The 144179-nt window shown below is 42.4% G+C and overlaps 1 protein-coding gene across 4 annotated transcripts; it reads left to right on the top strand.

Moving 5' to 3' along the window:
• The first annotated feature begins 52770 nt into the window (after positions 1 to 52770).
• ANKRD50 (ankyrin repeat domain containing 50) lies at positions 52771 to 109212 on the top strand. 4 transcript variants are annotated; one of them, XM_054989929.1, is made up of 5 exons: positions 52771 to 52812; positions 54620 to 55868; positions 79362 to 79591; positions 100837 to 104381; positions 105494 to 109212. In XM_054989929.1, exons 2-4 carry the CDS (start codon positions 55390 to 55392, stop codon positions 104376 to 104378), a joined length of 4251 nt encoding a protein of 1416 aa, XP_054845904.1. In that variant the 5' UTR covers positions 52771 to 52812; positions 54620 to 55389; the 3' UTR covers positions 104379 to 104381; positions 105494 to 109212. The 4 variants fall into 4 exon arrangements, with proteins under 4 accessions (XP_054845904.1, XP_054845901.1, XP_054845903.1 ...); XM_054989926.1 differs by having other exon boundaries at positions 52812 to 53063; XM_054989928.1 differs by lacking the exon at positions 52771 to 52812 and adding an exon at positions 53127 to 53479.
• The last annotated feature ends 34967 nt before the right edge of the window (positions 109213 to 144179 follow it).

Genomic DNA, 144179 nt, shown 5'->3' with positions numbered 1-144179 from the left:
GGGGAGAAACACAACACACCCCCTCCCCTCCACCCCTCTAGTCTTATCCCTCACCTTTAACTCAGGGCCACACTCTTATCTCCTGTCAGTCATTTTGCTGCCCCCTAGAACATACATTAACTCGCAAGTAACCTTATGAAACAGTTAAATTATCAACCCATCAAAAGCACCTAGCCAAAAAGGACTTCCAGTTTGGGATTCATGGAGGTCTGAAGCAGCTCCATTTGCGGAGCTGACCGGACTGCCGTTTTAAGCGGCCGGCGGGGGAAATTTAGCCCGCGGCCGACTGCTCTCAGGCGGAGAGCAGGCAAAGAACGCTCAAGACCCTAGGGTGTGCTAGATCTTGGACGAGGGGGGGCTCTGCGCAAAGGGTCTCCTCCCGATCCTTGAGGTCCCACCCTGCGACAGGTCGGCTACGATCTCTGCGGCAGTTCTGGGGCCATTTCGGCTGGCATAAGACCTACATACCCAAGCTTCGATCGGGGAAAGAGGTGGAGAGGAGAAGTTATAATCGAAACACCGATTACAGCCCGAGAAAAGTGAAAGAGAAGGTAAAGATCACTATCTTCTGATACGGGACAGATTGATAAAAACAGAGAGGAAGAAAAGTAGATTTTCAAACTGCAACAGGCTAATAATAAGGAGGGGAAGACTCGGCAAGAGTTGTATTTGAAAAGAGACTAAGTTTAAAGAAGTTATTAAAGAAAACGGACTATTGTTTTGAATACCTGTGGCTTTGGAGCTGTGAGAAAAAGACACCATCGCGAGATCTGCTGTGGGAAGACGGGAGACAGGAAGTGCGTAACAACAATAGAGCGGCTGGAGAGAAGCGGCCCTTGCCAGGGGGCAGGAAGAAGGGAATCGCCATCTTTGAAAGGGGAAGGGTTGCGGCTTCAGCGGAAAAGGAAGTAAGCCATTTTGGATTACAAAATCATAGAGGAACCATAGAGAAAAGACGCCCGACATTTTGGACTCTTTAAAAATTATTGGCAAGAAGACCGGGACATTTGAAATAAAAAGACATTTAAATTCTACGCCACGGAGTTAAGGAAGAGAGCGGACTCGTGGGAGCGAGCCAAAGCAAGCCCCATGATGTCAAAAAAAGAGTGGCAATCGGCAATAGAAAACCTGGACAAAAAACTTTTAGACGTGATTAAAGAACTTAAGGACACGAAATTGGAGCTGATTAAAGAGGTTAAAGAGGTCAAACAGACAGTAAAATCGGAGCAGTCAGAAGTGAAAAAAGGTATGGAAACAATACAAAGTGAACTACAAGGAACACAGCAGAGAGTTAAAACAGTAGAAGACGCGATGGAGAACTTAGCAGACACGCAACAAACAGAGATGAGACTGATGAGGGGAAGGATGTCGGTTGCGGAAACTAAACACATGGAGAAGCAGTTACGGTTTCGTGGTTTGCCAGAAGTGGAAGGAAAGTCAGCGCAAGAACAGATGACTGAGGTGTTAGCTGAATACCTGGGGAAGGAGGAGGAGGAAGTTGTGGCTATCCTTGATGTGGCATACCGTGTAAATTCGAGAATTGCAACCCAGAGGAAATTACCAAGAGACGTGATTGTGCAGTTTACGACACGAAATATGAAAGAGAAGATTGTGACAAAACAGTTTCAAGATCCATTGGAGATTGATGGCAAGACGATTATCATAATGAAGGAACTACCCAGGTCAGTGTTATTAGATCGGAAAAAATATAAAGTGCTAATTCAGATCTTGAAGGACATGAAAATCAGGTACAGATGGGAGTTGCCAGAAGGTGTGTCCTTTGAGTTTGGAGGGGCCAAAAAGCGTATCAGATCTGAGCGAGAGATGGAGCGATTTATAAGGGACAATGAAAAAGACTTACCAACAAGATTATGAGTATGGAGTGTAAAGTTTTATCTTGGAATGTAAATGGACTAAACTCACCAAACAAGAGAAAAAGTATTTTCCACTGGCTATTAAAACAAAAATGTGATATTGTTTGCTTGCAAGAAACCCATATTCGAAAGCAGGATGTAAAATTTTTAAAAACGGGGAAACTGGGCAATGAATTTGTAGCGGCCTCTAATAAGAAAAAAAGAGGAGTGGTGTTGTATATAAAAGAGGAGCTACAGCCAAAATTTGTAATAAAAGATGTGGAAGCCAGATTTATAGCAGTGGAATGTACATGGAACTTAAAAAAAGTATTGGTATTCGGAATTTATGCACCTAACGGTGCAAAAGAGAGCTTCTTTGAGGATTTGAGGAAGCAATTAGACGAACTTTCATACGACCAGATAATTCTTGCTGGAGACTTCAATGGAGTGACGAACTTGGAACTAGATAAAAAGACATCAACTGTACAAAAGAAAAGAGGATTGTTACCAAAGCTTTTTTTTGAGCTGATACAACAGGAGACTTTAGAAGATGTATGGAGAAGAGAAAATCCTAAAAGTAGACAATTTACTTTTTACTCTTCAAGACACTGTACACTATCGAGAATTGATATGATCTGAATGTGTGGAGCCTTCCGGTTTGGGATCCATGGAGGTCTGAAGCAGCTCCAGTTGCGGAGCTGACCGGACTGCCGTTTTAAGCGGCCGGCGGGGTGAAAATAGCCCGCGGCCGACTGCTCTCAGGCGGAGAGCAGGCAAAGAACGCTCAAGACCCTAGGGCGAGTTAGATCTCGGACGAGGGGGGGCTCTGTGCAACGGGTCCCCTCCCGATCCTTGAGGTCCCACCCTGCGACGGGTCGGCTACAATCTCTGCGGCAGTTTTGGGGCCAATTCGGCTGGCATAAGACCTACATACCCAAGCTTCGATTGGGGGAAGAAGTGGAGAGGAGAAGTTAAAATCGAAACAGCGATTACAACCCGAGAAAAGTGAAGGAGAAGGTAAAGATCACTATCTTCCGATACGGGACAGATTGATAAAAACAGAGAGGAAAAAAAGTAGATTTTTAAACTGCAACAGATTAATGAAAAGGAGGGGAAGATTCGGCAAGAGTTGTATTTGAAAAGAGACTAAGTTTAAAGAAGTTATTAAAGAAATTGGACTATTGTTTTGAATACCTGTGGCTATGGAGCTGTGAGAAAAAGACACCATCGCGAGCTCTGCTGTGGGAAGATGGGAGACAGGAAGTGCGTAACAACAATAGAGTGGCAGGAGAGAAGCGGCCCTTGCTGGAGGGCAGGAAGAAGGGAATCGCCATTTTTGAAAGGGGAAGGGTCGCGGCTTCAGCGGAAAAGGAAGTAGGCCATTTTTGGATTACAAAATCATAGAGACCATAGAGAAAAGACGCCCGACATTTTGGACTCCTTAAAAACTAATTTATGCAAGAAGACCGGGACATTTAAAATAAAAAAGGTACTAAATTTAACACCACGGAGTTAAGGAAGAGAGCAGACTCGTGGGAGCGAGCTAAAGCAAGCCCCACGATGTCGAAAAAAGAGTGGCAATCGGCAATAGAAAATCTGGATAAAAAACTTTTAGAGGTGATTAAAGAATTTAAAGACATGAAATTGGAGCTGATCAAAGAGGTTAAACAGACAGTAAAATCGGAGCTGTCAGAAGTAAAATCGGAGTTGTCAGAAGTGAAGAAAGGTATGGAAACAATACAAAATGAATTACAAGGAACGCAGCAGAGAGTTAAAACAGTAGAAGGAGCGATGGAGAACTTAGCAGACACGCAACAAACAGAGATGAGACTGATGAGGGGAAGGATGGCGGTTGCGGAAAGTAGACACATGGAGAAGCAGCTCAGATTTCGCGGTCTGCCGGAGATAGAAGGAAAGACAGCGCAAGAACAGATGATTGAGGTGTTAGCTGAATACCTGGGGAAGGAGGAGGAGGAAGTTGTGGCTATCCTCGATGTGGCATATCGCGTGAATTCGAGAATTGCAACCCAGAGGAAAGTACCAAGAGATGTGATTGTGCAATTTACAACACGAAACATGAAAGAGAAGGTTGTGACTAAACAGTTTCAAGATCCATTGGAGATCGATGGCAAGACAATTATCATAATGAAGGAATTACCCAGATCAGTGTTACTAGATCGGAAAAAATATAAAGCGCTAATCCAGATGTTGAAGGACATGAAAATCAGGTACAGATGGGAGCTTCCAGAGGGTTTGTCCTTTGAATTTGGAGGTGCCAAAAAGCGCATTAGATCTGAGCGGGAGATGGAGCGATTTATAAGGGACAATGAAAAAGACTTACCAACAAGATTATGAGTATGGAGTGTAAAGTATTATCTTGGAATATAAATGGACTAAACTCACCGAATAAGAGGAAAAATATCTTCCACTGGCTATTAAAACAAAAATGTGACATTGTTTGCTTGCAAGAGACTCATATTCGAAAGCAGGATGTAAAATATTTAAAATTGGGAAAATTGGGCAAGGAATTTGTAGCGGCCTCAAGCAAAAAAAAAAGAGGAGTGGTGTTGTATGTAAAAGAGGAGCTACAGCCAAAATTTGTATTGAAAGATGTGGAAGCCAGATTTGTAGCAGTGGAATGTACTTGGAACTTAAAGAGAGTGTTGGTAGTCGGAGTTTATGCACCTAACGGTGCAAAAGAAAGCTTCTTTGAGGATTTGAGGAAGCATTTAGACGATCTTTCATATGACCAGATAATTCTTGCTGGAGACTTCAATGGAGTGACTGACTTGGAATTAGATAAAAAGACGACAACAGCACAAAAGAAAAGAGGATTATTACCAAAGCTCTTTTTTGAGTTGATTCAACAAGAGACTCTCGAAGATGTATGGAGGAGAGAATATCCCAAAAGCAGACAGTTTACTTTTTATTCTGCAAGGCACTCTACATTATCAAGAATTGACATGATCTGGGCCTCAAAAGACTTAGCGTTATGGACCAAGGAGGTAGAAATAATGCCGATGGTAGGCTCAGATCACAACCCAATTATGTGGAAATTAGGGAAAAGGAGAAAAAGGAAAGCATGGAGAATAAATGAGGACTTGCTACAAGAAGGAGAGAACATGGAGATATTGAGAAGAGAGACAAAGTTCTTCATACAATACAACGTGAATAAAGAAGTACCAACTGACAAAGTTTGGGATGCTTATAAGGCGGTTATAAGGGGCATACTAATGGACTTAAATGGTAGAGCAAGAAAGAAGAAAGAGGAGAAAAGACAAGAGATTGAGGGGAAAATAAAAGCCAAAGAAACACAGCTAAAAAAGAGACCAGGGAAAAAGAAATTATACCAGGAAATTAAAATACTTCAAGAACAGCTAACAGCAATGAGTAATAAAGAATTGGAGTGGAAACTTAAAAGATTGAATCAGAAAGCATTTGAAGGTGCAAATAAACCTGGGAAGTACCTGGCATGGCAATTGAAGAAGAGAAGGGAAAAGAAAATAATAAATAAAATTTGTGAAGACAACAAAACGTATTTGGAACAGACTACCATTAGTAGAGCCTTTTATAAATTCTACGCTAAGCTGTACAATAAGAAAGAAGTAAATAAAGAATCAATAGCGTCATATTTGGAGAAAACGAAACTTCCAGAAATCTCAGAAGCTTGGAGAAATAAATTGAACACTGAAGTAACGGACGAGGAAATAAGTAAGGCAATACAATCTGCAAATCTAGGAAAGGCGCCAGGGCCAGATGGACTTACGGCTAAATTTTATAAGACAATGGCCAATGAACTGGCACCATTCCTAAAAGAGGTGATCAATGGAGTTCTAAGGGATCAAAGGATTCCAGACACCTGGAGTGAAGCGAATATATCATTGATCCCAAAAGAGGGCCAAGACTTGACTAACGTGAAAAATTACAGACCTATATCGTTACTTAATAATGACTATAAAATTTTTGCGAAGATATTGGCGGAGAGACTGAAGGGGTGGCTCTCGGAGGTTATAGAAGAGGAACAAGCAGGTTTTTTGCCAGACAGACAAATAAGAGACAATCTAAGGACAGTGATTAATGCTATTGAATATTATGACAAGCGTTGTGACAAAGAGGTTGGTTTCTTCTTTGTTGACGCTGAAAAGGCGTTTGACAATTTAAACTGGGACTTTATGTTTGCCACTATGGAAAAGCTACAATTGGGAGAAAGATTCATCAGAGCAATTAAGGAAATCTACAGAGACCAGACTGCAGCAATTGTGGTGAATGATGAAGTGACTAAGAAATTGACTATAAGTAAAGGAACAAGACAAGGTTGCCCGTTGTCTCCACTGTTGTTCATTTTAGTATTGGAGATCCTGATGATACAAATACGACAAGATGAAGAAATTCGAGGAATAAAAATAAAGGACTATTCATATAAGGTCAGAGCATTTGCGGATGATATAATGTTAATTGTAGAGGACCCATTGGAGAACATGCCAAAAGTGATAGATAAGATTAAGGAGTTTGGAGATTTGGCAGGTTTCTATATCAACAAAAAGAAGTCAAAGATACTATGCAAAAATATGACTAAGCAGAAACAACAATTGTTAATGGAAATAACGGACTGTGAAGTAACAAGTAAGGTGAAATATTTGGGAATTGAACTGACTGCAAAGAATATAGATTTATTTAAAAACAATTATGAGAAACTATGGACTCAGATAGAGAGAGACTTGATTAAATGGAACAGGTTGAATTTGTCATGGTTGGGTAGGATTGCAGCAGTTAAGATGAATGTGTTACCAAGAGTAATGTTTTTGCTACAGACAATACCAATCATCAGAGACTCTAAACAATTTGAAAAATGGCAGAGGAAAATATCAGATTTTGTATGGGCAGGCAAGAAGCCTCGAGTGAAAATGAAAGTTTTACAAGACGCAAAAGAAAGAGGCGGAATGCAACTGCCCAACCTGAGACTTTACCACGATGCAATCTGCCTAGTATGGCTGAAAGAGTGGATGACGCTAAAGAACAAGAAATTACTAGCCCTAGAGGGATATAAAAAAATATTTGGATGGCATGCATACCTATGGCATGATAAAGTAAAGGTGAACTCGATGTTCCTGCATCATTATATACGGAGAAGTTTATATACAATCTGGAAGAAGTACAGAATTTATCTACAAGAAGGAACTCCTTTGTGGGTAGTTCCATATGAGGTGATAGATCCGAGAGCTGTTGATAATGAGCAACAATGTTTAACTTATAAAGAAATAACTAGAACTGAAGCATCCAAACTCAGAATGAAGACGCAGGAGGAACTATCACCTTATTATGACTGGTTCCAGTACAGACAGATCAGAGACTTATATAATTCGGACTCTGTAAAGGGAGGTATACGAATAGAGAATTCGGAACTAGAGCAGACCCTTCTTAAAGAGGACAAGAAAAGAATATCTAAGGTATATCAAGTACTGTTGAAATGGTATACTGAGGATGAGATAGTAAAAACACAAATGGTGAAATGGGCTATAAATTTTAATAAAGAAATAACAATGGAGGCATGGGAATACTTGTGGAAGACTACAATGAAGACAACGACATGTACTAGCATTAAAGAGAACATTTACAAAATGATTTATCGTTGGTACATGACACCAAAGAAGATTGCGCTAGGGAATTTGAACACTTCTAATAAATGCTGGAAATGTAGGAAGCATGAGGGCTCCCTCTATCATATGTGGTGGTCGTGTGAGGTAGCTAGGCAGTACTGGGGGGAAATAATAAGAGAAATGAGTGAAATTTTACAATTTCAAATTAATAAGAACCCAGAACTCCTGCTACTAAACTTGGGAATGGAGGGAATTCCAGCCCATCATAGGACATTGATATTTTATATGACAGCAGCAGCCAGACTTTTGTACGCGCAAAAATGGAAAGTACAAGAAGTGCCAACTATTGAAGATTGGATCTACAAATTGCTGTACATGGCAGAAATGGACAAGATGACAAGAAAACTGAGAAATCTGGACTCAGGGCAGTTTAACACAGACTGGGAGAAGCTGAAACAATATTTGGAGAAGAAATGGGAGGTGGGAGGAGAACTGTGGCAGTTTGAGAACTACTGAAGTATAATAAAATGCAGAGGGGGGTGACTTTACCGGGGGGGAGAAGAGACAAACGTGAATCTCTAGGCAGTTAGATTAATAGATTGACATATATATGGATACATACAGATTAATAAACAGAATATCGATAGAAAATAACTAACCATAAGGGTTAATTATAAGGATTGATTAACTAATAATGTTTTCTTTTTGGTAAGACTGGTATAATGTACCAAACTGAATATGTTTATTTGAAGATATATATGAGTCAAATTGATTGATTATGTGATGATAGTTATATAGAATTATTATTGAAGGGAAATAGAAATACTAAAGTAATTAAATATAACTAAAACAGAAAGAAGAAGATAGAATGAGTAACATATAGAGCATAAGTCAAATTGTTTGATTTAAATGAATATATGATTTACATGGTTCATGATTTATAGAAATATTTGAAATCGGAATTATGGAAAATGGGATAAATTGTTTATCCAATATGGAAATAATGACTCATAGTTTGGGTATAGAGTATTAAAAATAGTTAAGAATGTATTGCTTAGAATTAATGGGAGATTATATATTTGTTAGATAGAGGAATCTAAAAAGAGTAAGGGAAAAGGGACAAAGGGTTGGAAAACTGTTGGAAGTCAACAAAAAAGGGGGGAAAGGGAGGGGGTTAGAAATGGAAAATGGGAGAATTGATTGTAATGTATAAATAATTGATCCTAACCCAATAAAAAAATTTTTCTAAAAAAAAATAAAAAAAAAGAGAATTGATATGATCTGGGCCTCAAAAGACTTAGCGTTATGGACTAAGGAGGTAGAAATAATGCCGATGGTAGGCTCAGATCATAATCCAATCATGTGGAAATTAGGGAGGAGGAGAAAAAGGAAAGCATGGAGAATAAATGAGGACTTGTTACAGGAAGGAGAGAACGTGGAGATGCTGAGAAGAGAGACAAAGTTCTTCATACAATATAACGTGAATAAAGAAGTACCAACTGACAAAGTTTGGGATGCCTACAAGGCGGTAATAAGGGGCATACTAATGGACTTAAATGGCAGAGTGAGAAAAAAGAAAGAGGAGAAGAGACAAGAGATTGAGGAGAAAATAAAAGCCAAAGAAATACAGTTAAAAAAGAGACCAGGGAAAAAGAAATTACATCAGGAAATTAAAATTCTTCAAGAACAGTTGGCAGCAATGAATAATAAAGAATTGGAGTGGAACCTTAAAAGACTGAATCAGAAAGTGTTTGAAGGAGCAAATAAACCTGGAAAGTATTTGGCATGGCAATTAAAAAAGAGAAGGGAAAAGAAAATAATAAATAAAATATGTGAGGACAATAAAACGTATCTGGAACAGACTGCCATTAGTAGAGCCTTTTATAAATTCTACGCTAAGTTATACAATAAGAAAGAGGTGAATAAAGAATCAATAGCGACATATTTGGAGAAAATGAAACTCCCAGTAATTTCGGAAGCTTGGAGAAATAGACTGAATAATGAAGTAACGGATGAGGAAATAAGTAAGGCAATACAATCTGCAAATCTAGGAAAGGCGCCAGGGCCAGATGGACTTACGGCTAAATTTTACAAGACAATGGCCAATGAACTGGCACCATTCCTAAAAGAGGTGATCAATGGAGTTTTAAAGGATCAACAGATTCCAGGTACTTGGAATGAAGCGAATATATCATTGATCCCTAAAGAAGGCCAAGACTTGACAAACGTGAAAAATTATAGACCTATATCGTTACTTAATAATGACTATAAAATCTTTGCGAAGATACTGGCGGAGAGACTGAAGGGGTGGCTTTCGGAAGTTATTGAGGAGGAACAAGCAGGCTTTTTGCCAGACAGACAAATTAGAGACAACTTGAGGACAGTGATAAATGCTATTGAATACTATGACAAGCGTTGTGATAAGGAGGTTGGTTTCTTCTTTGTTGATGCTGAAAAGGCGTTTGATAATTTAAACTGGGATTTTATGTTTGCCACTATGGAAAAGCTACAAATGGGAGAAAGATTCATTAGAGCAATAAAGGAAATTTACAGAGACCAAAATGCAGCAATTGTGGTGAATGATGAAGTGACTAAGAAATTAGTTATAAGTAAAGGAACAAGACAAGGTTGCCCGCTGTCTCTGCTGTTGTTCATTTTGGTATTGGAGATTCTGATGATACAAATACGACAAGATGAAGAAATCCGTGGAATAAAAATAAAGGACTATTCTTATAAGGTCAGAGCATTTGCGGATGATATAATGTTAATTGTGGAAGACCCAATGGAGAACATGCCAAAAGTGATAGATAAGATTAAGGAGTTTGGGGACTTGGCAGGTTTTTATATCAATAAAAAGAAATCAAAGGTATTATGCAAAAACATGACTAAGCAAAAACAACAATTGCTAATGGAAATAACGGAATGTGAAGTAACAAATAAGGTGAAATATTTGGGAATTGAACTGACTGCAAAGAACATAGATTTATTTAAAAATAACTATGAAAAACTTTGGACTCAGATAGAGAGAGATCTGATCAAATGGAACAGATTGAATCTGTCATGGTTGGGAAGGATTGCAGCAGTGAAAATGAATGTGTTACCAAGAGTAATGTTTTTGCTACAGACAATACCAATCATCAGAGACTCTAAGCAATTTGAGAAATGGCAGAGGAAAATATCAGACTTTGTATGGGCAGGCAAGAAGCCTCGAGTGAAAATGAAAGTTTTACAAGATGCAAAAGAAAGAGGCGGAATGCAACTGCCCAATCTAAGACTTTACCATGACACAATCTGCCTAGTGTGGTTGAAAGAGTGGATGACATTAAAGAACAAGAAATTACTAGCCCTAGAGGGATACAAAAAAATATTCGGATGGCATGCATACCTATGGCATGATAAAGTAAAGGTGAACTCGATGTTCCTGCATCATTATATACGGAGAAGTTTATATACAATCTGGAAGAAGTACAGAATTTATTTACAAGAAGGAACCCCTTTGTGGGTAGTTCCATATGAGGTGATAGACCCGAGAGCTGTTGATAATGAGCAACAATGTTTAACTTACAAAGAAATAACTAGAACTGAAGCATCTAAACTCAGAATAAAGACTCAGGAGGAACTATCACCTTATTACGACTGGTTCCAGTACAGACAGATTAGAGATTTATATAACACGGACTCTGTAAAGGGAGGTATACGAACAGAGAATTCGGAACTAGAGCAAACCCTTCTTAAAGAGGACAAGAAAAGAATATCCAAGGTATACCAAGTACTGTTGAAATGGTATACTGAGGACGAAATAGTTAAAGTACAAATGGTGAAATGGGCCATAAACTTCAACAAAGAAATAACAATGGAGACATGGGAATACTTGTGGAAGACTACAATGAAGATAACGACATGCACCAGCATTAAAGAGAACATTTACAAAATGATTTATCGTTGGTACATGACACCAAAGAAGATTGCGCTAGGGAATTTGAATACTTCTAATAAATGCTGGAAATGCAGGAAGCACGAGGGCTCCCTCTATCATATGTGGTGGACTTGTGAGGTAGCCAGGCAGTACTGGGGGGAAATAATAAGAGAAATGAGTGAGATTTTACAATTTCAAGTAAATAAGAACCCAGAACTCCTGCTACTAAACCTGGGAATGGAGGGAATTCCAGCCCACCATAGGACGTTGATATTTTACATGACGGCTGCAGCTAGACTTTTGTACGCGCAAAAATGGAAAGTACAAGAAGTGCCAACTATTGAAGATTGGATTTACAAATTGTTGCATATGGCAGAAATGGATAAAATGACAAGAAAACTGAGAAATCTGGACCCAGGACAGTTTAACACAGACTGGAATAAGCTGAAACAATATTTGGAGAAGAAATGGGAGGTGGGAGGAGAACTGTGGCAGTTTGAGAACTATTGAAATATACTAAAATGTAGAGGAGGGTGACTTTACCGGGGGGGAGAAGAGGTAAAAATGAATCTCTAAGCAGTTATGTTATTAGATTGATATATATAGAATAATAAATAGAATATTGATAGAAAATAACTAACCATAAGGGTTAACTATAAGGATTGACTAACTAATAATATTTTCTTTTTGATTTTGTACAATGTACCAAACTGAATATGGTAATATGAAGGTATATATGAGTCAAATTGATTGATATCATATATAAAATATTAACGTAAACCAATATAATTAAAACAGAAAGAAGAAAATAGAATGAATAATATATAGAGTATAAGTTAAGCTGGTTGATATATATGATTGTATGGCTTATATAGTTTATATAGTTTATTCAGAAATATTTGAAAACGGAATTATGGGATAAATTGTTTATCTATTATGGGTACAGAGTATTAAAAATAGTCAAAGAAGTATTGCTTAGAATAAAAGGAGAATACATATTTGATTAGATAGAGGAATATATAAAGAGTAAGGGAAAAGGGACAAAGGGCTGGAAAACTGTTGGAAGTCAATAAAAAGGGGGGGAAGGGAGGGGTTAGAAATTGGTAAATGGGAGAATTGATTGTAATGTGAAAATAATTGATACTAACCCAATAAAAAATTTTTCAAAAAAAAAAAAGCACCTAGCCAAAAATTAGAGTTTCTTTTATATATTTATTTTTAATGTTCCCATTATATTTCTTTCATTTTCAGAAAGTTTATTTTAAAACCTATCCACCTTCTTTTAAAACCCAGTGAGTCTATGTCTCAAACCAGGCAGCAGCAGAAATTCTCCAGGTGCAGGTCTCAGCAGGAAGCCGCAGAAGGAATCCACTGGGCAGCAGGATCTAGCAGTTCACATCGAGTACAAAACAGGTTAGGCCCAGTTCAGACCCCGGAGAGAGAGTCCACAGTCAGCAGGAGGCAGGGTTTCAGTTCTCTCCAAGCACACAGAGCACACAAAATGGAAGCTGCTCTGAGGCAAGCCTGTCTATTTATGTCCTTGCAGGGCAGTGTTCAAAAGAGGAACTCTCCTTCTAGGGAATCCCATTGGCCAGAGAAGGAAAGCTCCTGCATAGATTGGCCACTCACTCCCTCTCTCTTCCTCCTTCTCCCTTCCTTCTGTCTCTGTCTCACTCTCCCCTCCCTTCTCCCCCCTCCCATCAGGTAAAAAAGGCAGGAAACTGTGTTTCTTTGCTGTTCCTCAGCAAAGAAACAGCAAAGGAATAGTCCAGGTTCTATTATCGAAGTTTACCAAATTAACCCAAATTAATTTGGAAAACTTGAGTTTGGGAATGCAGACTCTGATTCAGTGAGTTTGGTAATTTTAAAGGAATACCAAGCATGAATTGCATACCCCTAGATTTGGGTGTCATAAAATGCCATTACATGAGAACTCCACTCCTTGCAAACTGATTAGAGGAAGAGTCTGGGATACAAAGAATCTGACTGTTTGGACATAGGCTTTTGCAAATACACAATGAAAACCTAACAGACTATGTAAAGCAACCAGTCAGTGGTAAAGCAATGAGAGAAAATAAAAAGAGGGTTCCAAAATCCATACATAAAAGTTGCAAGTAATATGATAATTATCAGTAAGAACAGGGACAATAGGGACACATGTTGTGTCACTTCTCTGATCTGATGCATTGTAAACTCTGGCATGCTTTCTATTGCCAAGATCAGCAATGATTAAATTTCTTCAGTGAATATCAAGGCAAATATAGACAATTCTTTGCTATGATGACTGTTCAGTGCAAGTCCTGGACTTCAGTTAAGTTGCTGCTCAGTCATTTATTTGTTTAATTTGAATGATATGTATGCCACCTCTCCATACAGCCTGCTTGGAGCAGCTTACAAAGTAAGGCGTAATAAAAATATAACAGCATGAAAGTCATAACAATCAGAAAACTATTACAATCCAATATCAAAAGTCCAGAAATACTGTAAAAACAAACTTCACTTCTGGCAGAAGATTGCAACAGAAGGGGGACAGATGAATCTCCCTCGGGAGAGAGCTCCAGAGTTTTTGTGCCACAAGCAAGAATGTTGGTACCAAACCATATGAAATTCCTCAACTAGTACTGCCTAGAGACAAAATGGAATGCCACCTAAGTGAGAAGGTATGCCTTGAGATTCCATTAGAAAAGCAAAGTGATGTGGGTCATATTAGGAATGAAAGAAATGAATACTGGTTGACTCAAGGATTCATCATCATTATCATCACTTCAAAAATCAGCTCTACAAATAACTGCAATCCTTCTGTAATGCCTGGAGTAGGATTGTTGGCCAAAAATCCCATTGAAGCTAATCTGATGGTTAAACCTCATAGAAGTACTACCTTATTGCTTGGTAGTCACATACCGTCTCTGTTCTAGTAGAGTATTTCTATACCTCAGTCACCAGCTATGAATGTCCACTGGGAATACTGCTCCTTTGATAGAAACCATTCAGAATGTGATAATGCATGGTGATTTGTTTGCTTATGGAGTTTTGTCTGGAAAGAAAGCTTTGAAGGTCATCTTGGCAAAGCGTCCATGCCAAGAGCTTTGCTTTTCTAACTTTTCTTGTTGCTTATGTTAGAGCAAAAACAGTGAATATTTTCATTGATAAAAAAGCAAATGCATCTTCTTAAAATCTGTTTAGCTGATGCAAGCAGAACGTCAGCAGGGTGGAACAAAAGTTTATCATGTCACCCATGTTTAAAGAGCTGAACAGGAAAATAATGAAGTGCCATTATTCTAAGATGCCCATGATTCTGGTGAAATCACTTTCTGGGCCTTTCCACATGGGGCTTTTTTGCTGGTTTTGGCTTCATATTGCTTCAATGTCTTCTCCAAGTTCCCCTGCATCATGCCTGGTTGAACAGTAAGGTGTAACCACATCCTTTCCCCCTCTACCCCCACCATTCTTGGTTCTCGTCTTTTAAAAATGTCATTTGCTATGTGTTGTGTTGCCAGCCATGGGGGGGGGGGTGTTAAAGGGCAGCCAGGAGTCTCTAATCCATATTTTCACCATTTTTTAAAAATTTAGAACAACAACAACACTGTTTTAAAATGTTTTTTTCAAAAAACTTGCAATGTAGGAGAGAGCTGAGGTAGCTATCTCTGGGGTTGTTAGCTAACTACAGAAGAGCAGAGGGTTAGTAAAAACTCTTTGTGACTCTGCTCCCCTGCCAGCTAGCCACACCAGCAGCAGAGGCAGCAGGAGCGATGATGAAGAGTTTGCCCAGCCCGGCTCCTCTGTCTCCTGCCATGCTGTGCCTGGCCTCTCTGCCACACCACCAGCAGCCGCCTCCATGGCCATTGCCACCTTTGCCCCAGCAGAGGCTGTACTTTGACTGCAAGAAAGAGCTGCTCTTGATTCTTGCTGGGACGATGGGGGCATGTGTGGCCAGGACAGAGCTCTTGGCTATGGGGACAGTTCAGGTAGAGAAAATATCAATCCTCTGCTCCGCAGCCTCCTCGCAACCCAGTCTCTGCCCTCCTTTGTGCTGAACTCCAACAACTCTTCCACAGCCTCTAAAGCAATGAGAGACTGAGGAGTTCTACTCAATTCATTATCACACGGGCTTTAAAATGACATCCAACATAGATTTAATTCTTAGGAGCTCCCATTAAACATTAGATAGGCAGTTAAAAAAATTATAGCATTGTTTTAATTTTTTTTAAACTTCCTCAAGGGCATAAACCAAACCAGTTCCAATCCTCAAGGGCTAAATTCCCTGAAAATCTGCTGTAAGTGTGCCATGCGGATGACACCTTTGTTTTAATGTATGGTGCCTTATTTTGAGTATTACACTGACAGCTGAGAATGGCTGCTTCCACACACGTTGGATAATCCACTTTCAATACTCTTGGAACTGTTTTTCCATGTGTGGAACAAAAAATCCACTTCCAAAGGATTGCTAAAGTGCATTGAACGTGCATTATTCAGCGTGTATGGAAATGGCCAGCGACACACAAAACAATGAAAGAAATAAAAACCCAACCAGCTATACTAGTTCCATACATCCAGAGTGGCTGTTTCTCAAACAGCTGCAGTGCAATCTGATTTTGAAACTGAAGAGTGTTTCAAAAGCACTTTGTGAGATGGCATAAGAGTTAACTATTCAAAGGGGACAAAAAAGACACAACAAACCAACTGGGCTCACCCAAGCCATTAAGTAGCTCTTTGGATCGAAGTTTATCCGTAGAAGGCATTGACTGCAAAATTCTCCCACGTTAGGGGAACGTAACACAGCTGTAGTATGTGGGAGATCCTCCCACCCTGATCCTAGCACATTTATGTGAGGAACAGTCCAATTAATTTTTATGGCTCTTACTTTAAAGTAAGTATCTTAAGAATGTGGTATTAGAGAACTTGATACAGACAGCAGGAAAAAAGGGAAAGGTTTCACAGAAGTAATGAGGCAGCTAAAAGAAAGCACAAAAGAGTCACTGAAGGATGGATAAGGCTACATTGACTTTGCTCACTGCAGCATTCTCAAACACTAAAAGCACTACTGTAATGTCATCTGGTATAAAGGGTGTACATTAATTCTGGTGTTTTTTAAAAGGGCACTGGCTTTCTAATTTTGAAAAATGGTGGTTTCAGTCACAACTAACCTTCAGGTAACTTTCAGACTTACACGTCTACCAATTTGCAGCCAGAGAGGCTTTAAAAAGTTTGAGAAGTATTATTATGCATCTCTCTGTGTGTGTTCAGAAATGGACATCTGAAAACTAAACCAATTGAACATAGGAACAAACAGCTAAATATGCATATACCTACAATCCTAAACATTTATCTTCACATACAGAGAATTAATGGTTAGATGCTGGTTGATTGTTAGAGGTTCAATGGTTGTTGTGGATTTTCTGGGCTGTATAGCCGTTGGTCTTGGCCAAGACCACGGCTATACAGCCCGGAAAATCCACAACAACCATCGTTCTCCGGCCATGAAAGCCTTCGACAATACATGTTAGAGGTTCAGATTGGCAGTCAACAGCTTTTTTAAAATGGTGGTAGAAGAGAGGTAGAATATGCCTAAAACATGCCTAGCCTGATATGAGGGGGACATGTTCTCCTTCTTTAACAGTACAGTTCTCAGCCAAGTCACACCCTTCTAAGTTCATTGAAGTAAATTCGTTTAGAAGGGTGTATTTTTTCTTAGGCTAGCACTGTTAGGTTTGCATCTGCCACACACTATATTCTTTCACAATTGTTCTTCTAAGAGATAGCATGGCATGCAGCCTAAGAACAATAAGAATGAAATATTACACATTCAAGAGATTGGAGATTTTTTTAAAAAACACAGTCCTGGGTAGATTATGCTCAGGCAATACCATCCATGTCAAGGAAAGAAATGTAATTTGTTAAATTATTATATATAATATCAGAAAATTCCAAACTTAGGTATAATTTATTTCATCGTCCCTCAAGTGACAGAGAAAGTCTTTGATCTTTTGAAGAGGAACTATTCTCACCTATATGACATCTACTTTTTTAATAGTAATATTAGGTTAGATGTTATTAACTGTCTGTCTAGTTGTAATTTAATTTGTTGTGGGTGTGGTGGGAACTTCTACTGGCCCTAGAAAACAAGAGCTAACCTTTTCAATGAGATACTGGCTCATGGTACCATGGAGCCAGAAAATCAGCTCAAAACGCATCCTGGGAGAAATGCACTTTCAACTTAACAGGCATGTTAGTATACTATGACCCACAGAGCAATCCTAAAGAGTTCCCCATTTTCAAACCTGTTGTTGTTATTTATAGCCTGCCCTCCCCATGAGTGGGCTCTGGGCAGGTTACAACAATATAATAGTACAAAAATAGACATTTAAACATATTAAAACCAGAGTCATCAAAATATATACAATCAGAACCCAAGACGGCAGCCTCTTCCACCCTTTCCCAACCAAAATATAAACAAGGGGGGAGAGGGGCACAAACTGGTGTTGCGCTGTGACTTCACATATGATGGGGCAGATGATTACGTAGCTCCTCCCCCTTGATGGGAGATTGGTAGGGAGGTGTTTCTAAGAAACCTTAGACTGGTTTCAGCCATACACCTGGTGGAACATCTCTGTCTTACAGGCCTTCCAAAAAGATATAAGATCTTGGTGGGCCTGAGTATCCTCTGACAGAGAGTTCCACTAGAGCCAGGACTGAAAAGGCCCTGGCCCTGGTCGAGGCCAGCCGAGCCTCCCTGGGGCTGGGGACCACCAGTAGATGTCTTCCTGCTGATCTTAGCACTCTACAGGGTATATACAGGGAGAGGCAGTCCCTTAGGTATGTTGGTCCCAGTCTGTTTAGGGCTTTAAAGGTTAAGACCAAAACCTTGAACCTGATCCGGAACTCCATGGGGAGCTAGTGCAGTTACTGCAAGATCGGAGTAATATGTGCCTTGTTTGATTGATTTCAGTGTTTAAGATTGCATTGTTATAGTATTGCACATGGCCTTCAGAGTCATATCAAATATGCAAACTTCTGTCTCCGAAGAACTGGCCAGGAGACAGAAAAAGAATCTATATAAGTTTTGGAGTTCTTATGATAACATCTCCTTTTTGAAAATAATTGAGGTGAAGTTTTATGTGCAAGAATAAGCAAAAAAAAGTCTATATTTAACTTTATTGTTGTTGTTGCTATTGTTGCTCTAGTGGAAAAGATGACTTTCATTCTACTGTGGAAATCAGCATTCCAGGAACTGACATTTTATTTGGTACCAAGAAAAGGTAGGACATAAACAATGTAAAAATGTCACTCATGTTGGGTCTTCATCTACATATTCAGACAGTGTCCACACTGTCTAGCGCATAGTCACTATGGCGGCACTGGGGTCAGTTGTCACTCCTCTTTCCACTCTACCTACACTGAAAATCTCATCCAGTTACCTCAATCATCTTTTCTCCTTCTCTGCCTCCTCTTTACTTATGGATCCACCTGGTTCTGAATTTCCCTTGCCTCATTGACCTTCAATAGAAATGCAGCCATACTGGGTCAGATCCAAGCATCTTTTCTTCAGCCATCTTTTCTCCTGTCAGAGGAGGAAGAAGTCCTGCATGTACAAAGGCCATGCAGAACTGGAACTGGTTATCTCAGTGGCTAATATAGTAAGCTGGAAAGTTCCCTACTGGATTAGTTAGTATAGCAGAGTTGCAGTCAGGAAAGCATAGAATCACATGCAGTAAACAAACTTCAAGGCAGTATATTGAAAAAAGAGGTAGATTTGCATTCCTATACATTTTGTAATAGACATGAGGAAAGAAGCATCAGCTAAAGAATACTTTTTCCTGTAACAAGCGGCAAGCTCGTCTATCTGCACGTGCATGGATTTTTGCATGCCTTAGCATGTTGCTGGCCTGGTCTCACAGATGAGATCCCTAGAAGCATTTGGCCTGTTGCAAGAGCAGAAGAAGAGAGAGAATACAAAAGGAACAAGAAGAGAAGGAGGAGTCAAGAGAGAAGCTCCCAGCTTAGACAAGAAGAGATGTCCTATTCAATAAGAAGATATCACATATACACAATCTAGTTCTAGTGAGAAGAGAAATATAGCACTGCCCCCTCCCCCACAGTGCCCAGGCATATTGAGTCACCTTTATTCCAACATTCCCAAGTTGGGTTGCCAGGTCCCCTTATCCTTCTGCCTGGAGGGGGGACCTGGCACTCACCTTTGGAATCTTCTCACACATGCGCAAAAATAATGCATGTGAAATACTTTGAGCCCCAAAAGCACTAAGTAAAGGCTTTTAATATTATGTTTATTATTTATTTACTCAATTTATGCTCCACCTTTCTCACTGAGACTCAAGAATAAATTGCATTTTTAAAAATCTCATGTACACCCCCCCCCTTGTATAATACATGCTATAACAAAGTTAATAACACAAGATTACATAGACCAGCCACTGGCAATCCTACATACCTTTACCACAATATTTTGAGGGGATTCCAGAGTGCCTCTCTGCTGGGAGAAACAGAGGACTAGCGGAGCACAACCCCATCCCCTCCAGTTTCCAGTCTGTGGTCTGGGGAGGCCCCAGAGGGCAGCACGGCAGGACAGCTGGGAGCCAAGAGGCAGCCCCACTATAGGAGGAGCTCCACATCTGTTAAACGACCACGTCAGAACTTTACACATTGAGGCTAGCTTTTGCTAAAGAGAATTAAATTGGAAGGTTTTAAAAACATTTTAAAATATTTTATATTTGGATTTGATGAGCATGGATGGATGCAGTAAAAAATACGTATGCCTTGACCTTCACACATAAAAGTGAATACAGGTTATCCTGTACCTAGCTACAGGAAATGGTGAAACAGCAGAGTTCACATGCAATGGCACCCATGGCTTGTTGCTTGGAGGATTGGATTGAACATACAGACTGCAATTCTAGCTATAATTTCCTGAGAGTAAGGCACATTTAATAAAATGGGACTTACCCCTGAGAAGCCCTACTTAAGCCCTCATCTCAATACAGAGATTAGGGATCTTCCTTTCTTTTGGCTTCCTTCAGTTTTTCTCCTAAGGATTTTAGAGCTGTTTATATCCTTAAATGTATTTGTACCATCTACACTTCTTGGAACTAGGTTGCCAGGTCTGCAAGCCAATCATGGGGAGGAAGTACTTGCCGGTGCCCTTATCTTTATGCTCAAGCTTTGTGCACTTGTAGTCCGAGCCTCTGTGTGACATCACTTTCAGAAGTGACGTTGTGCTCCTGTGCTTTGAGCAGAGACAATTATTTGAGAATTGGCCTGTTTCAGGCCAAAATTGGCTCCATGCAAAGCAGTCCAGTGGCCTGCATGACAATGTTACTTCTGGAAGTGACATCGTCGTGCCCCTCTGGGACAATGCACATCACACTATTGCCCAGGTTGCCTGCCAGTGTCAAGCAATCACCAGGCAGCTTTCCACCTCCCACCAATTGCTGCCAATGGACGGGCACAAGGGAAAACCATCAGGAATTTGCCTGCCACTGATGGACACTGATGGGAAACCTACTTAGAACAGAGGATTTCCTTTTTATATCAAATCCAGATCTTTTAAAAAAATGCTTAAGATCTTCTATAAATTAGCCTGTCAATTTAAAACCAGACTGAATTTATGAAAAGTTAATATAAAATTGCTGAATGAATCTGTTTCTATATGTACCAGACAGTAGTCCTTATAAGCAACATTTCAGATACTTCTTTTTATTCCATCCATTCCTACATTCTTAATGTGAAGGATCACATTGAATGAATGATGGGAACTCTGGTTTTTAAAAATTCTAATTATTTTTAATAGCTGATATGAAAACAGATTGTTTTTATATTTATTTTAGAATATTTTTTGCAATCTTTCCAGAGAACCTGCTTGAGGTGCCTTATGAAGTAAAACCTTGTTAACAATTAATTAGCTATTAAAACCCAGCATTAAAAGCACCAGGTCTCATAAAACAGTTCTTCAGTTAGAGGCAGACTTTTAAAACAATGTTAAAAGATCATCTCCTTAATTAAGACTGGGGGTTAAAAAGAAACATTTTGGCAGGTTCCTAAAGGAGAGTAAGAGAAGCACCGGGCGAGCCTTAGGGGAAGGGCATTCCACTGAAAAATCCCAGTTTCTGGTGGCCTTTGAAGGTGTGGGCACAGAAAGCTAGCTTGTGAGAAAAATCTTTTAGCTTGCAAGCGACAGTCACATTTTGAAGAAGTGTGAGAAATCGTTAGGTTCAGTCTCCTCAAGAACATGCTCTCTCTGCTGACATCATCTAGCCTAATATCATCGATTGGGGAAGTTAATAAAGTATGGTACACAGCAGTGTATATTAATGATTTTGCTTGATTCATCTGACAGCTGGCCATGAAACACTGCTTGTGGAACTGATGAAGAAGATTCAGAATACAGCTTTCTGAAGCTGGATGACTTAGAAGATGCAAATTTGGCTGTGCTTTAACTTTTAAAGCATTTACAATCCTTTTCAGTAAAACCCAAATCTTCTAAGTCCCACTTGTTTGGTGAACTTAATTATATATCTGTGCGATCTGGAATTGGAATTGCCTAGCCAAAGCACTATAATAATGTATTCCCTTTCCAATAAGTCTCTGCTTGGGTTTTATATGCCTTTCCCAGCAAATCTGATTAACCTGCAGTCTTTTTATTTACATGGCACTCTCTGCTCTCATTTAGATCCTGCTTGGATGCTGCAGTTTCAGGGCTCCTAGCCCCAGAGAGTCTGACAAAATTCATTTCATTTGTAGGATTTATAAAATGCCAGTCATTATGCAGAATACCATAATTTAAATATAAGTTCATTTGAAAATTAGTGATGTGTATGTGATTTCAAGTGGTGAGAAGCAGGTATTGTGAAACTATATGACTAATAATCTGGGAACAGAACATGGACAGACAGAAATTGCAGGCATTTCTGCTTTTGGTGCGAATGTGGAACTGTGAGAATTATCACCTGATACATGTGCAGCATATAGAGCAAACCATGTCAAGTTATGGAAAAACTGGGGAACCTGAGCTGCAGACCAGGGCCAGTGATAAATATTTTTGTGAATCTCCAAGGGCCTAATTTAAGTGTGTTACAGTTTTATTTTTCCCTTCCTGCTCATCAGAGGCCAGAATTGCATGTTATATGCAGTTCCATAGCCCTCGTCCCCACCACAAAATTCTGATTTGCACATAAAGCAACTGTATGTGACTTCAGCTGATGTGGAAAAGAGGTGCAGACAAAGGAGCTGTTTAACCCTTTCATTCCAAAATGTTTATCTCCTCAAATTCTCCTCCCCTACGCTTAGTGTTACCAGCTGGACTGGGAGAGGGGGCATCCTATCCTGTTTTAATGAAGATTTCTTGTGTGGAAGTGGGAAGTTGAAGCTTATCATGACATGGATGTAAATGATGAATAACATTCCATTATGCCTCTCATAAAGGAGCAGGGAATTTTTCTCCAAGCCACTTGGCACGCACACCCCATCCCACCCCCCAGAAGTTAAAACTTGGCAACTTGTATCTTTACCTCTGGGAAGAAAAGCAGCTTGGTAGGTGCTAATACAGAGCACACAAATAACCAAGAAACAAAAGTTAAACACTCTTTTCATTCTTCTTTCCCCTGCACTGCAGGTCCTCTGCTCCATCTGAAGTCACCTGGAGCTCTTTTGCATGATAAAAGGAAGATGGGGGAGAGGGGAAGAACTGCAGAGCTTCATGTCACTTTTGCCCATATCCTCTTATTTATGGTTTCCAGCTAGACCAGGAGCATTCGGGGAGCAGGGATGTCACTTTCAGTGCAAAACTGGAAGTGTCCTTGTGTATCACCATGACACTAATCCCCTCCCCCCGCTGCCCTGCTTGTGAAGTGGCCTAGACCACCAGGTCTTCCTCTGTAGCTGGAGGACTTGACCTCCTACCGTTATTCCTGCAGGGAGAGGACTTCAGACCTCCATAGAGGAAGATCCACCTTAAAAGGCCTTGTTCTCTGTGCCCCTAGTCTCAGGAATGAGGCAGGACCAAGGCAATGCCAATCTGAAATGGATTGAAATAATATTCAATTCTAAAAGCTGTAGAAGTGGGTTTACGCAGGGTAAACTTGAGAAAAGTATTCAATTTCAAATGAAGCAAACACATTTTTTGCTATGCAACCATAGGTATTATTGCATATCAATTTACTTCCATCAAATCTATTGAATTTCCATTCCACTCACTAGGAACAGTATTATCAACACACTTTTAACTCTGGTACAACTTCAGTTATATAAATTATACTAAAATACTTCAAGCTTATATTGGCTGCCTTTTGAGATGGCAACAATCCAACTGCTACTTCTTGCACAGCCACAGTTTATTTCATGCGAATAGTGCTGTGTGAGGTCTATTAAATGAATGGATATTTGACAGCACCACACTTAATGGAGTAGCTTCCAATTCTGGATGTTTGTAGACTCAGCTATGTAAATCTTGGGTGGCACATAAACACTCCCCACCACCAACCGGTTCATTCTTTTCTGGAGTCAGAAGTATTTTTTCATGACAGCGACAATGAAAGATTGTGTATTTTCTATTTAGGAAAGCAAAAAAGCCCAAAGTGCCTTTAAGCAGCTTAAATGTTCAGTTCAACACAATTAAACAGCAGCAGTGGTTGGATAGGTGGGCCAAAAACAATGTTGAAGTGTGTATCTAGATGCATTAGCAGTCTCCATTTGGGTAGATTACTGAAGCTTATTTGAGAGTGAGTCCTAATGAACTCTGAGGGTTACTTCCAAGTAAAAATGCATAGGATCATAATATTAATTCAAATAGGATAATTTACAACTATTTTTTTTAATCTATTTTAGGGGCAAAGTAAAAACAATGAATGTATTGTGCACTCATGCAAGTCTTCTTCACATCACAGGCTCTGCAAAAAAATTCATGGTAGAATGTGGGCCTGTGGACTATCAACATTCTTCTCAACAGGCTATACGTCCCTGAACAAACTGGGACTCTGTTGTGTTGTAATTAGTTAAGTATGCATTAATAAAGCAGGTGCTGTATTCAGTGCTTTGGACTATGATTCTTCAAAATCGTTTCAATAGAACAGTTCAGCTCCTGGAGACAGTCAAATATACATTAACTCTTGTAATGAGCACAGGATAAAAATGCCATGGATTCTACATGCTTCAATACATTCCTAGCTGCCACTGGGAGTCACCTTCTCCACAAAGGCAAGGATTGTTAAAGACTGCCCTTTCTGTCATGAGGAGTTTGGCTCATTTTCCTTTCGGAGAACTCAGTGCTATTTTGAAGCAAAACTTTGTACTGAATATAAGTATATTAAGATATACATTCAGACATTTGTAATTAGCATTTATTGGATAGTGTGTTTGTGTGTGTGTGAGTGAGAAAGAGAGAGAATACATATATACACACACATATACATAAATACATATACATATATACGCACATACACACACACACCACAAGCACACAGGGATCTACAAGGACTTATCGGATAGAAAATATTCCATTTTCATCACTGGGGCTCCTCCCATGCTGTCTGCACTTCTCCCACTCTTGCCCTTGCTTCTCCCCATTTGCTCCATCTCCTACTCTTTCTCCCCATTTCAGACAGGGTTGCCAGGTGTCCAGGTTTTGCCCAGACAGTCCAGCGTTTTGGGAGACTGTCCAGAAAAAATATCCCCAAATAGTAGACACCTGGCCCAGCCCCTCCCCTATCTATTGCCCTGCTCAGCTGCCTGCCTCCTGTGACTGCACAGTGCTGCCACTAGGCCAGGAAAGTGGCGTGCCAGCCCAGGTGCCAGATCTACCTCCTTCGGCTTCTCTGAGCTGCCCAGGACTGGCTGACTAGCCCGGGCACCCAAGGAACACAGAAACCAACCACGGACAAAAGTATATCTATTCTTAAAGTGCATTGTGCATTAAATCTATTTTAATCCCTCAAACAGAGCATAATTATATAACAATATTTAAAGTGCAAGGTGCCTCAAAATGATACAGTGATAAGTACATTCACATCCAAAAATCACAATTATAATAGATAATTCCAATCATAAACGCGTTCACATCCAAGAATCACAGTAAGCAATTAGGATAAAGTCCACAAAAATGTTTCTTCTTTGGAGTATAATTCTGAGACTTGGAGTCAAGGTAGGTATTCCAATAGTAATGTCGTCTTGCTTGCTCTTATATAGACGCGACATGGATGTTGAAGTCTCACAGAACAATAAGTCTAGGTGTCTCCAACACCATGTCTGCTAGCAGCTCTGCCAACTCAGAGAGAGTGCTTAGGGGGGAGCTGGATGGTCTATACACAAGCAGGCTTACTAATTTATTTTTAATTCTCAGAGACAGGAACATGCAGTCAATATCAGCTATAGCTTGTACTTGAGATCTGTGGAAGATGAAGCACTCTCAGAGGATAACAGCAACCCCTCCTCCCCAGCTACTATAGCGAGGTTGGTGTAGGATCGCAGGCCCAGGGAGAGTTAGTTGGGACAGACACACCTTGTCATTTTCCTGCAGCCATGTCCCTGTTAGGCAAGCTACATTAATTTTCTCTTCCTGCAACATCCCAGCAACTCATGCAACCTTGTTCCTAACAGATCTGGTATTGCATAGGACGGTGGCAGGGTGGGTGGATGTAGCCCCATTGTCAGCAGGTGGAATCCTAGAGAGGTTGGATAAGCAGCGAGCATTACTGCTTGATGCGGGGCAACTTTGTTAAGTCCTGCTCCCATATCTACCAGCTCCCAACTGCACTTGAATAGTAAATTTGCCAAACAGTTTCTACCAAGCAAGTAAATAGTAAGTAAGAAATTCAGGATTACAGTCCAGAACCATATATTGGAATATCAAACATACCGGTGGTCTCAACTCAGACAACAGTCTAGGCTACAATCATGGTATATTTAGACAAGCAGTGTTGATCAGTGGTTGCAACCATCCAGGAAGCCGTTCATAATATAGTAAAGTTCTCCTTGTGTTCTCTCATGTCCTGCAACTCGTGTAGCCGACTGCTCCCCCGGCTGCGCTCCACAGACTAAGAGCCATGGGCCAAGAGCCCTTGTGCTCTCGCCCTTCAGCTCGTGCCTCCCTGGCCAGTGCCCCATTTCTATAGCCAGCCTAGCGAGCAGTACCTGAGTGAAGAGATGAGTAAGCAGGGTGGAGCTAGGTTCAGCTCTCATCAGCCACCTCTGGTTTCTCTTTAGATATTTCTTTCTTTCTTGATGTCCACCAATATGTGGACTCTAGTATAACCGTAACTGAATTTGGCTTTCTTGGGTTTTTTTTTCTTTTCAGTTCCATGGATTTAGATTCTTTAAAAGGAGCTTTGAATCTCCAAGATTAAGTATGATTCACAGTGTATGTCTTCCAAGTACATCCATAAAATGTATTATTGTTATAACTTCAGTGAATTTGAAAGCAGGGCCAACATTTGTTTGGATGCAGATTAAAACCGAGTTTTAGAACTTCATATCTTAATATTATTTGATATATGCATCAGAGAAGGGAAACAGTGTGTACAATATATCTAGCTAATTCAGTTGTACATAGCATGGATGTGGTAGAGTGTTGGAAAGTCAAAGAGTCTGTGAGAGAGCTGCATAATTAACCACAGTTTTGGAAAGGGAAGAGACCTCTGCTGACATTTAATACAATACATACATCCAGCACTGGCAAAACTCTTTATATCCTATCTTGTGATGGTACAGCATCTGCATTGATAAAATGGTAAGGCATTCTTTAAATACTGCAACTTGGAATAAGTGTTTTATGACATGGAAGCTGATACCCCAAAGGTAACCCTGCCTCTTACTAACATGGGTTTAAGGGGGTATCCAGTGGATACACACTCCCTTTGAGGACTAAGTGCAGCCCAGGTCCATGGACCTAGGCATTGGAAACCTGGGGGTCAGACCTATCCTGCTTGTGTTTTTCTCCCCACCCCATTTGGCTTTCCTTGTCTCCTGATTGCAGTGCTGGCTAGCGCTACCCATAGGACCCTGATATATATAGGAATAGATCCTGGTTTGTATGTTTGGTGCCAGCCTGCACTCTAGATGTGCTCAGAGGGATGCCCCTTAGGGCTAGAGAACAGGCACATGCAGCCATTTGGGTAACAATCTCATTCTGCTAAAAATCATTTTGACAGTATTTATTTTGATTAAATTATCAATTACAATTCACTAGCATGGCTTGATTGGGATCCTGTACTTCTGACATCCTGCAATCAGGCATCTGACGAAGAGAACTTGATTCTCGAAAGCTTATGCTAAAATAAAATTGGTTAGTCTTAAAGGTGCTACTGGACTCTTTTTGATTTTGCTACCACAGACTAACACGGCTAACTTCTCTGCATCTAATTTCTCTGTACAATATCCTTGTGAAGCAGTACCCTTGTTTTAAGGTCTTGGTTTTGACAAATATGATAGTGCTTTAAAAGTAGAGAAGAAGCATGGGACATGCTCAGAGCTGGAAGAACCTGTAGGACACCTGCAGTGATGGCATAAATAACTGCTGAAGGAGCAGGAGAAAACTTCATGGTCCCTCCAGCCTATGTAGATCGCTTATATATGCTAGTGTAAAGAATGGTGTATCCACTCACACAAATAACAACAATATTTGATTTATATACCACCCTTCAGGATGACGTAAAAGCCACTTAGAGCGGTTTACAAAGTATGTTATCATCCCCACAACAGCAATCACCCTGTGAGGTGGGTGGGGCTGAGAGACCACTGGAAGAGCTGTGACTGACCCAAAATCGCCCAGCTGGCTTCAAGTAGAGGAGTTGAATCAAATCTGGTTCTCCAGATTAGAGTTCTGTGCTCTTAACGACTATACCAAAATAATAAAGCCGGACCAACAAGAAGAGATACTTCTAAAATGGGCTACTCAGTAAGCACTACATGACTACTGTAATGACATGCTGAATACTGCAAAGAAATAAGAATACATTGCTATAGTCCAACTTCTTTCTGCAAATGCGAAGACAATCAGAGGGCTTAAAAGTGCTTTTGTCTGGCTGGATCATTCTCTCTGAAGGATGTATGTATCAAGGGCCAGGGTCTACATTTAGGATCTAACAAAACATTTCACTTTTTTTGTTGCTGCTGCCGCCTCCGCCCCCACCCATTTCTGATCTAATTACTTGTGGCAGAATTAGCCACAGCTGTGAACCAGCTGCCAAAAAGTCTTCATTTCCACTCTTGAGTTTTAACCTTGTTGGCATTTCCATTGTTCCTAAAGGTAGAAATTGTCATGGAATTTCATGATCAGAGAGAAGCTTGTCCTTGAGATATCATTAAGCCCATCGCCTTTAGGGCTTTGAAATTCAGAGGTAGGCTTTTTTTTTAAAAAAAAAACTTTTATCAAAGTCAGTTATCAAGGGAATGATGGGACCATTTGGCTAGCATACTGTGCACAGGGCACATCATCACATTTCTTTCCATCTGGAACTGCTTGACAATAAATATAGTTTTATTGCTGACAAGCAACATTGAAATTTACAAATATATCTTGGCTGGGCCTATTTGTGTCAATGCAACATAGCTTTCTGGCAACGTGTAGGTGGAAGAAGACACTCTGAAATATTTTTAGTGCTAATTATCATTCCCAAATCATAAAATCCTCGGCAAAGAAAACAACAATGAATTAAGAGAGATACAAAAAAAAGGAAGCACAATAAATTTTTCTGGGCCAATGTCTGCTTAAACTTTAAAACTTTACAGAACTCTTCATGGATATTATGAAAATTCATTTTTTCAGTTGAGACTACAAAGTAGCTATCCATACAAGTTTAAATACAGCTAGTGTAAAATGCAGATTATTTTTTAACATGCACAATTACTGTCCAATCTGTGGGATGGGGCAAACAGCTTCTGCATATACAAGACCCTAGGCCAGGGGTAGGTCTTCTTTTTTTGTTAGGGCTGCCAACCTCCTGCTGGGGGAGGGGAAACCCCTACCCTCAGCTCTCCCCAGCCGCCATAGCTCCCCTGGCTGGCAAAGGAGGAAGGCACTTGGAAATAGGGGACATTGTGCAGCACTTGCACATGGCATCATTTCTGGTGCAACACAGAAGTGATGATGGGTAGCACCAGGGGCCAATTCTCTAAAAATCAGCCCCAAACACTATGTAAGAGCCTGTTGCTCCACCTACACCTCTGCCTCCTAGTTTGCCATTGGTGCCAGTTTGCAGCTTCTAATAACATAAAGGAAGGATCTTTGAAAACAGGAACTCAGGGCTGCTTCAGACATGATTTTTGCTTATCCATGGTTTAGAAGTGGCTAGAGTAAGCAGGACTAACTAACCAAAGAGCTGCATTTGGGGGATGTAGGGAACATATCACTCCAATTTTGGCTCAGCTACTTTGGCTTTCTATTTGTTTTCATGCACAGTCCAAAATGCTGGTGTTGACATTTAAAAACGTATATAGTTTGGGACTAACATAACTGAAGGACCGCCTACTCCTTTATGAATCTACCTGTTCACTCAGGTCCATCTTTGGCAGCCCTGCTTCATGTGCCCCTGCCTTCTGAGGGGGGGGGAGGGGTTGGCAACCTGAGAGAGCCTTCTCAGTAGTGACACCAAAACTTTGGGACTCTTTTCGGCTCAGCTAGAGAGATTCGCCTGTCCCCTTCTGTTGGCATCTTTTGTCAGAAGGTGAAGACTTTGTTGTTTCACTTGGCATTCCCTCAATGATCCCTCATCCCTTCCCAATGTTTTGACTGTTGCTTTTTATCTTTGGTATTATAGGCAAGCCTGGTCTCATCAGATCACAGAAGCTAAACAGGGTCAGCCCTTGGTTAGTAATTGAATGGGAGACCACACCAAGGAAGTCCAGGGTCACAGAAGCAGGCAATGGGAAATCACCACGGTTAGTTTCTTGCCTTTAAAACCTCAGCAGGGATCACCATAAGTCAGCTATGACTTGACAGTACTTGCTACCACCACCATTTATTGTAAGCACTGGTTTTAAAATTATTTTAATGATGTGTTTGCGTGTTAGCATCAGACTCCTCCTGTGCTGGGTCAAAGTCTGGGGCAGTGGTGCCCTTCTGCATCTTAGTCTGGTCATGGATGTGCCTCAGAATCAGGAGAGCTGGGGAGTTACTGCAGCTCCCTCCTCTCACAGTTTCTACTGCCAGCTACCTCTCTTAAAGCTCCTTTGAAACGATCTGCCTAGGGCTGCTAGGTTTCCCAGTGGGGGGCAAGGGATCCCATGCTCCAGCCTCTGCCTCCCACCACCATTCACCTGGCCAATGAGGGGAAAGGCCCAGGAGGCAAAAAAATCTCCCAGGCTAATGCACAGCGGATACGCTCCACTGGCTGCAATGATGTCACTTCCTTAAGGGACATCACTGTGCCTGTCAGGAGCACACACTTGCTTTGTGTGCGTGTGAGGAGATTACACCAAGGTAAGTGCCAGGTCCTCCCCCCTCTTGCCCAGAGGGTAAGGGGACCTGGCAACCCTAGATTTGCCTCTTGCTGCTTGACACACCCTGGGGCAGTCTAATAAAGGATTGTCTGGGTTTGGGCTGACCCTGGACTCCTCTAATGTCCTCTCTCCTGGGGTGGTCCCAAGGTGAGTGAAAGGAATCTGGGCCATTTTTCTGCTCCACCCTCCACAGAGGTTTTAAGAGGCTTCGGTGCCTACCTGCCCAGGCTGCTGCTGTTGGCCTCCAGCTGTTGCTAGCCTCCTCTTCTTGTCTGTTCCTAGGTACAATTAGGCTTGCCTAGTGACTGGTTTTCACCCAGACAGTTCAGTATTTTCTTGGACTGTCCGGGGGAAATGGACTGAAAATACCAGACACCAGGCTACAGGATAGGAGAGGGGAGAAAAAGAGGAAGGGGAGGGAAAGGTGAGAAAGGGACGGGAGCAGCACAGTGCACACAGCACAGCCACTCTCCACCATAGAACACAGAACAGATGGGACTTGGCCGGGATGGGTGGGTTGCCACTGCTCTCAGGCCAGGCTCACAGCACCCTTGCCTCTCCACTCCTTGTTGAAGGGCTCTCCTGGGAGGGATGGGCTCCCCACTACCAGCCCCCAGGTATACAGCCTCAGTCCTGAGAGACTTGAGCACTGCAAGCCTGGCATGATGATGCCACTTAGGGTTACCAGGTCCCTTTACTCTCTCGGCGGGAAAAGGGGACCCAGTGTTTACCTTCCTGCTGTTCTGCGATTCTTCTTTGGGCATGTATGGACCCACACCAGTGCAATGGTGTCACTTCCAGGAAGTGATGTCTACACTCAGGGCTGGGGAGCAGACATGCACTTTGCTGTGAGCTGATCTGGGCCCCAAACAGGCCAATTCAGCCCATTTAAGGACCAAATTGGCCCACTGCAAAGTGTGAGTACACTCTTGAGATGGTGCACTGACATCATTGACATTGTTACGCCAGCTCCCAGGAGTGTGCCTGGGAGGCCTGTTTCCCACCTTTCCCCCCACCAGCCAGGTAAGTGGGGAGGCAGAGACCATCTGGCAAACTTAGGTGCAGTCTGCTGCCAGAATCTTCCCTACCTTCTGACAAGTGTTCTGGGCATGAAGCTGCTACTGGTGTACCTAGCATTACCTGCCTCCAGGTCGTGACTGGAGAACTCCAGGAATTATAAATGATCTCCAGGCCACAGAGAGAATGGCTGCTTTGGAGGGTGGACTCCATGGCATTTTTCTCAGTGGAGGCACTCCACTTTGCAAATCCTTCCCTTTCCTAGGCTCTATTCCCAAAATCTCCAGGAATTTCCCAACCCGGAGCTGGCAACTCTAGGTGCACCTTTGGGCATGGCTTCAACCTTGCTTCTTGTAGTGTACTGGGAGCTTCAAGCAAAAAGGCTTCCGTAGCAAGGTTCTGTACAGCTGCATTCCGATTGGCCATGTTGTTGAGCTGGCCAATCAGGATTCCCCTACAGACTAATGAACTAGCGCATAGGGTTTCTGGATACCAGGTGTTTGCTATTGGTTGAGTTTAAGTGTGGGCATGTTCTGGAGAGGAGTTGAATGTTCTATAACTGCTATTTTGATGTTTGTATTTTGAGTGGTGATGTTCCTGTTAATAAAAGAGTTATTGGAAATCACTTGAACTGCTGTACCCGCTACATAAGACTGGCGACGAAGATGGGACCCTGCTTAGGTAGGAAGTTTCAAGACTAGAGCTGAATCATTTACTGTTGAGGAATTGTCGTCTCAGCCAACTAGTATATGTGCGCTCAGGGTAGCCATCAGTATGGCCGCCAAGGGCCATTTCGAACCATTTAACACTGTTGCCGAGGACTGGGGCTCATATGTCCCCCGATTACAGTTTTACCTTATGGCAAATGACATCACCAATGCTGAGCATTCCAAGGCCACATTCCTCAGCGTCTGTAAGTGATTCACCTTCGAGATTGCCTGTGCTCTCATGGCACCGTGGTTCTCATGGAAGAACTAGAGGCGGTGTCATTCACAGTGATCAAGGCCAAGTTACGAGAGCACTTCTCACCACAGCCTTCCAGAATCACATGCCGCCACGCTTTCTATAAGTGAGACCAGGCCCCAGGTGAGACAATCTCCACCTTTGTCACAGGACTGAGAAAGGCTGCATGCCTATGTGAATTTTCCAACCTCGAAGAGGCCCTCTGCAATCGCTTGGTGTGTGGCCTCCGGGATGAGAAGCTCCAGAGGTGGCTTTTCACAAAGAGGAACTTTGAAGAGGACTTCAAGACAGCCTACGAGGAGGCCATTGCCACAGAAGCTGCAGAGCAATTGACAAAGGAGGTCCTACAGGCATGCAGCCCCCCGCCTTCCTGCAAGACCAAAGCAGTACACCAGGGGTGCATGGAGGACTTCTCCTCTACAGATGAGGACGACAAGGAGGTCTTGTGCACGAAGGTCGCCAGCTGGAAGCAAGAGAGGCTGCAGTCATTCCAGGGGGTCTCTTATGCCAGCTGTGGGAGGTCTCACCAGAGAAGGTCATGTAGGTTCCGGAATGCACAATGTAGGAACTGCAGGAAAACTGGACACATCTCCCATGCCTGCCGCTCTGCTTGGCTCCATGACGCATCACCATGGGCAAGTTCCTTTTGCTCTCAAGCCGAAGATAAATGAGGAACTGGACTGGCTGATTGAGCAAGGAGTCCTGGAGCCGGTTCCACATGCAAAATGGGATACACCAATTGTCACGCCACTCAAGCCCAACAGACTACAAAGGCACAGTAAACAAGGCACTGCAGCAGCACATTTATCTGGTGCCAGTCGTGAGCCACCTTCTGGCATCACTGAATGGTGGGAAGGTTCTCATTAAACTCAACCTTGCCCAGGCCTACCAGCAACTGCCAGTCGATGATGCCACAGCAGAGGCACAGATGATTGTGATGCACAGGGGTGCGTTCAAAGTCAAGCGCCTGCAGTTCAGTGTCAATGTCGCTCCCGGGATTTTTCAGAGCATCATGAACGGTCTTCTCCTCAGAATTCCGAGAGTCATTCCATGTTTTGATGGTGTCTTGATTGATGTATTGTCGAAGGCTTTCACGGCCAGAGAACGATGGTTGTTGTGGGTTTTCTGGGCTGTATTGCCGTGGTCTTGGCATTGTAGTTCCTGACGTTTTGCCAGCAGCTGTGGCTGGCATCTTCAGAGGTGTAGCACCAAAAGACAGAGATCTCTCAGTCTGTGACACTGAGAGATCTCTGTCTTTTGGTGCTACACCTCTGAAGATGCCAGCCACAGCTGCTGGTGAAACGTCAGGAACTACAATGCCAAGACCACGGCAATACAGCCCGGAAAACCCACAACAACCATTGATGTCTTGATTGCCAGAAGCTCCGAGACTGAACTGGCTAGGTGACTACGGACTGTCCTCAGCAAGCTACAGGACACAGGCCTGAAAGTTAAGAGGCAGAAGTGTCAGTTCGGAGTTGAGTTCCTGGGATTCCTTGTAGACACTGTCAGCATTCACCCAACCCCAGCCAAGGTGTGTGCCATCAGCAGCGCTCCAGCACCTGGGTCTAAGAAGGAACTGCAGGCCTTCCTGGGGCTCCTGAACTTCTACCACGCCTTCTTGCCACACAAGGTGTCTGTTGCAAAGCCTCTGCATCACCTCCTGGAGTCTTGTATACCCTGGGCCTAGGGCCGAAAAGAAGCCACAGCGTTAGCCACTGTGAAGGACTTCTTGTCATCAGAGAGTGTCCTAACACACTTCGACGAGAAGAAGCCCCTCATCCTCGCTTGTGATGCCTCGCCATATGGCATTGGGGCCATCCTCAGCCACAAGATGCCCTGCAGGCATGAGGCCCCTATTGCCTACTTCTCCAGGATACTGTTGTCGGCAGAGCACAACTATACAGAGATTGACAAAGAGGTGCTAGCCATTGTCACTGGAGTCAAGAAGTTCCATGACTACCTGTATGGCTGGAACTTCATCATCATCACAGATCACAAGCTGATGCTGGGCCTCTTCGTGCCAGACCAGCAGATGCCGCAGATCCTGTCGCCACGGATGCTGCGCTGGACTGTGTTCCTGTTCACCTACTCCTATGACCTACAGCATCACCCAGGCAAAGCATTAGGCCATGCAGATGCCCTCAGACGCCTGCTACTGCCAGACACCGCGATCAACCCAGCACCGGCGCACCATTTTCTGCTGCTCGAAGAACTGCCTCATCCACCAATCCATGCCTCCAATGTTGCCATGCAATCTACCAAGGAATGTACCCTGGCCCATGTTCTCAACTGGGTGTGAAGGGGGTGGCCGGAGGGCTGCTTGGCTGAGGAGTTCCAGCCGTTCAGCTCCTGGCAGCACAAACTTTCCATACAAAAGGGCTGCCTGCTGTGGGGGAACTGAGTTGTTATTCCACCCAAGCTACAGCAGCGAGTCCTCAAGGCACTGCAAATCAGCCACCCGGGCATTGTGCATATGAAGGCCCGCGCCTGCAGCTATGTCTGGTGGCCTGGCATGGACAAAGCAATTGAAGGGTGGGTCCATACCTGCCACCCATGCCAAGAGTTGCATCTAGCTCTGGCCCAAGCTCCAGTTCACCCATGGCAGTCAGCACGCGTGCCATGGTCCCCGCCTCTATGTAGATTTTGCAGGGCCGTTCCAAGGACAAGTGTTCCTGATAGTGGTGGACTCCTTCTCCAAGTGGTTAGAGGTCGTTCCGTTATCCACCACGTCCACCGCCATTGTCATTTGGGCACTCCGTCGCTTCTTCGCAACACACGGACTTCCAGACACTATCATGTCCAACAACGGGGCCCAGTTCACAGTGGCAGAGTTCCAACAGTTCCTGGCTGACAACATCATCTGGCACATCATGTCTGTTCCACTTCACCCTTCAACCAATGGGCAGGCAGAGCGAATGATGAGAATGACAAAGGACAGTCTCCACAGGATCACACAGGAGACTGGCATGCTTGATTGGCTGTGTTCTTACTACAGCAGCACGTGACGCCCCACTCCACCACAAGACACAGCCCAGCGGAACTCCTGATGCACAGAAGGTTCACTACCACACTCAACAGACTGCATCTGGACCTGTCACTGGAAGAGCCACAGCAACCCACAGGAGAGGGAAGAGCGTTCCAACCAGGAGATTTGGTCTACACCCGGAACTACGGCGATGGCCCAACCTGGTTGCCAGCATCAGTGCAAAGAGCAACTGGACCAGTGTCTTATAGGGTGCTCACGCACAACAGCTGGGAGTTGTGTCGCCATCTGGAACAGCTAAGACGAAGATGGCCAGAAAGAGCAGTGGTAGATGGAGACATCCCTGCAGCCAGCACTCCAGAATTCATGGCAGCACCCCACGCAGAAGGGACTCCTGTATGGCCAATTCCAGATCTGACAATGTCTGCATCCAGAGGCAAACAATGCTATGGGGAGTTTGCTGGGATTGTGTTCCAGCCTTGCCATGGTGCCAGCACCACAGCAATCTATGGCCATGGATTCATGCACTCCTATGGAGGGAAATGGACTGTGGCGTTCTCAGAGGTGACGGGCTCCACCCTGCTATCTAAAGGACTATATTTGTCACCGGGTTCAACCCTGACTTAGGGGGAGGGGTGTAGTGTACTGGGAGCTTCAAGAAAAAAAGGCTTTTGTAGCAAGGTTCCATACAGCTGCATTCCAATTGGCTGTGTTGTTGAGCCAGCCAATCAGGATTCCCTACAGACTAATGAAATAGTGAATAGGGTTTCTGAATACTGGGTGTTTGCTATTGGTTGAATTTAAGTGTGGGCATGTTCTGGAGGGGAGTTGAGTGTTCTATAACTGCTGTTTGGATGTTTGTGCTTTGAGTGGTGTGATGTTCCTGTTAATACTTGAACTGTTGTACCCACTACATAAGACTTCTTTCCCCACAACCTCTGGTCAAGCTTCCTGCTTCAGTGGTGTCTAGGCAAGGCTACCTTCTGCTGGAAGCTCCTCTGGACTGGGTGAATAAGGAGGTGGGGCCGCCAGCCCTAGACAGTTCATTTTAATGGTTTTAAGGTAAGATTTTAATTCGTTTGGTTTAATTTGTTAACCGCCTGTGTGACCCTAAAATCTTGTAAATAAATAAATAAACTTTGTAAAATGAGAATGCTCAGACAAGAGAATGAAAGGCATGAACTGTGAAAGAAAGGTTTCAGAAGCTTTACAAATGTAGGATTTCATTCTCAGTCTTGCTTACCCTCGAAGAAACCTTTCAAATCTTTTTTATGACTTTGATTCAGATCTTGAACTGGCAGGGATTAGCGTAAGGCCAGCTCATAAACCCATAGCTGATGTGCATCTTGGTCTAGGGCTGAACTAGGAGATTTTCCCCATAGAATGCCTTCTGTGCCTTTAACACTTGTGCTTAGCATGTAACACTCCCACCCCTCCATACCTTAGGCCTTGAAAAGTTCATTGGCTAAACCTCAGTTTAAACTAACTCTCTGCTTCCATAACCCAAACATCAGTGCCTTAAATGCAGCTCTCCTTTTCATCTTCAGCATCACCCTCTAGTCCACAATGGCAGGCTACAGCTCAGGTCTGGACTATATCTTTTGTAATCAGAAGGACCCATGTTCAAACCTTGGCTTCTCTGTTTCAAGAATCTCAGGTTGTAGGTCCTGAGAAAGAAATTCATGTCAGAGACCCTGGAGATCCACTGTCAGTCAGAGCAGACAGTCCCAGCTAGATAGGCCAGTGGTCTGACTTGGTATAAAACACCTTCATCTACAGAAGCTAACAATTAATGGAAAACATGTGTAGTTAGAATGATGCTGTTCGGAGCTTCAATATTAATCACTTTTAATGGATTCTCTTTCAGTCCTGTACTGAGGCACATGTTAACAACAGTATGCAAATTATCCCATGAGGTGGAATTTTCTAATATTCAGTTTCTTCAAGAAAAGCAAGTGAAAGGCAATGAGGAAAATGTGCAGTTTGCATAGATAGGTTACTTTAAAACTTGGCCACTTTCCAATAAATGCAATATTAATTCAGTGCTCGGCTAATTTACTGTTAAGGGCTAAGATCCCATTTGAAGAGTTCATCGCACACTCTATGAATCCATGTTTGCTGCTTATTAGACATTCAGGAGATCAGATGTTCCTTTTAAAACTCATTAGTTAAAACAGCAAAAAACAAAACAAAATGCTGACTTATTGCCTATGGTCTTTCATGCTCTTTTGAAAATTACAGAAGATAAATACAAACACAATGTCTGCTTTTGTTCTCCATTTTCAGCCTATTTGGTCATGATGACTAGTAATTGTATTCCATAATATCTCAGTGCTCATGTGGTCTGATCAAAGTAATCCATTAAAAAGTAATTTACTTCTCTAAAAGAAAATAGCTCTCGGACTATTCTGAATTACTGGGTGACACTGAGACTTTAAAGGTCTATAAAGGTATTTATATCATCCTAAATGCACTGCCATCACCAAAGGTACTGAGCGGCTGTGGCTCAGCCATAGAGCATCTATGTTGTGTGCAGGAGCTCCCATGTTCTGTTCTTGGCATCTCCAGTTAAAAGAATCAAGTTGTAGGTGATATGAAAGACCTCTGCCAAAGACACTGGAGGCAGCTGAAGCAGACAACAGTGACCAAGACAGACCAATGGTCTAACTCAGATATTAAGGCCTGGAATAAACTGGGTTTTGTTCCTGGTCAGCAAGGATGAAAAATAAGGGGGGGGGGGAAATCCCCACAAACTCAACCCAAACAAACAGGGGAACAAAATCGAGGGGTCAAGTAACAAAAGAGTATTTATTATAGATGTGCACCAATATAGATCAAAAACAAGTTTTAAACTTAAGACCTGAATGGCAGGCTACATACATATACTAAAACTTGCTAAAACATCTCAAAATACAGATGATGGTACAGTGCAATGACTGACACAAATAGACCAAGGTACAGTAAAAAGCGACCAGATGCGTTTCGGCCCTAAGGCCTTCCTCAGTAGTCAATTGTAAACAATTTATGATCAAACACACCCACACACATAGAAACCAATCATGCAATGCTCCCAGTGTTTTATCTAGAGCTGTAACAAAAGAAGAAGGGGGGAGGAAAATTTTAATATAATATAGTCCATTATTCAGTGCTAGAATTATTCTAGGTAAAATACTGGATCAGAATTTACCTCTAGTATTATGTGATAAACTACAAATATTGCAGTAGATCCAGGACTGCATTCACACACTGCTCTTCGTTTATTGTTGCACTCTAAAGAAAAAATGTACCAAATTAGAAAATTATACCCTAACATGCTCTTAATTGACCCCCCCCCCAGGTTCTCCAAACCCAATCACAAACCAACCTGAGGCTTGGTTTCCAATGTATAGGAGTGTGTTACATCAATCTGCAGTAAAGATAAAATGGTTGAATAAGCAAAAGCAGGAATACAAGATGTATGACTGCGTACAAGTGCAGCTGTGGTCTTTTTATTGCATTTCTGTTTGTGCAAGATCTGTAGTGCAAGTGGAAGTTTTGGTTGGATTCAACCCATTGGCTTTTCCAGTTCCTGGGTGGCCATGAGACAGTGAGAGGTGGGAGACGGTAAGAAGGGATGGTGCCAAGGAGCAGCAGCCATGGGCAGCAGTCCTTGTTGATCCATCACTGTGCCTTAATAGTGCCAAACATCTCCAGAAACATATTTTTCCCCCAGACTAAACTGCTCATGTAATATCATAGAGCTATTTAAAGTCAGTACAACAGTAATGATGGCCTACATTTGTATATTAAAAGAATACAGGCTCTTAAGAAGATAACCCCACATTTCCTCATGCAGACTGTAAATGTCTGTATAGCTGACAGCTTGCAGGTACATATAATATGTGTGAGTGTTTAAAAACAGGCCTTGCCTGATCTCTCATGAGCCGTACATCCGTATGCATATAATTAGATTTTCAGTGCAGACACTGAAATTGCTTTCTCAAGTTAAATTTATTAATTAGCAAGCCTAATTAATTATAGTCCTACTCTAACCCACTGTGAAGTGTGGATTTTTCTGACATATTAAAGTTTCTAAGGAGTGAAGCACATTTTTTAATATCAGCTCAGTTTATACAATCAGCAGAAATAAATGGCAAAGTGTTTCCTGCACTGTAATATTAGTGCAGAGTAGTGGTAGAGTGTACCATGTCTGAGTCCTCTCCCATGTGGAAAAAACACCTCCCTGCACATTCAAAAGTGGCATGTCTGGGTGAACAGCTTGCCCCCTGTTGTGAGGGTTTTTTTTCAGTATAGATGCGGCTTTGTATCTTATGGAGTAATATCCAACCAACAGTCCCTCAGTGCAAATGAAGCCTCCTAAACCAGGTAAATAAGACCACCTCAGGGCTGTTTTAGGTTAACAAAATTGTGCAGGAGAGAAGGTTGAATCCCTTCCCCTAGGGATGTGCGTTTCGGCATTCAGAATGCCGAAAGAATGCCGAAACAAAAGTGTTTCGGCTTCTTTCAGGGAATGCCGAAACGTTTCGGGGAATCCCGAAACGTTTCGGGTAGCCGAAAGAAAAAAGCCGAAACGTTTCGGGATTCTTTCGTCTTTCATTCGGCTTTTCAATGGGAAAATGCCTCCGTCTTCCCGGACGTCTGGGGGAGGCATCTTCCCACCGAATAAGCCCAAAATTGGTGGGGACCTTCCTCTAACCCTTCTCTAACAACCACCCAAGTTTCAGACAGATTGGACTTTGGGGGGCCATGTTATGGCCCCCCAAAGCAGGTCCCCCCATCCTCCCATAAAGGAGCATCTTCTTCATTATTTCCTATGGGGAAAAAATGAAGAAGCAGGCTTCCTTTGCCAGGGGTGGCATTTTGCATGCAAAATGCCCCCTTACCCTCAGGGGCCCTTCTCCCACCCCTCCTCCCACCCCCCACCAAGGCTCAGCCTGCTCCCACTTGGGGGGGGCCATTTCATGGCCTCCCCAAGTAGGTGCTCTAATCTCTACCACTGACAGCTGGGGGAGGCTTGTGTTGCCAGGGGTGGCATTTTGCATGCAAAATGCCCCCCAACCCTCTGGGGCCCTTCTCCCACCCCTCCTCCCACCCCCCACCAAGGCTCAGACTGCTCCCACTTGGGGGGGCCATTTCATGGCCTCCCCAAGTAGGTCCTCTCAGCCCCTAAATTCCACCCCTTACAGCTCCACACAAACCCAATTCCCCCCAGCTGCCACACACAGACCCAAATCCCCACATTAGCCCCTCACAGACCCAAATCCACCCCCACCTGCCCCACACCCATAACCCCAGGAACAGGCTGGCAAAGGCCAGCCCTCTCCCTTTGTTCCCTATGCTGGGAACTTCTAAACTCTCTTTCCCTGGGCAATTCTGCACAGCCCAGGGGTGCCACAATGGTGGGCACACTTCTGAGTGCCAGCTGGTCCCTGTGAAAGAGCACCTGAACCACAGACACCCTCCCTCAAATTCCCCCACCACCTACAGAGATGGCTGGCCAGCCAGCCCCATTGTTCCCTATGATGGGAACCAACTGCACAACAAAGAATAAAACAAGAACAACACAAAATAAAGTTTTTTAAAAATTATTTTCTCCCTTCCAAAGTACAAGTAGGCAAAGCATTATGACACATAACACCAGCAGTCCCCCACACAGAAAAATAACACAACTCACTTAACATCAGAGAATCACAAAGCACGATTCCTGTCAAAAACACTTTATTTCTTGAACAGCTTTAGGCTACACAGCAGGGGGGGAACACCAAAGGGCATGGCAGCAGTATCTTACACAAAAATAACACAACTCACTTAACATCAGAGAATCACAAAAACACAATTCCTGGCAAAAAACACTTTATTTCTTGAACAGCTTTAGGCTACACAGCAGGGGGGGGAACACCAAAGGGCATGGAAGCAGTATCTTACACAAAAATAACACAACTCACTTAACATCAGAGAATCACAAAAACACAATTCCTGGCAAAAACACTTTATTTCTTGAACAGCTTTAGGTTACACAGTAGGAGGGCACAAAAGGGCATGATAGCAATGTACTACAAAAAATAATACAACCCACTTCACCGTTTTTGACAGCAATTGTGTTTGTGTGATTCTCTGATGTGAAGTGAGTTGTGTTATTTTTGTGTAGTACACTGCTTTCCTGCTCTGTGGTGCCTTCCTACTGTGTAACCTAAAGCAGTTACAGAAATAAAGTGCTTTTGACAGCAATTTTTTGGGGTGATTCTTTAATGTGAAGTGAGTTGTGTTATTTTTGTGTAAGATACTGCTTCCATGACCTTTGGTGTCCCCCCCCTGCTGTGTAGCCTAAAGCTGTTCAAGAAATAAAGTGTTTTTGACAGGAATTGTGCTTTTGTGATTCTCTGATGTTAAGTGAGTTGTGTTATTTTTGTGTAAGATACTGCTGCCAAGCCCTTTGGTGTTCCCCCCTGCTGTGTAACCTAAAGCTGTTCAAGAAATAAAGTGTTTTTGACAGGAATCGTGCTTTGTGATTCTCTGATGTTAAGTGAGTTGTGTTATTTTTCTGTGTGGGGGACTGCTGGTGTAATGTGTCATAATGCTTTGCCTACTTGTACTTTGGAAGGGAGAAAATAATTTTTTAAAAACTTTATTTTGTGTTGTTCTTGTTTTATTCTTTGTTGTGCAGTTGGTTCCCATCATAGGGAACAATGGGGCTGGCTGGCCAGCTATCTCTGTAGGTGGTGGGGGAATTTGAGGGAGGGTGTCTGTGGTTCAGGTGTTCTTTCACAGGGACCACCTGGCACTCAGAAGTGTGCCCACCATTGTGGCACCCCTGGGCTGTGCAGAATTGCCCAGGGAAAGAGAGTTTAGAAGTTCCCAGCATAGGGAACAAAGGGAGAGGGCTGGCCTTTGCCAGCCTGTTCCTGGGGTTATGGGTGTGGGGCAGGTGGGGGTGGATTTGGGTCTGTGAGGGGCTAATGTGGGGATTTGGGTCTGTGTGCGGCAGCTGGGGGGGAATTGGGTTTGTGTGGGGCTGTAAGGGGTGGACTTTAGGGGCTGAGAGGACCTACTTGGGGAGGCCATGAAATGGCCCCCCCAAGTGGGAGCAGTCTGAGCCTTGGTGTGGGGTGGGAGGAAGGGTGGGAGAAGGGCCCCAGAGGGCTGGGGGGCATTTTGCATGCAAAATGCCACCCCTGGCAACACAAGCCTCCCCCAGCTGTCAGTGGTAGAGATTAGAGCACCTACTTGGGGAGGCCATGAAATGGCCCCCCCAAGTGGGAGCAGGCTGAGCCTTGGTGGGGGGTGGGAGGAGGGGTGGGAGAAGGGCCCCAGAGGGTTGGGGGGCATTTTGCATGCAAAATGCCACCCCTGGCAACACAAGCCTCCCCCAGCTGTCAGTGGTAGAGATTAGAGCACCTACTTGGGGAGGCCATGAAATGGCCCCCCCAAGTGGGAGCAGGCTGAGCCTTGGTGGGGGGTGGGAGGAGGGGTGGGAGAAGGGCCCCTGAGGGTAAGGGGGCATTTTGCATGCAAAATGCCACCCCTGGCAAAGGAAGCCTGCTTCTTCATTTTTTCCCCATAGGAAATAATGAAGAAGATGCTCCTTTATGGGAGGATGGGGGGACCTGCTTTGGGGGGCCATAACATGGCCCCCCAAAGTCCAATCTGTCTGAAACTTGGGTGGTTGTTAGAGAAGGGTTAGAGGAAGGTCCCCACCAATTTTGGGCTTATTCGGTGGGAAAATGCCTCCTCCAGGCGTCCTGGAAGACGGAGGCATTTTCCCATAGAAAAAAGCCGAAATAATGCCGAAATAATGCCGAAAGAATCCCGAATCCCGAATCCCGAAAGAGATTCTTGTTTCGGCTTTCAGCTTTAACGATAGAGAATTTTCTTTCGGCTTTCTACTTTCGGCTATAGCCGAAAATTTTTGGCTTGCACACCCCTACCTTCCCCTGTGCCATGATCCCGATCAGAATACAACTCATGCAGTGCTTGGGAACTTAGTTTCCAGCAACAGTTGTATGACTGTGGCAGTATGAAAGTTGGGTTTCAGGAACCTAGATCTAACTCATGGAAAAGTATTATGTCTGCTTTGACCCTAAGGATTGTAAATAAACTTTAGGCATGTGAGGAAGGGTAGCTCTTCCTGAAAGGAAATCTGAGCGAGAAAGGCATGAAACAAAAGATCAGGTCTATGACTCTCCTTGCCAAATCTGAAGCCCTATCTATCCCGACTGGGCCCAACCAATGACAAAAGCATTGCTACAATGACACTGTTAGTCTGGACTTTTCTTAGCATTGCTTGTTGTGGATTGTTTTGCTCCTTAAGACTAAATTGTGCAGCCAAGTTGCTCGCTCAAATGTTCTATAAGATATAAATATGCCATCCAAAATAGCTTCTGTCCTCTGATCCCAAAAGTCTGCGGCTTTACGACACAAACTCATGTTGTGTCTGGTGTTCTCACACATCAGAAATACACATTTTCAAAATGGAGTATGTGCATAATCTTATATAATATGTCCTTGTCATTGGCACTTTAACCCACTAGGTTCTTAGTTCCTCTTTCAAGAATGCCTTTTCACAGGTTGCTGTCCTGACAATCAGAATGTGCAATACTCCATTCTTTTGTTCATGCTGCTCTCTGGCTTGCCTCACTCCAGCTCAGCCCCTTTTTCCCAGTGAATAACATTATAGCCGGTATTTATGCCATGTTGAGTGACACGAGTACAATTGCTGCTTCGTAGAACCGTAGTTGGCAATACAGAGGTAAGTCAGAATTAATAAAAGAAGCTAATACTCGGGGAAACAGCTGTCACATCTTAGTAGGATACAAATATTGAGAAACCATATGAATTTACACTCCATTACATAACAGTATAAAATAAAATAGGCGGGAAAGTAAAATCAGTCAACAACAAACCATCACTGAAAAGTGACCTTTCAGGTGATTTAGCAACAGATGTATCCAGTGTAATTCACAGTCTGCTAGAAATAGTAAAACACTTAAGTATGAGAAGGAAATGCATTTATGATTGATAAAATTCACTACAACAAGGGCTGTTCTCATCTTAAAAAGTGGGAATGTATTCCTTAGTTACTCTCTCCCCGTATGTCCCCTTTTATCAAGGGGCTAATTGTCCTCCCACGTATGGTGGCCTGCTTGATATCTACTAGAGCCTGAGCTTTTTCTATTTTATTTTATTTATTTCATTTATTTATCCTCCCCAATGGGGACCCAAAGCAGCTAACATCATTCTCCTATCCTCCATTTTTTCCCCTGCATAATATTTGTACACGTATAGTCACAGCAGTCAATTATACTTTGTTGAATTCATATAATGTACTATGGAATATGTGCCTTGAAGCTTCTGGGCTATACATTGTTTTGGTGAATATGTATCCTCTGTGTAAATATTAAGCAAACTAGTATAAAATTCTAGCAACTCAAGTTGTTGATTGTACTGTATGTTTGTACTGTATGGCACTTTCTTTCTTACCACAGCAATCAATGAATTTATTAGCTAACCATTGCCCACTCTGTTGTTGATGTACTTCAGAGAGCATCTGCCAGAACTGTAAATTATAATTGTTTTCACCAGTTTTTGTTCTCTAATTTTTAGTATGACTGGGCTGTAATATGGATACATCACACCACCAATTGAAGTGGTCATTGTGTAAAAATCACGTCTCTAAATGATGGCAACCATTCAACTTACTATTGATCTGTGATACCCATTTCACAAAGCCAAGCTACCATGGGATCTTTGTAATGACCACATGACAACACAGCTGTATGAGTCTATCCTTTTGTTATACTTCACTTGAATCTCCAGGGCAGATATAGTATTGATTTTCTGCAACTATGAAACAGCTTCTTGCTTCACAATGGCTAGAAGCTATCTTTCCATTGTAATATTCAGTAATCATTTCTGTTAAAAGCCTAATAGTTAAAAAGCTGCCAAATCTTGGCTGGTATCTTTTTCACATGCCTTGAATTGATTATGGTAGGGATTTTTCTTTACACTATTAACATGCATTAATGTTTGTATTTTGGTATGTTGCAATGACAGACAGTATAGCTGAATAGGGATGTCAGACCTCCGGTGGGGGCGAGGATCCCCCGCCCCCACTCCCCACTCCCCACACCCCGCCCCCACTTACCTACCAGTGGGGGGCATGCTCTTTCTGTGTGTGCTCCCCCGTGGCGCGGCGCGCTCTGAGGCACAGCAGCCTCCAGGATCGGGCCTGGTTTGGCCTGGATTGGGGCCACTGCGGAGCGCGGGAGCACTCCTATGCTCCACAGTGCCTCAAAATGGCCCATTTTGGCGTGGATTGGGCCCGTTTTGAGCCCCTGCAGAGCATGGGCACACTCCCAGGGGCCGCGCAATGACGTCACTCCCCAAGTTACGTTATCACGCTTGTGGGGGGGCATCCCCCTCTCCCCCAAGATAAGTGCCAGGCCCCTATCCCCTGCCGGGAGGTTAAGGGGGCATAGCAACCCTATGGCTGAAGGACTTTGCAACATACTTGCTAACCAAACTAGCTTCTTTCTTGCTTTTCAAGTTTCAGTACTGTTGTGGAGTACCACAGCAGCATTTTTAAGACTCCTCTGTATTCTGATGTATATTGTCTTAATGACTGGTTCCTGTAATCTCCATAAACAATAACTGTAGACATTTTTTCTGCTGCCTCATCAAATTAAAAAAATATATACATAAAGCCATATTAAACACTGTCGCTTGAAAGTTTGGCTGCATTCTTAATTCTACAGAAAGCACATACCTGTATCTTATTTTTTCTAACTTATACCCTGCTTTCCTCCCAAACAGGGCCCCAAAATGACTTACATCATTCTTCCATTCTTCATTTTATTCTCACAACAACCTTGTGAGGTTGGTTCATCAGGCAGAGAGTGACTGGCCCAAAGTCATCCAGTGAGCTTCCAAGGTAAACCTGGGCTTCCCAGATCCTAAGATAACATTCTTGCCCAGAGGTCTCCAAAGTGGCATGTCTGGACACCATTGCTCCCACCAACACCTTTCCTGGCACTAGAGTTGCCAACCTCCAAGCGATCTACTAAAATTAAAACTGGTCGCTAGACATTTTGGCCCCCCTGGAGAAAATTGCTGCTTTAGAAGCATTATACCCTGCTGAAGTCTCTTTCCTCCCCAACTGTACCCTTTTGAGATGCCACCCTCAAATCTCCCATTATTTCCCAACCCAGAACTGGCAACCCTACCTGGCAACCATCAAGTGTTTTTAAAAAGTAAGCAGGTCCAGTATGCTTCTTGAGTTTTTGCTGTTTATAGTATAATGGTGACAATGGTTTTATGTAAAGTATATACATACAAATACAAATGTAAATGGAAGAGCGATATTCTAAAAATACAGTGGAGCTTGATTATGACTAAATAGGATTGGGCTCTATGGCTAAAACACTTAATGCACCTAACTGGAACTTCTGTTGATAGCATCAATTCTTCCTAGTATGAATATTTTTTTTATAATTCAGGTAGAAGTTGATAGCAGCAGCATCAGTACATCAAATTTTGTTCATTTTCCCCCAAAACTTTCCTGTCACAATCCAACCATAATCTCTCTCATACTATGCATGTATGCAAGGAGGTCTCACCTGTCCTTTAGCACTAATTGTCATTGATATATTATATGCCTTAAATTTATTATGCTAGGGGTTTTTTTACACTATTGACATGCATTAACGTTTATTTCAGCATGTTGTAATGATAGACAGTATGACTGAACTACTTTGCAACATACTTGCTAACCAGTTTCTTCTTTGCTTTTCAAGTTTCAATACCACTGTGGGGCACTATGGCAGCATGAAGGTTAAAAATGGCTGGGCTGAAGAGAGAAGGGCTCGTGTAAAGTGGATAGCCAGAAGAAGTATTTTTTCCCCTTTTCCTTTTGCTTAAGTACTATTAAGCCCGATTTATTCAAAAATATTTTAAACAGTATGTTAATTTTAAAAGGCAGGGCTTCTGCCTAAAATGTTAAGAACTACTATCACAGTTTTTCAGAACCTCACTCCCTGACGTTCTGTGGTTGGCTCTGCCTCCTGCAGCAGACATTTTGTGGTTGGCTCTTCCTCAACAACAGCCATTTTGTGGTTACGCCCACCATCCAGTATTATAATTGCAGAGGTGCTCACAGTATCAAAAAGGTTGTGGACCCTGTTCTAACCATATAGCGTGCTGGATCTCAAGAAGGTGGAAGATTTTAATGAAAAACAAGATATAACTGTGTGTGTCCTTAGGAACTCAGAGTCTAAAATTTGCCTCGAGACACTCAACAATAGGAGATATAAATTGAGATTAAGGGAAGAGAAGGTTTAGAGAAGGGGGTTGAATACAGTAAGAGAGATGGCTGTCATCGCACAGATGCTGTGGGAGACTCCTTCATGTATGAGGGGCAGTAAGGACAGAAGGACACAATCCTTTGAAGGAGCAGAAGTCCTTCAAATGCCTGATGGAAATGGGGATAGAGGAATGAAAGTCATGAGCAGAGAGATATTAGAATATCATGGTGGAGTGGACTGAAAAGTCCATGGCTAGGATTGCCAACTTCCAGGTGGGGCTTCAAGATCTCCCAGAATCACAACTGATCTCAAGATGAAAACGATCAGTCCCCCTGGAGAAAATAGCTGCTTTGGAGGGTGGACTGTATGGCATTATATTCTGCTGAGGTCCCTCCCTTCCCCAAAGGCCACCTTCCCCAGACTCCACCTATCAAATCTCCAGGAATTTCCCAAACTGCAGTTGGCAACCCTAGTCATGGAGAGTTTCGAAGCACAAGAATTTCATTAGTTCCAGGAATTGGTAGGAAGTCACAGTCAGGAGGGGTATCATATGGTCAGGTCAACAAGACAGATGAATGATTTTGGTGACAGACTGTAGAACAGAGAGGAGATGGCCTGGGGTGAGAGAAGGCCAGAGAGGAGAAAGCTACAGTAGTCAAGCCAAGACCTAATCAGAGCATGAACCAGAGTTTTCACTGGAAGGGCAGAGTTTTTGCAAAGACATAATGGGAAATATAGAATCTCAGAACAGAATTCAATACAAGGAATAAATGTGAAAGATAGCAGAGAAAGCCAAGGCATGTCAGTGAGAGTTAAGAATAGGCTGGTTCTTTCCATGAATGTTTCTCAGTTTTCAGACATCTCTGCAGTTGCAAAATGAGTGTTATGGAAATGTGCCGTTTGCCATAAGGGCCAAGTAGCAGCTCATGGAAGAACCGTCCAAGCAAAAGCAAGTCTGGAAACAGGGAATCACTGTGAAGAATAACTCAGACTTGAGACCTGATCCACATTGTCTTGGATGAGGCCTTCTTGACTGGACATACTGATGACAGAGTACACAGAGTTCTTATTAATCCATCTCCTCATACACCTTTATTTTACATTCTACCCCAAATCCACAAGAATATATTCCCCCCACCGGGTCGTCCCATTATATCTGGCAGTAATTCTGTCCTTGAGCTGCTGGCTAGATATATTGATCATTTTTTGCAGCCAGCAGTTATGAAGACCCGTTCTTATATTTACGATTCAGGGGATTTCATTCAGCACATTGAGGGACTCCACATTGAAGATGATGCCTTGTTAGTAACCATGGATGTGGAGTCTCTTTATACTGCAATTCCCCATGAAGGAGCACACCATGAGTTGAGTCTACTCTGAGATCTTGTTCTAATTTACATCCACCACAGAACGTCTTTTGCAGCTTTTTGATTTAGTAGTAGAAAAAAACTTTTTTCAATTCTCTAAACAATTCTATCTGCAAAAGAAAGGGTGGCTATGGGGCGTGCCCCAGCACCCAGCATAGCGAATCTCTATATGGCAAACCAAGAAGATACTATTATCTTTAATAAGATTATGAATCCATACTTGCCAAACATTAAGGCTTATCATAGATTCATTGATGATTTATTTTTGGTTATCTTCCATATGGAGGACGTTACCCCTCTTGGACATTGGTTTAATTCTATTGATGTTAACATTCAATTTTCTTGGCATGCTAGTCGGGAGAATATCAATTTTTTGGACCTGACAATATACAAATGGCCTGATAACACCTTGGGGGTTAAGCCGGCTCACCGGCTCCAACATTAATGGATTCTCTACCTTACAGTGGACATTCTTGTGATTGAATGCTTGAATGGTTTGGTTACTTACCTCTGGACTTGTCAGCCGTAATTTATATTGAGTTATTACTTACCTGTGAATTTATTGACTGCCATTCTGCACCTATACCTATACTCAATGTTTATAGTGGATTGAATTGAATTGTGGATATTGTTACAGTACAATTTATTGCTATTTAAAACTTTTGGCTGTAATTTTTGATTGTAACTGTTGACTTATACTCTACCCCACTCATGTGGTTTCACCCTCGTGCTTCGCTTTTGAGTAGGGTCCTCTTGTCTAATTGCTTCGTTATTTAATTAAGGCACCTGTGCTCCAAAAATGTTCTGCAATCTGCTGCTCAGGGCACTTTCTTCATGTTAAGACCAATACTGGTGGCCAAATAGGATTAGTTACAGTGAGCAGCGCAGAGTGCCATTGATCCTAACACAGAAGATTCAGCCTCCCACTGTACAAACAATTGCTATGTAGCTAAAGTATAACCTGGAACAGTACAGCTTGAGTCATGTAAACAGCATCCAGTGCACCTAAGGTTACCGTCCTCAAAGAAAGCCTGGAGGAGTTCTGGAATTACAACTGATCTTCAGACCACAGAGATCAGTTCCTCTGAAGGAAATCAAAAAGAGTCCATTAGCACCTTTAAGACTAACCAATTTTATTGTAGCATAAGCTTTTGAGAATCACAGTTCTCTTCGTCAGATGCATGAAGAGAACTGATTCTCGAAAGCTTATGCTACAATAAAATTGGTTAGTCTTAAAGGTGCTACTGGACTCTTTTTGATTTTGCTACTACAGACTAACACGGCTAACTCTTCTGGATCTGAAGGAAATGGCAGCTTTGAAGGGTGGGTTGTTAGCCTCACATTTCTGCTGAACTCCTTCCCCTTTCCAAACACCTCCCCAATCTCCAGAAATTTTCCAACCCAGAACTAGAAGTCCAAAGGACACCGACCTCTGCTGAGGTTTTCATTTCAGGACAAACACTTGCAGGCAAATGGCTGCCAAAATAACAATTTCCTTATTGACTCCTAGCATAGGCAAGTCCTGAGGCTTTCTTTAGAAAAGTAGACATTTAAAAAATCACGTGTTTCTTATTTTAAGGGCAAATGGAGACATACAAAGTCAAATAGAGCTTCTGGCGCTTAAAAAATTGTTTAAAAACATTGTTATATTTTCTTTCTTTTGTCTATTTTATATGACATAAAATTTGACTTTGTACAACACACACACACCCTTTCCTCTTTTATTTCTTCCAGTAGTTCTTTCAGCGCAGCAATTTTCTCTCACGAGCCCCCTTTCTCCATTTTCAGCTGTTCTTTCGAAACGGTCATCGCAAAGAAACGCCTGCCCCTCGCGAGCCCAGCTGTCTTGGTTTTCAAGCTCGTGCCAGCGGGCTCGAGAAAGAAGAGGCCAGCTTCCCTGGTGCTTCAATGTTGCCACTGAGCATGCTCCGGCTTTTTGAGCATGCTCAGCAACAGCGCGAGACCATCCTCGGTTGCTGACAAGGTTGTAGGTTTGGACACTGTCTGTGCGCCAGTAAAAGAGCGTCTGAATCCGAAGCTTGTCAGCACCAGAGCGGGAGGCAAAAGGATTCTCGGTGACGTCCTGATCCGGGAAGACTGGAGAAACTGCAACAGACACGCATCTCCCTCGATTCCCGTTCCAGCTTCGGAGCTGAGGACAAAGAGCAGAATTGCTAAAAGGGAGTCTGGTTGGGATCTTGACCGCACGCCCACGGGGACAAGGACAACACGAAAACATGACCTACCGGCCCCGGCGAACATCCCTAGAGCGCGGGTTGAATTTGGATCCGTTTTCCATGCAGGGTTGGCAAATGCACACAATACAAAGGAAAGCCTCCTTGTCTGGACAGATTTCCCTTTTTGTTGCAGCATGACACCCCCGAGATCTCTGCTTAATAATAATAACTGCACGTATATACTGCTCTTCTAGACAGATTAGCGCCTCACCCAGAGCGGTGAACAAGTTAGTGTTATCCCCACAATACAGCTGGGTGGTAGCTTAGAGAACTTTTGAGCTCTGCAGCATCCTGTGGAGCAGAGTTACCCGATGCAGTTTTGAAATACGGATCTGGTAGCCGTTACCTGGGTGTGCATATCTGGATTGGGGCTAAAGGATAAGCACCAAATCTCCAGTCCTGGATTCCCAGTTTATACTGAGCTGGTGCAAATGAACAGCAATGTTTAACATTATAATTGCCTGAAGCATGAAGAAAGCAGCTGAGACCTGCAAAAAAGAGGTTCTTTCTCTAGGACCAAGATGATCCGGGTCCAATAGCACCTTAAAGACCAAGTCGATTAGTCGGTCTTCTTTAAAGTGCTGCTGGACCCGGGTCTTGCTCTTCGATTGCCGACAGCTACCCACGTGAAACTTTCTCTAGTATGCCATTCTGGACAAAGGATGCGTGACTTGCCGTGGAGGGAGATTTTAGAATATCAAGGTTTTCAAGAAGCTTTTTGTGTTTGGTAAAGTTCGGAAAAGGGAGGAAGGAAGGCACAATAAGCCTAGCAAAGCACGGCTACGATCCTAAGCACGTAGGAGGGGAATAAATCTTATTGAACACAAGTGGGATTTACTTCTGAGTAAACAAGTCAAGGATCGTTCTGCCTACAAAGCCCTAAACCTAGGAAGACGGGGCCACTGCTCAGCCCCAACATGCGAGCGAGACTGGAAGCGCATCGCCCCCTCTGCCGCTTTTCCCCGGGCAGCCGCCCCTCTCCCTCCAGGTGGTGCAAAGCAGCACCTCCCAGCCAGGCCCCGCCCGCCGCGCGCAGAGATCCCCGAACATCTTTGGCTGGAAACGGGGGGGCGGAGCGAGCAGCGGGGGCGTGGCCTCCGGGCCCGCGTCGGGGGCAGCTGGAGGGAGCGCAGCAGACAGGTCAGGCGAGGGAGCTGTGGCGCGGCCGGGATTCCGGCCGCTTGCAACGGCCGCGGTTCTGCAGCTCCGGCCGGGAGGAGACGCCGGAAGAGCGGCCCTGCGGGCGGGGGCAGGAACAAGGCGAAGGGGAGCGCGGCGGGCACGCCTGTCTCTCCGCCCGCCCTCCCGCTTTGGGGGAGCGGCTCCAGCGACCGCGGGTGGGGACAAGAGAACCGCCGCCGCCTCCTTCCCCCGAGAAGAGGAAACGGGAGGTAACCGAGGAGTAGCGGCCGGGGGCGCTGCAGAGAGGCGACGCTGGCAGGCAGCTGCCTCCACCCTTGAGGCGGTCCCGGGGGGAATCCGGGGCCGGCGGGGCGGGTGTCGCGGCGGACTTTTGCAATTGCCCCGGGCAGCAGGGAGAGGGGCCGGGTCGGCTCGGCTCGGGGCTGCGCCCTGCGTGGCGTGCAGCGGCTCCTCTCTGCCTGGTTGCTCGGCTCCGAATTGCGTTTCAGCCAACGGGACGTCTTCCAAGTCACCGTGCGAGGATCGCAGTGCTGCCCGCTTGCGTGGCCCGGGGAGCGCCCGGAGCGCGCCCCGGCTTTGTCTCGCCTGCGTCTGGCCAGCGCAAACCTCCGTGCCCTGGGAGCGAGGCGAGGCGCAGCGCTGGTGCCCGCTTCGGTGCGCAGAGGTGAACAGGGGGGTCGCGCCGGGACCCGAGGCGGGGATTCCAGCCCGTGCGTGTCTGTTTGAAATCTGAACCCTGCTAACCGAGGGAAGGCGGCGGCGATTGGAGTTGGCGAAGGGACTGGCGGGGAGGCGGGACGGGGCTCCCCCTTCCCCTCCCCTCCCCTCCCGGGGCATGAAAACCAAGTGCCTCACGGGGCGGGGGTGAAGCGATGCGGAGCCGCGCCGCTGCCCCGCCGCCCGGATCTTTGTGCCGTGTGCGTGTCCCTTCCCTGCGATCTCAGTTGTGCCGGCCGTGGAGGCGGGGGATGGGGCCAGGGCGTGTGTCTGCTCCGAGCGCTGGCTCGGGGAGGCGGACGGGCCGAGCTCTCTCGCGCAGCTTCTCTCTCCCTCGCAGCCTGGCCGGGTCCCGGCTCTGGACCTTGCATCGGGGCTGGGGGGAGACTCCTGCCGGCTCCGCTGCAACGTAACGCCGAGCCTGGCCATGGGCGGCCGGGAGACAAAAGCCTCGGACAAATGAAGAGAGAGCCCCGCTGCCTGGCTCCGGGCGTGGGGAGGCGAGCAGATGACAGAGGCAGCACGCTGCACGGCAACAATGCGAATGGGGAGAGGGAGGGAGGGGGGAGGCGGAGGACGGTAAGTTAAAACGTGGCTCTGGAGGCTCCCGAATCGCCTAACGCTTAAGATTCCCCGAACAAAGAAGACCACAGAGAGCTGTAGGGAAGTCCGGACACATATGATTAAGGGTATGTACGGAGAGGCGGTAGCCTTGGGAAAGCCAAAGGGCAGAGGAAGGTTCTGGGGTGGATGAGCCTTTTCAGAAAGGTGAGGCTATCCCCGAGGCTTCAAGGTCACTTTTGAGCCCTCCCTTGCATGTGAATCTACTAGATTCTGCATTGTTCCTGGTGTAAAGCTGGGGCAGGGGCAGTCTGGGAGGGTAATTATTAGGTTTTCTGCTGCCTTCTATAAGAATTGCAGAATGTGTGTACTGTACGCACCATGTGCACAAATTAGGAGAGTTACTGCTAGGTTGCATTGTGTTCCAGTGCCTTCCAACAAGTGGTTTTAATTGCTTGATGACAGGATTCCCTAGAGCATGTTGGTAACAAGTTTTTTTTTCTTTTTCTATGATGCTGAATTTCAGGTTTGGGAGCAAGAATGAGTGGCTTGATGTCTGCAGTTGAGATACCTGAAGAGGTTTACTAAAATACAACAGGTTCACAAGGAAAGCATTTGGTGAATATTTCCGATGTAGGAAAAAAAGAACGGCACCCATCATCTCTTGTTGCCACTAAGCACAAACCTGCTGGACTTTCTCAAACCATAGAAGCTTGCATGAACTTCAGCAAACCCCGTTCTCAATAAGTAATGTGGATTTGTATCTCTGCAATATAAACTGCATTTGAGTCAGGAAAAAGAAGCCCTTTGTATTACATGGTCACAAGTCTCATCTTGATGTGGGCTGCTCTTTTTCTATAAATCATTTAAATATGTTTTGGAATGACTGGAATCTAATGAAGCACAAAAACTGTGTGGGAATCCTGCATGTTAGCATCTCAGCTCCCCTTTCCCCATGTGTTCTGCAGACTTTATAAGCTGTAGACGTCATCATGGCATTGTGCAACCTTTTAAGCCATACAGAATTATTGATCCTTGGTATCAAATACAGCTTTACCTCTGATTTGGATGGACTGTGATACATTATGTGCTAATCAAGATATCGAGTTTGGAGGAAAAATGTCCCTTGTCCTTCAGAGACACTACTGACTTCTTACATGAGGGGGATGAAGGGTTCATGGATAGCCGTGTCTTATGACCGAGTTTTGTGCAGCATGTACATTAGCTTGGAGTTAAGGATTTCTCTTAAAATTAAGATTTGTTGCCGTTTCTGACCTGTCCCAAAGAAGACGTACAATGGCTCAGACCAGTTTGCTGCAGGGGAAACAGTTTTATTGTCGAGAGTGGGTTTTTCACAAGCTCCAACATTGCCTCCAGGAGAAGACCAGCTGCAGCAACAGCGCTGCCAGCAAACCATCCGTTGTGCTCAGTTCTGGTACCAATACTTGTGTCGTGCCTGGAAAGGGTGCTGCCTGGGGTGTGTTGTTGGTAGGAGGACCTGGAAGTGGAAAGACAGCCCTTTGGACCGAGTTACTGTGGCCCAGCTCGCCTGCCAGTCTACAGAGAGGTTTACATCATCAAGCCCTGGCCTTTCACTTTTGCCGGGCTCAGGATTCAGACACGCTTTGTGTTGGAGGGTTTATTAGAGGGTTGGTTGCTCAGATTGGTCGGAGTGGACTGATTCCAGGTTATGAGGACAAACTGAGAGACCCTGCTGTGCAAAGCCTCTTGCAGCCTGGAGAGTGTGAGAGGAACCCTGCTGAAGCATTTAAAAGGTAAAAAACAAAATTTGCATTGGTTTCACTCATCTCTGAATCAGAAGGTACAGCCCCCATAAACAGTCAGATCCTACCTTTTGATGGCAAATTGGGAATAGGGGGAGGAATCCATCATAGTCACTGTTGCAGGAAAAAATGAGAATGCATTGCATGTTTGCAGAACCTTTTTAGTAGGCAATCAGAAGTGCAAGCCATTGTGTGTCTGGGGTGGGGGGGGGGGGGAGAACAAAACATTGAGAGTTAAAGAGGGAATTGACTCTAGGGGGACTTGGAGGAGTAAATACTGCTGGGGTGAGTTTCCTTGCCAAAGTTTTGAACTACTGACCCAGCAATAGTTTGAAATAAGAAATTGTGTTTATATGTTCAAGTTGTGTTTGGTGCTGTTGATTCTGGTGACAGTACTTTGCATTATAACAGGAGAGTCACTCCTTGTACTATAAAAGTAAATTTTAGACAAGACTGGCAGCATCGCACCAGTCAGTATAACTTTGTCAGGGTGCCTTTCAGGTTTTATTCACTGAAGTGCAGCTACTAAAGAAGGACTAAAAACAATTATGAAGGTACTATGTTTAAAGCATTTTGTAGCTAAAAGCAGGATGGTAGCCCTGTTTAAAAGATACAGTTAATGTCCATACAACTTGTGTTCCGTGTGCTCTTGATTTTTCTTTATACATGAATTGAGTAATTCTCATAGTACATTTGATGCAACCTACAGCTGAGTGTGTGATTTTTATTCAGGTACGCAGTTTCCTTTACTTTGGCTCGCTCTTACATACAGGTATATACAAATACATGCTTATGTTCATTGTAATATGCAAATAGGGCTAGAGTAGCTTGGAATTGAGGAAAGAAAGAATAAAGGCTGCAGTGTAGCAGAGACAAGAAGCAATATCTTTGGAGTGAATGGGTGGAGTAAATGCTGATGATAAACCTGCCAAGGTCATCAGATTGGAAGTATGGAAGTCCTTAGGATGAAAGAAGCATGGTGACTTCTTATCCTACTGACTCAAGTTCCACGGCTGACAAAGTGCACCAGCTGATTGTCCAGTTACTTTATTGAGGGGGGTGGGAAGTATTGCTGTATGTGGCTGTATAAATATTTGTTCACTTTGTACTGTTATAGGCCACTTTGAGTCCCTTTGGAGCAAAAAGCAGGGAACAAATACTTTAAGTAAATAATTGCACAAAGATATTTAATTCTTGGCTTGTAACACAGAGCTTATGTGTTAATGGCTTTTGATAGTTAGCAGGTGAATATGGGCCATTGTTTACCATGGCAACATGCTGTAGCGTATATTTAACCGTTCTGTAAGCTCTCCATCTAAAATGCCCTATTTGTAAGGAGAACATCTACGCCTGATTAGAAATTCAGAGAACATTAAAATTCTCCTTGCCATGTGGCTAGGTATAAACCAGACTGAAGTATGCCGCAGAATAAGGTGACAAGGGCCTGAGGTGGTAGAATAAACTCTTTCCCACAGTAGACATGCCATATCATTTTTGAACACTCATACATTTGAAACTATCCTACAAGTGACACAACAGAGAAACAAGTTCTGGCAAGCTTGTTCCTTGCACTAGTTTTCTATTTTTCAGGGGTTGTTTTTATAGGATGCATTTATAAATGTGATCTCCCTCCAATGGTCTGAAGTGATATAGTCCATATCATAACTCTGCCGCCTCAATCAGAATTCTGCTATGGTAAAATCTACCGCCTCAGTCTACTGAGTGTATAAATCATGCCTGAGAGCTGGTTTTGAAGTGGCTGTCTGTAATCACCGATGAGCCCCTAACAAGTAGCATGTATGTTCCCAAAGGGAACCCTTAGATGCGGCTGGTTATCATTTGGCCTCTCAAAATGAAGAATTGTGCAAAGTTTAAACCATACCAGTGTTTTATGCTGTACCAGTGACTCAAAGGAAGGGTTGCCAAGCTGCTCAAATGCCGTATCTCTTCTGTGGTCTGTGTGACAGTTTGGAAACTACACAGATGGTGATGGGAACCTTGCTCAGCATGTAATTGCATGGTAGCTCCTATACAAATAAGAACCGAAATCCCGTTTCCCTCTGCTGGTGCTCTGGTCCCACCTCTCTTCTCTGTCAGTCTGACATTTTGGTCATATGCTTTAGGTGCTTGATTTCATTTGACTTAGGGATACTTAGATTTGCTTTCAGTTGGATAGCTTCCATTTTTTGCTGCTTATTCCCAGCATGTTAAGGGTTGATACCTAATGATGTTGCATCTGTGTCCATTGAAATCAGGGCCGGTGCCAGGGTTTCTGGCGCCTGAGGTGAGATACTTACTTGTGCCCCTCGGCCCATGCGCGCGCTCTGTGGCCCTGCACAATGACTTCAGCAGCTGCGAAGGGGTGGAGAGGAAAGTGGGGAAGCGGCCCAATTCCGGGTCGGGGGGGGGGGGGTTGTAGGTGCCTCCTTCAGAGTTCAGCGCTCAAGGTAGCTGCTGGCACCGCCTCCATGGATGCGCCGGGCCTGACTGAAATCAGCAAAGCAGTCTGTACATCATTCCTGAGGAGTCCTGAGAGCTCCCCTCCCCCTCATTTGATTTTAGTATCCGGACTTACTCTCCCCACCCCAGTCCTTCCTTTATGGGACCATCTGTAGCAAGACCAGGAATAAAGAGTGCACGCGCCCTATGCCTACAGGAGCCAGGGGCGATCAGGTAGCAAAGTAAGGCTTTCCCCACAGATCACCTACAAGATGCTTCTCCTACAAGCACCTGCAAAGACACAGAGCAGCTTTCATCGCTGGAAGAAGATGCCCTTGGTTTTTTCCTCCCTCACTGCTTGGAGCACCTCTGTAAGCTGGCTGTCTAAAGTGCTCTATTTGTAAGAACATCTACGCCTGATTAGAAATTCAGAGAACATTAAAATTCTCCTTGCCCCATGGTTGGGTATAAACCAGTCTGAAGTATGCAACAGAATAAGGTGGTAAAGTCCTGAGGTGGTAGAATAAACTCTTTCCCACAGCAGGCATGCCACATTATTTTTGAATGCTCATGGATATGAAACTATCCTACAACTAATGCAAGAGAGAAAAAGGTTCTGGCAAGCTTGTTCCTTGCACGCTGTGTATTGTGTTTGGTTGGTATTCGTAAAAAAAGGTATTATGTGGCTTTTATTGTTGGGATTTTCTATGGATGAATGCAGCTATCTACTTCTTTTGCCATCTGGAAGTAGCTGCATATAGGGAGGAATTAAAGTACATTCTATGTGGTAGGTGTCTTTAAATATCTGGTTCTGTTCTTAGCACCGCTTGGAACTTCTGCACGTGCTCATCTACTCTCCAGGAGCTCTGTCTGTCCCCATTCCATGTTTCTTGCTTCATATGTTGCTTCATACACTACAGAGAACTTTGGCAAGCTGTTTCTTTTTGTTTCAGGTTCCTCCTTGAGATTGACCTCTATAAGGCTTTGGCTGAATCTTTAACTTATCCAGTCTTCAGTGGCCCTCTTGGCACAGACCATGGTACTTTTATAACTATACAGCACCCACAGTGACGCTAAACAAATAATAGCAGTCCGCTTCTCTGGCTTGTTCTGTGGAGTTGTTTATACTAAAGCTGTAAGTGAGCCATAAAATACTGCAACTGCAAATTTATTGCCATTTAGGTCCTAAAGAATGAAAGAGACTTGACAGTCACATTCTGTTACTCTGTTCTGTATAGGGGTGAATATTTGGCCAGTCAGAAAATATGGTCAGTTCAGTACTGGCCTTTAGAGCATCAATTTCACTAGAACAGCAACAAAGTACTCTCATGAACAGTGTTGATGCTCATGCTTGTTACAAAGACAGATCAGCTAACATACTTGGAAACAGTGAAAAACTTTAAACTTTTCTATATATGTAAATGATTCACTGAGTAATTCATCACCTCCGTTAGCCTACATTTCTGCCTGAAAAACTGTTTTGTGTTTTTTTTAAAGGTATGTGTGCTAAGTTGGCACCGTGCCATTACTTCAGACATCATTAGCAGTGACCATTTTGACATAGGAGTTTTCTAGAGTAGAATATCACATCACGTGGAAGGGGTACTCCAAGGAGTAAGGGAGGAAAAAGTCAAGGGCATCTTCTTCTAGTGATGAATGCTGCTTTTTGCCGGAGAAGTATCTTGTACGTGATCTGTAGGAAAAGCTTTATTTTTGCTACCTAATTAACCCCTGACTTCTGTAGGCCTGGGGGCGGGGGGGGGGGGGCAGCATGCGTTCTTTATTCCTGATCTTGCTGCAAATGGTACCATAAAGAAAGGATTGGGGAGGGGGGTGGAGAAAGTTGCCATATACAGTGGCATTCTTTTTTTTATAACATATTTTTATTTTGAAAAACAAAGTAATAGTAAGAGGGGATACAGAAAGAAAAATTTTTTTTGTGTCCCCTACAGTGGCATTCCTAACATCATGCTATCTTCGATTGTCATCAGTTGGCTCACATGTCTCCTTTAATTCCTTGAATAATAGAAGATTCAAGATTTTAACCTTTTTCTCTAGAATTCTGTAGGTGGAATGAGGTGGCCATGAAGGCACAATAAACGTGGTGACAATGGCTAATAACATAGTTAATTGTGATGTGGGATATCATTTTAGTATGAAATAGATGAGAGGCTGCTACTTTTTGTGGGGCGGACAATTCCAAGGACTGCAATATTTCTAATACCTAAAAAAAAACCCAAAATATAATTCTCTTTTGTGGTAAGTTACCTAAGTTTTCTGTAGTGAAGCGCTGAACCTTGATTTGATGGTAGCAGCGGGTAGCCCTCTCTTTTTAAATACCTGTAAACAAAGCTGCAGCTTGAAGCTATGACTGCTCTTGGAATGCCTGTAAAGTTTTTCAGGACTTGAGGGGAAAAAGTGTAGACTGTTCTGGCCTTCACTGTACTTACTCTGAAGATGAAGATCCAAGTCTGCTATTTTATGTGCTGCACAGACTTGTTAGAAACTTGAAACTCTTGGGAACATTTAGTCTAAGTAGGAATTAACTTCCCCAGAAATCTTTAGTGGGAGCCTTTATTGGACCATGGACCATATCTTACTATATAATTGAGTAAGTGTATTTCAGACAACTCACTTTATACCCTGGTGCACCACCAGAGGGTGCTGCCATGGAGGGAAGCCTAGGTAAGGCACCATGTCCCTCCAGAAAATGTGCCATGGTGGGAAGCCCAGGCTGGGAGCAAGACTGGAATCATCTGGGATCAGGAGCAGAGCAGATAGTAAAGCCCACCACCCACCTTCACCTGTCAGGATCAGGCGTGGAGCAGGAAGCAATGCCTGTTTCTCCCTTCACCCAACTGGGAGGAGGTGGCAATGTCCACCCCCCCCTTCACCCAGCTGGAATCAGGCTTGGAGCAGGTGACAATGCATGCCCCTCTTTACTCAGCCATAGTCAGGTGCAGAACAGGAGGCAATGCCCCCCCCCCCTTTTACCTAGCATGGAGCAGGTAGCAAAGCCCACCACAGCTTCACATGGCTGAGATCAGGCAGTTCAGGCGTGGAGCAGATAACAATCCCCCCCCCTTCACCAGCTGGAATCAGTGACAGAGGAGGAGTGAATGCCTGCCTGCCCGCCCTCCCCTTTCTAGAGCCCGTTGTATATTTTCCCCACAACGGGCTTTGTTGCTAGTGAAAACATAAGAGATGCTTGCATCTTATGTGACTGTCTTGAGAGAATAGGTTTCACTGTGGCTTACAACTTTCCTAATAAGGGAAGTATGGATTAGTTCTTTCTGAGCATTTGTTTGAAATGTTTCGAACCAGTTGGTATAGTGGTTAAGAGCAGCAGGACTCTAATCTGGAGAACCAGGTTTGATTCCCCACTCCTCCGCTTAAAGCTGGCTGGGTGACCTTGGGTCAGTCACAGCTTCTTAGAACTCTCTCAGCCCCACCCACTTCATAAGATGATTGTCATCAGGATAATAACACATTTTTAAACCAATCTGAGTGGGTGTTAAGGTGTCCTGAAGGGCAGTATATAAATAGGTTGTTGTTGTTGTTAAATATAGTCTCATCAATTTCTATACATCTCCTAAGCAATGCACTTAGGGATTGCGGTGTTCCCTTCCAGGTGATGAAACTCTTACCACATGCGCTGATCAAATTATGGCACAAGTCTCAATACCTCTCTGTATGGTGCCCTGATGAAGACTCCCAATTTTGATTGGGCCAGTTCACTACACATTTACTAATGGGTAGTCCATATATAGGAACCACCACCACATTTTGATTGTCTCAGAATCAAGGATATGGGAAGAACAAAATGCTTCTCTGTGTGTTCAGCAATTTGGGCACCTGCATAAAAATGTCAAGATATTAAAAGCACTGGTAATTTTAAAGAGTCATTCTTTGAACTGGCACTAATACTGTCCCCATGATCCAAAATTACTAAGGGTACATGTAGATGACAAAACCTAACTGAAATCTTACAGGGTAAATATTTTTCTATGTGTGCCAAGAACTTTTGTGGGTGTTCTATAAGCGATACAGGTAAAGCAGATTGTTTTCAGCTTGTTTGGGGCTAGCTGAACAGGTTGGATAAGCCACTATCTTAACTATGGTAGGAAAGTGGTGCACATTGGCTGTTCACATGCCCATGTATACTATCTAGGAGCTCCACTGATTGAAAAGACAACTATTGGTAGTTAGCCTAGAACTTGTGCTTGCTTACATGGAACTTTAATACTTTATGGAAAGCATGTGTTGATTTAAAGACTTCCTTGTGGAGTTGCTGGTCTTTGGCATGTGAGTGGCTTATTTCTGTGTAACTATCTTCTTGCAATATATCTGTGTCCACTGTTTACTTTTAAACATATGATAAATCTATTTGGACTAGCACATGAGATGGCCCAGCGACAGATCATGAATTCTAGGTTTTTCTTTTCTTTTGAGTCTTCAGCTATTGAGGTTCTGTATAGGTTGAGAAGAGTCAGTTGTAGGTTTGGGAGACAATGCCCACCAACCTCTGCTGTGTAATAGGATCCTTTTATCTCACAGCAGCCTCTACAAGTCAGCTTACAACATGCTATGAGAAGAGAGAGGGTTTGCTGGGGAATGGAGACTTCCCGCAGTCAGCTAAACTCCCTGTTGCGGAGGAAGACAGGAATCTCTGGGAATTCCTGACATAGTAATATCCCTTTGCTATCTCTATATAGTGATCACTTAGGCCTCAGTTTGAGCAAAGATCAACCACAGAAATATACCGAGTTTGAAAAAGGCAGTAAGGCTGGGGTGAGTGGTATGCTTCTGAATCTTCCCAACAGAACCCAGTACACTGCCAACAGGTCCATCTTTGTCCTACTTAGTTCATTTATAGTCCACCTTTCCCACTGAGACTCAAGGTGGATTACAGAATTAAAAACAAAGCAATAAGGAGTGCAGAACAATTAAAAAACAATGCAGATAAGGATAATGAAATACAAACAGGGAAAGAAAACTGGATTTCCTTGTTAAGAATAACGCACTCCAGGCATCATAGAATGCACAACAAACTGCTTCAACTGTCACAGATGCTACTACAGTCTTGCTGCCTTTACAGAAATGCCTTCCTGAATCATTCCATTGTATATGTTCTGTAGAAATGGTAAAAGCATTGGAGCCTTCCACACTTCCTCAGGCAGGCCATTCCACAAGGTGGGAGCCTTAACAGAGAGAGACTGGGATCAGGCAGCTGTAGATCTTATCAGTGTTCAAGATCATACTTCTGCTTCAGAGAGTGAAGCTGCTACAGTGTGGTACTCAGTGGTGTTACTGAGGGTTGCTTAATGTAATTTTGTACATTTTAATTCTGCCCTTCTTCCAGGAAGCCCAGGGCAGTGTACATTGTTCTCTCTAATTCTTTCAACAACCCTGTGAAGTAGGCTGGGCTGAGAGTATGTGAGTGGCCCAGAGTAGAGATGGGCACAAACTGAAATACAAACCAAAATTCGGCACGAACCGGGCCAGTTCATGATTTGCAAACGGGCGATTTGTCAGAGCCCATTTATGATGAACCACCACAAACTTTGGGTTGGTTCGTTTTTTGGTTTGTCGCTGCAGACAGCCTGGTGTCAATCATTCAGTTTCCTAGGCAACAGGGGATGGACTTTCTGCAGACCTTCTCCTGGCCTGGAAGTGGCAATTTGCTGACCCGGATGTGATGTTATCACGGACCAGTTCGTGAACTGGGGCAGATTTGTGAAAGTTTGTGGTTTGTGAAATGCAACAAACCACAAACCGCACGGTTTGGTTTTTTTCCAGTTTGTGCCCATCTCTAGCCCAGAGTCATCCAGCAGTGTTCACAGCAGACTGGGGAATCAAAACTTGGTATCTCAGATTCTAGTTCCATGTTAGCCACTGTACCGTACTAGTTTTCTGTTAAGAGTCAGCAAATGTATGATTCTCATCATTTGCATGAGTGGTGTGCAACTGGCACATGAACTGTCACATGAAACTCTTTCATGCTTATAGTTAAATGTACAGTTATCATATTGCAGATGTACATATAAAATGTTCTGTGTATACCCATTCATTGTAATGTGTGATGCTCCAGAGAATGGAAGAGAGCATTGATATTAATACTGTTCCAACTTTTGGCCATTGATTCAGAGATAAATGAATGTCATCTGTTAGATATTCTGCTTATGATGGAGAAGGGTGATGCTAGGAAACTGAGAAGGAATCCTCTTTAATACATTTAGGAATCACCCTTTTTAGACTTCTTTGACTTTCTCACAGTTTTATTTAAATTTAAGATAGGTCTATTTATTATGGTCATGGCAAATTTTGTTCTATTTTTACTTGAGGAAGGGAGTAGCTTTTCCTAACAAAGATATCTGTGGAAGTCCAGGCAAACAGTTGCCTGATTGCAGGAGGCAGAGGTTGTATTTCTGTAAAATATCTCAATTTTATCCTTGTTTTCCATATTTTTCTTTGTCTCTTTTGGGCCCTTTAGCTTCAAAGGCTGTGAAAACTACAGTTTAATAGGTTTCCTCTTAAATGCAGCTGAAAGAGTACACCAGATTGGACCCTTCGTAACTTTAAAAGACAGCTGTTGTCACAGTCTTCCAGAAATGCAAGAAGTGTTAAGCAGGCTTGATTCAGAGAAAATTGAACACGCCATGGTAGCATTTGTCCACAAGTCCCACACAGTTCAGTTATGCTTATTGTTGCATAAGTGTGAACATATGAAGCTGCCTTTTTCTGAGTCAGACCCTTGGTCTTTCAAAGTTAGTCTTGTCTTCTCTGACCAGCAGCAGCTCTCCAGGGTCTCTGGTAGACATTTTCCACATTACTTATTATCTAATCCTTTTAACTGGAAGTGCTGGAGATTGAACCTGGTCCCTTCTTCGTGTAAAGGAGATGCTTTACCCCTGAGCCACAGTCCATCCCTTAATATATCTTAGTTGATGGTGATGCTTGTATGGGAGCAAACAGCCCTAATCCTAAGAAGAAGAAGGTGAGTCAAATTGCAGCTGGCTTATGGCTACCCCAATCCCAGGATGTTCCAGACAAGAGAGGGGCAGTGGTATGCTATTGTCTTCCACTGCTTAGCCACCCCAGTCTTCCTTGGTGGTCTCCCATGCAAGTACCATCTGGGATGTACCCTGCTTAGCAAGTTTATCTGGGCTGCTAAGAAGACTGTGCTGTTGAGTTGCAGCTGCCTCATGGCAATTCCATCCATGGGGTGTTCCAGGCAAGAGATGAGCAGAGGTAGTTTGCTCTTGCCTTCCTCTGCATAGCAACCCCAATCTTCCTTGGTGGTCTCTAATCCAAAAACTACCCATGGCCAACCATGCTTCCAAGTTCTAATGAGTTCAGGCTAAGCCGGGCTAATCAGGCTGCTAGTCTAACCACACACCCCTTTCCCTACATGTTATTCCGAGGTTGCATGGATTCCAAGATTGACTATATTGCAAGCCAATTTTTTTTCAGAATGTAAGCATATGCTTACAGCCTGATCCTAAGCATGTTTACTCAAAAGCAAGTTACACTGAGTTCAGTGGGAGTTATTCCTCAGTAAAAATGTATAGGATGATAGCTTTAACCTCTTAAATCAAAGTGACTTCAGTGAGACTTGGGCACACCTGACTTTCTCTGGATTGCATCACAGGGCTGCAGTAACTTGTTTGAGTTTGCAGGACACATCTGTAAGAAAAACTTGGGGATCATATATCTGCCCAGACTTATATGGAACATAACTTGCTTTTATAGCAACGGTTCATTTAGTAAGAACTTATCGGTCAGTGCTGTAGGTGCTTTGAGTTTTGAACACCTATTAATAGAAAAGGAATTTCCGTATGTGTGTTCCACAGGGTACTGTTAACATGCAATTTTCATTCTCACTTCAACTTACATAGGAAGCTCCTTTGTCTAAGAATGTAGTTTTATGCTTATTGGATCCACTGAACTTGGATCCACTGAACTTTGAGACATCTGAGTTTGGTATGCATAGTGTTGGGCTTCACAAACCACAGGAGAAACAAACATGCTGTGCAATGGGAGTATTTCATAGTTGGTCTGTTATAATATAAAAGGATTCACTTCTCTCCCAAGCAGCAGCGATCATCAGGAACATTATATGTGACTGCACATAAGTCACTTTGGTGTTACAACAGCATATCAGTGGAAAGCCTAGGAGTAATTTGAGATCCAGCACTTCTGCTAGAGAAACAAGTAAAAGTAGCAGCAAAAAAGGCCTTCTCTCACCTCAGGCTACCCCTACCTCAGCATGGTTGATCTGGCTCCCTGGATTCATGCCATGGTAACATCGAGACTAGACTATTGTAATTCACTCTACATAGGTCTCCCCTTGAAGTCAACCCAAAGACTCCAGCAGAATGTTACAGCTCCCACTCTCCTGATTTTCCCCAAACTATGCAAGGCTGAACTATTCAGGAGGGCTTTCTACTCAGACTATAGGGCTGTGTCATAAGAAATAGCACAGAGATGATTAGGGCCAATAGTCTAGGCTGTTGGGTACTGTCTGCTGATAAGCTCCTACTGGAGAGTTCAGTTTTGCTAAATATGTCATGTTAACTAATTACCCTTTAATTCAGAATGGTTTCATCTCTGTGTTCAGTTTTATGCTAGTTTTCAACTTTGCTGCTACCATACCCTGTTATATCTGTTTTCATGGACTGCCCTGACTGTTGATCATGTTGTATTATTGCTCTGTGAATGGCCTAGCTTTTGATTATATTGCATTCACATGTATTCACATTCATAATCCACCTTGGATCTCAGTGAGAAAGCCAGATTATAAATAATACCAATAATGTAACAGTATTTAAAACGTATATATTATATTTTTGATGCATCAGCTGGATTTGTTTTGTGCAGTGTTGAGTTCATGTTGTTAACGCTTCTAATTGGTACTGTATTTAACATGAAAATTAAGAGTGGGCAGGTATATAATTATCAACAAGAAGAAGAAATTAACCCTAATACACAATTTCATGTAGTTTAGTAGCAGATGAGAGGAGGGATATGCCCAGAAGTGGGTCTATAATGTGCAGCAGAATAAAGTGTGCCACTGAGAACGGATTAGAGACTTACTCATGTATTAAAGAGCTGACATGAAATAACAGTATAAATCAAATCCAAATGCATATTTTCACCTAGCACCTCTTCTTAATAAACTTAGTAAAGTGTAAGTAGGTAGTGAACCTTATTGACTGCTATTTTGTTTTTGGGGAATTTCAACTTACCTGCAGAGATCAGTTCACCTAGAGAAAATGACTGCTTCGGAGGGAGGATTCTATAACTTCATACCTTGCTGAGGGCCTCCCTAGGCTCCACCCCGGCCGTTTTCACACTGTCTATAAATCGCGCGAGAGTCACGGAAGGCTTCCTCGCGTGATTTTTGATGCCATCTGTTTACAAAATGCCACAAACAGTGATTTACGGCGTTTTGTAATCGGATGGTGTTAAAAATTGGGAGGAAGCTGGCAGCCTTCCCTGAGTCTCGCGCGATTTATTGACAGTGTGAAAACGGCCCCCCTAATGTCTAGGAATTTCCCAACTCAGAATATGTACTCATGAAAGACAGCAATTTATGCAAAATATCACTTGTGCATAATTAAAATACAAATCTTAAAATATAGTTTGTAGATTTAAGTAAAGATGCAAAACATTTAAATTATGGCAAGAAACTTGAATTGGTAAATTTTTTAACTACGCTTGAGTTTTAAAAACCTTCAGTTGATTAATCAGGAAGTTTAGTCAATTGAGTGTAAAGCAACTTTTTTACGAGGGGGACTGTTTTAATCACATTGTATAACAAAATAGAACAGAAAAAAATTACGTTTTTTGTTCTTCCAAGAGCTGGAAAGTTTTCTTTATTAGAATGTAAGTTATGTCATGCTTCCTTTATATATATCTTTCATTTTGATCATATAAATAAACATTCTTTAAATTGGTTCACATCCCATTTGGTAATAGGAATTAAGTAATTGAGATAATCGTGGGTGAGTTTGGAGTAAGGATGTTTGCCTTACAGTAGTGGTTATCAAACTTTTTGAAGTGGTCCCTATTGATAAAATTAATTTTCGGTGGGCCTTGAAAAGTACAGTAACTCTGCGCTGTGTTCCCCCTTCCAGCATAAAACACAGGAATCTCACATCAGCCCACTGAACAAATATAGATTTTATTTTTTGTGTTTAATATTTATTTTAAAACGTAGCATCAGAGAGCGTGCTGTATTTCGTAGCCATTTCACGCATATGGAGAAGCAAGTATTAGCCATTGAGCCTCCCGGAGCTCCTTTTCTTCTCCTTCCTCCTGACCTCGTTACCTATTATTGTATATTGAAACTAACAGCTCTTTATTATAAGAAACATCTTTATTGGAGACTGGAAGCAGACAGACTGAAGACTCAGGCTCAACAGTAACCAATTTATACTTGTAGAAACTACTCCCACTTTTACAACAACCAGAATCCTTTGTTTGCATGAACTATATACAAGTATCTACTTTTGAGCACAGCGATTGGTCTACAAAGCAACAGTTCTGATTGGCTGTGCTGGCACCCAAACACCAATAGCTTTGTAGGCCTCAGGAGCCTTCGTTCTACTCAAGCAATACATAACACCTATGACCCACAGAGAGTCATGACCCACAGTTTGAGAACCACTGCTTTATGGGAAATTTAAGATAGATCTGAGCTGGAACCCAAAGAGGCCTTTCTGTGTGAACAATCTGTATGAACAATACTGGTGCCTCCCTTGCGTTTTCTTCTGATTGATTCCTTGCTCTTCATTGGAGGTGGTTTCTGCCAAGAGCCTCCAGGTTTCCAGCTGTTGTTTCTGGAATGATGCAGTGGTTTACTCTTGAAAAGGAGACCTTGGAAGCTGTACTGTGCAGTCTTCTAAGTCCAAGCTTTGCCTTGGAATGCAACCATGGGAACAACATGATGTAGACTTGCCTGTCTTGGAGGAAAGCAAATGGCTGTAAGTGCCAGACTTTTCCTTTATAATGGAGAAATGGTATGGTCATTGGCCTACTGGGTTTGAGACTCATACAGTTGATGAGAGCTTGACCTTGGTGTGGATTAGTTTAGTGATTTTTTTTTGTTAAGCAAATTTTGCTGCTGTGCCATAAATATGTTGGTAGAAATAAAATATGATGTGAAATTAATCAAAATGTACCTATATGAATTTGAGGGGAGAGGCACTGGATCCTTGGTAAAACACATGCTTGGTATCCAAAAGAGCCCTTATTTTGTCCTTTGTATTTCCACATTAAAGTTCTTTGATAGCAAGTATTGGAATAGTTTATTTTTTTTAAAAATCAACCAAATGGGTATGTTGGTATGCTGCTAGGTCAGAACTTTTAGCACTAAGAAGCAGGGAGGAATGAAGAAATCTTGGGGGATGGGGTTGCCCGCCTTCCAGAAACAGTCTTTCTTAACAACATTAAAGCACTTTGGCTCTGGGCTATTCTACAGCCCTCCCACTGCCCCACCAACCCAACAGCTTAGATAATCCTATAATAAATGGGGAATTTGGTCCAGCAAGCACATTGGAGAGTGGACACCCTCAATGATGGGCATTCTTTCCCTTTTTAGGATCTAGGCTGAACTGAAGCATGCAGTTTTGCATTATGCTAATGGCACCAAAGCCCACAGCATTAGGCCAGCATGTTTATACAACAGTAGGTCTTTTTTTTTGGAGAGGGTTTTTCTCCTCTATGAAAAATAATCATATTTTGGATTCTCTCGGTACGTAGACATGGAAATCGCTTCACAGTAACCTTGAGTATGGCACCACCACCCCTGGAAAATTCCTTACCATTGCTGTCATTCAAGAGAGACTGAAATTGGCTTCTCTGGGCCAGTTTCCTTCCTATGGGATGCCTTTGAGTATAGTTAAGGTGGGAGTGGGAATGAGCTTGGTTTGGATTTTTTCTATGTGTATGTGGCCTACATACCTGTGGTTCCAAGTACTCTATAAAACAGGGTTGCACTTACCTGTAACTGTTGTTCATTGAGTGGTCTTCTGTGCAGGCACACATTGGGACTGTGCACATACAGGCCAGCCACGGAGAAGATTTCCAGAGCTTTCTAGAAGATTAGGAGTGCCCCTCCTCTCTTTGACACTTTCTTATCAAAAGCATTACATGACCAGGAAGAGGGATAATATTCCCTCAGTCTTCTCGATGCCGCCGCCTGAGACCCTTCCAGAAACTGAGGTTCCAGAGCGTTCACAGCGGGGCAGGAGTCGGCACACCCACTACAACCACTCTTCTTTTTTTTTGTAAAGTTCTAGCATGGACTTGGGCTGTCCAGCTCCAGATAAAAGGAATAGACTTGTCACATACACTAGTTATATGCTGTGAAGCACACAGATATCTGAAGGAGTAAGCTGAACTCACAAAAACACATAGCAAATAAATGTAAGTCCTTAGTTTCCTACTGGCCTTTTATCTGCTAGAAGATTAGGAGTGCCCCTCCAATCTGCTGTTGGAGATGTTCAGTGGCCTCAATTTATAAAACTTTGGCCAATACCCTTTATGTCCCAGAGGTTTAAAACATGTTTTATGCTCCCTTCAGAGGGGATGATAAAAGGTAAGGTTGATTAGCAGCTTAAAGGAAAACTTGCAACAGAGGAATTCTGCTTCTCACAGAGGCTAACAGTTTACAGTGTTCACAGTCTACAGTGACTGGATTAGAGATGAAGTGTCATCAACAACAATAATGATGACTGCTGGAATTCAGTATGCAGTTTGTGTGTCAAGGACTTCTTGCCCTGGGGCACCCTTTCTTTGTAGAAACATAAGACGTCCTTTAAAAAAAGATGAGTGTGGAGTTTATCTAAAATCCTCCTTTGATTGGGGACTCAAAGTGGCTTTAACATTTGATACCTTTCCATTCCAGCCACACAACCCCTCAAACCAAGCCAGGCTGAGAGATTGCAATGAGCCCAAGGCCACAGGCAAGCCTTTCAGGCAGAATTGCATTTGAAAGTGGATTTCTCAGATTCTAGCCCAGTGCTCTAACCACTATACAAAACTGGCTTTTGTTAGAAATGGTGTCATCTAGGAATGACCCCAGAAACAGGATGAACATGATTGCAACAAGAACTCTCTCCTAGCAGTGGCAATTCTAATGCTGTGGAGTGTGTTTCATGTTTTATGTTAGTCCCAGGATACTAAAACCTGGAGGAGTTTTACTCATGGGTTTTACTCATGTCTGTGTAAGCTGGCTGAAGGTCTGGTAGGGAAGGCCTGAGCTTTGTGTTCTTTTCTTTGTTTCTGTTGAATAAAGCTACTCTGTGTTGACTAAAAGAGACCCTCTGCATGTTCTTAAATGACTACTGAATCTTACAGCAGTGAAACTGAGAACCCTGGGGAGAACCAGCACAATTCCCTGGTAGGAAAAAGTGAGTGTGGGAATATATGAAGCAAAGCGGGGGAGACTGTCTTCAAAAAGCATTGGGCTTAGAGGTGCAGGTTTATCATCTTTGTTAAAGCAGAAGCAGTTGAAGAGCCCCAATCATTACATTGATAGTTCCAGGCTACTATGTCACTGTGACAGCTGTATTATCTCCTACCTCCAGGACTGCACCTCGGAACCAAAGACATAGCCTGGAAGGAGGAGGAATTTTTTGAGTCAGGCAGACACATTTCCAAAGGCCTTGGGAAACAGCCACTCATCATCAGATCCCAAGCCTCTGTTAAGTTACACCCCCATGTCTCTCTCCTCAGAGTAGGGTTGCCAGGTCCCCCTAGCCCCCAGGCACCAACCTTGCCTTTTCCCCTTATCCTGTCCTACGCCTTGATGTCACTTCAGGGAAGTGATGTCATTGCACTGGCCACGTTCCACCCTGGGAGCACTCCTGTGCTCCATAGTGGGCTGATTCAGGGCTGACCCAGGCCTGATTCAGGCCTGACTTGAGCATTTGTGGCGCACAGGACTGTGCTGCATTGCCTGAGAGTACACCTGGGAGGTGTGTTCCCCCACATTCCCCCCCACCAGCCAGTTAAGTGGGGGTGGAGGGTGGGAGTGGGGGATCTCATGCCCCCAATGGGGGACTGGCAACCTTATCTCAGAGCCAGCATAGCCAAGGGAGATGAGGGGCCTATTCAGGCTTGCTGGCAGGCAAAGCCTTTAGAAGAAAAAGCCTCTTAGCCTCCAAACCAAGAAATCTGTTATGCTACACCTCCAGGTGTCTCCCCTGAGAGCTGACACAGCCAAAGAGGGGAGTGACCTTTATCCATGCAGACAAAGCCTTAGGGAAAGAGTCTTGGAACCAAGGACTGTGTTAGGCCACATTTCACACTTCTCCCTTTGTAATTGAGGAGGAAGGTGCCTTTATTTGGGCTAGCGTTTAATTGGGCTAGCACACAGCTGCAGACTTGAAGGAGGAGTCACTGTGAGGAGGCTCTGACAGGCCACACCTCTGGACTTAGCCCTTAGTAATCAATGGTGCCAAGGAGGGAGCAGGTGCCTTTAATCAGGCTGGCATTTTCCGGCATCTTGAAAAAAACTTTCTTGAGCTATAAGGACAAAAGGAAAGAAAGAAACTTTATACTAAAGTGGGCTTCCCAGCAACTACAAGCCAGGTAGCACCATATGCTACTCTACACATGCATACCTACCTTATATGATCTATGCTTCCTAAAGTCCATTTATATTTATTTTGCAAGAGAAAACAGATAATACTAGTATCTCTTCTCTAAGAGGCCCCCATGTTGTGTTCTCATCCCATTCATTTCTTTAAACAGTATCTAAAGGAATACAAAAAGATGGTTGTTGTGGGTTTTCCGGGCTGTATTGCCGTGGTCTTGGCACGGAAAACCCACAACAACCATCGTTCTCCAGCCGTGAAAGCCTTCGACAATACATCGAACACCTCTACGGGGAGGAAACATTCCAACAGACCCGGAGATTGGAAACACTTCGGAACAAGAAAGCACATCTACTCTGTTCTTTAACCTTTCTCCTACGCTGCAGGGACACAAGAACCATTCCATCTTTTCTCGCAAAGCCCGGAAAACCCACAACAACCATCGTTCTCCGGCCGTGAAAGCCTTCGACAATACATCGAATACAAAAAGGTTTATTAAAGCCAACCTTTGTGTGAATACTATGATAATAGTTCAGACTCATTGATAGGAATAGTAGTCTCAACTGTCTCTAAAACATCTACAAGAAAGAATGATGACCCAATAGAGAAGAAGTGGGAGGATGTCTGATTTCTTACTATGGAATGCTTACTCCTAATGACTCAGGGTGAGCTACTAGATATTTTCCAGAGGATTGCCCATACTAAGTTTGGAAAGTATTTTGAAATCGCAGAAGTCATTCCAAAGAAATTAGGCTATTGCCTCAGATCTACTATGTCATATTAAAGAGGGGGAATTTAGTTATCACTGTAATTATTGCAAAAGTGATACTATATTCTTTAATACAAATAAACAATTTACATGTTTTCCCGCAATTCAGCATGTCCAGGAATAAAGTTTGGCAACAACTTTACCAGCACTTTGACAAATAATTTCCACGATTCATTTTAAACCATCATTCCCTCTAACTTCCCACAGGCATCATGCTGAGGAACCTTCATCTAGCTGGTGCCTGGTTGGGAGATCAGCTGGGAACCCCTATACAAGTTGGATCAGGTTCCATGTTGTAATTCAAGGTTCCATGTTGTAATTCATGCATCTGACGAAGAGAACTGTGATTCTCGAAAGCTTATGCTACAATAAAGTTGGTTAGTCTTAAAGGTGCTACTGGACTCTTTTTGATTTTGCTACTACAGACTAACACGGCTAACTCCTCTGCATCCATGTTGTAATTGAGAGCCTTGTATGAGGGCGAACGTTTGGCAGAAAGGGACAGGCATAGAATACAAAGAAATCATTATACCACACTCTAGCAAACTGGGGAAGAGTCCATAGTGCATACATACTGAGTGCATTCAAATTTCAGTCCCTGAAACTCTAGTTGTGATGCTGAAATTCATGGAAATCTTAGTAATAGCTGATTCCAGGACTGTGTTATCTTCGTTTTCTAAAATTCTTTCATCTTTCTTTATAATGTCTTCTTTTTTGTGATCTTGTATATGAGTAAAATCCACAACAGCCCGGAAAATCCACAACAACCATTATATATGAGTAACTTAGCATACTTTATTCAGGAACTGTCCAAAAAGCACACAGGCTACTGGGCTTTATCATTACAGCTAAAGGATTTAAAAATTGTTTCTTTCCCCATAACACTATTGCTTTTGCTGAGCATATCTACTAGGAGAGATGGAAATTTTCTGTACAGGTACTACAAATTGTTTCAACTATAGATCAAAGTAGGCAAGATAAGAAATTCTGAGACGTTTAGGTGTGGATTCCAAATAGTGGCCTCATTAGTCTGTGGCAAAATTTTAGTATATCTGTCTTATGCTTCATGGGTGGAAGTGAATTACTAAAAGTAGAGTTTGTTTTAGAGTGCACATTACTATAAATGGAAAAAATTGCATTTGTTCTAATCTTGCAAATTTGGAACCATGTCAAAATAGAACTCATTTCTACATTAATACTCACAGTTTTACTATAGATTTTACTGTAGTTTTTTTATCAATTGCAAAGTATAGATGCTGACTTTTCACAGTTAACAGCTTCTTTCCAAGTATCAAACATGCTAGATTGAAGTTGTTTACTATGGACACTAAAATGACAAATATGTAAGTGAAGAGTGATACATGCAGGAATGTGTATGACACATCCATTGTTCCACTTCACTATCTTTTAGAACGCTGACTTTGTCATTACCTTCAAGATGATGGCAATAATTCGCTCTTGTATTGACACTGTCAAGGTTGTGTATGTAAAGAGATTATATATAAAGAGAAGGTTGTACATATAATACATTAGATAGAAAAAAAGTGCCTTTAAAATCTTCAGTTTGTACCTTTTGTACTTCTCAGCTTATTCTCAGATAATACAATGCTATTCAGAAAACTAGAATAAGCGATCAGATGCTAAGAGTAGAATTCATCTTGGGACAAAAATATCTTAATGCATTCATATACATGTTCGACAAGGAGATAATTTTTATCCAAAATATGAAGAACTAGTACACAGAATAGACCTCTTGGTTGTGGGCAGATACAGTACTGGGTGATTACTAAATAGTTGCTGTTCTCCCTACATTCAAAAAATGATATAAATGACCCAGATAATTACAAACTTAGTAGCCTATTTTTACCAGAAGATGAGGCCTCAGCAATATCATTAGAGAAAAAATAGAAGAATATAGCAAAAGAAGTAAGGCAGCATGAAAGTTAGTTCATGTGTTCTTTCTATGACTCCTTTTTAAGACAACTTAACGCCTTGAACAAAGAAATATTAATGTATTTAATGTTGGCGTTTAGTAAAGGAGCAGTGCAAGGTGAGAAAATGAAGAATGCTTAAATGTAAATGTTGAAAAGAAGAAATTAGTGGCATTTAAATAGCTATCTATCCTTGAATCTGTGTTGTTCAGTATTTCATTAGTGACCATGGGAAGGAAAATAGAGTGCTGACGATATCTACAAATGAGCCTGTTAAGAGTCATTATTAACGTAAACTAGCAGGATGCATGAGATGACCTTATGAAGCAGTGTAATAGCAATGGAATGTAATTCAGCACTAGTGGGTTTTTTTAGGGACTAAATATATATTTGGTATTTGCTCCCATCAGTGCAGAAATGAGAGTTCAGAAGAAATCTAGGGATTCTGTTTGAATGGAATGGTGACCACACCAGTTTGGGGGTGTAAAGGAAGCAATTGTAATTTCTTGGATATTACGGGGCATAGCAGTCAAAGCATCTCTAGTAGGTAATGAGTAACTGGTCAGTTACAAATACTTAAGTCAATCTGGCATTTTTAAAATTGATAGATTGTTGGTTCCAGTGGAATATTGGTGGGGTCAGCCATGGACTTTACTAGAGCTAAATTATTGACGGTATTGTTACTTAAAACTGATAAAGAATTATTGTGACCTTTCTCAGATCTTTTTCATGTAGATCGTCTTCTTTCTCTACTGCAAGAGTGTATCTTGTTTATCATATGAGAATCTTCTAAGTTTTGCCTGACAATTTGTTGTTACGGTATAGATTCACAAAGGAAAATAAGCATGCAGTGGCATTTATAAATCTTGTAAATCTGAACTTTCAGGACTTGATTCTGCATGTTCATTGGGATCTTAGCTGTTTTGTTACCGCTGAAAATATTTGTGAATTCGAACATTTTTGCTGGAAAGGTCAGAAGCTTGATGGCGAGGTGCACTTTTACAATTCAACCTCAAGTGTTCTCTGCTGTTGCCATGAAGATTTTATCACAAATTGGTGTACAAGTATGGATGTGGGCATGTAAGCAAAAATAGCTCAGTTGCATCTCCAAAGTGTCTAGGATTTCTGTATCATGAGACTAGACTGTGCTCTGTGCAGACTTCCCCCCTCTGAAGCCTTGGTGAATTCTCACAGAGGAGTCCTCTTAACAAATGTTGAGTGCCACACATTTAGAAGGGAACATTTCTGAGATATTTAAATAATTAACAGAGATAGTTTGCCATTGCCTGCCCCTATGTAGCAACCCTGGACTTCCTTGGTGGTCTTCCATCCAAGTATTAACCAGGGCAGACACTGCTTAGCTTCCAAGATCGGACAACAGCAGGCTAGCTGTAGCTGGGGAGAATTTCTGACTGAAAGGATAGTTAAAGAAAGCAGAGGGAACTAGGGTTGTAGATGCCTGGTGACTTTTCACTGAGCTTTCAGAGCACAGTAAATTTTGGAAGTAAGCCAGTGTTATATGGAGATATAGAGCTTCTAGATGCTCTTTGAAATCCTTTCATTATTAGTCTACTAATCCATTTCCCACTTGTAAGTAAAGTTGGTTTGTTGCTATCTTATTTGTATCTCTGTCTCTCTTTTTAACAGCTCATGATTATTTAATTGTTGAAAGTATTTTCAAATGCCTTGTCTTGAAGGAGCCTGGCACCTCTCAAGAGATATTAAACTTGCCTTGTGCAAGAGAGATGGAGAGCCACAACTTATTCTTGCTCGGAATCAAGATAGCATTTTGAAAATAAAGGGATTCTTTTCTAGACAAGGCTGTTTCATTGCAAGAACAGTTGCCTTATTGAAGAATCTGCTGAATAGGCCTGAGGTCATGATGCAGTTGGGAGTTAGCAAATGGCTTTCTGGATGCACTGAAATAAAGGCTTAAAGGAGCTATTTCACTATGCAGTTTTCCCCTGTTGTAATGCATAATGTTCTGACCTTGGGGACTTGATGGTTACTGGAATGTATTCCTTTTTTTGTAGTTGTTGATGGAATTCAGTTTGTGTATAAAAATCTAAATCAGAAGTCACTGACAAGGTTTGACTGTACCAAACATGAATTGTGGTGAGCTTGCATGGAATGTTTTTGACAAGTAGTGAACTTTGTTTTGGAATTGCAGAAATCTGCAAAAGATACATATGAGAAACAGACTTACCTTTTTGACTTCAATATGTATCTGTAGTTTCGTACACTTTAGGAAAGCATTGCTTTCATGAACAGTTGAACATATAAAATATGAAATGTCATTCAAAAATGTATAAGATATTAAAAACAAATGAGCAAACTGTCACTGGGCCTTATTGTAGGACAATATTTTGGAAGTTGATTTGGTTAGTCAGTTGAGTTAGTGGAAGTAGTTAGTGAATCATGTCTCTAGTATTGATGACAAAGCAAGTTACACTCAGGACACTTTTTAACTATTTCTGTTAAACTGTAATGAACTAGCATTCCAGCCCTATTCATCCAACTAGCCAAGCTTGGATAACCAGAAATTTGCATAACTGATGATTTGGTGGGAAAGAATGAATTTATCCAAAATTCCTGGTTATCTCATTACCCTTTCTAGTATTTGACAAAGTAACCTTTTTAATGCATTATTTGAACAATTTTTTTTGGTTTTGTTGTAATCGGATACTTTATAAATTTATGAGGCTTTACAATTTCAGAGGCAATTAGTGAGGGTCCATGCTCAGTGGAGGAGCATCTGCTTTGCACATAGAAGTCCCACATTCAGTCTTTGGCATCTCCAGTTTAAAAGGATCAGGCAGTAGGTGTTGTGGAAGACCTTCTTGAGCTGAGATTTCTGGAAAGCCACTGCTAGTCAGTGTCTTTAATACTGACCTAGATAGACAATTGGCCTAACTCATGTAAGGTAGCTGCATGTGAGATTATCTCAAGATCATATTATCCATACAACATATGTGAAGATGTATATAACAAGGAACCTTCTAAACTTGACCTTCAGTACTCAACTAGTGTAATCCTAAGCAGAAGTTCACCTTCTAAACTTGTTGAAGTCAGCGGATTTAGAAGGGTGTAATTCTGTTTGCGCTTTTGGACTTTAAATGCAATCCTAACTTATCCACCTGGAAGCCCTTTCTCTCTATATGTATGTGTGTTTGTATGTTGTATAAGCATATACTGTATTTTCCCTGCATATAATAATCACATTTGTAACAAGACTGAAATAACTTTACCTGATAAATTTTCTTTTATGAGGAAAGCATTTTTTGAAAAGGGCCGTTCTTCCTCTCCTTGCTAGCCTTGTTGTTGTTGTTGTTCCCCCACTTAAGGTGACCCACTTGGTGTCTACTGGTGACTTTCCTCCACCTTGTGGAATGGGTTCCTTGAGGATGTGGGGGAGGGGTGCCATCTTTAGAAGTTTGTTGGAGGTAATGTCAGGCCATTTTATTTGTGAGGGATGTTAATAGGGTTTAAGCTTTAGGCATTTTCTATAATTTGTATGTAATGTTTTTAACTTTTGGGATTTCAAGCTACTTTGAACCACAAGGAAAATGGAGGGACTAAATAATAACTCAATAAATAACTTACAGTGTCAAATGAACTGATGTCCTGAAATTCTAGGTTTGTAGGCTTCTAAGCAGCAAGCTGTTTTGCATGAACAGCCGCTATTAATTGTGTTGTTCCAATTCAATGCATATACCTATATATTTCTATTTCTTTGCAGGTGCATTCTGCTTCCCCTTCTGGGTGCCAAGCCTCCCCAGCAAAGTCTCTTCCTCCTCATAGATTCAGTGGATGAGGGCTGTAATATTACAGAAGGTGACCAGACGTCTACGGGCTTATCTGGAACCATAGCCGAGCTTCTAGCTAGTCACTATGAATTTTTTCCTCCATGGTTGCTGCTCCTGTGTTCTGCCCGGAAGCAGAGCAAAGCTGTGACAAAAATGTTTACTGGTGAGTACAAATCATGATGAAACATTAGCTTTTCAATTACTATCTTGGGCTGTCTTGAAAGTTTAGTGAAGAGTAATGAGGGTTTTTTTACTCTCTAACACCTCCATATTCCTATTCCCTTTACGTAGACAACATAGTGTTTACACATAACTACAGGCACCTGTGTTACACAGGGCACAGGTAACAGCTGGATGATAAGGATGCTGGTGTGTGCTGTCCCCCCCCAGTGACCTTGAAAAGGGTGTATATTACATGTTTATAATGAAGAATTAACTCCCTACGTCCTGGCATGCATCCAAACAAATCCCCCTGTGAGGTTGGGGGTTTTTTCCCATCTGAAAATCTAGATTTATCATCTTGTTTTCTGGGAACAGATACTACATTTTGCAAGCTCATCGCCTGGGTGTTGCTCTGTTTGGTCCTGGGAGTATACTGTTGGCAAAGACTGTCAAGAATCTTCCACAACTTGTTGATCCAGTCTTTGCTGTATTGTGAGATCATTTCATCACTCTGCTCCTTTTGTTCCTTGGATTTTTAAAAATTCAGCATAGAATAGCATAAAGATTGTGTTCCCAGCTTGCTCCTGTGTTAAAGTAATGATTGAAACAAAAAATGCAGTTACAATAAAAGGTACAGAAGGTAAACACAGATTCAACCAGTAAAATCTCCCTCTGTTCTAAATTCTTCATTCTTTTAATCTCTTCCTTCGTCTCTAATCCCCTCTGCCTTCCTGTCCTCTCTTGACGTGATAGTCTGCTCAACTCTGATCACTGTGGAGCTTTGCAGGCACATAGTTGCCATGTTCTCTTATAATCTGATATTGCAGTGAGGCCTGGGCTGTCTGGAGCTTCCACAACTGAGAGGGAACACTTAGAACTGGAACTGGAGCCCACGGACAACTTTTGTTAAATGTAACTGTTGTCAGTTCCTGAGACATCTATGTCATTTGCTCCTTAATACACATGAACAATAATCATAAAAGGATTGAGACAGCTCTTGGATGTAGTTTCCAAGGAACAAAACTGGAAAATATATGTGCTTATGGAGTGGCATGCATGCTATCCTGTACTTAAGGGAGTCATGGCTTCATCATACAGCACCTAGGAAACCTTAAAGAGTGCTGCCAGTCGAAGGAGACAGCAATGGACTAGATATCCAAAGGTCTGACCAGATGCAAAACAGCTTCAGATGTTTGTGTGGCTTTGTACATACTCAAATAGAAGAAGTAAAAGGAGAATCTATTGTCTTAAAGTTATCACTGCCTTTTATTCACACCATGGAAGCAGGAGATGCAAACAGGAGTTACCTGTTATGGATCTATGCTTGCTGGTTTACAGCCACAGCTTGCCTGTATTGTATTGAACAAAATCATATTCCCTGTGTTCAGGCAGAACTTTGTGAGGGTGGCAGTGAGAGTTTTGAAAAATCCAGGTGTGAATTAAGTGAATTGCACAACTGTGCAGTAGGAAAATCATGTGCTGTTGGGTCCAGCAGAGTTATAGCATTCCAGAACTCAGAAATAGTAATGACTGCAAACATGCAGAAACATTACTTCATAACGCCCCTCTGAGATGCACTGCAATTCAGAATGAAGGAATAGTTTATAGGAACATTTCTATAGCAATGATTAATAACATTGGCCCTGGTATAGCCACAGTTAGGCATTGAAACACCCACCCGTTGATACATTTGCTCTTATGTCCCATCAGTATGATTCAATAGTATTTTATTTTTGGCTGGATTTCCCCCACTTGTTGAAAAATGGTTTGTCTTCCAGCACATCTTGTGATTTAAGTATGAGAATCTACCTTTGACACCTGTTGCCTTTTGCAGTGTTCCTTAAAATGAACGTTAAGTAATGCATGTTGTCAGCTTTTGAATAATTATATGTTTTTCAACAAGGCATGAAAATACCACCTATGCCAGAAAACAGCTTTTCTCCAGTAACCATCTGATTCTAAAATACTTGAAGCTGTTTTCTCATGGTAGTGGTACTTCTCAAGCATTGGGTGGGGGGGCCTTTCATATGTCAGCATTGAAATTAATTTTAAAATCTTTTCGAAAGAGATTTTCTATTACTAATGTTTCTTTCAGTTTTGCAAAAAAATTGTAAAATGGCATTTAGATATTTCTGTGCTAACTTTATCCATGGCCAATTTCAGTTATTGTGATGTGTAAGCAATCTTAAAGTGAGTTACATGTTATAGAAATGTTAGCAATTTACAGTAATCCTTCTTTGACGCTCAGATTATGAGACAATATAAATATACGTAGGTTGCAGAATACAGGAAGGAAAAACCCCTTTTGCTATAGGGTTTAGTGTCATGCCATATAGCACCAGTCTTCTTAGAGCCTTCTCACAGTATGAGGCAGCTGTGTGGAGCATTATATGACTTATAGCACAATCCCAATAACAGTTTCCTGGCAGTAAGCCCTATTGAATATACCTAAGTAAACATGCTCAGGATGGCACAGTTAGCTAGGTGATCTATATGAACCACAGGTGACGTGCTCAGCTGACATACAGCTGCATCATGTGGGTCAGTTTTGGCAAAGATGTGTTATGGAAGCAAAGCTAGAGTATAAAAGAAACATTCCAGTGTGAAAGGGAGTATTGCCTGACAAGTGAATTCTTGTATTATACACACATCAGTTGAGGGTCTCTGTACACACAGCAAGATGTTTTATGGTAGTGTGCAAATACATAGGAATTCAGCCTTGCTTAGCAAAGTGCTAATTTGGATGCCAGCTATTTTTTGGAGGCCACTGTTGCAGTTCCTAACTGAGATGTCCAATCTTTTGTTTGACCGTGAATGGGAGAGGGGTCCTCTGTTTCACTGCTGCTTTTACTAGGGAGGAGTTTTTTTGCTGTATACACTCTTCTCCCACAAAATACAGTAGCAGAATGTGGGGCAGGAGGTGGGGAGCTTCCTTATTTGCATCATTTATAGACCACCTGTGGCCTAGATGAATTTCAGGCTGTTTTCCTTCAGCTTTGCTGAAGGGGGGAAAGGGTGAGGTATTCTACAGGAGAGCAGAGAAAGATTAACTTTACAGGATACAGCTATGTGGTAACCACTACATGAAGTGAGAAATCACTGGAAAGACATTTTCATGTGGCTAGCTGGGCTTGTGTTGCTGCTGCAGGGAGAAAGGCTGCAGTGGCTACCGTTGGCATCTCCCACCGTCCCCAACCCTGAGTACAAGAGTTCTGGACAAAACCTAAAATGATAATCTGGAAACGTTGGTGAAATGTCTTTGACCAAGGACGACTTTGAGCCCTGGCTTTGGCATTTCGCTTTTGATCAGTCTATGAGGAAGATTCCTATTCTAAGACACTTTGCTACATAGCTGCCTTGGAAGGAAGTTTGTAAGCAAGTCAGTCTCCAGGGTAGGCATCACACACACAGTGCAAAAGCTGCTTATATAAACAAGGAATTCCTGAGTGTTTCTGACAGTCTCTTGAGTCACTCACCAGCCCCAGTGGAACTGTGGACTCCACCTCATCAGAGATAACCACTTCGCTATTGTTTACATGCTTGCTTATCTTCTGATGCACAACAAGGCCAGTTGAGGGTCCCTGATTATTTCCATTTGATTTGAGCTCTTATAGCTTCAGAAATCTGCCATCTGCACCATCCTCTAAACAAGTAAGGTTAAAATCACTTAATCAAGGTAGGCTGAACTGAAGCAAATTCAGAGTCTGTTGCCTCAAGGTATGATCTCATGCAAAAAGCCAAAGGCAATTAGAAACTAGCAGCATTCTTTGCCACTCAGCTAAAAATCAAAGTTTAAAGTTTGACAGAGTAGGTGAAATTCCACAGATCTTGGACCAATTTATTACTTTGGAGGATGGCAGTAAGAATGTTGATAGTTTTTGGACTACATGAAGGTAATAATGTGTTGTTAAAAGTAGAAAAACATCTGATGACTATTTAAGACAAACTGCAAGATTTGTAATGTAACATAAATGAACTGAAATTCAGTAGTACAAAGTGAAGTGAAATTACTAGTTTTGACAGGAAATCATAGAAGATATCAGTTATGAGATAATGGGTCCCACAAAGCATTGATTCTGTGGAGAAGGCCAATGTGATTGCAGATACTGGGTAGAGCACTTCCAATGGGATAGGCAAGCACTGATGTTACTTTCGGAGATGGGATACCAATTTTAGGCACCCGTGTTTAGAATGGATGAGTGCTAATTAGAAGAAGCACACCTAGAATTATTACAGGAGTAGAGTGAATGACTTGTCTTACCTGGCTGAGTGTTTCTGGTGCTTTTTGCTTTATAGAAAAATGGAATATTGCTCCATTTTGCTTAGTGGACTTTTTTTTTACCCCTAGTTTTTTTCTGGGTGCTTTACTTTTCTAGTCTTGGTCTTATCATTCAATGGAGGAGAAATGAGAGGGGCTATTAGAAGAGTAATATATATATATATATATATATATATATATATATATATTCAAAATGGTAAGTGAAAGCGAAACATAAAATGAAAGAAAATTATATAATTTCACAAACAAAACATGTATATTTCTGTTTCCATCCTATTTAAAGTGAGTGGGCAGATGTAGCTAGTCAAGCTCAACTTGTATCTAAATTTGTTTCCTCAAGAATCATAACATAAATTTGCTCTAGCCAGCTTCATTGTTAGTTTCAAACAATGGTTTGAGATTAGCAGATAGACTGGAAGATCAAATTAAGAACACAAAGACTAAAGAGAATAGGTGACAACATTGTTTGAAGGGTAATATATCTAATCTACTCAGAAAAGAAAGCAAATTACAATTTCAAATGAAGTCAGATGGTGGCTGTGTGCTGCAGTAAACAGGCTGGTCACAAAAGCTCAGAAGAGATTTTCCAAGTTTAAAAAAATTCGTAAAAAATTTTATTATGACGGTGACTGAAACTCAGAAAATAACATTATTGCCTAAATGTTTAACATTATTCAGGATATAACATTGAAACAGCATTCCACTATCTGTTTCTAACTGCTACATCCTCAGGGCTCAGTTTATTTCACTAGTGGAATATTTTAATGACAAGACCATTTTATTTCTTTTTTTTTAATGGAAAAATTAAGTACTGATGTGGTTCAAGTACCTAATATTAAAGATTTTCATAGGTTCTCTAAATATACTATCGTGATATGTTTCAAAATACTATTGATACAATTGCTTTATATCCTCCTCCCAGAAACAATCTGTTTAGAAGTGTATTTTATGCTAAGGACTAGCTGTAGAGAGCAGCCCTTGAAGATCAGCCGCTAGAGAGGGAGTGTGCCTTTATGTTCATGTTCCTCTTATAATTTAAATAATCCTTCTGAAACTCAAGGGAAGCAAAAACAGGGTACCAACTGTATTTGTTCAGGACTTAATAAGTATCACATATTTGTGTACTGCAATGCCCTTTGTGTCATTTGTGTTTTCTCTGGTTAGAGTTCAACTAAATGATTATTAGTTTATGGTGTTTTAGGTCTCATTTGAACTAGAGATTTCTCTCCCTCTAGTCTTGCAAAGCATGAGACACCTAAAAAAAACCCCTAATATATTTATTTTTAGGTGGGTAGTTGTTGGTTTGTAGTAGAAGAGCAAGATTCAGGTCCAGTAGCACCTTAAAGACCAACTAGATTTCCAAGGAATGAGCTTTTGAGATTCAGAGCTCCGTTCATCAGATACCTGATGAAGGGATCTGTGACGGTTGAAAACTCATACCAGAACAGATTATTTATTTACAGTTAATAACCAGTACAGACTTATAAAAACATAAGTGAGTATCATACACAAAATACACCACTTTGTAAAAATAATTATATAAATATATTATTATATAATTATATAAAAACTTGGCAATATAAATACAAAAGTGTGGGCTTTCAGGGTTAGAAATAAAAGCAGATGTTACTCCTTTGCACATTCCCTGCAGATTCTACAAGCTGCGGCTAGAAAACTCATACCCTGGAAATTGAGTTGGTCTTTAAGGCGCTACTGGACCCAGATCTTGCTTTTAATGTATTTATTGTGCCTAAAGTTTTAATCACTATATCCTTGCCTGAAGTATTATTCTCAGTTAGCAGAGAGGCATAAAATTAAGGATTGGGTTAAGGATCAATTTCCTCTCTGTAAATAAAGGGAGAAAAGTGCTAGGTGTTGCCAAGATCTTGCACAAGCAGAACTAGCGCCAAGGTCATTTATGTCTCTGCTTGCACATTCTGGATCCAAGCCTATGAGTGGAGGAAAAAAGCGTAACCAGTGGGGCAAAAGGCCATAAAAATGAAAGCGAGTCAATTTGTAGAATTTCTATTAGATGCGTAAAGGCCGGGGTGGGGGAACAGAAATGTTTGAGGGGGAGAAATGGTTTCTTTCCAGGGGGGTGGTGATTCCAAGGACTTCTTTCAGTTTGTCTGACAAAAAAATTAGAAAATTATTGATTATTTTCTATTTTAGAATGAGTAAATGCTTGGCAAAGTTTTTCATACTCAAAATGTATAGCATGAAAAGTCAGAGGTTGTTTTCAATTTTTCCAATTGAAATTTTAGGGAGATTTGAAAACAAACCACTTACACTATAGACATACACATTTTCAAGATTTTTGATTTTGTTTAAAGGTAAATAATTTTGGCAGCAATTAATATGCTATAAAGTGTTTAATGATAGTACATTATTAGAGTTTAGCATTTTCAGTATTATAAAGGTTAGCTTAATATTCAGACATGGACTGGTAGTTCTGCTGATTGTGTTTATATAAGCAGGTTTCTGATCAAATCGTTTCGGGTGGGTAGCTGAATTGGGTCTGCAGCAGAAGAGCAAGATTCAGGTCCAGTAGTTCCTCAAAGACCAATTAGATTTCCAGGGTATAAGCTTTCTAGATTCAGATCTGCAAAGGGAGTTTTAATTCTCGAAAGGTCATACCCTGGTCATCAAGTTAGTATTTAAGGTGCTACTGGACCAAAATCTTTCTCTTCAGCTAATATACTTTTATTTATTGCATAATTTGCTTTCTACTTTTATTTCTACATTTTCCCCAGCTTTCAGATGGCAAAAATAAAATATGCATGCAGCATATGTTACTGCAGTTTGCAACTCATTTTCAAGATTTAGATGTCTCTGAAATTTTTCTTATAGAAAATGAGGATGTTTATACTTTTAAATTCCATAAATATTCCACATAGCACAATTTTATATGATAACTATGCTACAAATTTTGCATTTTATTGTGTTAAATTAACAAAAGAAGGTTAGGTTTGATAGAATATCACATATATTTCATTTTCCTCAAAATGTTATCCCTCTCCCATGAGAAATTTTTCCCTATGATGGCTTCAATTTTTTTGAAATTTTAAATGTCTTAATTTCTATGCAACACTCAAGTGTATACAAAACAAGCACAACGATCATTCAGAATCACAACTTTTCTAGCTGTGCAGTGGGAAAGAAATTCTTCGTTTCAATTGTGCCAGTTCAACAATTTCCAGTTCAACAATTTCTCTCTAGAGTAGACATGGGCACAAACCAAAAAAATCCTGAACCACGTGATTCGTGGTTCGTAGCATTCCACGGAACCTTGAACCACGAACTTCCGACCTTTTCCCAGTTTGGGAATTGGTTCGTGGCATTTCAACTGCCTCGCACCGGCTGCTGAAGCCAGTGCGGGGGGTTTGAAACAGACAGCCCCTTTCTTCTGCTGCCCGGGCAGCAGGAGAAAGGGGCTGTCAGTTTCACAGACCCTGCCGGTTCCAGTGCAGGGTCTGTGAAACTGACAGCCTGGGGAGCAGGAAAAGAGGCTGTCAGTTTCACAGATCCTGCACTGGAACCTGTGCGGGGTCTGTGAAACTGACAGCCTCTTCCTCTTGCTGCCAAAGCAGCAGGAGAAAGGGGCTGTCAGTTTCACAGCCCCCGCTCTGGGTTCAGCCGATGGGCTGAAACTGGCGTGGGGTCTGTGAAATTCCAAACTTGCCATGGAACAGCTGGAAAAATTCATTTGTACTGGAAAAACGCAGCCCCACGGAACGTGTGTTTCTCTTCAAATGAACCGGCCATTCCGTATGGAATTTTGTTCTGTAGTTTGTTTTGTGCCCATCTTTACTCTAGAGTTTCCCTTTTAGGAAGTTTCAGATGATGGTGATTTCTTGGTCTGAAGCAGAGTCTCCAAGGGCACTGAAATGCCCTCTTGCATGCTTTCTGAATAGCATTGAATTGCATATGAATTTGTTCCATTTATTCTTTTGCCTAGAGTGGCCTTTTTTGTTTTGTTTTCTTTATTTAGGCAGCAGAGCGTTGTTGGTGTCAGGGTGATAGTACCTGTGTTGCATGAAACATTTGTTTATTTAGGTTTTATGTATGTTTCCTTTATTACACCATAATGAAGCATACAAGTGCCCCACAATTCCGAAAGTAAAATAAAATACCATGAAGATGCAATATGAAAAAGCCAACCTAAATAGGATTGCCTGCACAAGGCTGATAACCAACAGGAGGGGTGTTCCTTGCCAGTGATGTAGTGACATCACCAGCAATGCTTTGATGTCACTTACTATGTAACCAAAGTGATGTTAGCACATCAGTGGTGATTCTCTAGTATATGGTTACCATGGGCCTTAGGCACTCCAAGAGCCAGGAGGAAAAAGGGACAAAAAAATCACCATCGGTGGTGGGATGACATCAGTTCTGGGAAAACGTGGAAGTTACATTAGTTTTCTCTAGGAATCACTGATTTCCAGTGATTCCTACAGATGCATAACATTACTTCCAGGTTTTCCTGAATGTATCACCTCACTGCTGATAGCAACTCACGCAATCTCCCTCTTGTGGTTAAACCATGAAGATTTTACCGAATGCTAGAGAGTCACCAGTAATGCACTGACATTTCCAGTTGCACAGGCAGTGATGTTAGTGTATCAGGATGCTAGAAATCTCTCCCCCATTATTTTTCTCCTACTACCCAGCTGAGCGGCCGTGGAAAGGACACATTTTCCCCAGTGGTAAAATGGCAGCCCTAAATCTAAAACATTTCTGAGCATAATCATCCCTTCAAGGTAAATTATTCCCTCAAAGGCTTTCTGGAATACACACAGTATGAATCTCATCTCTTGTAGGGGAGAGTTGGGCAGCCTAGGGACAGTATCTGAAAATTGGATGAGCGGGTCTTTATTAGTCCTGGTGGCATGGATCTTATGTCTGGTAATAGAATTTTCTTGAGTGGTTATGAGGACAAAGCTAGCACCGCGGCTTGTTGCAGGGTTTGTTGTCCTTGGTGTATGTCCCATTTAGAAGAACTACTATAGCTGCTGAGTAGATTGGTAGCTGTTATAAGGAGAGGCCTTACCACCACTAGGCCTGTAAAAAAAGCCTTTATTGCTCAGAATACGTAATAATTTATACACAATATGTGGACCTGCTTCAGCAGGAAGTTTATAAAGTTCAAAAAAATCATGTTCTGTCACTTTTTGTTCTGGTTTCTTCCTGTAGTGGGCTACTAGTTCAGCATGTTTTCAGTGATCTGCAGGCCATCGTAGACAGTTCTATTTCTCTCATAGGCCTTGGATGATAATTCCATCCTCTTACAGAAAATCTTCTTGTTTTAACGTAACTACAGGAGTCAAATTAGAATGGCAAAACTAGGAAAGTTATGTTATTGCAAGCAGCTGTGGTTGCAAATAGCCAGTGTGCTTCTCTTGTATATATTTTTTGCTTTAGAATGAAATGTCACATGTGCTACCTCTTATGTTTTGGAGTCCCACATATCTCTGTACATGTATAATATATATCAGCCAACTAAGGGTGACCTACAGGTATCTGATATTATTTCTAGTCCACCAAATGATGCTTTAGTCGAAGTGCTTCAAGGTTTTGTTTAATGAGGCCACTCCACTGGAACTAGGCTTACTAGAAGCCTTTGATAGAAGAGGATGCTACTGGTTTGCTTCCATAAGCTTGAATACTGTGCTGAATTGATGAGTAGAAAGAAGTTTATGTTCTAAGAGTTTTCTTAAGCATGGAATTACATTTTATTGCGTATAAAATTACTGCTGTGCTGCCCTGAACTAGTAATTTGAGTTCCCTGCAGTTAATGTCTCTGATAAGACATTTACATCTTGATCCTCCTTCAGCTTCTGTTTAATTCACTAAACTGTTCAAAAGCCACACTTGAACCGCTATATAAGAATGTCAAGCCAGATTGTGGTCATCCTGGGCACACAGTTACATGTCCTTTTGTAGTAACACTATCTTGTTTCAGATTAATTGGCATTACAGTTAGTAAATTGAATATGTTATAAATATCCAGGTGCATACTAATGCTTGTAAATAGAGATGGGCACAAACCAAAACTAAAGTTCAGCATGAACCAGGCCGGTTTGTGGTTCACGAACCAGCGGTTTGTCAGAGCCCATTTCTGACAAACCACCACGAACTTTAGGCTGGTTTGTTTGGTTTGTTTTTTGGTTCATCACTGCAGACAGCCTGGCACCAATCAATCAGTTTTCTAGGCAACAGAGGATGGGCTTCCTGAAGACCTTCTGCTGGCCCAGAAGTAGCCTTCTGCTGACCCGGAAGTGACGATTTGCTGACCCGGATGTGATGTTTTCACAAACCAAATGAGCCGGTTCGTGAACTTGGGCAGGTTCATGAAAGTTCATGGTTCGTGAAATGCGACAAACCACAAACTGCACAGTTTATTTTTTTCCCAGTTCATGCCCATCTCTGCTTGTAAAGAAACCCAAACCTGCTGGACCAGGATAGTCAGTAGAACTGGGAATTAGACTCCTAATCCTAAAAGAACACCTTTGAACACAGCATTAGTAGTACTGCCACCATTTCCCCAAGTCTTGTCCTAGCTCAGAGACTGGGGAAAACAAGCCTCTAGTTTTACTGGATGTTAGCAAAGAGTCAGCCCTGTTTAATCTCTGTGAAAGTTATAGATGTAGCAGGGCATGGTTTAGGTTGAAACTAAGGATCAAAGTACACCACACAGTTAGGAAAAATATTTTGTTTATTAAAAACGTGCGTTAAAAGGTTGTATCTTGGAAAGTGTGTAAAAGGATAGATAAAACAATGTAGTCTCTTGCCATGCTAAACCATGATGGTAATTTGTAGGCATTCTTAGTCAGCATCAAAGTTTCTAAGTCCATGCTATCAGGTCAAAGATATAGTCCAGCGGTGAGAAGATACACACAACTGAAAAAATCCACAAGGGTCTTGAAGAGAGACAGGCCAAGAGCAAAAAAAGCAAAATGGACTTTTCCCATTTATTTCCAGTTGCCTAGCAACCTGAGGAAATCTCACTAACCAGTCAATACCCCACAATTGTATGTGAGGTTGGCGTTCAGCACTTAGGCCAAGTCCATATAGCATTACCATGAAAATGCACCTTCTTCTCTTGGGAACCATGGCTGGGTCAGATAAGCTTAATTGGCTGGAACCCCAGGCCTTGCCTCTAGGCTTCAGCAACAGCATCTGTGCTGCAAACAAGCTTCTGTGGGTTCAGTCTTGCAGCGCATTGATTACTCACCATTCATATAGACACTGGCCATGCAGGCCTATTTCTTTACAATGCTTCCCTAAGCATTTTTTGGAGAAAAGGCATGAAAGTTCATGGAAGATGACAAATTTACCATAAAGATAATATCCTTTGACTCTGACTTCTATAAGAATACGCATTTGGGTAGTACTGTTTTGGATCACAGTATCATGTAAACATGCTGTTGTAATTGCATCACCCTTGAGAGACATCTCACTCACTTAAACAAGAACAATTGGAGCCAAGATTATAGATAAATAAAACAAAGTATGAAAACTTATCAACCATGTTTAAATTAGTTATTTTGATCAAGCTGCTTTAATAACATAAGAAGATCCCCGCTGGATCAGACCAGTTGTCCATCTAGGCCAGCGTTCTGTTTCTCATAGTGACCAACCAGCAGCCCCAGAGGGGCAGGGTATAGAGGCCAAGGCATTCCTCTGATAGTTCTTTTTGGCACTAGTGTTCAGAAGTTTACTTTGTCTGGAGGTTCCCTTTAGACATTTGTTAGTAGCCAGTGGTGGATAGGACCATCTGATGAATAGGACCATGAATCTGTCTAGCACCCTTTTAAGACATTTATGTTCAATGTCACACTATTCCTTGAGGGGGGGGGGAAATATTTCTTTTTGCCTGTCCTGAATCTATTATCCATCATCTTCATTGGGTGCCCCAAGTTCTAGTATTAGAGGGGGGGCGGGATTACCTCTAGCCACTTTCTCCATTCTATGCATACTTTTATAAGCCTCTGTCATATCCCCCTTAGTCATTTTTTCTAAACTGAAAACACTAACCATTCCTCATAAGAAAGATGTTCCAACTCCTTAATCTTCTTGTTTGCTCTCTTCCTTAATCATCTTGTTTGCTTTCATTTCTGTGCCTTTCCCCTGTTCCACCAGCCAGATGAGAGGTAGCAGAGGCTGAGAGCAGAGAATTTTCTGCCACCCACTAGGAGGCTGGTAATCCTAATCTATACGGGGGCATTAGAATGTTGCCTGTTATATTTTCAGTTAGTTTCCGAATAGTCCTAGCATGGAATTTGCCGTTTTTACTACAGCTGCAAACTTAGTGGACATTCTTGTCAAACTAGCCATTTTGACCTTCTGCAGTTCAGAACCTATTAGTATATTTTAAGATTTTTTGTTCTATTGTTCATCACCTTACAGGTAGCCACATTATACTTCATTTGCCTCATTGTCATACAGTTCTAAGACATCTTCTTGGAGATTTTGTTTTTATTATCTTGAATAATTTGGTATCATCCACAAACTTGGCCGGTACATGACTCACTCCCCATTCCAGATCATGTAGGAAGAAAGTGACCAGTGCTGGTCCCCGTATCCATTCTTATGGGATCCTACTGCTTACTTCTCTCCATTTCAAGAACTAGCCATCTGTTCCTACTCTTGGTCTCAGCAGACAGAGCGTTCCACTAGGTAGGAGCCAGGACTGAGAAAGCCCTGGCTCTAGTCGAGGTGAGGTGGGCCTCCTTGGGGCCAGGGACCGATAACAGTTGTTTTTCTCCCAGTCGGAGGGTCCTCCAGGGAATGATGTCATTCCTGGCACAACAAGGAAGGAAAGGCCCCCACGTGGCGGTACTTTTGCTTAAAATCAGCAGATTCGTTATCACCCCAGGAATGATTCATTGTCATTCCTAGTGTGACAATGAAGGCTCCTGCGTGTGCACACGTACTGTAAGTTTCCCCAGTGTGCACCCCCTGCCCCCCTGGTTTGGGGCCCTCCAGGGACATGGCAACCCTACTATGAAGGTGTAAGACAGCCCCTGCATTGTTTGGGCTTCCCAGCTGCCCACTGTTGGTGAGCATTTTTCTGCTTACTTGCCTGCCTCCATTGATAGTGCAGTAAGGGAAAAGGTGCACCCTGGAAGTGATGTCACATTCAGACAACATTCGAGGAATTCCCACAAATCTGTATGGTTTCTTACTTAAGAGCGTCAACCATAAATGATGTCTCTTCTTGGTTCAGTCACAGCTGCATCCAAAGATCTCCTGGGTGTTGCAGATGTGGGCCTGGCAACCCTGGCAGGCCTCTGTAAATGTTTGATTGGACCTGGAAGCTGTGCAGCTTGATCATGGATGAAGCAGAGAGCTCCTATGACAGCTGTTTTGAGGTGGTGACAGTGTGTGCAGACTGTTATAACAATCCAGTGATATCTTCTGCATACACAACCTGCAGAATTTATCACATTTGGATTACATTGTAATTTAAGATAGTCTACCTTGCTTTCAAAACTCAAAGTAATGCCGTCTGCCAACTCCGAAAGCAAACAGTTCCAGTATTTAAAAACACAACTACTAAAACCTGCTGGTATCTCAGAACTGAATTTATTCAGTCTGAAGTTCTATTTGATTAGTATTTCCAATGCCGGCATACCTGTATAGGTTAATATATACTTTATCAGCACAATCCTATACAGAGTTATGCCAGTCTAAGCCCACTGAAATCAATGGTCTTAGACTGGAATAACTGTACAGGATTGCACAGTATATATAATTTTAAAATTATATGCACACATTGCATCAACTAATCTTTTAGTACAATGGTTCAGATACAAAGAACTACTTTTGGTTTGCCAAGAGCTTGGTTTGCCTCATAAGAGAGCTGGAATTTTTCCTTTGAACTGCAGATTTCATGCCATATTACAAATGGCTTTTGAATGACCCTTGTTTTTCAAAAGTGGTTTGTCATACAGCACAGTGCACAGCACATGGAGAGATGGCGCACATCTGTGGGTTCTACAGAATGCAAATGTGACACTGATGCTCTTCTAACTTGGTGCTAAAATCAGCCTCCACACTGGAGGACTGGAAAACAGTACCTGTTACAGCAATTAAAAAGGGGTCCAGAGACACATCCAGAAAATTATAGGTCAGCCATCTTAACAACTATTCAAGGTAAATTAGAAGAAAGCGTTATGAAAGACAGAATTATAAAGACAGAGTTGTTCCGCCAGGCTCATGGCTGAGGTTGGGCCTCCACTGGCTGGAGGATGTAACATCTACCCCCACCCCGTCCCTGTGAAAGTTGCCCACCACTGTTTGTTTTTCAGCTGCTGTTACTGTGCTGCTATATCCAGTTGTATTGCTGTGTTGTTGGTTAATAGTTGTATTGCTGCCGCGAGGCAAAAGAGTGCTGCTATTTTTATATGATGTTTTAATGTTTTAACATGGAACATTTTAAAATGATTTTAAGGTGGTCATCCACCCTGAGCCCGCTTGCGGGGAGGGCAGAATACAAATATGATATAAATAAATAAAATCATTCCCAGCATGACAACAAAGGCGACAGAGTGCCTGTTCCTGCCCCCTCCCTGGCCAGCCAGGTAAGAGGTGTCAGGAGGGCTGGGGGCGGGCATTCCCCATCCCAGTCGGGGGACCTGGGACCCCTACTTCAGAGCCTCATCTGATTTTTTTTTAAGATTGTCATGCTGCGGTAGTACAAAGCTTTCTAAAAGGTTTACATCCTAATTTACTTCTAGATAAAAATGTAATTCTCACTGTGGAACTTGTTCTAGCTAATTCTTTCACTCCAGTACTCTCAGAGTATTCTGTGTTCAGTCAGTTGCTGCCTTCATTCTGAAACAAAGGGCCTTATTAAGGGAGGGGCTTTTGGCTTGCTAATTCATTATTTTGCTGCTGAGAGATTAGTTCCTTGTGAGTAAGTATGCATAAAATGTTAATAGGTTAATAGTTCTAGTTAGATCAGCTCATATTGGCAATGTAAATTATTCATACTTAAACCACTAGCTTATTGCTCTTGTCATTTAGATTACGTATTTAAGATGGCATTGAGTGAAGGAAAAGTACGACAGTTGGTTTGAAATTTTCCATAGGGCAGAGGATTAAATTGTGAATAGTTTAAGATAATAATGTGCAGCGGTATTGTTAACATTGTTATAACAATATTCAAGAGAGGTAACTCATTCCTCAGAGAAAATCTATATAGTCCAAATACTTCTTGAAATGACCCAAGACCTCTATGGGATGCCAAGAACTAAATTTGGAGTAGATTGTTTACAGAGCTGCAAGCCAATTTAATAAATCAAGGAAATCCATTTTGAATCTCCTATTGAGTAGAAAATGATATGTTGAAGGAAAAAATCTGAACAATGCAGAAGCTGGTTCGTGGGACTAGAATTTGTGCTTGCTGCTCTACTGACTTTGAGTTCAAGTATTCATGAGACTGTGCAACTGAGTGAGCTTTCCTACAATGCTGATCTTTATTCAAAGCAAATATAAATGCCCTCTTTCATATCCGGTAGTTGTGAACGACAGGATTTTGCTGAAAGTGTAAATAGATTTGACAAACATATTAAAAAAACCCAATTGAATCTGTTAAATTGCAAAGATGTGTTCTTGATTTCGAGTTCATGTCTATATAGACTGAGTTGAATGGCAGGTCCCATTTGCACAAGGAGAACAGCTGGGTCATTAACAGTACAATTCTGTGCCTTATGAAATTGAAATTAATGTGTTTAGTCTGAAGGAACTCTGCATAGGATTGTACTGATAGAGTACATATATCTCTACAAACAATGGAAAGTGTGTGTGTGTGTGAGAGAGAGAGAGAGAGAGAGAGAGAGAGAGAAAGCATGAGTGGCACCATCACAAATGGGGACTGTGGCATTTCCCCAAGTATTGTTACTGAGAGCCAAGCTACAAGTGACTTTTTTCACATGGAGAACACTTGATTGTTTTCGCAAGTTTTCCTGGGAACTGAAGTCCAAATGTCCTTTCCCTCTCTGTTAGAATCGCTGCCTGAAGAGCCAGAGAAAGCTGGCTGCAGCAGCAGCTTTTGCAAATCGTTCCTCCAGTCACAAGCCTGCTGGACAAGCGTGCTGGATGAAGCTCCAGCCGCAGCAACAGCAGAAGAATCTGCTGCTGCTCTAACATGCCCTTCCCCTGCTCCTGAGCTTCTGGAGAAAAACTGGAATGAGGGCATGTTAGAGCAGCAGCAGATTCTTCCGCTGTTGCTGCAGCTGGAGCTTCACCGACACAGCGGCTTTCTCCAGAACAGCCCCCCCCCCCCGGAGCAGGATGCCCAGGGAGAAAGTAGCAGCTGCCCGCCCCCAAACGATCGTTGAGAGCAGGCTTCTGACTGGATGGACGATTTGCAAAAGCTGCTGCTGCCGCCGGCTTTCTCTGGCTCTTCAGGCAGTGATTCTAACAGAGAGGGGAAGGACACTCGGACTTCAGTTCCCAGGAAAACCTGTGAAAACAATCAAGTGTTCTCTGCATGAAAAAAGTCACTTGTAGCTTGGCTCTATCTCTTCTGTGAGTTATCTTGAACCTTCAGTATAGATCCACAGCATTAAATCAGCTGTGTAATAAACTGCTGGAGACGCTCAAAACAATTCCTGTGTCCAGACTGGCCCTTGGCAAAACCCCAGTGAAAGTTGCTAGGTTTAGCTGTTCACATCTTTTCCACAGATAACAGTGAAACTGCTTTGAAGAGCATTTCCATTTCCAAATAGTGCAAAATGCTTTGTGGCCAAATCTCATGAAATCCATGCTGTATGAATCATTTGTGCTCTTACTTTCCATCTTGCTTGTGTTTGCTTCACACATCTTAAGGATTTCTCAGTAACCACAGCACAAAGTAGGTTAACAAATTATCTTGTCATAGATGATTCATGATACATATTAGATTTATGGTCTTGTCTTTGGAGCACTGAATACTAAGGGCTTTAGGAGAAATGATAAATCTTCAGTAAATCCTCCCTAGTTTCAGGATTTAATGACTGCCTGTTGGTGTTAGGATAGTTCTTCCGCATAAAAATACTGTGAAGAGATACCACTTTAGCATCATGCCCTTAGCATATTTAGCAGTATTGTGCAAATAGATTTTTCCAAATCAGATTTTTAACTGCCTTTCACTTTGGGCTGTCCTGCACAGTGACTGCAGTTAACAAAATAAATTCTAACATCTGTTTGTGGGTGTGTCTGCTTATTCAAAGCAAAGTTTAGGGGGTATGCACATCTTGGAAAATGTGCCTCATATCTTGTCAATGCAGGACCGGTGTTGTGATACCAATATAGATATGTGTTTATTAACTGAGCAGCAAGGAGTTGGGAAGCTGCTAAGCAATGGACAGGTATGGGTAAACTCAGGGTTTTGGAGTGATGCCCAGTATCATTGCCTTTTTGTAATCTGTTATTGCCTGTTTAGGAAATCTACATAGTACATGATTCTTCCTGGAGCAGCCCTCTAGCAATGTCTGCACAATAAATGTGAAAAATCTATACTATTGCTAGCATCACTGCAGAACTGCTGCCCACTGTGACTCTTTCCCAACTGCATGATTGCCCTGAAGAAGCTTTATTGGAAAGCAGAGCACTTTGATCTAGTGTAGTGTAAACATAATAAACATGACCCAACAGAACAATACCACACAGTAGGAAAATTCTCTGGGTGTATGGTTTAAAGAGCTCTTCAGAGAACTTCAAAGGAAAATTACAACACGAGAGTGCCAAAATTGAGTTTATGTGTGAATTGAACAATGGTCCCCCAGGGTTGAATTGGGCTTTTTCTCACATTACAGATGCTAATTTTACACACTTCTCACCCATGTTCTATCAAGCTAATTACAGCTAGCTTCCTGACAATTTGCAATACCCCTCCCACTATCTGCTTGGACGTTAAAGACTCCTACCTTTTTCATTTATTTGATACAAGAAGCTTTGACACTCAAAAGCTCGCATCCTGGAAATTTAGTCTCTAAGGTGCTCTTGGACCCGAATCATGCTCTTTAAGAGTTTGTATAACTGTTTTACACCAGTAGAAAAGAGCAAGAGCCCAGTATGAGACTAACAAAATTTGTGGTAGGGTATGAGCTTTCATGAGCCTCAGCTTAGTTCTTCAGATTTTACACCAATATACTTTGGGCCTTAATGACCATTTATGAGTTGAATTCCAAAGGGTTTTTTTAGAGATTAGCTGCCTGTCAGGAACTGTATGCATTACAAATTACTAAATGGGATAAGCTGAAGTTAGTTGAGCACAAAACCCGATGCGGTTGCTAGATAAAGCAGTTTTAAAATTGTCTCTTGGAAATGTTGCTGTTTCTTGCACTCAAACTACTTCCAAAAAAGGTACATGCAGTCTGTATGTTTTTGAGTCTGAAAGAAGTGCTTCTGGGAGGAATGCCAAAACCTGACACTATTTCCAAGGTCAAACAGCAACACTGAACTCACATCTTCAAATCACACACACTGTATTCTTGCTACCTTACTTGGTCCAGATAGGCCTGATGACATTTTCAGGGAGTTTCTCCCTTCACTTCATTAAGGGAACAGCTATATTTCCTGTTACCTTCAGACATACCACACAGATCAAAATGCTAATTTCAGTAACCTTTTAAAGATGTACAGTGATGAAAGTTTAATGTAAACTTCTAAATATCAACAGTGGGTTTTTACTGTATTCTGTAGGGTTTAAACTTAGGCTGTTTTCATATGCCTGTTAATGTCTCCAGAAAATTGCGCAAAACTCGTAGCACGATGGTGTCTTCATAGCGCGATTTCCCATTTAATGGCGTAATGATGTCAGAAATCGCGCCATTAAACGGGAAATTGCACGATGAAGACACTGTTGTCCTGTGAGTTTTGCATGATTTTCTGGAGGTTTTAGCCATGTAAAAATGACCTTGGAAAAGGTAGATTTTAAGAATTCTCTTGCAAAAGAGAAAAATCTACCCAATTCCTTGCTATTGCTATTAATGATACCTCTTTGATGTTCAGCGCCATTGCTCAGATGGCATTACCTCCAATGACTATGATGTTTACAAAGTGAATAAGATGTCTTTAACTCCCATTGAGTTCCATTTTGACTAAATTTTACCCTGTCAATTTTTGATTGAATTACAATAATTCATGGTACTGTTTTATTTAGCTTTTGTTTTTTAAGCAAATAATGGAATAGAATGGAATGAAAAAGACATTCTTCTTTTACCAACAGAGCATGGCTTCATAAAGGCTATGCCTTCCAGTGCTCTGGGTGCATTCAGATGTAATAAAAATCTGTGGTTTGTTAACATGGCAATGAACTTTGGGTTTTGCACACTTCCCCTCTCTTCCACGCATATTTAGTTAGGATACTGAAGATTTCACAGTTTTAATGGTGCATCCTCCTTAGAGGAAAGGTGAAATCAAAATGTGTAGATGGATGTACCTGCACGTGTATGTTTTTCCTGGAGGGGAGGGTAATTCAGATGAAAAGGGAGAGAATAAAAAATCTCTCCCACATGGATGCAATTTAAACTTTAAATATTAGTAGGGAATCCATTCCTGGTTCACTTGTTGTCATGTGATGTTTGGTTTTCATAGCCTTCCTTAGCATCTGAATCAGATGGAATAATGAACTATGATTTGTTCTTACAAAGTGGGATTCCCAAAGTGGTTTGAATTCCTACTTTGCATGAAAGAGAACAAACCAGTTAACTGGGATCTAGAAAATCTTCAGGGAAGACATGACCTGAGAACTTCCAGGGTTCATTTCCATAAAACCCTGGTTTATTGTTATGTCAAGCATCAATATTTCATTGAGTCCAAAAGAGCAAAGACTCTTGACTTCCTTTGGAGTGTTTGCTTTATTAATCTTTACCAAATGACTGCTTGTGTTAGGAGAAAACTAGTTGTAACCAGGATGAGAGAGAGCTTTAACTTTTTGCTGCTTTTTATCATCTTTTTTTTCTTTGAATATATTTTGAAAATTGAACAGATTAAGCCAAGTTTCAACAAAAAACTTCAGAACAAACTTTAGGGCTCTTTAGGGATGCCAGCAAGAGATAGGGAAACCTGGCACTCACTTCTGCAATCCCTTGCAAAGCACACACGTGCTCCCAGCATGGCTTGATGATGTCACTCCCAACAGTGATGTCATTGCACCTGTGGAGAGCGTGCCTGGGAGGTTTTTTGCCCTGGGAGGTTTTTTGCTTCCCAAACCTATTCCCCCCCATCAGCTAATTGAGTAGCGGTGGGGGGGGCAGAGGCTGGGAGGGACTGGTAGCCTAAGGCCTGAAATGATGTTTGTGTGCAAATTTTGGACTTACCATATGAGGGAGTAGATTTAAAGCTTTCTTTCTTGCTTGGTAAATTCAGTAATTCTTCATGTTGGGAGACTGATCAGTAGCACCTCTGCTCCTAAAACTATTGGGAAGTCTTTGCACAAACAAGCTTTCTCACTCATTCCAGCCCATTCCTTCAGACTAACCTGACTTTATTGAAGACCCGGGTATACATTTTTAAAATATATAAAACAAACGTTGGTGGAAGGGTGACTACAACCCTGTTACCTCTACCTTTAAAATATATAGCAAAGACTACTGATACTTGGGAGAGGAAGTAGTCCTGTGAATCAAGGCTAGAGAGAACCATAACTTTAGATTTACCATCTTTTCATTCTGCTTACGTTAATACTGTAAAACATTTACTACCCTGAATTTTGTGTAAAGATACATCTTGTACATTTTATATACAGTTTCAGGTAGGTAACTGTGTTGCTGTAATAGAACGGCAAGATTCAAGTCCACCTTTAAGAACCAATTAAGATTTTCAGGATGAATGTTTTGAGGATCAAGCTCCTTTCATGCTACTGCACTCAGATTTTGCTATTTTATGTAGAGATGACGTTTTGTAGCTTAACAATTGCTGTATGAAATGAAGCTTCTAAAGTACTTAATTTTACCCCTTTCCTTTTTTTACAGGCTTTCGAAAAATAAGCCTCGATGATCTCCGTAAGGCATATATTGTGAAAGATGTTCAACAGTATATACTTCATCGCTTAGATCAAGAAGAAGCTCTGAGACAACATCTCACAAAAGAAACTGCTGAAATGCTGAATCAACTTCACATTAAAAGCAGTGGATGTTTTCTGTACCTGGAACGTGTCCTAGATGGAGTAGTAGAAAACTTCATCATGTTAAGAGAAATCCGTGATATTCCTGGAACACTCAACGGCCTTTACCTTTGGCTTTGTCAGAGGCTTTTTGTGAGAAAACAGTTTGCAAAGGTTCAACCTATTTTGAATGTAATTCTTGCTGCTTGTAGGCCACTGACTACAATTGAATTGTTTCATGCAGTGTGGACCAAAAACATGGCGTTGTCTATGGAGGACTTCCAGCGCAAACTAGATGTTTTGTCAAAAGTTCTTGTTGATGGACTGGGAAACACAAAGATCCTTTTCCACTACAGTTTTGCAGAATGGTTGCTGGATGTAAAGCACTGTACTCAGAAATACTTGTGTAACGCAGCCGAGGGACACAGAATGCTAGCAATGAGTTATACCTGTAGAGCTAAGGATTTATCTCCACTGGAAGCTCAAGAATTTGCTTTGCATCTAATTAATTCTAACTTGCAGTTGGAGACTTCAGAGTTGGCTTTGTGGATGATCTGGAATGGTACGCCTGTCAAAGATTCTTTGTCAACATTAATCCCCAAAGAACAGGAAGTGTTGCAGTTGCTCGTAAAAGCTGGTGCTCACGTCAACAGTGAAGATGATCGGACATCTTGCATTGTCCGGCAAGCTTTGGAAAGAGAAGATTCCATTCGAACCTTGTTAGATAATGGAGCTTCGGTCAACCAGTGTGATTCAAATGGGAGAACGCTGTTGGCTAATGCTGCATATAGTGGCAATCTTGATGTAGTCAATTTGCTAGTTTCCAGAGGAGCAGATTTAGAGGTTGAAGATACACATGGCCAAACAGCGCTTACTTTAGCTGCTCGGCAGGGACACACCAAGGTTGTCAATTGTTTGATTGGATGTTGTGCTAATATAAATCATACTGATCATGATGGTTGGACAGCACTGAGATCTGCAGCTTGGGGTGGGCACACAGAGGTGGTTTCTGCACTCCTTTATGCTGGAGTGAAAGTCGACTGTGCAGATGCTGACAGTCGTACAGCCTTGAGAGCAGCAGCCTGGGGAGGGCATGAAGACATTGTGCTGAATCTGTTGCAACATGGAGCTGAGGTCAACAAAGCAGATAATGAAGGCAGAACGGCTTTAATTGCTGCAGCATACATGGGTCATAAAGAGATTGTGGAGCATCTGCTGGACCATGGTGCAGAAGTAAACCATGAGGATGTGGATGGAAGGACAGCTCTGTCTGTTGCTGCTCTGTGTGTACCTGCTAGCAAGGGGCATGCTTCAGTTGTGAGCCTTTTAATTGACCGGGGCGCTGAGGTGGATCACTGTGACAAAGACGGCATGACTCCACTGCTGGTGGCAGCCTATGAAGGGCATGTAGATGTCGTTGACTTGCTTCTGGAAGGTGGAGCTGATGTGGATCATACTGATAACAACGGTCGCACACCCCTTCTTGCTGCAGCATCAATGGGCCATGCTTCAGTTGTAAATACTTTGTTGTTTTGGGGGGCAGCTGTGGATAGCATTGATAGTGAAGGACGGACAGTTCTTAGCATAGCCTCTGCACAAGGTAATGTTGAAGTAGTACGGACTCTGTTGGATAGAGGGTTAGATGAAAATCACAGAGACGATGCAGGATGGACACCTTTGCACATGGCAGCTTTTGAAGGACACAGATTAATATGTGAAGCGCTAATAGAACAAGGTGCCCGGACAAATGAAATTGATAATGATGGGCGGATAGCTTTCATATTGGCAGCCCAGGAAGGTCACTATGATTGTGTGCAGACCTTACTGGAAAATAAATCTAACATTGATCACAGAGGCTATGATGGGAGAAATGCTCTTCGTGTTGCTGCTTTAGAAGGCCATAGAGATATAGTTGAGCTGCTCTTCAGTCATGGAGCTGATGTGAACTACAAAGATGCTGATGGCCGGCCAACGCTTTACATTTTGGCTCTAGAAAACCAGCTAACAATGGCTGAATATTTTTTAGAAAATGGTGCAAATGTAGAAGCAAGTGATGCTGAAGGAAGGACGGCTCTTCATGTTTCCTGCTGGCAGGGCCATGTAGAGATGGTACAGATGTTGATGACGTACCATGCCGATGTGAATGCAGCAGACAATGAGAAGCGATCAGCTTTACAGTCTGCGGCATGGCAAGGCCACGCCAAAGTAGTTCAGCTTTTGATCGAGCATGGAGCCCTGGTTGATCATACGTGTAATCAAGGTGCTACTGCACTCTGTATTGCGGCCCAAGAAGGGCACATTGATGTTGTGCAGCTATTACTGGAACACGGTGCTGATCCAAATCACGCCGATCAATTTGGGCGCACAGCTATGCGTGTGGCTGCAAAAAACGGGCACACACAGATAATTAAATTACTCGAAAAATATGGTGCTTCTACTCTAAATGGCTGCACTCCTTCTCCAGTCCATACAATGGAGCAAAAACCTTTGCAATCAGTATCTTCAAAAATGCAGTCCTTAACAATAAAATCAAATAGTTCAGGGAGTACTGGAGGAGGAGATGTGCAGCCCGCTTTGCGTGGCTTGTCGAATGGGCCGGGTCATGCTTTTAGTTCTCCTTCTGAATCTCCCGATTCTACAGTTGATCGGCAGAAGTCCTCTCTATCCAATAATTCCCTGAAAAGCTCAAAAAACTCTTCTCTTCGCACCACCTCATCTACAGCAACTGCCCAGACTGTGCCTATTGATAGTTTCCATAGTATGTCCTTTACAGAACAAATACAGCAGCATTCATTGCCTCGCAGTAGAAGTAGGCAGTCCATTGTTTCACCTTCTTCCACTACTCATTCCTTAAGTCAGAATCATAGTTCACCAAACAGTGAATTTGAGTGGAGTCAAGTGAAACCCAGCTTGAAATCAACAAAAGCAAACAAAACAGGGAAAACAGAAAACTCCAGCAAATCTGCAGGGAAAAAAGTGAAACAGAGCACAGCTTCTCAACCAAAAGTCCTAGAATATGAAATGACTCAGTTTGATAAACGAATACCTGTTGCCAAATGTGGGGCCAGTATGCCACTTAAATCAATGCCTATGGACACTCAGTGCAAAATTTTTGTCCCTCCAGCCCAGCAGGAAGTCTGCCGATCACAACAGCAGTTCCTGATCCACCAACAGAGTGGGGAACAGAAAAAGAGAAATGGAATAATGACAAATCCAAACTACCATCTTCAGAGCAATCAGGTGTTTCTTGGCAGAGTTTCTGTCCCACGAACAGTGCCAGATCGGGGGCACCAAGAGGTTTTGGAGGGCTATCCTTCTGCAGAGACAGAGCTAAGCCTCAAACAAGCCTTAAAACTTCAAATTGAGGGGAATGACCCGAGCTTCAACTACAAGAAGGAAACACCATTATAAGAGGTGAGCTGTTTTCAGGGGTGGCAGGCAAGGTGATAGGGCAGGCAGGAATGGGGGTATGAGCTCTGAGCACCAACCAAGAAAGCGAAGGACCCCATGTGCTTACCAGGAGGCATTGCATAGTATCTTTGAGTTGGGGCACAGTTGGTGTTAACTGCTGAGCTGCACTGTTTGTCAGCTTATCAGCCCATGCCTACATAGAAGATACATTACCTCCTCAATTGCTGGTTAGGCTCCATCCCTCCCTCCACAGTCATTCCTTAGCACCTGTGTGATGCTTGTCTGTAACATCACTTTTGACCACTTTTCAAATACTTGCTCAGAATGAATTCTCAGAGTGTGGTGAAAACATGAAATTTGCCCTGAACAAGAAATAAGGCAGATGTGAGTCAAGACATTGTTTTAATCTGTACAAACAGCAGCTTCCATTGATTAAAGGGAAAGATCAAAGTCTCAGTGAAAAAGAGTGTGTGTGCCATAATTACATATAGGTTAAGTCTACTGTGAGAATTTATTCATGAAACCATTTTTTAAAAAAGCAACTGTGCTTAAGCAAAGGTAATGTTATCTCACTTACATAATATAATAAAAATATTGTATGTATAGTTAATACAGCTATATTTTAATCCACAAAATCAGTATACCCCATCCAATGCAAATACAGAATTTTCTTCTAAATTGCAAACTTCTCTCTGCCTTAAAGTGATTCTCATGGCCGGTTATCAAATGTATGGCCAAGAGCCAAGAGTCAAATTCTTTTCACCATTACCTTGACCATAATGCTTAGGCCCAGTAGCCGTTGTTGCTTTATCATCAGTCTTTCTATCCCCCGTCAGTGACAAGTGTTGTTGTGACACGGAGATGTGAATACACAGGACAACATCATGTTACTGAGGGTGGGGGGTGGGGGAGAGAGACCTCAACCTGGGAATCCTGTTTCCTTCGGCATCATCCTGCCCACAGCCCTATGTCTTCTCTAATTCCAGATAACTGTTCAGCCCCCAGGAAATTCTATATTAGTTTTATTCTTCCAAATAATTAGTGAAGATATCAGCTGCTTCATCATCTGTGGTAATCTTTTTGGAATGTAATCTTTTAATCTTTTTTTTTTTTAGGATGGTTCCATGACACCATGAATTGAATGAAGAGCTTCTTCCTGCAACAATTTGTCAACTGGGCTGGGATTAAAGCATGTCTTGCTTGTCGAACCACCATGAAAATTATGGATGTGATCACTGCAGTTACTTTGATTACTGTGATGTGCCTAAAAGTTTAAGGCTGCCTTCTTAGTGTAACCACCTGTGCTTCAGAAATTTTATTTTGTGTATTTTGTACTTAATACACAGAATAAGCACTTTTACTTTCTTAGTAGCAGAACAATATATGCTGTCCTTCTCTGACACAGCTGAAAAAAATTGTAAGTGCTAGGAATTTTGAATTTCTTGTTCAAGAAAGCTTGATTGATGTGCACATGCCACAGTGAATCGTGTGCTGAGAGGCAATGCTTTCCGTATTTATTTTGTATTCATGTGGCAAAAGAATGTTGAAAGTCAGCAAAAGATGAGAAGTGTCCTGTGCCTCCTTAAAGATGAACCACTTTTAATATCCAGCATTATTAAAGTCCTGTTGAACCAAAGCTGACTGCTTTGCAGCACTTCTGATGTAGGTCCTTCTGCCTGCATCAGCAGTGCTGTGGCCTGAGTTTGCAGTAGTTCGATTCTAGGGTCCCACAGGACTTCTGTCTTTTGCTGTAGCACACAAGGGACAGGTTCACATGTTCAGAAACCACACCCAGGTTCTCAGTTATCCCCAGATACAGCAGTGCCAGAACAGCAGCGGTGTACACAACGTTGGCAGGTTAGAAACCACTTCTGCAGTCCCAGATGTAAATGCCAGATCATGTAGCTGTGGAGAAGTTGGTTCACTCATTCTTCTCCATGAGATCATGAACACACCAACACCACACACAATGCTGATCCTAACAGGGCTACTCTCTACACTTTCATTTGCATTGCCATTGGGTACAGTCAGTTTCCTGTGTAGTTCAAAATATTCTCTCAAGCAAATCTTGTGACAGTGTTGGCTAAAGTACAGTACTTGTGTTTACGTCTGGTCAGTAGTGGAGGGGAAGACAGTAGCACAATTCTCCACACGTACCACTCATTGTAAAGTGTATCCAATAAGGCAGCAGTGCTTAGTACTTAGGAATAGTTCTCACATCACCCACTTAATTATATTAATTCAACCCTCCACTGCCTACATTATCAGGCAAGAGCTCAAGCACATGCTTCTTCAGCCAGTACCATGCCTAGCTCCAGGTTCCTTGGGAAAGGACAGCTATCGCACTGTTTTGCACACAGAGGGTGTCATCTTAATTCCCTGGGATATTGGCCAATCCTAAGAGCACTTTCCTGGAAATAAGCCTCATTGAATGAAATAGGGCTTACTTCAGAGTAGACCTGATAAAAAGTTCTCCCAGTTATTTACCCAACTCAGTGATGTTCACTCGGTGGCTTAGGAGTCACATGTGGCTCTTTGATGTGAGACTTGTGGCTCTTCGGAGCATTGTTCCTCAGTATGGCACCTGCCCCATTTTTCAGAAAAGTGGGCAAAGCCATTACTGAATAGGGCTTAGGGTTGGTGGGTGGTTTCCACTTTGAAACAGTGGTTGCTGGAAGAACATGTAAGCTGTGAGCCTCCCTGAGGTGCAAGTATCATGGCGGGGTGGAAGTCAATGTGGCTCTTTAGGCTGATGTCCTTTGCACGTGTGGCTCTCTGAGCCATGGAGTGAGTACCACTGACCTAACAAGACTGGGGAAGTTCCCTGAGACCCTTGTGAGCAATGGCCTGTTTGAGTTGATTGTGCTGTTCTGAAAGGTCCTGTAGTCTGACACTACATAAAGCAGCATCATATGCTCCTAAAATATTGTAAAACTAGATTTTACATACCCATAAAACTTCAGTTGCTTCTTTTTCAAATGTAAATAAAACATTTTCTGTAGTTGGAGCTTAATAGATGTATATAAAAAAAAGTGTCCATATAATATATATATATGGCAAGAGTCACCTGGGAAAGAACACAGTTTTATCTCCAATATGTCCCTTGGTCCACCCCTTTAATTGCTCCCATACAGGTTGCTGTTCATTCCTGGAGTGGAAGAGGGGATCGAACTTGAGGATGTTGCTGATTGATCAAAAACTGCTCTTCACCTTGACACTGGATGGCCTGCCTTCACCGCAAGTGTGCACAAAGTCACGTTTAAACCATTTCAGTATCCCTAAAGCCCAGGCAAGCCCAGTCTCATCAGATCTCAGAAGCTAAGCAGGATCGGCCTTGGTTAGTCATTGAATGGGAGACTTCCAAAGAAGACCATGACCACCATGCAGAAGCAGGCAGTGACAAACCACCTCTGTTAGTCCCTTGCCTTAAAAACCCCAGCAGAGGTTGCCCTAAGTCGGCTATGACTCAACAGCACTTTCCAGCACCAAGGCATACCACACATGTACATTCAGTTCCCGCAATATGCCAGACCTCCTCAGGAAGCTAACTTGCCTATCATAACAACAGACATATTGCTATTTACTTGTAATTCTGAGATGAGTTGTTCCCACCTTTTGGGAGACTTGTAAAATAAATACTTGGGTACTCTTGCAGATAGTTTCAAGAATGTCGTTAATGGCTTTAGTAAGGGTGCCAAAATGTACTGCCAGCTTGTTCTGAACCTCAAGTACTGGGCGTTTGCAACACCGCACAAGAATAAAGCTCTTCTTTCTTAGCAGACATACGTTATAATTTGCAGCAAGACACCCCGAAAGATTGCTTTCATCTGCTGCTGAGATTGTATTTATTTAATTGTATTGCTTTATTACATTGTGTATCTTGTGAATAGGGGATAAAACTTCTGGCTGTTTTCACAAGGAGGCTATATGTTGCAAAAAGCTTCATGTCTTCACCAAAATAATACTGACATTAAAATGAGCTTGTCGGGTTAAACATTCCTATGCACAGAAATCAGCTAAACAGAAGTCCCACGGATATCTTCCAGAATCCAAATGAAAAGTTCCTGCACAGTTTCAGTGATGCTTTGGAATACAGCATGCTTTTTCTCTGTTAGAAGTATCCCTTTGACAAGAGTGTGAGATTGTTTCGCATTGCTTTTAGTTTTTCGTTTTAATATATTGCAACTCTCAAAAATTCATCATCTTAAAATGACAGTTCTGGATTTTTCTTTAAAAAATGTGACTTCTGGGTGTGGTTCAGTTCTGCTAAATCAAGACTTGGCAGGGCTGATCAGTTGTGACTGAACTGAATTTTAAACCATTTGCCTCCACCATTCCATAGCTCGCTCTATGTCTTGTCCTCTTTTTTTATCTTTTCCAAAGCTATCACAAAGGGTAGTAGAGAAGGGGTCCCAGTTTATGACTGGAAGCATTCATAGCTGTACCACGTGTGCCAAGGAAGCTGCCTTAAAAGGGAGGTAAATGGCAAAATTGTCTATCTAAAACCAACAATGTTATGGTATAGTTTATCCCCTTTATCCCTTGTCAAGGTCAGTATTTGAAAACAACTTTGATTTACTTAACCACATAGTTTTCTTTTGTCTGTTATGCTGCTATGCAAATATCTGTTGATGCTCGACATCCTCCATTGGAACTCTTCAAATAACTTGGTGCACAAATAAGACTGTTTTTTTTCCTGGACTGGGTTGTAAATAGCCTATAATGTACATTGAATTTCACATTGTAAAATTTTTATTTTATTTCTTGTATTATATTAAGCAAAAATCCCTATGTATATGAAAGTGCATAATAAATATATTTGCTTTTCAGCACACTTTTGTTTTTGTTTTTGCTTTCTTTTCATTCTTGGAAGCAGCATTCCTAAATATATTTGAGGAACTAGATTGAAATTTATTGGATAATTAGGGCATGTCTACACCAGCGCCACCTTGGCACGTTCATTCCAGCTTGTCCCAGCACTAATCCTCATGTATTTCTAAAACATTTGCACACCTGTATATGCATAAAATCATGTTGATGCAATGTAAAATTAAAGAAGGGAGAACATGAGTAGTCCCTGTGGGATTGTGCTGAGTCTGAGCAAGGACAGAAACTGTACTTCATGGGAAAATTAGCAGGAGATGAGTATTCATGTTCCATATGTCAGTGTTTAAAGAGAAGAAGATTCTAATGATGAGACAGAAGCACTGCAACAAAGGCTGGGATGGGGTGCCTGTACCATGAGTCCACATATTAGAGAGTGGTCTCAACCCATCACAGAGTTTAGCTTGTTACAAGCTCACTGAATTTGGCAGTCTTTACCATGCATAACTCAGTGCTAGATTGTGGCCCCTACTGTTTATGGGTTATTGGCATTGTACACAGGAGTCAAGAAATGGGGTTGATCAGGGGCATCAACAGGACTGATACTTATTTCTCTGTTTAAATAATCTAAAAATCTTTTAGGACAGCGTGAGCTCTGGATTGCACTGGGCCCAGATGGCAAAGTAAGTTACGTGAAATCCTCCTTCGGGGGCAATGATTTTTAAAATTTTTGATAAGGTTCATAGATGTTCGGTAGAGATTTTACAAGCCAATTTAATATATACTGATACAACCTTTTCCCTCGTTTCAATCAAACCTTGTTTATTCTCTTGTTACATAGTTCTGTATAATTGTTATTTACAAACATGATAAGCTTAATAGTGAATGTGTATGTGTATTATATAATTCACAGATTTCAGGACTTCCATAATTTGGCACAAGAGAGTATAGACCAAGGCCCTATCTATTTATAGTTGAGGGTGATAAGGATAGAAATCTCTGATTTTCTTGTTCTCCCTCTGAGGCGGAGGACATCTTGGGTGATTCCCACCGTCCAATCGGGGAGGCAGGAAATGACAAACCTTTCTTCCTCTTCCCTTGTAGGTGGGATCACCCTCGGTTTTCCAGTTCTTTTCCTGCCTCAGGGGAGAGCAGTAGGGTGTAGGCTAGCTCTGCTATCCTGTCCTACTCTTTACTCTTTATCTACTTTTTTCCTTTCAAAAACCTTTTCGCTCTCATCACACGCTGCCCAGAAGCAGACAGGACCACAAGAGAGCCTGGAACCCGCCCAGGGGCCAACCCAAACGGGCCAGTTTTCACTCCAAGTTCAACAGGTCACAGGGATTCCGCACCAACCGACAGGAATCCGAGGACAAGGGTCAGAAGCCCTGACTATCACGACGCCCCGGTGGGGGGAAGACTTCTCCTGTTCCGCAAGGCTTGGGAGGAATCCGAGGCGGACGCTTGGTCCTTAGAGATTGTCTCCAATGGCTACTTAATCGAGTTCGCCTCCCTTCCGCCGGAACGTTTTGTCCCTTCTCCCCTCAAGAAGAATCAGTCCAGAAACCACATAACCCTGAAAGCGATCCAACACCTGTTGGACATACAGGCCATCGAACCAGTGCCACCTGCCGAGAGGGGGCGAGGGGTGTATTCAATTTTTTTCACAGTTCCCAAGAGGAATGGGGATTGGCGCGCCATCCTCGACCTAAAATATGTCAACCGTCATATCAGACTCAGACACTTCCGAATGGAGACCCTTCGCTCCATTGCAGAGGCCTTGCAGGAAGGGGAGTTCCTGACCTCGATAGACCTGACAGAGGCGTACCTGCACGTCCCTATCGCTACACCACACCAACGGTTCCTCAGATTCTGTGTCAAGAAGGATCACTTTCAGTTCAGAGCACTTCCCTTCGGCTTGTCCATGGCCCCACGAGTATTCACCAAGCTCCTGGTGGTCCCCATTGTCAAATTACGGGAGAAGGGCATTCACGTGCACCCGTACCTGGACGACATTCTGATAAGATCCGCCTCCGAGTCCGATTCAATCAGGGAGACAACGTTCACCATTCGTTTCCTACAGAGCCACGGCTTCTTAATAAACCTGCACAAGTGCTCACTGAGTCCTTCGCAAACGCTCGAACATCTGGGCCTGCTGATCGACACAAGGAAGGGCAGTTTTTTCCTACCAGAGGACAAGAGAGCCAAAACCAGGAAGCTCGTGTCACAGATAATCAATCAACAAGCGTCTCCACTTATGGAACTTTCAAAGCTAATGGGTCTGCTCGTGGCCAGTTCAGAAGCCATCTACTGGGGCAAGTTCCACACAAAACCACTTCAGGCCTTCCTGCGCCCCTTCCAGTGGCAGATTGCCCAGAGATCGAACATCAAAATCCAAGTACCACACTCCGTGAAGGAAAGCCTGGGGTGGTGGACAATCGACAACAACCTCCGCCTAGGCAAGAGCTTTCTGTCCCCGAAACTCACCCAGCTCTTCACGGACGCCAGCCTGAGAGGCTGGGGAGCGACACTACACGACGTTCCTGCCCAGGGGGAGTGGTCAGAAACGGAACGGACTTTACCCATCAACGTCTTGGAGATGCGAGCAGTTTTCCTGGCACTGAAACATTTCGGGAGTGTGCTCGACCACGTCCTGGTACGGATGGACAATGTTGCCACAAAGACCTACATAAACAAGCAGGGAGGGACCAAATCATCCCGACTTCAAAGGGAAGCCCACCAGATCATGACCTGGGCGGAGCGCAATCTGTCCTCCATCAGAGCGGAACACATCAGGGGGATCCAGAATATTCACGCGGACTGGTTAAGCAGGGAGTCGCTCCATCCCGGGGAGTGGTCCCTGAAGAAGGAGGTATTTGCCTTACTGACAGAACACTTCGGAACACCGGTAGTGGACCTCTTCGCTTCTCACCGGAACAACCAGGTCCCACGATTCTACACCAGATATTACCATCCGCAAGCGGAGGACACGGACGCACTCACTGCGTCCTGGCCCGACTCTCTACTGTATGCCTTTCCTCCCTTACCAGTGATTCCAAAATTGCTAAGGAAGATCAGACAAGTCGGAGCAACAGTCATCGTGATCGCTCCGTGGTGGCCCAGGCGACCGTGGTTCTCCACTCTCCAACTGCTGTCGATATCACCACCTCTGCAACTACCATTGCATCCGGACCTCCTACAACAGGGCCCAATCCGGCACCCTCATCCAGAATGGTGGGCGCTGACTGGATGGAAATTGAAAGGAACATACTCCAACGAGAAGGTCTTCCCTCGGGAGTCATTGACACATTACTAGCGTCCCGAAAGAGTTCCACCATTCGCATATATAACTGTGCATGGAAAGCCTTCCATAGATGGTGCAAACGTAAGAAAGTATCCCCTCTGGACCCGACTGTACTCTCCATTCTGGGTTTCCTGCAAGAGGGCCTCGAGAAGGGCCTTAGACCAGCTACCCTCAAAAGGCAGGTCGCGGCCATAGGGTCAGTCTGGATGAAAGGCGAAGGGACTCCACTAGCGTCTCACCCGCTTATTAGGAGATTCCTCAGAGGAGCCACACTGTTGAAACCTCCACCGATCCACCATTTTCCTACTTGGAGACTCAACGTAGTTCTCTCTGCACTGACCAGACCACCATTCGAGCCAGTGAGAAGTGTATCCCTCAGATGGCTGAGGATCAAGACGATCTTCCTGGTCGCCATCACTTCGGCCCGCAGGGTGTCGGAGCTGAGTGCCCTCTCGTCCCGCCCGGACTTGTGCATCTTCCACAAGGATAAGGTGGTTTTGAGGACGGATCCTACCTTTCTGCCCAAGGCGTACTCCATCTTTCATCGTTCTCAAGAGATCAACTTACCTTCCTTCTGCCCAGATCCCAAGCACCGCAGGGAACGGGAATGGCACACACTGGACGTAAGGAGATCGCTCAAGGTGTATCTGACCAGGACGGAAGATATTCGTCAGACGGACGCCTTGTTCATCAATATCTCACAACCCAGAAAAGGCCAGCGAATGTCCGCCTCGGCGATCGCGTACAGTATTAGATCCTGTATCACGGAAGCTTACAAGGCACAGAGGATGGAAGTACCAGCCGGGATAACTGCTCACTCGACCAGGAGCGCAGCCACCAACGCAGCACTGAGACGGAACGCCTCTACGGAGGATATTTGCAAGGCGGCTACGTGGTCATCCTTAACTACGTTCATCAGACACTATCGGCTCCACACCCGTGCCTCGGCGGATGCGGCATTTGGGAGAAGAGTGCTTCAACACGTGGTGGAAGACGAAGATACACTCCCACCCAGATCGTTAGGCACTGCTTTAGGAGCACCCAAGATGTCCTCCGCCTCAGAGGGAGAACGGCCCCTTGGATACTCACCGTGAAGGGTCCTTCTCCTCTGAGGACAGGAGGACATCTTGCCCGCCCACGATCTTCGTCATCTGGGCACTCCTCTCCGCATTGTAGTATTCTACCTCTGTCTGATTACGCAGGAGTTGGGGGGACACACCTGGTGGCCCCCACGCTCACTCTAACACTAAGTTACCTGTTAATTCTCGCATGTTTGTATTTACTTACTTGCTTGTATTGATGTTTTTTCTTCTACTTCGCTCTAGTTGGGGGTCTAGTTTTTTGATAGTTCCAGAGTCTATGTAGTACTGCTGAAGGGAGTCACCCGAACTGGAAAACCGAGGGTGATCCCACCTACAAGGGAAGAGGAAGAAAGGTTTGTCATTTCCTGCCTCCCCGATTGGACGGTGGGAATCACCCAAGATGTCCTCCTGTCCTCAGAGGAGAAGGACCCTTCACGGTGAGTATCCAAGGGGCCGTTCTGTCTCCTCCCCAGCCATCTCTGAGCTCTTTCAGTAAAGCATTTGATGAAATGCAAGGGACTCTATTAAATTTTTCTGATAACATACGGAGAGAAGTATGGATGATGGATTTTTTGGCTACTTTTCACTGCAAGTGATTTTTAATGTCTCAGTCATTCCAGACTGAAAACAAAAATAAGCCAAGGTTTCGCTCACTTTTGCAATAAAGGTCAGGGCAGAATTCCATTACTATTGTTCCTGATTTTTCCTAAACAACGCAGCTGCAGAGGTTTCAATTCAAATGGGAATGCCATCATTGTGAAGGAGTTTATTTAACTCTGCCTGTGCCATTCCAATCCTGCTTTGGCCTCTTATGTGTTGGGGAGGGAATACACCTTTCTCCCTCTGAGGCGGAGGACATCTTGGGTGATTCCCACCATCCAATCAGGGAGGCAGGAACTAACTTTCTTCCTCTTCCTGTCTAGCTTGTGGGACCACCCTCTCTTCAGTTCTGTTCCTGCCTCCAGGGAGAGCAGTTCTGCAGCAGACTAGCTCTGCTGCCTTTTTTCTCTCTATCTCTTATTTATCTTTCTTCTTCCTCAAATCATTCTTTACCTTACTCCTTACTTACTCCATTACCTTACTCTCCTCCCATTTCCTCTTCTTTTACTCCTCTTGCCAAAGAAAGAAAAGAAGAGGACGAGATGGTCTCTAGAGAGTCATCGGACTCTGAGGAAAGCTTCATGGAGAAGAATATGGGCTGTTCCCATGAAGAGCCGTCCTACCGATGGCGGGAACAGGCCCAGCCGGCACCAGCATGCCTCTGAGGCTGTATGGGTCCCCCGGCAAGGAAATGGCCTTGGAAGAGACGCAGGCCTCTCAACAGCTCCATCTTCCACAGAGGGAGCTTGTTAAAACAGCGTGCCTCAGCCAGCCAGCTGAGAACAGCGCCACCTGGTGGAGCTCAATTTTGGCGGGAAACAATGCAACGCTCTTGCCAATCTCTTGGCAGGAGAAACATGGCTGAAACATAATCCAGACACCCAGAGCTCCAGCCGACAAGCCCAGGAGGGCCACGTAAGTGTTCCCCCGAGCGTGTTATACCTCCAGAATTTCTGTCAGCAATTAGACTGACTGTGAGGGAGGAAATCCTGTTACTTTACCAGTCAGAAGCACTTTGGCCCTATAAAGATTCCAGGAATCTCCTCAGCCCTGGCTCCATGTGAATGTGCCCATGCCAATCTCCTGGCTGGAGATTTTACAGCAGGCCTTTCCCCTTTGGATTTAGCCCTGCTTTTACAACAGGATCTAGCCCTGCCTTTCCCTGTCAGATGGGTAATTTATAAAGGGCGCAATTTTGCCGGTGTCTTTGAACCTCAGAATAAGGCAGTTTGTAACGTTTATCAGTCAGGGATCTCCACGGAGCAGGGGGATCGCCCTCAGATAGAGTTTGTAATGACAGGGAGAAGGATGAAGTCCTTCAGATGTGGAAAAGGAAGAAATATCCCTACCAGAACAGTCAGTCCAGCTGTCAGAATCTGAGGTCTACCAGTATTTACACCTAAGACATTCTCAGCCTTAGAGCTGTAAAAATTAGCCTTGGGGGAGTAGGACCCTTAGACTGGGAATACTAAATCCAACCCAAGGAAACGAGTCACTTCCTAGTGAAGGTTCCTCAGAAAAGGTCCTCCCATTTCCAGAATATTTGTGGAGAAGATTCAAGGCTGAGTTTTCTAAACCATAAGCCAATTAATAATTCCCAAACTTAGTCCCAAAACAAAACAAACTGTACTCACTACCTTTCTTTGCTATGAGTTGTTGCAGGCACCTGCAATGGAACCTCCAGTGGCTACTCTTCAGTCATCTGGGCTCTGGTCAGAAGATGGGTAAGGATCAGTCAGAGACCACTTAGACAAGAAGAGAGAGGCCATGCTAACAAGAGCTCACGAGGCCGTGACCATGCGCTATTAAGGCTACAGCTATTGTCTCAATTGCCTCAAGAGTGTCAGGAGTATGGATCTGGAAACTGATCCAACTCCTCCTGTACAACAATAACTGCCCCCATTGAAGGGGCAAACAGAAATGTAAGGGCCAATACCTTCAAGACAGACATCATCTTGGATACATTTACCTTTTTCTTCTAGGATTATGGTCTTGACAGCAGTGACAAGCTGGCACGCTTGAGTAAGAGCATGGCCAACAGATTCACACTCTAAAAATATCGTCCTGGCTTACCTCTTTCAGAGAGACAAGCTATTTGGGGGTGCCCTGAGAAAGATCTAGATTGAGACCTAGGACAGAAGAATGTGTTGCCAAAAACACTCAAACAATCTGAGAGGAGATCCATTGGCCCTCAGCCTTTTATTCATAACACACACTACTAAGGTCCAGACAAGATTCCAAATGGCCATCCTGAGGTTAATCTAGGCAACCCTTTAATAAGGGGGGTCTTTTCAAGACCACATTTGTAGTATAGTGGTTAAATAACTGAAGAGTGATGCAGTACTCTGCAGGTTCAATTCTCACTGCTGCCATGAACTTGCTGCATGGCCTTGAATAAACCAGTCCTCTCAGTCCCAGCTCTCCAGCTGTGTTGTGGGGATAATGCTTACCTTTTCCCAAGATCAAACAGACAGTTCTCCACACGGGGAAAGAGATCAACCTTAATACCCAGATCTCTAAAACAGAACTTGCTAGCTGTCCCGTGAGAGGCCAACTACTCTTTACCATCAAGCTTAGGTTGACAAGCAGGGTCTCACAAGGCTATTCCATACAATTTGAAAGCTGCCCTCCAGAAAGGGGTCTACTCAATCTTCTTCTCAGTCCCTAAAAAGAATAGGGACTGGAGGGTGTTATTAGACCTCACGTTTTTTGAACAAGTTTATCAAATTATATCACTTCTGAATGGAGACTCTGTGCTCAGTCGCAGTGACTAATCAATCAGAAGAACACATGACATCTACAGATCTCACAGAGACATACCTCCATGTACCAATTCTGACAGCCCATCAAAAATATCTAAGATTTTATGTTTTAAAAAAAAATAAAATAAAAATTGGCAGTTCTGAGCCATCCTGTTTTGGCCTGTCCATCACACCAAGAGTATTTACAAAATTCATGATCAACCCCATCATACTTTTCAGAGACGGGGTATTCATGTTCACTTGTACCCAGATGATCTCCTGATCGGTTCAAGAGAAAATCTCACCACAACACTCAATTCACCATTCAGTTCCTACAAGCTTGAACCACCTGAGTTAGATCACAGTCACCAAAAGGGTTTTTTCTATCCCTCACCAAAGAAAAGGTCAGGAAGACCAAACTGCTGACTGAGACTGTCATCAGAGTGCAAAATCACTTCTCACAACACTACTGAAACTGATGGGTTTGCTAGTTGCTACCTACAATGCAATACCTTTGGGGTCGTCTATAGGCAAGACCACTTCAGACCTTTCTTAGATCTCATTAACAGCAGATCATGGAGAAGACAGATCTTCCCATTCAGATACCACTTCAAAACCCATCTGAGCTAAGGTCACCAACCCAATGCAAAGCAAAAGATTCATGATCCCTCGAGAACAACAAATATTTACAGGTGTAAGAATCAGGTTAGGCATGTCTTCCTATCAATGACGTAGAAAGGGGAGCAATTTGTCTGGCCCTGTTCCAGTTCAGAGCTCTGTATGGACAAGGTTGCAGACAAAATATATATAAACAAGCAGGGGGGATTCAAGACCTTGAAGTGACACAGGCGGCAGCAAGGATACTTACCTGGGAGGATGGTTACCTAGCTTCGATCAGAACTGTACACATCAAAGGCATATCCAATGCCCAGGCAGACTGGCTGAGGGGACAACGGGAATAGTCCCTTAAGAAACATCTCATAACATTGCACTTCACAACACCTCATGAACCTGTGTGTGCCCCAACACAGCCATCAACTACCGGGGTACATGACAAGATTTGTTCTTCTCACAAGCAGATGCCCTGACATTGCAGTGGCCATTAGGCCTCCTCTATGTATTACTACCCTTACCAGTAACAGACCATGCCTTTCCACCCTCCAACAGATGGTGATATTTCCACCTTTCATCCTACTGACCTCTCCGGTCAAGTTACAGCAGGGACCAATTTGGCTCCCTCATTTAGACTTACTCTGCTTAACCGTGTGGAAATAGAAAGGAACACCTTCCTAAGATGGGGATATTTCTGAGAGGTGGCCAACACTCTCCTAGCATTCAGAAAACAGTTTATGCTCAGAATTTACAACTCTTATTGGGAAGCCCTCACTCAGTAGACATTTTACACAGCCCTGACCAAGCATCCATTTGAACCAGTCAAGGATGTTCCCCTGAGAAGGCTGAGAATGAAGACTATCTTCCTTATTATGTTCACGTCTGCCAGAAGATTTAGTCAGACCTGAACTCTGTATCTTTCCCAATAGTAAGGTGATGCCTCGTACTGTCTTCCAAAACCATATTCCAAACTGCATAGTTTGCAAGAGATAAGGCTACCATATTTATACCTGTACCCTAAATAGACGAGGGAGAGGCTCTGACACAACTTAGATATCAGAAGGAGGCTTAAGGCCTCTGCTCCGAATAGTGCAATTTAGAAAGTCAGTCTTACTGTTCTTAAATATATCTCATCTCAGTTTACGGAAGAAAATGTCTTCAGCAGCAGTAGGTGCCAATAGCAAAACATACACTATCGAAACTCCTAAAAACTCTCTTCACAGAGGTTCCTTGTGGAATACCAGCTCACTCTTTGAGGAATGCTACTACCAGTGCAGCGTTACACAGGAACACTTTTGTAGAAGAAGGCTGCAAGTTTGTCAGTCTTGACCTTATTAAGATGCTACAAATCGAATCTATATGATTCAGCGGACACCGACTGTAGTAGAAAAGTACTGCAGTGCATGATCATGGACAAAGACCACATCCCACCCAGAAACTGGAAACTGCTTTGGAAGCACCCAAGATGTCCTCCGCCTCAGAGGGAGAACGGACCTTTGGACACTTACTGTGAAGGGTCCTTCTCCTCTGAGGAAAGGAGGACATCTTGTCCTCCCTGGGTCTCCATCCTTCTCTACCCTGCTGCCTCATTCTTCTACCTCCTCCGGGTTATGCTTTATTTACAGTACATGTTAATGCAACAGGTGTTTTTTCTCTCAGTATTAACAGTTGCTGAATGATAAATTCAGTGTTACTGCTTTGTGGAGTCACCTGAACTGAAGAGAGGGTGGTCCCACAGGCTAGACAGGAAGAGGAAGAAAGTTAGTTCCTGCCTCCCTGATTTGATGGTGGGAATCACCCAAGATGTCCTCCTTTCCTCAGAGGAGAAGGACCCTTCACGGTAAGTGTCCAAAGGTCCGTTCCCAGCAAAGATAAAAGCAACTGTATGTACAGGAAACCAACTCAAAAGAAACAAGTTAAATAGCCCCCTCCCCACACTGGCCTTCCAGTCTGTTAAATAGGATAAAACAACTGTGGAACTAATATGTATCTCCAAGCTTAGAAGAAGGTCTCTGGTACAGCTTTATCTCCATCAGTTCCTGTACTAATGGAACTCTGGTGATGTCCAATTGTCAGACACAGTGACTGGTGGTATGTATTGTTGAGAAACTGGGACTAAAGTATTCTTAAGAAATTAGCCTAAAAATTCAAGGTAAGGTATTTGTCATAGGCTCCAAGTATTATTTTTAAAAGATCCTCAAGAAAAGTTCTCACAAAGCAATTCTCTATAAATATATTCCAGCAGCACAGACCTCATTGCTATTCGCTTCTTGCAGTGTTCAGAAACTATCAAAAGCCGCCTAATCTATTCTACCACCCTCATGCCAGACCATCCACAAAAGTAAGCCTATGAAGCCCAGACAACAGGCAAAAGCTACAAGATGCCTGTGTTGAGATGGCATATCAAAGCTAAGTTCAGAATGTGTATTTATATCCGATGCCTGCTCACTGTGTACAAGGCATTATGCAAATTTGGTCACAGAATCCAGAACACATCTGTACCTGAATTTCTATGACCAGCAGTGACCAGTTTCTGGCATTAATAAGTCAGATAATTTATTTCATGTTGGCTTGATAAAACAATGGCCATTATCTGAGACCATGAGATGTGTAGGTAAGAAAGTACATCCCAAAGTGAAGTGTGAGGCACAAGCAAGACTGTTCTGAAAAATATGACCGTAGGAGAGAGGGAGGAGTTTTTGTTTTGCTTTTACCGAAAACAAGGATGATGTTTGTGTACACCCTGTCTAGGCAAAGGCAAATGACATGCAAGGAGGGAAAGTGTTGAAGAGTTTGTAAACTGAGCTGATGTATTTTCACAAGTTCATAACATTCCAGAATGTGTTGACAGAGCCTAGCAGGCAAAGTGCCATAGTACTCAAGGTATTAATCTGTCATTCCTTTTTCTGCTTCTTACTGGAAAATCTAGACATATCAGATCTTTGAGAGCATTGAAACATGAGGCCATTGACCAAGCAGAGTTTTGAAATCAATATGCTAAGAATGGCAGCTTTGGGGTCTCATAGTTTTGGAAATGTTCTTAGATATTCTTGTCTATCATCAGATATATGCTCCATTTTTTAATTTTGAGTAAGTTCTGTTTATTCAGAGTTAACAGAAGGCAAAGCCAGTCAGCCACTATATTTTGTTCAATGTGGATTAATCAAATTTTGAAGTTAGTCTGTTGCTTAAGTCATTTTACAGTTTCTTCCAGATGAGTAGTTTGCTCTAGGTCTACCATTTCCATTGCACTGTAAATATATAAAACAGTGTAGGATGGCAAGTTGGCAATTTTTTTGCTCTCCTCTGCAAGTTGTTAATATGTATGTTGATAATACGGAGAATTCAACTTGGGGATAGGGAGTTGTCTTAGAAGAGGTTGGTTTCCTTCCAGCTGGGATAATTTTTAAACTTCAATTGTGTGCTATGTGTTGTGTAATATAATTACTAGCTGTGAGGTAGACCATAGAGGTGTACTAATAATAGCTTGTTTTGATGGGGTAATTCTGCTTGGGGGGGGTGAGTCCTCTGCATCTAATTTTTGATGCTGCTGATTGAGGAGACTTGTAAATTATTCATAAACTTGTACAATCAATTTTTCCAGGGACTTGGCAAAAACAGAGTATATATTGGAAAACCTTGTGTGTCCTTAAAGTGTCTTTGATGTGAAGCAAAGGGAGGAGAAAATTAAATAGGTCATCCAATGGTTTGTAGTTATTGAGTTCTTTTTTAAAAAAACAAAAAAAATAAAGATGCCTTTTCTAGAAATTGTGCTTATAAGAAACTGGAAATTGCATTGTATGACAGAAAGATAACTCGATAGCTAAAAGTAGAAGGGGTAGAAAAATGGTTGTATTAAGTTTATTTGCCTGGTTACGAATTCATATGGAATAAATATTACGGTTGGCTAGATTGTATTACCAAATGCTCTGTGAAGATAGGAAATTTTCAGCTCTTAAGACATATTTGATTAGCCCATTTGGAACTCTGTAGACTTGGATTTGGGAAAAATAGAAAAACAGACATTTACATCATAGAATGAGTTGGATGTTGCATGAAGGAAGATAAATTAAGACTTGTTTATATAATCACATTATTCTGAAAAAAAAATCCTTAACTACCTTTATGCTTGGTATGTTTGTGCGGTTAAAACAAATTCAAGTTGAAAAAAATCAAATTAAGAAATGAAGCTTTAGCTGATCAGGAGTCTTTCGCACCTTTGAGGTGGACAATAACTTCTCTGATTGTTGTCTTAAACCTGCTTCTCCCACCTGCCCACCCTCCAAAATCCATGTCTGACTTAAAAGATGAATGGGAAGCATGTATGTAAAGATGCTGAGGTTGATTTCTCAATAAAGTCCCCACCACGCATAGGGAAGGACCAATCAAGGCACTGGCCTACATTCTACCACTCTACCCAACAAAGTAATACAGGCATAAGTATATAGGCTGGAGTTAAATTCTTCCTGGAACAGCAGATACACGGTATGGAGGAACTATAGGATGTCTTGTCCTTGGAGAGATGAGTGGCAGAAGTTCTAAAAGTGCCTTTCTACAGTTTAGTTGGTTAGCAGCTGTGACTTCCTGCAGAATGTTTATCCCAGAGTAATGCATGTTTTTAGACACTTGTAATGAACTCCACATAGGACTGCCCTTGAAGATGGTTTGGAGACTTCAGCTAGTACAATACAGAACAACGAGAGTCCTTAATGGACCCCATCACAATGAACATATTAAACATGTTGTTACAGCTACACTGGCTTCTAGTTTACTTCCGGGCTCAGTTCAAGGTGATTTGACCTTTACGGACTAACAGGGCCACACTACCTGAAGGGTAGCCTCCTTCCATATCAACCTGCCCAGCCCTGAGACTGATGAGTAAAGCTTTTCTAGAGAAACCTGCCTTTATCTGAGGTAGGATAGATATATTCATGATGAGGGTATTTCATTTTCAGTCCCCAGGTTATGAAAATATCTTCCAGAGGAGATGAGTTTGAGAGGTTGATGCCACCTTTCAATAGGCTTGCCAAGCTTTACTGACATTGCTGATGTCGCTACATCACTTCCAGATACAACTTGAAAGTGACAAAGGATAGCTTTGGAATCACAGGAAACTATGGTTTTGTCACAGGATTTCCAATGACTCCTAGATCTCCCTTTGTGACTTCTGGGTTGTAGCCCTCCTGCAGGTTACCATGTTTGGTCTGGCAATCCTACCTTTCAGGCCTTCCATAGAAAATCAGACATTCCTGTTCCAGAAGACCTTCAAGCTGACTGACTTTTATGGTTTCACATTCTTCTATAGCCCTATATTGGTGGCTGTTATGGTGATGATTTAAATATTTGGTAAAATTCTTTTATGCTTTCCTGTGAATTGCTTGAGATCATTAAATGAGTCAATTAAGGAAACAAATTGAAAAAACATACTGTTACAATGCTATTAAGATCCAGCAACAACCTTTAAATCCATATAAATACAATCCTATTGACAGCCCATTTGGTGTAGAGATTAGGGAGTCTTGCTAGAACCAAAGATAACAAAACTGCAGTTGGTAATAAAACTAACCATGTGATCTTGGATCAATCACTATCTCTCTGTCCTCTGAGCTCTTTGGAGGAAGTATGTCACAATACTCTGAATGTGTGTGTTTGTGTGTGTGTGTGTGTTGATGGACAGACATAGAATCAAACTTTGGCACTGAATTTGAATGACACTAATTTCCCCTACATTTCAATAGTCATGGAAAAGAACTCCAATCTCTGATGTTTATATCTAAATCATAGCTTATTGCTGCTTAGTGATCACTGATTTTTATATTATGGGAGACAGAATCTAGAAATAACTACCGTGATGACTCATTTCCTAGTGCCCTCACAGGGAAAATTCAAGTACTCTTGCAAACAAGTAACAGGCAAACAACATAAGAAAAGCCCCACTGAAGAAGGGTTCTGGCAAGTGTTTGTTATGAATAGGATTGGGCATGGTTCAGGCTGGGTCTTAGTAAATTGCAGACTCTGGGTCCATAAACTTTAGTGATTGCATCCCCCTGCGTCTTTACCATTTCTTTATTCATCTGACAATCAGGGCATAACTCTGTTTAGAACTGCACAGTTAAACACTTAAACTTTTCTTTTCTCCTTTGTTCAACTAAATATCTTTAACACAACTATCTTTATGCTTAGATATTTTTATATCATCATTTGTAGTTGCTTAAAAAATCAAGAATAGTTGGAAAAATCCAAATCCAAGTTCATTAACTTGGATCCAACTAGCTTTTCCATTGGTAATAATGCGAGGATGCGGTTACTTTTGGCCATCAAAAAATTTATGCTGGGGATCATGGAAAACGCAGATCACAAACAATTAATCAACACTACAGTAGAAAAGAGCAAGAGTCCAGAAGCACCTATAAGGCTAAGATGTCTGAAGAAGTGAGCTGTGACTCACAAAAGCTCATATCCTACCACAAATTTTATTAGTCTTAAAGGTGCCACTGGACTCTTGCTCTTTTCTACTGCTATAGACAGACTAACATGGCTACCCATCTTGATCCAGCACTACAGTGTACACATTAGCAAAGATTCAAAATATGTTACATATATATCGAAGTAAAGTCCCAAGAAAACGTCAAATGTGTGACCAAAATCCACATGGGACATGGGCTATATTAAGGAGAGCAGGGTGTGACCCAGTGAAAAAGCTGATGGGGTCTAATGTTGTGTATATGTGTGTGTGTGATATGATGGATAACCGGTTTGGCTCCCAAAGTGGTTACAAATTACTTATATACAGTGAAAATGACTGGAAAAATTATTTACCATTGAAGCAACTTGCAGAATCCTATCCAACTCACGGAGTAACAGTACAGAGTGTTGCTTTGGGAGATAACAGAATATTTTCTTTTGATGGCAAGAGAATATTTCTGCAGTGGTTGATGAGTCAAAATGGGGACCAGGTGGTGTGGTGATCTAAGAAAACGGAAAGCAATCCCTGCAGGTGTACACTATTAACTCACACAGGTCTCTCCCACATTGAAGGAAACATTGTACAATCATCAGGTGAAGCTAGGAAAAAATGCTGTTACAGTGTTCTGTCCTGTTACTTTCTTCCTTTGCTTCCTTGGTTCAATCTATGGATTACTGTGTGATAGCCACTAAAGAAACAATTCTCTATGATTAGACTCTCAGCCCCAAACTGGCAATCATGCATTATGTGGGTTTGTTTTTTTGTGTGTGCACACCAGAGTCAATGGTCTGTGTTGGAGGGGGAATTGACAGTATGCTCATTCTGCGTTGCGCGCTCTTATAGATGCAATGTGGGTGCTTGCCACATTTTGTTGAGGGTTTTTTTTTGAAGTTAACACATAGTAGAGCGGACACACACACCAAGTCTTTCTGACACAGTAAACTGTACACATTATTCCATCTTAGGAATACATCAGTGTTTAGGTTTTCTGTTTTATTTCATATTCCGTTTCAAATGATAACTATGGGGAGAAATAGCAAATAAAGATTGAATTTGCTGGTCTCCCCCCCCCCCATTATTATTGCATTTAAATGGAGTCAAAAAGTTATGCTGGAGAGAGGGAGAGGATGAGGCAAATGTAAGTTCTGTTTGATTCACTTCATGTTTTCCACTTACTGTTTGGAAGCAGCTCCCCATATTCACTATTCATGAAACTGACACTGAGATTCAGCTGCAGGCCAAGCGTTGATGGGAGAGGAGTAGCCAGGGCAAGATGGCAGAATACACCAGACACCTTGATGGAGTTGAAAGAGGCCATGGCTCTATTGATTTATCACTTGTGGAACATTGGCACTGCATAGGCTACAAATCCCAGCATTGGCTGACTTGCCTGCCAGCCAATGACCCCCCGCCCCCTCAGACCACCTGCTGAGGGGTGAATCATGGGATGACAGTTGGATACCATATGGGCACACATCTCTGTGTGGATTCCCTGCTATCTGGGAGAGAGGATGTCCCAACAGCCCCCAAGCAGGGCATGTACCGCCATGCCTCATTTCCAAGACCCCTTAAGGGGATCCCCATAATAGGGAAACTGAGCTCACAAGCCCTGTTTCCTGCCAAATGGATCCATTCTCAATGCCCAAACCACCTGCCCCAAACTTGTGACAGCAAGAAAGCAAGTACAACCACCACCTGCATGCACCCCAGTGACACGCCGCAATGATCCCAGAGTCCAGCAACCACATGCCTCGAACAGAATCCAAACAACTGGTCTCAAGAGAAGGCTGGGTGGGTTGGCCAGCCATGAGCCATGTCCCAAGGGGTGGGGGCGGCCTGTCCTAATAGGCAATGGTGGCAGACCTGAGAAGAAACTGCACCTCTCAGGTCCATCGCCCTTTTCCCCGCTTGCGGTACCCCAGCCAGCTTGCCCTGATTGCAACCCAAAAATGGCTGTTCCTGCAACAATACCGGTTGGAAAGAAGAAGGGAAAATTCCCTGCAGGAAGCAACAACACTCAATGTGCAAAATCTCATAATAATAATTCCTAAACATACAATAATCCAAAGACAGCGCAGTGTCATACTGCGCCGTCTTTGGATTATTGTATGTTTAGGAATTGTAGTTATGAATGGATTTGTAACACTGTTTGAAGAAATAAGAGGCAAGTGCACTTTGTAAATCAAATATTTATTATTATAAGAGAGATTTTGCACATTGAGGGTTGTTGCTTTCTGCAGGGAATTTTCCCTTCTTCTTTCCAACCAGCTTGCCCTGATTGGCTGGGCTGGGGATTTGAACTGGGGCAGTGCATGCTGCCCCCCTCCTCACCCCACAGCCTTGCAACCGAATCCCCCAGGTAAGTCTGTAGGACGAGGTTTCTGAACAGAGACTGGGATGCAGATGCAAATGGAACATGGATACTCCTCTCCCCATTCTATTACCATCCTTTATGTTCATGTTGGAGAAAGAAGGAAATCAGTCTGAAACAGTTACTGTTTTCTATATCTTCGCAGCTCTAATTTTGCCAAGATATTTCTGTCTATTTCACATAATATCATTTGATAGCTTTTTCTAATGTGTTTCCATTTTATTCAAAGCTGCCTGGTTTTTATAAGTGGCTAAGAGATACAGAATATGCCAGATGATGTCAGACTGCTTTAACCTTGATACGTTTGCATCCCTCTTTACTTCATTAATATATAAGTATTCATCCACAAGTTTGGAAATGGGGGGTTAAATGGAAATGTGCCAAACAGTTTTCAAATATTTCAAAGGCATCATAAACAGGAGCCATTGTTTGGGGATCCACTGAATATTGAATGAGAAGCAGAACTTTTTGAACTATGTGGAACCATGTAGCAGTTAATTTCACACTTGAGAAACATGCACATTAAATTTGATTGAGTAATTAGCTAAATTTGAGATATGGAATCTCCTCATCCACAGCAGCAATATGTTGCAGCAGAGAAGCCTGTTCCATATGTAGAATGTGGCCAATGGTGTGTACATGAAGTAAAACAAAGCAGAAGAAAAGAAGGAAAGTCTCACAGTGGGTTGGATCCAGCCAAGCTCTTCACTCAGTCTTGCACAATTCCCCTTCTTACAGCTGCGATCTCACATAGCTTTCATGGATGCATGCCCCATAATTGCCAGCACAGCATCCATCTTTCCTTTTGCACCAGCAGAAAACTGGTTGGATCCAAAATAGGATGTGCTTCTTTAGTCTGTGCTTAGCTTTTTGGTCCACTAGTCAATTAATTTGAGGGCGGGGGTGGATCTTCCCCCTCAAGCCATGCAGACTTCCTTGCTAACACTGACCACTGGGGAGCTGGAAGTGACTTTAAAGATGAGTGGCAGGAAAGACGAATGAGGAATCAGATTAGCATACACCCACTGGTGGTGCTTTTATTTCCCACCTTAGAGGAAAATGCCTTTGATTTGCCCCATGAGTGACTTGCATGGGAGCCACTGAAAGAAAGTTGCTCAAAGGAACAACTGTGGAGGAACTAGACATCACTGACAAACACTTGCAGCCAGATTTTTTTTTTCTTTTTTGACTCTTAAAACAGCGTCCCAGCAAGAAGTGTGCTCTGTGGTTAGCCCAGTGCCTGCCTCTGCTCTCTTTTGAGGATAGCTAGTTATCAACTGTTGGCAAAATTCCCCTCTGTGATTAAGTTGTTTTGGAGAAACAGAATAAGCCAAAACAATATGCACCCTTCTTTTAAAATGCTGGTTCAATGCTGAGAGACCTGTTGAAAGTCATGTTTGCAGTAAAGGCAGAGATTATTTTTCTTGAAAACAAACGCAGAGCCAGTACTATTGATTACTGCTTAGAATAGTTAGCAGCTGTTCAGAGATAAAAAGATAGAGCTCAGCAAAGCAAGACCTTGCATACAGTGTGTGTGAGAGTGTTGACTAGTAAGATAGCCATTTAGAACAAGCAGAAATTACTTCGGGTTGAGTCACCCGATCATGTATTGTTTTGTTTGTTTTTCAACTCTTACGGATTATTGATCACAGATGTTGGTTGTGAAAGTAGGATGAGTGCATGAGATGCCACAAAAACTGATGTAATCCTATTGCACAGAACGTCTTACCTGGCATCAGATCTGGGACCATTCTGCACCTTCAATGGGTTTGGTTGGTATGATGTTCCATGATATCTTTCTTCTGTGTAAAGACTGAAAATATGAGTATTACATTCCATCTTCTTCTTAGCCTCTGTCTTTCTTCCTGAGTTGCAGTCTACATCATGATGTCACATGGGCTGAAACCTGGAAATGACATTGGAATTGACAGAAACTCTATGGTAACTAAAGAGTTTTACCCAGAACAGATGTCACAGCATAGTCACTGTCACTCAACTCCCATTCTCCCCAATCCTCCTGCTGGTTGCCAAGCTCCGGCTGGCAACCCAAGAGAACCAGGTTTGAATCTCTACTGTAGAAGCTCACAGATTGACCTTAGGCCTGTTACATGTTCTCAGCCTAACTTACCTCATAGGGTTGTTGTGAGTATAAAATAGAGGTGAGGAGAATGAGCTGCTTTGGTTTCCCCATTGTGGATGAAGGTGAGGTATAAATGAAATAATAAATATAACTGAAGATTGAGGGGCAAATAAAAAGGTAGGTTGGTTGATACATGGAAAGGAGAGAAAGAACAAGGAAAGGTAGGAGTTGTCAGGAGAAGAGGAAAATAATGTGAAGAAGAGGAATACATGGGAAAATAAGGGATCCCTTGCGAGTCCTTGAGAGTCCCCTGCTTGTATTTTTCGATTAACAAGGATTATAATACTAAAAACTATTTACAAGAAGACTTTAGAGTCTTTGACAATTTATAGAATTTAGTCAGAATATAATTTTCTCTGGCAATCTAAAATAGCAGGAGAAGCATTTGTGCTTCTCCGACATCAAAATAAATTACTTGTGCATTCTTTATCCACAGTGATAAAATCTGCCTTCAGTTTGCTTAAATTTTATCCCTGCACTTCACACTGTCATTGTCACATTCCAACAGGTTATAACTAGAAAAAAAGAAAACCATGACTAAAAAAGTGATACCCAAACTGTAATTCTCACTATGACACTACCTAAAATGGGACTCATATTTTCTGTATTGAACCGAATTGTAAGGTAAAATCTGCAGACATTGCTTAGTCATTTCTTATAAATGTCTTCCCTACTGGATCCAGGTTTGCATTACTATTGCTTGGATCTACAGTGCAGACCAAATTTGTTTTCCTAAATTCCAAAGAAAGATTTTCTGTCCTAGTTCATAACTATCCAACAGGCCAAATAATTCACTTCCACTACTGGATTAGGAAATAACTGGACTCTACATGGTATGGGCATAGTCCATTTACTCTGCTGGTGCAACACTCACATGTGTGGAGCCTTCATATCTGCATCCTCTCTCACCAAGATGGCGGCTGAGGCAAGCAAGGAGCTGCCTTGGTTGGGCCTGGTGTACCCCCTGCAGGACAGAGGCAGGTTGTATGCCTATTTAAATTGGTGTGTGTAGGGGTGTATATTTGCACTGAAGTTGTATATTATGCCACGCTGAATCCCCATAGTAGGAGAAAAGTAGGGAATAAGGGTTAAAGTAAATAAACATAAAACCCTCTATTTACCCCATCTCCTCACCTTTATGCATGCATATGCAGCCAATATGATAGGATGCTGGGGAAAATAGGATCTGTATATGTGCTTTCCATATCTCCATCCAGACCTCTGTCTCTGTCCAATGCAAGTTGCTTCTTCCGGTAACACAAATATCTTCCAGCACAGAGAAAGGGAGAGCTATTTTGGACATAGCTCCCACTCCCCTCCTGTCCTCTCACCCTGCCTGTCCTATATTCCCTGGCACATACCTAGAGGGTATGTGTGCATGAATAAGAGAGGGAAAAATGCTTTTTCAGATCCACCACACATGGTCAGTCCACATACAGTGGCTGTGGATCATGCTCAGCTGAGCAGCCTTGTATGACTTTATATCCAGTAATTCACTTCTTTGGAGTACAAAATTGGAATTTTGAGATTTCTTCTTTAGTTATCTGTTCCATCACTGCAGCTGTGTATCCTTTGTGAAAAGTACAGCACACATGAAATGGCACAGTGAAGGACTTGCCATATCATTTGTACTTCCACATTTGTGTCTTCTGACTCCCCAATGGCTGAAGTATGATGGCGTGTGTGTGTTAAAACCTAATGTAGCCCACAGTGGACCAGAAAGCAATCAGAAAACAGATCACAGTAACTGGTCTTTATTGTCAACATTTGTCTTTTTTCTTGATAAAGAGCTCTGCTACCAGGATTAGAATTATATGAGCTTCTGCAGAGATAAAGAGGCACAAGATAAACTATATCTTTCCCCCAGCTCAGTTTAGAGGAAAACCTTTGGAGCATTCTTAAGCCTCAAGACTGTGAAATGAAGAGCTGTGAGCTCCTCTTCCCTCTCTCCCTTTACACGCAATACCATGCATATGTTGGCTTCCCACGTTCATTTACCACACTATGCTTTGCTAAAATGGGAATTTAGGAATATCCTCCATATTCCCCAAGGAACTGATTTCTGCCACTTGGTTTATTTACTTATAATTAGAGTTGCCAACTCTGGGTTGGAAAATTCACGATGATTCAAGGGTGGACCCTGAGAAGGGTGAGGTTTGTGGAGAGGAGGGATCTCAGTGGAGTAAAATGTTTACACTCCAAAGGAGCCATTGTCTGCAGGGGAACTGATCTCTGGTGTCTGAAGATCATTTGTAATTCCAGGAGATCTCCAGGCACCACCTGGGGGTGGGAGTGGTAAACCTACGTATAATACAGCTTGGGCCTAGAGAGCTGCAATAATTCCTTCAGCCATTTTAACAACCTCACCACAGCTGCTTCTTTCCAGCAGGGTTGCAAGGTCACTCTAAGGGGCAAACTGGGGAATGTGGTGTGTGCGTGTGTGCGTGTATGTGTGCGTGTGTGCAGCAGTACTGCCCCCACATGAAAGCACGCACCCACATTGATGGAAAATGATGTCATTTCCAGAGTGATGTGGAAGTGATAGATTGCTCCAGCTGAGCATCTAAAACTTGACCCCAAACATTGTGTTTTTGCCCGGGAACAACTTGTTGCTTCTGCATTGTGCCAGAAACGACATAATTTTCCAACGAACAAACAAACAAAGGGCAAGCCTATCGGAGGAAACTAACAGTATAGTCTATACAAATAGTAATCCAATTTATTTCTGATGTGCTTATAAAGTGTCAAGTGCTCCAAGTGCAAATGCTTATAAATGAATTCCTATATATTCAACACATTTACAATAAATTGTCCGTCGTGTATTGTACTCACTGGGAACTGATTGACAAGCTTTTGTATTGATGTTTATTAAATTATTAAGCCTTTGAAAAAGTGATTAATACGAAACAGGATTACAATTCTGGTAAACGCCCATCAGGCTCCGCCCATCTGAATGAGCAGACTTTGCCCATTGATGAAAGATCATTAATCCCATATTCCGCTTGAACCGAAAGCTTTATTGAACTGCATGGACATTAACTAGAAGAAAAATGATTTCAACTTGCTGAGAAGATCCACCAAGGAAATGGTCTTTTGCCATCTGAAAAACAACGTAGAGGAATTATTAGACTATAAGTCTTGCAAGGACCATATACTTACCTGTATTCAACCAGTGGTGTATGTTAGTTCTGATCTCTATTATGAATTATTGTTGTAAATGTGCTGAATATATAGGAATTCATTTATAAGCATTTGCACTTGGAGCACTTGACACTTTATAAGCACATCAGAAATAAATTGGATTACTATGTGTATAGACTATACTGTTAGTTTCCTCCGATAGGCTTGCCCTTGGTTGGTTGGTTGGTTGGTTGTTCGGAGGAGTCCCCCAGTTGGTTCATAATTTTCCAGCAGCCCAGGAGTGCATGCACTTGTTTCACAGTGTGCCTCCCAGGCAGAGTGCACTGAGTATGGCTGGCCCTCCACGTCATTCCCCCCGCTGGCCAGGTGAGCAGTGGAATTCTTTACCACATGCTCAGAGTCCAGGGGTTTGGGGATGTAATAGTTGCCAGGTCCCCTGGGGTCCAAATCAGGGGATGAGGCATGTCTTTGGGAGGGCGCCCTTGGGGGGGAGTACTTACTGTGCAAGTGCTCAAAGTGCACACGCACTCTGGAGTTTTCATTGTTGCACGTTCCTGATCACATTCCTGGTGCAATGATCACGTTCCTGGTGCAACATGGTGAGAAGGCCCCTTGATTTTACAGAAGATACCACTGCACAGAGGTCTTTCCTTTGTTGTCTTGCCAGGAATGACGTAATTCCTCATCATTCTTGGCATGACAACAAAGGCTCTGGAGTGCGAGGGAACACACTCCAGAGCTCCAGGTCCCATTCCCCACATCCTTTCCCCTGCCAGCCAGGTAAGAGGTGGCGAGGGGCAGAGGCTGGGAGCAGGGGATCCCCTGCTTTCACCAGGGGACTGTGAACTCTAGTATATAAAAACATTGTTTGAAAGCATTAACTCTTCAGTGCCATAATCCCTTTCTAATTCTTTACCATTCACCTTACAATGCTATAACCCTTAGGGTGCTTTTTCAGGCAGTTACAAAAGCAATTCCAGAATTCTCCCTCTGCCCCCACTTCAATACTTTCCTCCACTTACTTATTTCATCTTCCTTTCCAAATAGCCACTTGGAGTATGCTCTGAGTATATTGCCCCAAACTGGCCATGATCCACTCACCATCATTGTTTATTTAAAATATTTATAGAGTTCTTTTCTGGCATACATTCAATGTTTAGCATCCATGCTGTGAGTACAGAGAGCCATCACCCACAAACTGATAGAAAGAAGCCCCTCCAAACTACACTTAGCAATGGAGTTTCGATGCCAGCAACTAATAATTTGACCCTAAAGCAAACCATGTTTGTGTGTGTGGAACAAGGAGAGAGAGAGATCTGGATCTGGACTGTAGCACTGGAGTAGGGGGAGTTTAACTCTCTTGTACACCATTTTCCCAATCAGAAATGCCCTAACTTTTTTAAGCACTTGGTGGGGGGGGGGGGAGGGCTGTGACTCACTAGTAGAAGTCCCAGGTTCTCAGTCTCTGGCATCTCTTATTAAAAGGACCAGCCAGTGATATGAAAGAACGCTGTCTTAGATTCTGAAGAGCTGCTGACAGTCACAGTAGACAATACTGATTTCGACATGCCAGTGTTCCAACTCAGAATAAGGCTGCTGCATGTGACAGAATCAATGCCCTTTTTCCTATACCACAATCCTGATCAATATCCCTCACAACGACTACTTTCTAGAACCATAACTGGAACTTCAGATCTCCAGCAGCACAGTTTGACCCACGTATAGCCTCCAGATTAATGGGCTGTAGGAATAAGATATGTCTAAATCTGTGGAAAGATGCGGGTGGATCCAACCATCCTTCGAAGAGCCTTCCTCCAATTTAAATGACTCTTCTGTTGGAGAAAGATTCCTTATGCTGGAGGAAGGCTTCAAACTTAAGTCAAGAGGATATAAATATTTCAATAAGAAAGTTAAATGAATAGTAGTATGTGGTAGGATCACCCCACTATTAGGAACCAGTTTGGGGCTTTGCATCTGGAGGAGGAGAGTTGGTACTCATGTTCTCCTGGGCTCCATTTTGTATGTTTCAGAAAGGAAATTACAGTAATTATATTATTAATTTAAAAAACGAATTACAATATTTTTTAGGATGAATAGATGTGCAGTGACATAGTTTTTTAACTCCCAAATGATACAATGGGCTGTCCAGTCAGCAATACAGAATGATTCAGGATGGAATAGGACATTTTGTAGAAAATGCTATTTTGTTGCCAAAGAACTTGTGTACAGCCACTTCACTGCAAATCAATGGGCAAAACCCTATGCCTTTCAGATATATTTTTGACTGTTGGGGTGGGAATGTACAGGTAGGAAAAACAGAAGCCCATCGAAATATGATTCTTATACATTGATACTTTTATAGTCATCTATTAAAACTTACCGATAATATATTATTATTAGCTATCCAGAAGGCATAAAAGTATACTTATAGAGTATAATACACAAGTAAGGTTTAGGTTAATTCTTACTCATAGATTTTTATGGCTTTGGACTTCCTGCCTTTCAGCAATCTGCAGAATTTTATCTCAATGAAAACTGCATATCTCTGAAGAAGCTTCTAGTTACCCTGTGGTTTTAAAACAGGCCATGTTAATGATTAAGATAGAATTCCCAGCAGTATAGACTGGTTTCCTGTGGTAAATTACTCTTTTTTTAACAGAAGGCTTTGAAAAACAGTGCCAGTTTTATCCAACTGTCTTTAATTAACTCCTGTAGTACTTTTCACAATCTATCCCACAATCCTTAGGGAAAACCAGATCTGTATATGTAGGAAAGTATAAAGAATAAAGACAAATTATTCTCCTTTTAATCAAATGTCGTGGATTTAAAATGTCATTCCTCGAGAAAATTCACCAGACGCAGTCATTGTGAGATAAGCTCCAGCTATAATTAATTTCCTTTCACCTTTCCTTGAATAGTTCTTAATGGAGTGTTTTAAATAAGCATTTGGTTTGACAGGGATTTTTTGCTGCTAAGAATGTTTTAAGCCTCTGCAGTAAACAGTCTGGCAGTGCTATCCTTGGCAGAGTTATACCTTTCTAAGCCCGTAAAAGTCAATGGATTTATAATGGCCTAATGCTGCATGCTGATTGCTCGATGGCCTCCCTGTTTGATAAGACTTGGTTTGAGAATGCAGATAAATTTCCTTCCTCTCATTTAACTGTGTGAACAAGACACTAAAGCCAAACCAATGATCAAACTAGATATTTATTGTTAAATGTTCACTGGTAGCAGGATCTGACCCTGAAGAAATCAGCCTATTTAAATTTTAATCAGTATCAGATAGGGAGGAAAACTCTTAGTTTCACTTTTATAGAAAAAGAGCAATAAATGAGACTAATAGCTAGAGATGGGCACAATCCAAAAAAAAATTGCCGATCCAGCTGATCGTGGATCGGCGCCAGTGACAATCCCAACTAAATGATCCACACCGATCATCTCCCATTCCCGATCCGTGGATCGTGGATCGTGGAGCCCAAAGCGGGGCGCGCTGCTATTCCCAGCTATGTGGGAAGGTGGGTGTTGGCGGCGGCCTCCGGGCCCAGCGGGAATGGGGAGACGGCGATGAGCCGCCTCCCCTCAGGGGGCAGGGGGTCTGGCCGCTCACCAGCGGCACCCCCATGTGCCCACCCGCCAGGCCAAAAAGGAGTGCACTGGCGAGAAAAGAACGGTGGGTGATGCCGACGGCATCTGTGTTTGTGTTTGGCCATCTGTGTTTGGCCGTCAGAGCTGCCTATCAGGGTTTGCAGGGATGAGATTGGAGTGCCCATGGCTACAGAACACCCCCTTCCCCCTCTCTCCCCTGGGTGTCTTCTCCCAACTGGTGACTGCTTTGCTGCTCCATGGTTGGAAGGAAGCCCTGCTGATCAAGGAAAGCTGGGCTTCCATTCGGGTTTCCAGGGTGACAGAAGGAGGGGAAACACAGCTCAGGAATTCCCCTGGCTCTGTTGCTCCAGGAATAGATTACTGGCGCCTGAGTGTCTGGCTTCCCGATCCGAGCATGATCCAGCCCCGATCCAGGCCCCTCCCAATCACTGGATCGTTGGCCGTGGCTGTTCATGATCCGCTGAGTCACGATCACGCGATTGCCATTATCATGGGGTTTTTTGGATCGTAATGCGGATCGTGCCCATCTCTACTAATAGCTTAATTGCATTCCTATCTCATGTACATTGTGGAATGACAAAGCAAGGACCTGCCTCTTCATGGGATCTTCCCAGAAGTACATTTGCAAATCATCTCTCCCACCAACCCCTTCTCAAGTGGCAATCCACACATGCACAATGCTCCATATCTCCACATCTCTGAAGCCCCCAGCTGGATTGTAGAGTCCAACTGACTGTGAAGAGATTTGATTGCAGAGCTGCCAATGGCTGCTGCAAGACCAAAGACAATTATTTCTCTAACCCAAATATTACAATAAATCAAGTCACTTGAGCCAGTGTTCTGAGAATTTTGTCCCCTGCCCCACACTATCAGCCAGCAAATATGGGATCCCATGAAAATAGATGCAGGCCTTCCTTGATTGTAATTGTGGTTGCCAACCTCTAGGTGGAACCTGGAGGTTTCCCAGGATTACAGCTGATCTTCAGACAACAGAGGTTAGTTCCCCTGAAGAAAATGGCTGCTTTGGACTGTATTACACACTGCTGCGCTCCCTCCCCCAAATCCCTCCCTTCCCAGACTCCACCTTCCAACATCTTCAGGAATTTCCCAACCCTAAGCAGGAGGTCCTGGTGGCTGGCATTCTTATAGTGCCTCAGGCACAGAAAAGGACAGGGCTGAGCAGCTGGTCCCTCTCAGTATGGGCTGAAGTTCTCACTCCCCTCTGGCAACCCTGTAATCCTATTTTATAGGTAGACTATGAATATGTGTATATAATAAATTATACTGTATATGAACATACACTTTTAAGATAAATTAACCATCTAGTCTACTGTGTCCTTTTATATCAGTCTCATTGAAGCAAATGCTCTTATACAGCTCCCATACATTTCAAAGATTCATGCAAGAAAATACCTGATGAACAGTGTCCATAATAACTTGTACTTTGTTTTAGTATACTAAAAAACTTATAGATGCAGCTCTCAATAGCCTTGACTGTCAAGCCACTGACTTGTCTCAGCCTGTTTCTTGGTTCAGTTCAGGTGTTGTGTTACCCAAATAGGCAGTCTCCTTATTAGTTGGGGGAATTAGCTTAAAGGAGACAAAGTGAGAGGAAGTAACAGGAATTCTCAACCTATTTTACAGAGATTCTCTTAAGAGAACTCTCAAAATGAATCAAGCAGATGTTCAACCAGAAAGATTTTATTAAAAGAGAAATAAAATGGACAAATGTACAAACATCACACACAGCAGACATACAAGGCTAACTAAGAAAATCAGGGAGGAAAAGAGGAGAAACCCATTTCGGGGAAGGTGATAGTTACCAATCTCGAAGGTGGAGATCCACAGAGGCAGCAGCAAAATGACCAGCATCATTTCACAAAAAGAAGACGAGGCCCAAATGGATTTGTGTGTCTGTGTCCAGATCCAAGAACACACACACACACTCTGGCGGCCAGGGGCTCCAGTTATAGGGCAAAATGCTCCCAGGGGTAAGCTGACGTTCTCATCCTAAAACAATAACTTAATGGGTTTTCTGGAGGTGAATAATGAGGTGAAAATGGTGCTTGATGACCCTGAGTGCTGGATGGGAAAAGCTACCAGGTTTGGTGAACAGTATTAGGTAGTCTTTAATTAGGGTGAACTCAGTGATTTCCATGTATACAATTGTCTTTTTGATTTCCTGAAGCATGTATTAGCAATGAACAGGTTGTTGCTTCACAAAATTCTATGAGCTGCTCTCCTGCTTCATTTCATGATCCTAGTCCAAATTTTCCAACTATGATTGATTCTGCTTTATCGTCTATTTTTGCATTCCAGTCGCCTATAATTATCAGCTTATCTTGTTTAGGTGTATGATCAATTTCTTCTTGGACACTTGCATAAAAGTTTTTGATTTCTTCCTTTTCAGCAACTGTAGTTGGAGCATAAACTTGAATAATGTTTATGTTAACAGGCTTTCCCTGAAGTCTGATTGATATTGCTTGGTCAAACTTTGCATAGTGCGAGTCGCCTCACTATTATAACAACTCCGTTTCTTTTGAGTTCATTTCCACAGTAAAACGCTGTGTGGTTTTCTGACTGATAATGTCCTGAGTCAGTCCAAATTAGTCCTCTCACACCCAGGACTGCAATGTTTAAAAGTTCCATTTCTTGTTTTATGATTTCTAGCTTACCTAGTTTCATACTTCTCATATTCCGTGTTCCTATTATGTGTGTCGAACAGCTTTTGCATCTATTCATGTCCACAACTGGACATCCTTTCGGCTTTAATCCAGTCCCATCATTAAGAATAGCACTATTAATACTTGTCCTTGGCTCTTCCTCAGTAGCCAATTGAGTGCCATCTGACCTGGGGGGCCTGTCTCCCAGCACTATATCTTTTTTCATTTTGTATTGTCTCATCATAGAGTTTTCAAGGTGAGAGATTAGCAGAAGTAGTTTACCATTGCCTTCTGCTTTGTGGTACTAACCAGAGTTAGTGGAAGTGACACTGCTGTTGTCTATGAAAGATGCTATCTAGTTTTTATTGTTGTCCTCTCTGTTTGCACAGTTGTATATCTGTACCCATCTGAATTTCTGTTAATAAACTCTTCAGAGTATAACCTTGTGTGTTCCTTAGAAATTTGCAGTTTCAGTCTGAATCCAGTAATTTGGCTCATTTGTAATTTGCCTAAACAACCCAAATAGTTGTTTAATGGAACTCAATCTGCAAAGCAGTCTGCCTTGCAGGGTTTAATTCCTGTTTAAAACCTGGAACTTGCTTCTCGGTTCCACAGCTGAAGGTTTAATCAGGAGAGGTTGGTAGCAGCTTGTTAGCCTGGAAGTAAGGACTCACTCTCAGTTTTGAATGTTTTGCTCTGGACCTTCCACTCAGAGCATTTTTGGATATGATAGTTCTTAACATTAAGCATTGTATCTTTCAGGGCTTGTCTACCATAGGATTGCCAGTCACAGCTGGCAATCCCCTGATAGGAACTGATTATTTTAACTATAGAGTTTTTGGCAATTCCTAGAACATATTGCTGTCACTTCTGTTTTTTCAGTAAATGTGAAAATTGCATGCCCCAATTTTCCTCCATTCCCCCCCCCGCCCACCAGCCTTGGAAGCACCGGTGGTAAATGCTGGTAAATGGCAGAGGCCTCCCTAGTTTCCTATCATGTCCCATGACTTCCACTTCCTCACCTCCTCCACTCTAGGCTGACCAAAGATCCATTGTTCTCTAACATAACAAGCATTTTCTCTTTCTTACCCATATGCATTCAGCTCTTTCCCTGGACATGTGCATACTACCATTTTTCTTCTTTTAAACCTCTCATTAACCCCTAACTTTTCTATGAGACCCTTCTTTCTCATTCCTAGCTGTAATGAAATTTTAAAGTATGTGTATATCTATTTGCCTACCTCATCCCCCTTGTTACCTTTATCTCTCCCTTCCTTCCTTCTGTTGTGCTCCCGCACTGTTATCTGTTTTAGATAAGTCAAGGTTGATAGTTATTAAAAGTTTTAAGTTATTTATTTATCACACTCCTGCTAAATTGGCAGCAATTGTACATTACTACTGCCCTGTGAGAGAAGTGCTTCAAACTGTTATCTATAAAGACTCCTTAGCATTTTCTTTCTTTGGAATAAACCAGTCTGAAACTTAGATTTGACATAGAGCAATAACTTACATTACCCATTCTGTGTCTCAAACTGGATGCTCGTAGGCAATAGTATCCTTTATGGTTATATCTCAGCTTGTGAGAAGGTACAGAAATGCACAAGTGATGTATTTCTATATCAGCAAAGCTGGAGCATGATCTTCTAAAAGAGTCCAGTAGCACCTTTAAGACTAACCAATTTTATTGTAGCATAAGCTTTCGAGAATCAAGTTCTCTTCGTCAGATGCATAGTACAGAAACTGGTCAAATATAGAAGAGGAGGGGGGGGAGGGGAGGAGAGAGAAGATGCAGTTAGGGGGGAGAGGGAGGGTGTAACCAAAACATTCCTTTGCTAGTAAATGTAAACATCTCCTTTTGGTGTGGGGGTCAGTTGGGTGAGGCTTCAAAGGAGTTTGCTGTGTTAGTTTGCAGCAGTAAAACCGCTAGACCATCCAATTCCTATGTAATATAAGCCTTCGATAACCACAGCTCTCCCCATCAGATGCATCTGACAAAGAGAACTGTGGTCCCCGAAAGCCCATGCCAGGTGCCACTGGGCTCCCCCAGACCCCGCCTCTGTAAAGGAAATCTGTTACCTGTGATAATGTGATAACCATTCATAGTCTCTATTCAGTCCCAGCTTGACAGAGTCAAATTTGCATATGAATTCCAATTCAGCAGCCTCCCGTTGGATTTTGTTTTTGAAAGGTTTCTGTTGAACCACAGCGACCTTTAAGTCTTTGGTGGAATGTCCTGGTAGATTGAAGTGTTCTCCCACTGGTTTTTGGACGTTTCCATTTCTAATGTCAGATTTGTGTCCATTTATTCTTTTGCGTAGAGGTTGGCTGGTTTGTCCAATGTACAGAGCAGAAGGACATTGTTGGCACATGAGGGCATATATCAGATTGGAGGATGAGCAGCTGTAAGAGCCAGAGACAGTGTAGTTGATGCCATTGGGTCCTGTAATTGTATTCCCTGGGTAGATATAGGGGCAGAGCTGGCATCTGGGTCTGTTGCAGGGCCTGGTACCTGTGCTGGTGACTCTGCTGGCCGATTCATGATTGTGGGTGAGAAGTCGTTTAAGGTTGGGGGGCTGTCTGTAGGCAAGGAAAGGTCTTCCACCCAGGGCTTCTGAGAGAGAGGTATCATTTTCCAGGATGGGTTGTAGCTCACTGATGATACGTTGGATGGGTTTGAGCTGGGAGCTATAGGTGACAACCAGTGGTGTTCTGTTGTTAGTTCCTTTAGGTTTGTCCTGGAGCAGACTGTTTCTGGGTACTAGTCTGGCCCTGTTGATTTGTTTCTTCACTTCATTTGGTGGGTACTGTAGTCTCAAAAATGCTTGTTGTGAATCTCTTAAGTGTGAGTCTTGGTCGAGAGCATTGGAGCAGATACGGTTGTAACGTAAGGCTTGGCTGTAGACAATAGACTGAGTGGTATGTTTAGGGTGGTAGCTGGAGGCATGTAGATATGAGTATCGGTCTGTTGGTTTCTGGTATAAGGTGGTATTTATTCATCCATTATGTAGTTGTACAGTGGTGTCCAGGAAGTGTACCTGTTGTGAAGAGTGGTCCAGGTTTAGGTTGATAGTAGGGTGAAAGTTATAATTGGTTAGTCTTAAAGGTGCTACTGGACTCTTTTTGATTTTGCTACTACAGACTAACACGGCTAACTCCTCTGGATCTATGATCTTCTAAAGAGATCCTGAGTACTGTTCTTTTATTTAAAAAGCTCTCGGGATAGGCAGTGGCTTTCCATTTTGCTTCTTTTTATATTCATTTATATTTCTGTACACCATCTCAGTTCTTCATTTTTTGCTTTTGGTCCTATAGATTCATTTGTATTGTACGTGCATGTTAAGAACTTAAGAACCCTGCTGAATCAGGCCAGTAGTCCATCTAGTCCAGCATACTATCTCACATAGTGGCCAACCAGTAACTTTAGAAGGCCAATAACAGGGCGTAGAGGCCGAGGCCTTCACTTGATGTGTTCTCCTTGTACTAGTATTCAGAGGCTTACTGTCTCTGATTGTGAGGTTCCCTTTAGTCATGGCTAGTAGCCACTGATAGACCTATCCTCCTTAAATCAGTCTGATCTCCTTTAAAAACTATCTATGTCTATGAATATCACTACATCCTCTGGCACTGAATTCTACATTTTACTCACTCATTGAGTAAAGATGTGTTTACTTTTGTCCATCCTGAATCGACTGCCTATCAGCTTCATTGGATACCCTCAAATTCTAGTATTTTGGAAGAGGGAGAAACAATGCTCTCTGTCTGCTCTCTCTAACCCATGCATAATTTTATAAACCTCTGTCATGTATCCTCTTAGGCATCTCTTTTTTCTTAACTAAAAAACCCAGACTTTTCAATCTTTTACCATAGGAAAAGTGCTCCACCCCCCCTCATCATCTTGCTTGCCCTTTTCTGTACTTTTTCCAGCTCTTCAATTTCTTTTTTAAGATATGGTAACCATAACTGCACACAATATTCCAAATGAGGCTCCACCATAGATCTGTACAGGGGCATTATAAAGCTGGCCATTTTGTTTTCAGTCTCTTTCCTAATAATCCTCTGCATAAAATTTGTCTTTTTCACTGCTGTGGCTCAATGAGTTGACATTTTCATTGAGCTGTCCACTATGACTTCAAGATCTCTTTCCCTCTCAGTCTTAACAAGATCAGACTTCATATGCTTAAATTTGGGATTTTTTGCTCCATTGTGCATCACCTTATGCTTACCTACATTAATCTTGCCCACTCACTCAGTTTAGAGAAGTCTTCCTGCAGTTATTCACAGTCAGCCTTGGTTTTTGCCATCCTTAATAATTTTGTGTCACCTGCAAACTTGGCCACTATATTGCTCACAAAGTTGCAGATCATTTATAAGAAACTAAATAGCACTGGCCCTAATACCAATCCTTGTGTGACCCCACTGCCTATGTCCCTCCATTGCAAGAACAATCCAGTTACTCTCTGCTTCCAGTCCTTTAACTAAAAGAAAACTCATGCTCATCTCATGACTGCTAAGCTTACCCCGGATCATTTGATGAAATACTTTGTCAAAAGCCTTTTGAAAGTCCTAGTATGTGTTGCCTACTGGATCACTGTTATCTGTCAAAAACACTATGGCTTTCTTGTGAGATGATGCTGTGAAACACTTGGCCATTGCCATAGCTTAGACTTCCAGATGCTGCAATGGTTCTAAAAGAACCTGATTGACCAGAGAAGACAGGTTACCATCTGTGATGGGTGTTTCAAACCTTCCTGGGCCAGATCACTATAATTATATTACTCCTGCCTGATCTGCTCACCTGAATTCAGCTGCCAAACAAGTCCATACTTTTCACAAGAGAGGACAGAAGTTAGACCCATGTGAGAATATGCAGGGAAGTCCTTAAGAAGATTATGAGCAATGACTGATCACGAATCTTCGTTTTCTGTGCTAAGAGGGAGCAATCCTGCAGCAGCTTGCTGCATCACACCAGACACAGTTCATGAACCACAATATAACAAGACAATCCTTAACAGAGTTTAACTTATTAACTTCAGCGAGGTTCAAAGGATTATTAGGATTTTACTGCAAGTATTTTTACTGAAACTGCAACATAAAACCCAATATTTAGTAATCTCTGACTGCAAACATAAATTGACTTCTGTTTCTATTTTGGGAAATTTAAAATTAAACTAACAATTATCAAATAGAGCCCTGTATACTAGAAGAGATTTGCAGTTAAAGTTCAAATTAATAACAGTAGAATTTGTATTGGCACATGTCATCAATTTCAATTGTAAAATTACTCCCATCTCAGTGGAAAAGGATAACAGAAGACTTCTAAACATGACTGGTTTTCCTGGCATAACATCAAGACACATTAGTAATACAGATGTCTTTCAATATTTATTAATTGCCAAGGCTGGGAAATAATACAAAAAGATTCCTTCTTTGTTTGCACAACAAATAATCCCAAATCAAACTGAACAGCCAAAACCAAGCATACAGAATGAAAAGAGAAGGTACAATGAGACAACCAGCGAGAGAACCCAGAGATTACAAGCTTCATTTCAAATTGAATCATCTATCACTGCATAGTCAAAATGCATCATAAATTACAGGGTACCTCAAAGTAATACATTTAGCCTGGTACAAGGTATGGGGCGGGAGGCTCGGCAAGATTATCTTCTGTGGTCTCCCTAAAAAGGACAATTATGCATGTCCACCATGCACATGCCAGAGGACAGGGAAGAGTGAGGGCTGAAGCACGCTGCCATTGTTGCCATTTAGAAAAAAAAAAGTAAGTGGCAATCTCTGTAGCTGACTACTGCACAGCAGAATGTCTATCCTGTCACCCAAGAGTCCAGCTGCCTATAAATGGAAACCTCTGATGTCAGACTGGACAACACTGATTCACAAAAGGCATTTGCATAGTTCTGAACAGGGCATATCAAAAGAAGGAGGTTTTCCTGTCTCCTAGTAATGGTCCTCTACCTGATCTTCCCTTACCCATTAGGCCAACTTAAAAGTCCAAGTTCAGTAAAAACCTGGGTATTTTATTTAGAATTAATAATAGCACACAGAAGATTATTCCTTATCCTGTATTCCAGTTCACTTTTGTTATCTTTGTACTGAACAATTTATAACATATCAGCATAGGAAGCGGCCTTATATTGAGAATACTGGTCTCAGAGATGGTTCTGAGGATTAAGGGCCTGAGAGACTGAAACTTAAGATATAGAGATTGTTCCTGAGCCCTTGCCATGCAAAATATG

The sequence above is a fragment of the Eublepharis macularius genome, chromosome 10, assembly GCF_028583425.1.
Source record: "Eublepharis macularius isolate TG4126 chromosome 10, MPM_Emac_v1.0, whole genome shotgun sequence".
Taxonomy (NCBI): domain Eukaryota; kingdom Metazoa; phylum Chordata; class Lepidosauria; order Squamata; family Eublepharidae; genus Eublepharis; species Eublepharis macularius.
The sequence above is the reverse complement of the archived record's forward strand: the minus strand, read 5'-3'. Positions and strand labels throughout refer to the sequence as shown.

What these genes read in the sequence shown, in the direction of transcription:
- ANKRD50 (XM_054989929.1), top strand. Translation starts at nt 55,390, where the DNA reads ATGGCTCAGACCAGTTTGCTGCAGGGGAAACAGTTTTATTGTCGAGAG. An exon ending in CCTGCTGAAGCATTTAAAAG is followed by an intron (nt 55,869 to 79,361) that starts GTAAAAAACAAA and finishes ATTTCTTTGCAG; the next exon opens with GTGCATTCTGCTTCCCCTTC. An exon ending in TGTGACAAAAATGTTTACTG is followed by an intron (nt 79,592 to 100,836) that starts GTGAGTACAAAT and finishes CTTTTTTTACAG; the next exon opens with GCTTTCGAAAAATAAGCCTC.